We start from the raw sequence: 141,125 nt of genomic DNA, 5'->3' as shown, positions 1-141,125 counted from the left end.
CTCTTTTTCCAGGTCTTAAAAATCCACTTACTTTGATGAGTTATGTGACCCCAATTATGGCAATTGCAACTGCTGTACTTTCTCTGACATTGGATCCGTGGCATGAGTTCAGAACCAGCAGTTACTTTGACAGTTCTTGGCACATCATGAGAAGTTGTTTGCTCATGGTCTTTGGTGGAACCCTGGCTTTCTTCATGGTAGTAGATTCTGGATTTAGTTATTTGAATTTAGCACTATTTAACATTCCATCGTGTTTTAATATGTTTAAATTCTTTGTCACAGTCTTGTAAATCAAATTAAATGCTTGGTAGTTGGATCAATCACTTGTCTTAAACTATACTCTGTAATTTATCAATGGCCGTTGTCTTACTTTTATAATTCATTTTGTAATCAATTTCTTTCCAATGCTGATGTCTCATAAGAAGTGATGGTTACAAGGCTGAAGAATATACCATCTTTACACTTCAATTCATTACTGCATTTCACCTACTTTAAAACTTTCATCTCTGGATGCTTCATTTTTTGATTCCTTGCAGGTATTAACAGAATATGTTCTTGTGTCAGTGACTAGCGCTGTAACAGTAACAATAGCTGGGGTTGTAAAGGAAGCTGTAACTATCGTGGTATAAAGGACTACAGTTATATTTCTAAGTTTTGAATTTCTTACATTGTGGGTATTGTTAGTTTTATTATTTGTTCCATTTTTATTGTTATTCTTGATTACTGAATCAATTATGAACCTTGATGTTTTCTTCAGGTAGCTATTTTTTATTTCCATGATGCATTTACATGGATGAAGGGATTCGGCCTTCTAACTATTATGGTTGGCGTCAGTTTATTTAACTGGTACAAGTAAGTCATGAATCCTGTGACTTTCAACAATTGTCTGGTTATTCGTAGTTGGTTTCATAAATTTTGCATTGCATAATTAAATATAATTATCTAGGTTTGATGAGTCATTTGTGGGTAAAATTTCCTTTGTAATGTGGACGTTACCATGCTTACTTGACGATTTTTTGATCTATGGAAGTCAATTTCAAATTATGCTGTCTGTTTAGTGATGTTTAAGATCCTGCATATTTCTTTACATCTTTTTTTTTTCCCTTAAAATGAGAATAATTGAGAGTGAAGTGGAGTAAAGGTTTCACTGTCTTGAATAACACTGAAGTCTCTCTATTTTAGTCAGAGGCAGGATTTAGTTTGAGATTACCTTACTTGTTAAATAATTTCATGAAGTGTGTCACCATACCCCTTAGTGAACACATCGTAACTTACATTGAGAAAGGAAAATATGGTGTGTAAGTATGTCAGTTCATTAAAGGGGTTGTTTAATGCCCTTGTGGAATACTGCATAGGATGTACTGCAGTCTGATTTTTGTTATCTGAGTAATTGTTAATGGTGTGTGGATATATGTTCTTCTAACAAATTCTTCGGGCACAATGTTTCACTAACTCTATTGGTTATGGCATTGTATTTGTCTTCAATATTGAAAGTAGTTACAAGCCTTCTCATAATTTGTGGCTTCACGTTGGATCTAGTTGTACTACCTATTTCTTATTTTGTCAGAGTACAAGATTTCCTCGAGTAGGTGCAATATCAAGAACAAGATTTTCTATTGGCCTTTGAGTTGGCATAATTAGCATCGAAGTTAGTTTGACTTTAAGATGACTGTTTATATTAAACAGCAGAATAGCAGATGTTGATAGGGTCTTGATTACTGTAAGGGTAATGGGTAATGGAATCATTCTGTTCAAATCATCTGAAGACCAGTATGTTTTGAGTGATAGGGTTGATAAGAAATGAATTTAATTTAGCTAATATGAAGATCCTACAAGCTATTGATTAACTAAATAAAAGTACTTTTTAATCGGCACAAAATGCAGGGCATGTATTTGATAGATGTTGGAGATTAAGTTATTATCATTTGAAAGATATACCTGATCAAAGTAACTGCACATATATGGAATAGGTTTTAAACATAGAATGATATCTCCAATTAGAATTCTGATGTAATACGCATGTTCGAAGTCCAAGCAAGCACAAAGAATGCTTCAAGCATACAGTAGATGATCAGAATGACCGCCTCACCTAAAAGCTTACGTTATTGGTGATGGGCATCATTAATACTCTTTGGCTTTGGAATGCATTTGGATATCTCTTTGTGTAAATTCATATTCCAGCAACAATGCTTGTGAAACATTGAAATATTCATATGCCTTTACCCATATCAATTTAAATTAGATTTGGTAAATTTGAGAATGATTTGGATTTTCTATGTTCTTGACAATTTGTAATTATGAACAAATGTTTCCACAATAATTTTGCTACCTGTAATTGAATTCACACTGATCTTTAGGTACCTGAAATTAAAAAAGGGTGAGACTGCCGTTGCAGTAGAACAAGATGCTGCAGCTTCGAAGTATGTGATTCTTGATGAGATGGATGAGGAAGAAAATGCTCTTGAGAAGGCTCAACTGTCCAATGGAATTAATGAACATGAGTAAGACTCATCTGAAATTTTTATCGATATTCATCCTGTTTATCTATGAGGTTTGAGTAGAGTTTCAATCCATTCAGAATGCTATCTTGATTTTTGGAAATGACACTGTTTTTCTAAACAAGCTATTTTGCCTACGCGCACATTCACACACATGTTTATCATTAAAGCTGATGTATACCCCAATTTTACTCAGGCTTGTAGGCAACTGAATTTCTATTTCACCCAAAAATCTTTCTTATTCATAGTTGAATCTGACCCATTTATTCATTAACGATTCTTTTTTCTTTGTTACTTTCTTCCCGAATCTTGTAAGAGCGATGTTCATATTTAAAATTTCAAAATCACCCTGAATTATTAAATTCCTAGATTTACTCTCTACTGCGATCAAAGACAACTTTCTTGAATTTGATTCCTACATGCATTGCGAAGAACTAATGGAACATACACGTACAATAAGCACTACAGTAGCTCATACTTGCTAACATCTCTCGAGGTTTCTTGTTTAGGTCGGTAGCATCAGATGACATCCAGGAGGCTGGTGGCTTCGTCTCTGGTGACAACAGGTAGTACTTCAAATCTCACCACCGTGCCCATTTGTGTATGCCGGGATTTTTCCAAGGTCCATGTATCATTATTGAAGCCATTGGTTGCTGTTGGCTGAACACTAGTTTGAGATGAGATGTAGTAATTTTTGTGTGCCAATTTGGTGAAAATGTTGGGAGATGAGATATGATGACCTTTTGATATTCTCATCTCAAATTATTCACTCCTAATTCAAAATATTTTCCTCCATTATCAATGTATATTCGAATTTCATACAATGGATTGGGTTCAAGCCAAAATTTTATTACCAGTTCAATTTTGGAAATGGATTGGGTTGCTCTGATCTGGTCTGGTCTAGGCTAAATCTGACTTCATGTTTTTTTGCTTTTGTGTAAATTAAACGCACATGTATGTATGGTGAGTAAAATTGTGCCGTTATTAATGGTTGAATGGGAGTAGAAATTTCTATTTGGATAATTATTATGATAGACGTTTATTTGAGGTTTTATTTAAAAAAATTAATTTTTCTATGAAATTTGTTTCTCTTACCGAAAGTAATAATAAGATTCTTCATGTTTATATTCTCTAGGTCGTCGAATTTTATTCTTATTTGATCGGAAACCGATTTAAAAGTAAATGAGTAAAAATAATTTTTTAAATATATTTTTTTCTTTTACCGTAAAAAAATGATATTTTTTTTAATGAAAGATAAATTTATATAGACAATAAAAAAAAAAAGAATAAATTTAAATAACAAAGTATAAAAATACGTAAATTAAAATATTAAACAAATACACCGTTTGAGTTTGAGCTTTTACATTTTATTGGTAATTGTATTGTAAACTAAATAATAATGATTTTTAATTGAAATAAAAAACAAAAGCACCCTATACTTTTATTTCAAGAAATATATCCAATAATAATACTAATAAATATATATATATATATAAATCATACTTGAATAGTTGAGCCATTTAAACAATAGAGGAATGATTAAAAAGTAAAAATTTTGATTTTTTTTTCTTCAATGAAGTGGAATGGCCGCCGTCGCTATTCAAAAATATGCACGGATAAAGGCTGACAAGACAAGTCAAACTAACGAGTTAAGTCATAAGTCCACCCTAAGTCAATAGGGACAAATATTGAATTTAGAAAATGTATAAATAATAATAAATAATAAAAAATACATTAGTAAAAATACTTATGAGATAATAATAATTATTATTAATTAAGATAATTAAATAATTGAATTAAAATTAAAAAATATAAATTATAAAATTTAAACATAATTGAAATATATAATTATCTTTTTAAAAAAACATAAATTATAGTATGTAACTAAAATAGTAAACATTGATATTTTATGTAAAAGTAATAATAATAATTTTTAAAGAAAGAAAAACATAATGACATGATAGTACAGAAAACAAAAGTCAAACAAAATACAGAAAATCTTTACCAAACACAGCAAAGCCACAAGATGGATTTGAATGTGATGACGAATGGCCCAATAGAATTAGACGAGCTGCGCTGCGCGGGCCAGGCTGGGTGGGTGGGTTATCGTCTTCCTTCCTTCCTTCGCCGCCTTGGATTCTGCTCGGTGGCTATGGCTTTTCGTCGATCCAACTGAATTTGGAACTGAAATTGAAATTGACCGTCCTCATCATTTGCAGTTCGAAGCTTCCCCACTGAATTATTATTACCATATAACATCAGAAATCTCTATGTTCACCTGAATATGCTCTCCACTTCCGTCAGTCCACGCCACTATTGCTGCAACTACCCCCTCCCTACTCATCCCTTCTCCCATGATCTCCATCTCCATCCTCCCTGCAATGTTACCTTCAATTTGAATCCCCGCAAGTTCCCCGGCGCAAATCAAAGCATCCTCAAGCTCACGGCGACTCTCAGTTGCAGCAAAGAGCGTGAACAGGATCAGAGCCATCGGAATACTGAAGACGACACCTATTCATATAGACAAAGCGACGGCGAATTTCTCCATGATTTTCGCTCTTCTGCTGACGTTCCGGAAGGAGCAACTGTGGGGGAACAATCTGCTGTGGCGGACAGCCGTTCGGGCATTTTGTGGAACATGTGGTGGGTTAATCTTAAAGCGGCTCTGGGTCAGAGAATTAACCTAGAAGGCATTGCTTGCTTCGTCGGGGTTTTGTCCAAAAACAAGCAATTGGTAATCCCGCATGTTTCCGTGCCCGACATTCGGTACATTGATTGGGCTGAGATGAAGAACAAAGGTTTCGAAGGCGTTGTGTTTGACAAGGACAACACCATCACTGTTCCTTATACTTTAAGCTTGTGGCCGCCACTTCGCTCATCTTTAGAACTGTGTAAATCTTTATTTGGCAGTAATATTGCGGTGTTCAGTAACTCTGCGGGTATTGATTCCTTCTGTAGCCTATTTGGAATTTTTGAGTTTAGAATTTCTGTGTAGTTTGATAGTCTATTTTAGTCTCACTGTATTGGCATTTCCTAAATTTCAGGTTTACGTGAGTATGATCATGATGGAAGAAAAGCTGCAGCCCTTGAGGATGCAATTGGAATCAAAGTGATACGGCACAGTAGGTTACTGAATTGGAGTTTTATCACTTGAAAAAATCTTCGAATAGGCACGGAATTCTTCAAGAGAATATCGGTATAGGGGCAAATGTTATTGGTGATTTGATAGTAATATGCTTATATGTTATCTTTTGAAGTTAGTGTTTATACAATTTGATTTCATTCTCTTATCATTTATACATGTTGATGAAAGTCCGTATACGGGTTTTTCTTGTTTATATAATTCAAAAAATGTTCATTATTGTAGTAATGAAATCTTATAATTATGGTTATATATGGAGTTTGAAAGTAATTTATTTTATATTCAAGATTTCGGGACTAATAAATAAAATTCTCAAATTTCTTGTAATAGACTAGGATGGGACCAGGACAAGTATATTGTTAGTTATTCAAGACGTGATGGGGAAAAACTTGCCTTGCGCCAGCCAGCATCTTCATTTATTTTGTTTTCTAATGCATGCTTTTTTGTAATTTTGTGTTTATTAAGGAGTGAAGAAACCAGCTGGAACAGCCGAAGAAATAGAAAGCCATTTTGGTTGCGACTCGTCAAGACTAATTATGGTAAGTGCATTGTTGCTTTCTTCTTTCTTCTTGTCGTTTGACCTTTTTCCTGGCACTATTGGGTATCACATCTCATACCACATCAATCATGATAGGTGGGCGATCGACCCTTCACGGATGTTGTGTATGGAAACAGAAATGGATTTTTCACAATATTGACTGAGCCTTTGAGCCTTGCCGAGGAACCATTCATTGTGAGACAGGTTTGTAGTTTCTATTTATTATGTTTTTTTTGGTGCTATTAAAGAAACCTATACGACAAGGCTTGACATGACGTAAATATGTTGAATTGTTGATGATCTAAATTGCTATGCATTGGTCTTTAAGAATAGCAAATGAAATTTATGTTGTCGCATAAAATATCATGGGAGCATGTGTATATGTGGATATATATATATATATATATGCATATTTATATATTATAGGAGCTGAGTTTGGGTATTTTTGAACTCATTTAAACCACACTTCTTTTGAACTCATTTAAACCACACTTCTCACCAGTTAATGGTTTGTTATCATTGCTCTGGATGTCTAAGTTGTCTTGGAATTGTTATTTGGAAGTAGTGTAAAAGAAACCTATTGCATTACCTTACATGTGCCTTAAATTGCCTCAAAATGATTAACATGATCTTATCTGTGTTAATTTTAGGAAGGTTGTTGTGTCTATGGCTAAAATTTGCTTGATTTTATTCATAATTTTGATATCCACTTTCCATCCCCACCATTCAAATCTCATTGGTTTCACGCTGAACACCTCAAATATTACCTCTGAAACTTGGTTCCTTCCCATTTAAATCTCCGCTATTCACACTGAGCACCTCAAATATAGCATGTAAAACCTGGTTCCTCACCATTCTTCTGTTGGTAGGCTTGTAGCTCTTACAACAACTATTGATTCCAATTACTGCTTCTTTGAAAATGGTGGGTAATCAAAATGGAGTGATGTATTGTAGGGGAAGTTCTGTAGGCAGGATTTGATGAAATATTGACTTTAGATCTAAGTTGTTGAAGTAATGGTATGAGCAATGAGGGCATCGAAAGAGCGTGGAAGTTATAAAGTAAATGCAATAGTAGGGACTATCGTACGGGTATCTTTAGTTTGTATGCTGGGATGAGATTAGTATATATTATTTCATCTTATTTAATATGTATGTTATTCATTTTTATCATGCTTAAATAACAAATGATTAGGTTGCATATGCATTATGCAATCATCTTCTTTTAACTAAGCATGCCTTCCTTGGGTTCTTATAGGCAGGATTTTCAGAATATTGTAACCTGGGTTTGTAGGTCAAAGTTAAACATTTAGGTTAGCCAAAGCTTGAGCATTGCCACCATGCCATGCCAGGAAGTCTGTCTTACCACACAAGACCTCCCAAATAGGATGCTTAGGTTAAAATGTAAATGAATCCATTCTCGGTAATTTAAAGCTTTTATAAAATAATCAAGTCATGATATAAATAGCAATCATACAAACCAGAATTTAACCTGAAAGCCATTGAAGTACATGTCAATGATTGGAAGTCAAATTATGGCACATGATCTTTCGCAAGTAGCTGTGTGCATATTGTCAATCTGGCTTTATTCCTGAAAGTCATATTCCCTTGCTCATTGCTACGCAATGGCATCAAATTCGAAAGCGTTAGGGGGTTGAAATTGAAAACAACTTTGAATGGGAACATGTTCGTGGAACTATGGATAGCTCTATTATAAAAAATGCATTAGTTTCTCATCCAGACAAGCTTTTCTAAAATACCTCAGCTTTCCCTTTAGTTTGGGATGATATGCCGAATAAAAAAGAAGGAAACATAAAAGCTTTCCCCAAACCCTAGTTTTCCGGAAATGTTATTCTAGAATGGTTTTAAAATTTTGGTATCACTGTTAGAAAGAATTGCACCGGGAATACTATGCATTCTAAATACTTTAAAACAAGTTTGTAACATGCATTATGTCATTAGTTCTATTACAAGCAATGAAGTGTGCCATGTTAGAAAATTGTGTGCCAACTAATATAATGCAATCTTTGCCAATTTTAGAGTAGGATAGTTCTAAAATGAACTTCATGCCAAGGCCATCCTAAGGCATTTCCGGAATAAAAAATGGTGTGCATAATCCATGGGGTTTCAGTCTCGACTTGGATTGCTTGCACGTTATGCATTGACTGATGTACTTCGCAAAATCTGATTGCATGTTAGGTAAATAGAATTGCTTCTACATTAATTTCAATATTTTGTTGATATTGAAGGTGCATTCTGTTGTGTGTGTTTTGGTGCTTTTTCTTTTGATGTTTTTGAGGTGAAAATAGTTGTTTGATGTAATATTTTGTATAGAAAATGGATGTTGGATGTAATGCTTTTTAAGCAAAAATAAATAATTGAATGGTAAGTGATAGAAACCAAATGGTGATGTAGTGAGCTTCAGTAGTTTGACAAATTTGCAATAGTTTGAAGCATCCTCCTACAATTAATGCATAGCCGTCAAGAATAAAGACAAAGAGGGATCTCATATCCAAGTTGCCATCATAACCAACAACCACAAAACCATGAATGAAATAATGTAAGGGTGGCCTAGTTAGTGTGGTGCTTGACTGGTGACTGCAAGGTCATCAGTTCGAATTCCATCAATGCCTTCTCAGTCGAGCCTATCACATTTGGAGGTTATTGCGTTCAGCCTACCCGTTCACACTCAAAGAATAGTTGTTGTGGGTTTCTATGCCATAAAAAATAATAATGTACGGGATTTGGGAGTTTTGGAAAAATATTAGACCTTTATCAAAAGAGCCTTTTAAGTATTTTAGAATCCACTAGCAAGGCAACAGAATACTTTAGGATGGAGAAAACTCACCCGATAGCAAGGCAACAAAGTACTTGCAGCTATTTATTGGCAGCAAAACTCACCGAGGGCGAGTAGTGACTAACAAGTGACACCTCAGCTCGGTGGATTAGAACTCACTCAGAAACTCTCTGGTGATGAACTCATAGGCGACGGCTATGTATTTGTCACCAACCTGACAATGTCAACATATCTTTTGTACATTTGATTTACACCTTTTGACACATGAAATAGAAGATGCAGAATGATTTCTTTAACTAGGAAACCTGAAGTGCCTTAGATGCTAAACTAATCTTTGTCTATCAATTCTCTAAACATTACATTTTTCATCGCTTTTTCCTTACTTTTCAAACCTTTGTTCTTATTTCTAGTGGCATGTAATTGATGGGAAAAAATGTTGACAGGTGCGGAAGCTGGAAGGAGGCTTTCTTAAAATATTATCTAAAAGAGGGGTGATGCCAATCAGTCACAGGCTTGTTACAGATCCTATGAAGTGTATTAAGAAAGTAGCACTGTAATCAATGTTTTTGACAGAAAATATTATTGCTATTTATTTATTTATTTTATTAGCTATTCACTTTTCGATTACTGAAAGAAAACCTTTTGGACAGCTTAAGTCCTAGTTTGTTGATCTCAATAGCTTTCTAATCACCGATCATTTTCATCTATTATTGATAGTGCTAATAAGTTGATGATTAGTGAAGGAACTCAATATATGAGTGACCCACACAGCATTTGCAAGTGAGGTCAACGGTCTGGAGAAGTGCTGCACCGGTGGCGATTCTAACTACAGACCACATTGCGGGGAAGAGGGCCGCATCGACATGGTAATTAAGCTGACATCCTTCTTCCTTGGTATTAAATACTTTGGTGATGTTGGGTACAGTTCCTTTTCTTTTATTAGCTATTCCTATTTTGTTTCTTTCGTTATAATTCTAGTCTAAACATCCGACAAATTTATACTCAACAAATTCCTTACATTGTTAGAATTACAACATTTATTCTACTCTTTGATAACAGAAATTGGAAATGAGGATTGTCATAAAACAAGTACTTTTTTTTACTCCTGCTGTCTTGTTTTTGCACTTTGATCTTGTTGGTTATTGAATATTTCTATCAACTATCAACTATGCATTATTTTTGTATCTGTCTGATTGTGAACTAGTCGGCTTGCTGCTAGGTGGCCCCAGCTGGAGGGTAAATGTATGATGTTGATAATGGGCAAGTTTGTCACTGTTACTTGAACAGCACCATGCTTGCCTCTAACCATCAACTCTTTTGGTCAAAAGGTATGCACACACCCCGTAAGGGATGATCAAGTAGCGTGGAAATGAACTCATGACCGTAAGTTATGAGATCAAATTTACGATTGCTTCTAAGTCCTATGTGTTGTGTTACATATGGTTTATTTAGTGTGACTTATCTTACTGGCTTACTTTGCATGCTATTAGGTTCAGTCGGAATTTATTCAAAACACTCAAGAGTCCATGTTATTAAAAATAAAAATAAAAATGCACACTTTATAGCACATGTTGATGGAATTTAAGTGAATTATTTATTTATTTATTGTTATTACTATTTTATTTTTATTCTTTTCCTGATTCATGGAGTAACATTTATCTGACCAGTAATATTAAATAATGATATAAGGTATTTCTCCAAGCATTTGTGAGGTTAAATATTATTATGGCTATGTGTATATTTTTTTTATTATTATTTTATTATATTATAGATAGGATATTTTGGAAAGGGGTTCACTTTCTATGAGAACATTTTGCCTTTTGCCTTGATTTTAACCCCTGCTTCTTTTACCTCTCTCACTATCACTCCCACTCAAATCACTGCTCTTGATCCATCCTTGATCAACCCTCCACTGGTGTTCCTCACTTTCAGCCTGAAATTGACAATGTTTTTACAAGCAAGTTCTGATTCAATATCATCCTTTTCTAGTTTTGAACCAATCTCTACCATTGTCTCCATTGCGGAATCATATCTTTCCTCTTACTCCAACACTTTAAATTAACCCAGTGCATCTTTCTTTAGCTTACCGCCAAGAAAATGGAAACAATCCTTTTAGCTCAAAAATTATGTTTGCAACACCAATCATTCTCAACCAAACATTCTTATTTATCATTTATGTCATTTTGATTCCTATGTTCATGACCAGGAAGTTACTTTATACTCTTATGTTTTATGGGATAAGCCTGAATTTAGGGGTATGTATACTAAGTTGAAGGCTATGGTACACAACCATACATGTGAGTTGTCCAAACTTTATGTTGGAACCCAACCTATAACAAATACATAAAGTCTTAGAATTAAGGGGAAGGTTGTGGAAAGGTATAAGGTAAGGCGTGACTTGTTTCCAAGGGGTACTTGCAAATTTATGAATAAGACTATACAAATTTTTTTGGCTATTGCAAAGGTACTGACTGTCAGAACCATGCTCGCAATGGCTTCATATAGGTCTTGAAGAGTTGTTCAATTAGATATCAACAATGATTTTTTTCATGATCACTAGGATTCTAATAGTTATACAAATTATCCACAGGGATAATAAGTTTCTCCTGAACATGTATGCAAGCTAATGAAAGCAATCTACGGCCCCAAACAACCCCGTAGACAATGGCGTAAGAAATTCACATCCAAGTTGTTGGGATATTGTTTCTTACAATCAAATTATGATCTCTGCTTGTATATTTTGGTTCAAGATCAAATACTGGCCCTTTTGCTAGTTTATATTGATGGCATACATCATATATAAGAATTTGGGACATGCAAATATGCTTTTACCAATGAAAATACAACACTGTGAATAAAGAGTTCAGTAGCTCAACTTCGATTTTATTAAGGGTGTGTTCGTTTGATGGACTTGCACAAAATTTCACTATTCATCCAAAATTTTCTCCCCAAAAATATCAAATCAAACACTTATTTTTTATTTTTTATATTATATTAAAAATCAATTTTACATTCAAAACATCACATCATCACCTATTTATATCACATCATACAACTATTCAAATTCAAAATTTTTACTATTCAAATCCCAACTCAAAATCCAACCCCCCAAACAAACACACCCTTAAGAGTATTCTTACAAAGGCAGACATGTAAGTATCACCTTATCTAATACTTCCTTTATTGTGGAAAACAAGTTGTAAAACAACAGATACTGTATATAATAGAATCATTGTTGCCATGGTTTTAAAGGTACTGTGAGTTATCTATTTTCTTTGTGACTTTAAGATGTCAATTAAGTTTTATGTCTTCCTTCACCGTGACAATAAAATCAACAATTCACATTGTTGAAAATTCGGTCCATCGTAAGTGTACAAATCACATAGATAATTTATTTTTACTTTATCTGTGGTTTCAATTAACATACGTCACCACATCTTCAGCTTAATGATATTATTAAAAAATTTATTTATCATTTTCGATCTTTTTAAAATTTTAATAACATGATAGACTATTTGTTGATCCAACAAGTTTCAAAAAAAAAATCACCCATCTTGAACAATCGTTATAAACATACAACTGTCATTGTTTGATACATTTTTTGGTTGAAGCTAATAGTTTGTAAATTAGATATAATCAAACAAGTCGCAAATAAGTTTAAACTCATATGTAACAAGCTAGACTCGGAAGTGTCAAAGGTTTAAACTCATAACTTTATGATCATAAGTTCACTCATAAACACAAGTTTTGATTTATTTAGAGTTTCTTTACTCATGTATATTTTCATATAAAAACAAGAAGTATTAACCGTCCCATAATAAAATATCTATTTTTCTATGTCATAACAAAGTATCTACTGTCTACTTAACATTACAAATACCTTTAAAACTTACAATATATTACACAAATATCGTTACTTTTATATCACAGATACTAACAAGATTATTTTAATCATTTCAACTTTATTTTTACTATATCTCAATATAATATTCATATTTTTAAAATTACGTATAAAAAGTAAATTGATACTTCTTTATGGGAAGGAGGGAGTAATATTTTTTTTAAAAAAAATAAAAATGAATACCAAATTAGCACTCCTTTTAGTTATTGTAAATTTTGCTATTTAGTATTATTCCCACAACCCAATTAGAAAATCCACTGTGGCGGCGCGGCGGCGGCGATAGTATGCTCTATCAGATCTAAGCACTCCGTCAAAAATAATAAATGATGTAAAAATACGACGCTGCGTGGGCCATCCCGATCCATGTGAATTTGTCGGTGATTTGCATAGGCAGCCAAGGGCCACTTCGTAAATAGATTCGAAACTATGTGCAAAAAACGAACCCCACAATTCCCGGTACCCCTCCCACTGCGCAACGTACAAACACGCTTCTGTAGTGGTGTCCGGTTGCAATCTAGTATATAATAATTCCTCGGCATTCAACGCGGCTCTCGTTCACCATTTCGGCATTCCTCTTTCTCCTTCGCAAATAGACTGACATAATAAGCATAATAATACCGTTTTTGTTTTTTTTTTTTTTTCTTTCTCTATTATCTCGAATGATCAGAGAAGTGCAAATGTTTGCAAACCTGTTTGTGCTTGAGAAATGCTCAGCGCTCTCTGGACTGGATTGAGGTAGTTTTGATTCATGATTGTAAATACGATTGTTGATTTCGCTGGTTTTGGATGGCGCTGGGGACGATCCAGTAGCGTTGCGATTGATTTTTGGTATTCTGATAGGTAGTAGAGTTTTGGATCTGAAGCTGCGGTTCGATTGCTTGGATGAATTCGTTTCTGAGGAAGAAGAAGCGGAAATCGAAGATCCGAGTATGAAGAAGTTCTATATATCGGCGACGGGGATTAAGAGATTGACAATATCTTGCGTCGCCTCCGTAGGCGACGGCACGAAAAGTGTTGGCCGGGGGATGGTGAAGGGGAAGAGCTCTCCAGCGGCGTTGCTCGGCCGCCGGCTTTCCCACCGGACGCTCCGGTTGCTGGTTGGGTTACTTTTGCCGTTTCTTCTAGTAAGAACTGCTTTCCTGGCGCTTGAATCAGCTGCTCTTTGCTCTTCAACCATCGGTAATTTTGATTTTTTGAGGGGTAAAATTGTAAATTCGAACTTATACAGAAGAGTAATTGTGTAAAACGGTGTGCTCTCGCAGGGTGCATGACTTGGAGATTTTTTGGCGGGAGTGATGCTGCCGTGGTAAGTAAAAATTAGTTACATATTTGTTTTACATTTTATATATTTATTTATATCCAACTTATATAACCAAATTGTAGAGTATAGTATATATAATAATTTAATTAAATTTTAAAATTAAAAATAGGTCTGCTCGTTATAATCAGATAGTAACTATGTAGGTACAGTAGATGAGTCCCAATGCTACTGATAAGTGGTTATCAAATTGCTTGTTTTTTTTTTCTTATCAAACACACGGCATGTGTGACGCTTCGGCGCTTGTTTGTTTTGATTTCGTTGAAATTTTAAATTGATTTTTTAAAAAAAAAATTATATAAATAAATATTTTCGGTACAAGTGATATTATATTTGTTTGTTTTGTCTTGTATAATTTGCCATTTCCTTAATATAATTATACATTTTAAATTTCATAATCTATCATTTTTTTAATTTTAATTAAATTATTTAATTATTTAATATATAATTATTTTTATTATATAATAATTATTTTTAATAATATATTTCTTAATTACTTATTAATTATACTTTATTTAAAATCTTGTGTTGGTCATATTATATGGAAGGCGGGAGTAACTTTTGATTCCAAAAGAGCGTAAGTGTTTACTTTGTAGTTTTACATGATAGTATTTTTTATATTGAGTATCGAAAATTATATCGAAAATATAAAAAATACTAATAATTTGTGTTGAATTATAGATTTTTTTTTATGTAAATGAAAGATATATATTATATATGAGGCATGGTGCCAACTAAAAAATAAATTGAGTGAACAAATTTATTATATAGTATTTAATTTTTAACAGAAATATTATAGTAGTATTTAAAAATTATTCCATTTTTTACATGCTTACTCTAAAATAAATAGCACACGTGTGTTACCGTGAGAAATTAATGACAAGTTGCAATTGTTTAGAACCTAATTTTCAGTACAGTTGAATAAACTTAAAATAATCTATATATAATATTCTATTATTAGTTTACATCAATTAAGTGATAAAAATAAATTAGTGTAATAAACTTATCCATAAGGACCATACTACAAGTTGATGAGAAATTAATATATATGTACTTTTTTGTTATGTATGCATGCGTACGGTTTTACGTAGAAGATTATAGATTCGTTATTTAAATAACATCAATATTATAATCAATTTATTTTAACTTTTGGTGTATTTCCTTTATACCTAGATTGAATTTAAAGATTTAGATTTTATATCTAAATAACGCTTGATACAGTAATTTAGGAGAAAAGTATTTATTTTAGGAATATATACAAATAATAAGAAATTAGATAAAAACTCAAAAGAAATATTTTGAGTTGGGAGATTTAACTGTTTTTTTTATTATTAGTTATTAAAAATTGTAAAATGATTATAATGAATTATGATAGTTTTAGTGAAATGATTTTTGTTGTTTTCAAAATATCTTGTAAGAGAATTTGTATATTTTTCTTGGAAAATAACGCTCAACGGATGTCGAACTAAATGAGCTAATTTTTCAAGACTGAGGGATTATATGCCCTTAGCAATCTAAAAATTCACATTTAGAAATAGGACAAAGCTTATATTACATTGGGAGTCGTTGGTCCATACTCCTTTCCGGAGGAGCATCCAAACATGATAAAATAAGGTTGCGTTCGATTGTTTTTTAGCTTTGATTATTCTCGAATAAAGATTCTTTTTTAAATAATAAAAAATAATTTTTCAATATAATATTTTTTTAAAAAAAAAAAGAAAAAATAAAAATTATAATGCATATGCAAAATGATTTAGAAAACTCAATAAAACACATCAACCTAGGAGACTACCAAGCTAACTACTGGCCTAAAATTTGGAATTCAATTCAAATAATTCAGTATATTTTCACCTGTTTGCTCTTTACAAATATATATATATATATATAAAATTTAATTTCTTATTTTTGTAAAACTTTGTTTAGAATATGCTATGCTGTCATCTATTAATTGATAAAAAAAAAAAATGTAATTTAATAACTTTTGTATGTAATTTAATCATTATATAAATATATAAATATATATAATTTAATACTCTTTCCCTCCCACTCCAAAATTTAATACTCCCTCCCTTCAACTCCAAAGTATCTATTTTCTATTGTAGTAAAACTAATTATATATCAACACTAAAATATCATTTAACTTTTATCTGCATTACAAACATTTCATTAGACATACAATTATATTTTAATTTTTACTTCTTGTAAAATACTATTATTTTTTAATCTACCACAAAATTCAAAAACCCTTTGGACCAGAGTGATTTTATTTTATTCAAATTTAAGTATCTTAATAAATTATAGTATTGATGTCCTAAATCAGATTTTAATAATTAAATCAATAATAAAATTATCATTTATTGCGGTCCTTTTTTATTTTTAGTTTTAGTTTTTATCTCTTTGAGCTTTTTTCACCTTTTTATTATTCGACAATATGATCGGTTTTAAATAAAAAATATATATATTATAAATAAAATATTATGTCCAATTAAAAAAAAAAACACCTTTGTATCTGAAAATTCCAAACTTCAGCATTTCTTTGGATTTTTCGAAAAATAGAATGTAGTAACACCACCCCTCTATAATAATAATTATTATTATTATAACAAACCTTATCTAGACTCTGCAATTGTACATAGATTAACAAGAATGTATTATGTAATTTGAAGTATATTGCATGTTATATTGAATAAAACAATCATGTGGCTGTGCAAGTCGGTATATTTTGTTACTGTTATTTATTTATTTATATTTATAGTTTTTTTCTCTGACGGTACCAATAATATAATGTGGTATTCATTGCAAATTTCCATGAGGTGGTCCCCTTAGAAAACAATAATCTATTCACGTCGTGTCCCATCTCAAAGAAAACTAGGGAATAATCCACTAAGAAAAGGCAAAACTGTGCCACTCCCCTCCCCTAGTGAAGTACAGCTTAGTTTAGACCTTACTGTGACCCACAAACCATTGATGATGGATGATGCATGGCTTATATCAACAATAAATTGATAAATATAAATAAATTAATAATAATATATAGCCAGTCAATGACTCAATCAATCGACCCATAAACCATAGATGAATAGAACCAATAATAACAATAATCAGAAATGTTTTTATTTATGTAGATGTAATAGTCGATTTGTGTGTTGATGTGTCATATTTATATTGATGGTTGAAATAAAAGCTCAGAGAAGAGCTGACGAGGGCGTTGGTGGAGGCCGCAGAAACGAGTAATGATGGAGGAGTTGGAGTTGGAGTTGGAGTTGGAGCTGTTTCATTTAAGGATCTTGTCAAGGAGGTGACTGTAAACCGACAAGATATTAGAGCATTTGCTCTCAAGACAAAGGCCATGGTAACAACATCAACTTACACTAGTAATTAATTAATTAATTTATTTATTGCTATGCTGTTTTTATCTACTACTTGCAAATGGGTTCCCAGTTACCACCATTTCTGTATTTCAAAAAAAAAAAAAAAAAAAAAAAAAAAAAGAACCCTGGTTTTGTCTAAAAAGAAACAATTTTTAGGAAGAAATCAAATGAAGCAAAAAGACAGGAATTGGTAGAAGCAATACAAGTTGAGATATTTTTATATATTTTGATGCATAATACTGTAAGGAATGAGCCCAACAAGTAGTGGTTGTAGGGTGTGTTATATATATATATATATATATAATGTATGGTAGATTAGGTTAATTTTTAATGGCTGATGAGATGGCAGCACATGCAAGTAAGTTACCTATAGGCTATAAATAGATGATTGTGATTGTTACTCTTGTACTTTGTTCCTTTGGTTTAATTAAGGCAACATGTGAACTTCCACTGCATTTTTTTTCAATAGGTTATGGCTATGGCTATGATATGATGGTGCTTTGGGAATTGTATTTACTATCATCTATCTATTTATATCCACCTCTCGTTTTCGTTACGATAAAAGGTAGTATTAAAGTGCCCTCTTTAGGTGGGGTGGGGTGGGGTGGGGTATTGAATGAACACCAAGGCTTCCTATCTGTGTTCTTCTTTTTAGTTCAAGTCTTGTTGATAATTTGTTTGATCTACTTATATGCTGCAAAATGTGCATGTTTTCGAAGATATTTTAGATATTTGAGTTCTTGTTTAAATTAGGTCTATATTATTTTATACTACCTCATTTCTACTACAATGGCTCATTTCTACTACAATGGGTCTTTTCGATTTTACAATAAATTGAAAAATAATATTTCTTTAGTCCAAAAACAATAGGAATATTTGGAATTGACACGAGAATTAAAGAATAATAATATTATATTATAGTGGATGTAAAAATATTTTTACGTAATTATTGTGAAAAAGTGGGGATAGTTTGGTGAAAAGATAGAAAGGGAAACGAGACTATTAGTTTGGGACAGACGAAAAAAACAAAATGAGACTATTGTTTAAAGACGGAGAGAGTAATATTTTATTAGTTAGTAGAAGTATGCAAGAGGTTTTGACATTGTTCTCATTTGACTTTACGTATAAAATAATTGTACGTGTAATGGTATGTTTTTAATTTAGGTAAAAATTAAAAGTATTTTGGTATTAATGTAAATTTACTTTTACTAAAATAGGAAATAGATACTTTGGATTGTAACGGACGAAAATAGTAAACATGGTAATGTGAGTTGGGCCGGAGAGATTATTAGATTGTTACTCTTGATTTCATTATTAATAAAATGCAAATATGATATTCTACAAAATGTAGCATAAGGAAATTATGATCTCAGTTCTTTGCTGAAAAACATATACCAAGCAACATTCTTTCTATTACATGAATGATGAACTTGGCTTAACTTCCGAGTCATTTTTCTGCCAACATTCATTCGATTAAGCTAAAGAAACTCTGTATTCTGTAAAACAGATGGCGAAGATGGAGCACAATGTCGAAACAGCAAAATGGCAAGAATCAATCTACTGGCATCTTGCTGCTCATGGCGTGCCGAAGAGTCTTCACTGTCTTTCACTCAGATTAGCCGAAGAATACGCCATAAATGCTGCAGCTCGTTCTCGACTACCTCCGCCTCAATATATTCACCGCCTGATCGACCCTTCTTTTCATCATGTTGTTCTTCTAACCGATAATGTCCTTGCAGCCTCTGTCGTCATCTCCTCGACGATCAAAGCGATGGCGAAACCGGAAACATTGGTCTTCCACGTCGTCACTGATAAGAAGACGTACACGTCGATGCACGCCTGGTTCGCAGTAAACACGGTCGATTCTGCTGTTGTTGAAGTCAGGGGATTGCATCAATACGATTGGTCCCACGACGTGAACGTCGCCATTAAGGAGATGTTAGAAATTCATCACCAGATTCGGAATCGACAGTACCAGACCTTGAAGATGGAGGATTTTAAAAATGTCGAAGAGATCGATCATCGACTCCACGTTCTAAGTCCCGCCTGCATCTCCCTCTTGAATCATCTCCGAATTTATCTTCCTGAGGTTCTAGTTTTGTATACATATAGATATATATATATATACACATTACTAATGCTCCTCGTCGTCGTCTGTCTTGCAGCTGTTTCCGGAACTCGAAAAAGTTGTGTTCTTGGATGATGACATCATAATTCAACGCGACATTTCGTCGTTATGGGAATTGGACCTGGACGAGAAAGTAATCGGTGCCGTTTCCGACTCATGGTGCGGACGAGATTGCTGTCCCGGAAGAAGATACAAAAACTACTTCAATTTCACCGAGCCGATCATATCATCGAACTTGGATCAGAATCGTTGCGGATGGCTCTACGGAGTGAACGTTTTCGACCTCAAAAGATGGAGGTCGACGAACATCACTAAAGTATATCATCAATGGCTCAAGCTCGTGAGTGTATTCAGTTCGATCGAGTACATTAATCGCGATCATTTTTCGCTCGGTAATCATTCTATATATTAATCTTGTAGAATTTGAATTCGGGATTTTCGTTGTGGCATCCGGGAGCGCTTCCGCCAGCGCTACTGGCGTTCGAGAATCAAATGCATCGAATGGATGCGTCTTGGCAGATTAATGGTCTGGGGTATCGTAGCAGCGACGCACGACGACGACGAGACGATTGGGAATTAGAGAGAGCAGCTGCATTGCATTTCAGTGGTCCTGGGAAGCCATGGCTGGAGACTGGATCACCTCTGGTAAGATCACTGTGGAGTAGACATGTAAATTTGTCTAATGAACATATTAGAAGATGCAAGGTAACAACAGCCTAGGGTCCTGGGAGGGAGAACACACACATATATATATATATATATACACAGATATATACAATATATATACATACACAGGCATATATATGTATGTATGTATGTATGTGGTTTTGTGTGAGGAGTTTGTTTGGGAAAGAGGGAAGAAGGTTTAGCCTTCAGTCTCTTTCTCACACATTAGTCTTTCTCATACATCATCTCTGCAAGCTAAATGAAGAATATATATATGTATTTACATGCACACAGTGTCAACATGATGTATACATTATTATTTTTGTAGTTTGTAATTTGATTATATATATAACCAAATCACACTAGACGAACAAAACTAAATCCGTCAAATGATTGACTTTATGACTTTACGATCACGCCGCCACCACCAAGACATTCTTTAAAGAACTATATATATATATTAGAACAAAAAATTTAGACTAGTAATCCAAACTAAAAAAATGTTATATAATATACAATTCTATATTCGAATAATTATTATATATATATATATATATTGTGAAATTTATGCATTCAATTTCTTATAAAGTGAATAGAACATTATTGAAGATACTCAAAGGAGTAATTCTTAATCCTATACATCATCTCATCACGTGCTTTACAATGGTGTCCAACAAGTCCAACATCACTCAACACTAAACAACATCCTTCACACTTACTAATTAATACATCCTCGTCATACCATATTGGGTATGATGAACACTATATCCATTTCTGTGTGTCGCTGCCGTTGCTGTTGCCGATGCCGCTGTGCTCATAGTCTTGCCCATTCCAATTTCCATTCCCACTCCCATTCCTCGGTATTGAGCTTTTGCCCGCACAAGATTTGCATCAACAACGACTCTATCATCAACATATAATGGATGCCCCTCTACATTTATCACTGCATTGCTGATTGGCACCTGCTGCTTCGTTGCATAGGACAGCAAGTCCCCTCGGTATGTCTCAGCAACTGATCCATCCAATGCCCTGACCGGCACAATTCTCTGGTAACAATGAGATGGGGGCATAACCTGGGGGGAGAGGACTGTACTTTTTACAAGGGTTTGGGGAATGTATGGTTCTCTGACAGCATATGTATTGTTGTACGAAAAAACAGGGCCTACAGCTTTGTTGGATTTAGCTGCTGCTACTCCTGCTGCTGTTGGCATCAAAAGTTTCGAGGAAAATGATGATAATGCATTGGGAAAATGTTGTTGGTGAAGCATAATGGGATGTTGCAATTGAAAAAGTACCTTGAGAGATTCGGTGCTGTGGTCTTGATGATGTTCTTGACGGCGGATAAGTGGGATAAATGCCATCTGAATTCCTAAAGCAGGGTTCTTCTAAATTCTGCCATTCCTTCGCATTTGCAGTCATTATCTGCTCCTTTGGGGGAATTGTATTGGAATGTACAATGGTCGACCTGCAAACCATGTGGAACTATAATATGAACTTTGTATTTCAATGGACTTTAAATATGTATTCTTCTTGCAATATTCAAAGAAAACATTCATGTGGAGGGAACTCTCTACAACAGTAATACTAAAATTACTTGCGATAAGCATACTGCAACAGTATCAAATCATATAAGCTTTTCATGTAATATACCACTCACTACCAATACGATCGCTAGATATTAGCTGAAAATATAAGTAAAATATTATATTTCATACAGCTGGAATCACTTGCCTCTCCATTTTTTTTACTAAGCAATCTCCACGATATTATATAAAAAAAAATATATACTAGTTTTTCTCAAAAAAAAATATATATTCAATCACTACTTAAACATAATATACAAACCAAACACACCCATCTAGATTCTATAATTAGATACTTTTCCAAAAGGTAAATACATAGCACAACCGAGCAAGCTGAAGTTATTTCCAATATAAAGTGCAACTTGGCAAAATTGTTTGCACCTAAACATTAGTTTGGATGTGTTTTCAGGAGTGTGCTGGGGTTTTTACAACAGTAAATAATTGGATTGAAATATTTTTTTAAGTAATACTAATAAAAAGATATTTGATATGTTGTTTTGAATAGAAAATTAATTTTAAATGAATATTTTACATGAAATATAGGTATTCGATGTTATGATTTCTAGAGGGAAATAATATAATAAATAGTGCTTACCGGTTACGAAAACACATCCAACACACCCATCAGTATCACACTAAAATCATAGAATAATTACAAATAGAAAATGAAACTCAGACATAGCCGGCAGAAATCATTGCTTTGGTCACAAAATTCTAGAGCACCAAACAGAGGGTATAATTAATACTATTATCATTATTTTGTTTTTGTCAAAATGTTTATAAACAGAGTAGATGTTATTGTTTTGTTGGTTGCATACATTTGTATATATTAATACAATCATTAGGAACTGCCATAGTGTGTAAAGAAATAACAAAAGGTTTTGGGTATAAATATAAATATACAATAGATGTATGTGGGCGTATTTGTTTGAATAATAATTTAAATATGGAATATAGGTTTAACATATATTTATATATATGTGGGGTAGGGGTATAAATGTTACGTCTGCTTTCTAAAGAAAATTGAGCAGAAGTGTAACAAAACATTAAAAAACAAAAAAAATAAAAATGCTGAATAATGAATATACCTGGGAAGAGAAGCATGCTTTCTTTCAAGGGGAATTGCAGGGTTGCCTTTGCCTCCATTTTCTTCTAAATGAGCAAATTGCTTTTTGAACTGGTCAATGGCACTGCAGATGAGAAATATTCCAAGATTAGCACTTCAGAAAACCGAGCCCAAATAATCTAGCAGAAAGAAAGAGTTTAATCACCTAGGATAGAGAAAAGTAGTTCTCTCGACTCCATTGATGTAATCCTTCAGCAGCTGAGGATGATACTCCAAAACTTCACGAAATATTAGCTCCCGTATATCATCCTTTGTGACTTTCCGCCTCTCAAATTCAAATTCCATCTTTGAAATTGGCTGGCAAGATGGTTCTCGCTCTGGTCTGCACAGTCCCTTAAAGTAGGGATCAGCCAATGCCTGAACACACATATAATATAAAAAATCTACCATTAAAGATATGATGAATAAGAAAATGCGTATGATATCTCCAAAGGAAAGGGATTACTCACAAACCATGATTCCACAACAATACAGAACCATCATATTGATATATATATATATATAGAGAGAGAGAGAGAGAGAGAAAGAGAGCATGGATATAATATTATAATGAAATTACTATACTTCTGATGACTTCCAATTACAAAAACCCATTTACAAGAGAAAAGGCCATAGCAAACCTCCTCGGCAGTGGGACGGTCTTTTGGATCAAATGCAAGCAGCCTTTGCAGGAGCCGAAGTGCCAAGGGATCAGCATTTGGGAATTTCTGTGCAAAAGAAATAGGCTGCTTCTTTCTCATGCTCGTAAGATATCTTCTGGCCTTCTCATTTCGCACCTAAACACAGAATAGGAAAAAACAAAATGTAAACAACAGGTCGGCACATTTAACATTAGCACAAGGAAACAATGATACTGTAAGGAAGCACAGATGAATACCCGAGAAATGGTATCCATTGAAGGTGTTCCAAGAACATCAGTTATCAAATCCAGTTGGTGAACAACATTTTTTCCAGGAAAAAGTGGCTTCCCTGTTAACACCTCAGCAAAAATGCATCCAATACTCCATATGTCGATTGCTGGAGTATACTGAATGAGCATGCAGTCAACGTCCAAGAAACGTCAGCAATGATACCGTGAAAAACATCGAAACTTGATTGAGAATCAATGCAGACAGTTAGACAGAAACATGTGCCACATCATGTGATGTATTAAACTAAGCTACAAAGAATACAATATATCCTATAAAACAATGAGAGATTTAAAGAGATTACAGACCACCCAAACCACATTTAGTAATATTTTCAAATTATGTTTTTTATCTGAAAAAAGAAACCATTTCTATAAGTACCCACTGATTGGCTCCATTATACCGAAATCCAGACAATTTACTAACCAAACAATGTTAGAAATAAGAGCATTTATAGAACCATTATATCTGCCAGAAGATAAATTAAATGAAAGCAATTGGAGATCATGAAAGGAAGCAATCAGAAGATGTTTAGCTTCTGCAGTTTTAAAATCATAAATAACAAAGTAGCCAACAAGAAGAAGTTAACCTTGGAGAAAAATGAGCCACACAACTCTGGAGCCCTATACCATCTTGTGGCCACATAATCCTGCATTTTGCAACAAAGGAATATTACTCGGAAACAGGCAAACAGTTAGCATCATATCTAATGACCACAGCTTTTATTTCATACCGTCCAGAATATGGTTGTAGGAGTGTCATTAAATGCAACTCTAGCCAATCCAAAATCACATATTTTCAGTTTACAATTTGCATTTGCCAATATGTTCTTTGGTTTTAAATCCCGATGATACACATTAGCTGCAGACAGAAATTTTAATTGTCAGATGTTTTAACAAAAGTACCCCAAAATATTACTCCAATGATCAAGTAGAAGAAAAGCCTAATATGAGAGATCCACAACAAAAATAGATGCTCTATGAATACAACGCTATTTGTTAACAATCATCAGGAATTAGGACTGACATCCGGAACAGCAAGAAGTGTTCAATTCTATGATATAGACATGGTTTTTAATCAGACTCATCCTTTTTACTATTTTACGTTGGACAAACCAGAGAAATTGAAGAAGGTTTCACAAGGACACAAAACAGAAGGAGCTATTACCTGTGTGGATGTATTTAAGAGCTCGGAGTAATTGATAAAGAAAAAATTGATGATGTTCCCGAGTTAAGTCATCATTAGCCTTAATGACTTGATGTAGGTCTGATTCCATAAGCTCAAAAACAACATAGATATCTTTGAAATCTCTTCTTGAAGGTGGAAACATGATGTGTTTAATTTCAACAATATCTGGGTGTCGTAGCAACCTTAGAAGTTTAATCTCTCGAAGAATTCGAGCAGCGTCAGAAATGTGCTCAAAGATGTTGTGTATTTTCTTTATTGCTACTTTTTCACCAGTATGAGTGTCAATGGCTGAGCAAACAACACCATAGCTTCCTTTCCCTATGACCTCCTGGATTTTATATCTGCTTGCATCACCATATTCAGAAAAGAAGTCCATTTCGGCTGAACCCTGATGCACAAATATAAGTGCAATAAGTGGTTTTCTAATAACATAGGAATGTAGTTTTTCGTACACCATATAACAACATAAGATTTTTGTCAATTCAAAATCAGTATGACCATAAATATCTTTACAAGTGTACTGTTTTGCCCAAATAAGAAAACAAATATACAAAACAAAATAACTTTCTGGTCAAATTGTGACCAGAATGTTGTCCTCAACCTATAATGCATTTTTTAATATAGCATTACATCGATAACTTAATTTCCTGAGAGAGGAACAGAAGAAAACTGAGCAAGGGACAAAAAATAAGTGAAAGCACTCTTTAAAGAATTGAATTGTAATTGTCCCCAATAGCCAGAGAATAATCAGCTCAAATATTTGTTTTATTAGTAGAAAAGCATAACTGGAAAGATAGAATTAAAAGCATTTACTAAATATCTCTAAATTTAACTAATGAATTAGTTCATTGATTGACCAACTGGTGCATCATAGAATCCAGATTTCACTCACTACCTCAACCCCATTAAGAGTAATTAACATTTACATCACTGCCATAAATGAAAATTCATTTTGATTCAATATGCAGCAACACCGTGGAAAACGATCATTTACCAATAACAGATATAAACATTCACATCGTGTCATATCAGATCAAAAGAATTGGCTTCAACAATCATTTACAGGAAGCATAAACCCTAGGTACTCAATATCGTTTCTTTCTTCCAAATCTTCAATTCCACAATAATCAATCCAAAAACTTAAAAAAATAAAATCATCTCCAACCAAGCAAATTTTTTTGCAAAATAAACAAACAAATAAATAACTGAGAATAGGATAAGAAAGATAAAACAGTAAAACGAACTGACTTTCTTTCGGTGATCGGCCTGCATTGTCAGTGAAATTCAGAAACCAAACGAACAACGATCTTAACAATCACCCCCAAAATCAGCAAATTCAAAGAAACAGATTCTCAATGCATTGGCTCGACATAAAAATTCAGCCACATTTCCCCCATCTCCCGCGGCTTCTAATGGCGAAGGAGAAATCCCACCTGGTCCGCTTCCGATCCGTCATACAACGCTCCCTTCTTCCTCTTGCTGCTGCTGCTTGTCCGCCAACAATCATAGAACTGCAAAAGCAACAATCATAAACGCCCTCTATACATACATATATATGTTATATATGGAGAACTCCGAATTCGACGAAATAAAGGACCCCTCTACGCTCTATTGTATTCACACACGACACAAACACAAATGAGCGAATGCTTATGCGAGTGTGCGTGTGCGTGTGAATATGTAGATCTGAAGGAGCCCTTCTTCTGCAGCTGGCTGGCGATCCAACACCGACACAACGCAAAAGTGGATAGACAAAGAAATGTGGATGGAGAGGATATTCTGAAATGCGTTTGTAATTTATATCGTGTGTGTATATGGGCACCGCGTAATACTGTACCGCTACAACTGTAGACAGCAGTCGGTTTATTTTTGTGTACTTTTCTATTTTTTTTTTTTTTTAATAATGGAGTAATAAAAGTTTTTAAATATAGGATGTATATATATATATATATATATTTTTCAAATCAACATATTTTATCAAAAAATAATAATAATAACAATCATAATAATAATAATAACACAGTTTATTACTTTTATATTTTTTTATAATTTTTTTATATTTTACATTAAAAAATTATTATTTATTTTACAAAACATACCCATAGTACTCCCGATGCACTAATTAACCTAAGAGATAAGATGTAACTAAAAAAATATACATTTTAAATTAATATATTAAATAAAAATGAGTTGTATGTCAATCATTTTTTTTTTTTTTCTGTTTGTCCATTCTTTTCGTTGGTCTCAAATATAATTATAAATTTTTAATCAAAGACGAGAGTTTGAAGTTCCAACTTAAAATCAATTGGTTGTAAATAAATAGCTCTTCACCCCTTATAAGTTTGGAAATCACAACATTAAACCCTACGTGGGATATTTAACAAATAAACTCTCAATTTTATTTTATTTTATTTTATATTTATTTAATTTCTATTACTCTTCCCTCATGAGTTCATATATCATTTTTCTACCCATTGGCCATGCACTTCGGTGAGGCCTAGACCTTTCTTCTTCATTCCCCTTTAATCATTTTTCTACCCATTGGCCATGCACTTCGGTGAGGCCTACACCTTTCTTCTTCATTCCCCTTTAATTCCTAGCAATCATTCTCATCATATCTTTTGATGAATATATATATATATATATATATATATTTTTTTTTTCTTTCTCTTATGCTCTAAATATATGTGCGAGAATGCAGTGTTTTTCTTTTCTAGAACAAATTATTATAGCTTTAAGTAGAAAAATTTGTCTATTGTTTATGCAATGAATTGTACATTTTATAAAGATCTCTCTCTAGTTTTATGATTGAATATTATTAGGTTGATTTACTTATCATATTTTATAAAGATCTCTCTCTAGTTTTATAAAGATCTCTCTAGTTTTATATTAATGCAACTATGTGGTTGTTTTCTATTAATTTATTATTTAACTTTATTTATGGTATATGTGAATGAAAGATATCGAATTAATATCATTATGGAACTGCAACAGAAAGTTTTGATGTTCTTTTCAAAATTATATCGATGAACTGCGATACCCTCGAATTGGGTCCTTGTATGGTCAACTCCTGTGTGTGATGAATTGTATTAGGTTATTCGAAATTGACCAGAGGTTAAATAGATTGAATAAACTACTCATTTCAACAACATACATATTCTTTATCGAAAGCCCTATTAAAAAAACTCTAAAGTTAAACGTATTTATCCTACTACTTATATCAACAATGTGCACATTTTTTTCAAAAATCCTACTAAATAAGAGTAATTTGAAAATGGGTGACCCTAAGAAGTCTCTCAGGTTGCGCGTGCCATATTTTTAACATTTTCTCATTATTATAAATAATAAAATTTTGTACATGTGTGACTCATACTTCTTATCACATTTATTATATAAATTAATATTTAAACACATCTTCTAACAATGCATTTAACCACTGTAACTCCTCAACTATTAGTTAATTATACCCACTGTAACTCCTCAACTATTAGTTAATTATACCTCATTAGCTCAAGTCACATGTAATTAGCCTAAATTATCAAGTCCAACTAATTGACTTTACATTAATTAATTATTTTATCAAACTCAATGCATTTCTACTTACTAAATAATTAATTTCGAAGAATTTTAAATTTTATTTTTCTATAAATTAAATTTCATCGATTATTTTAACTATATATTTTCTGAATTTTTATGTGAAAACCAATACAATATCTAATTTATGTTATATCTTATTGAATTATTTCATGTGATATAATCCAAAGTCCGTTTGTGGAGATTATTGATGTTTTTAACCTTTTCAAACGATGTTTTAGCCCAAAAATTGACTAAGTATGGAAGACAAGCAATGACGCACCCAGTTGTAGCAAGCAATGCTCTTTCTGCTTGCGCCCAAGCCAACAGCCAGACGTTCACCGTTGATAAGCGAGATCCTGAAGCTACCCAAAATTTATCTAAGTGTTGATCTCCCATCGAATAGCCATTCATATAATGGCCAATGACGATAACACCAGTTGAGTTGTGTCGATGCCCTTCAGCCAAGTTAGGCCAAGCCAGCCAAGGTAGGAAGATTTGTGCCGCAGCTAAACCAAACCAGTCAAGCGAGCAAATTAAGAGTTAGGACAGCTCTAACCGATCAACTGTCCAGCAGCCTAACTGCCCAGCAGTTGCAACAGCCTTCGACCGTTTCCAACTGTTGTCAACTGCCGATCCAGAAAATCTATAAATAAGGCCAGATTTTATTTGTAAAATACACTACATTCCAGTGTTCATATTGTTTTTACTCTATTCAATTTTCGAGAGCTCCAATCCTGTAAGAGAGTTCTCTTCGTTAGTGAAGGTCGGAGGAGTAGAGATTCTCTTTTTCCTTAACCGCCCAATTAATGCTTTCGTAGGCAGATTTATTGCTTTCTTTTAATGTTTTTATAATGTAGATTTACTTCTTTTCGTAGTTATTAATGGAATCATGATTTTTCCATCTGCATTTTCATCCCCAAATTCATGTTTATATTTGATTGTTTAATTCTTAAATCTAGACAAGTTGTGGAAGTTCTTTAAAAGAATTGATTATCTAAGTCTAATTTCGCATCATGTTCATTAACAGATTTTAGGTAGTTCATAGTTGTTAAGTAAGCAAGAGCATTGTCGACATGTTTAATTACTACTCTGAATTTAGTTTTGATTAAAGAGATGTATCAGAAAGGTAAAATCATTAATGAAATAGATTTTAGAATGATTAATTGGACAAAGGCATTTGCCTATCGAGTCTCAGAAATGACTAATGATAGTAACTTTTTTTTGCTTATAATGTTCTGAATTTGGGTGTCATTGAATTATTGTTGTAAATATTTTAAAGTCAAGTACCAACTAGTCAAGAATTTGAGTTAAATGAACAAATATGATCACACATATTTCTATTATCACTTTGTAATATATATATTTCGCTAATTCACCTACATCATCCGCTCATTTCATCAATGAAAATCTAATCATTAAATAACGCGCAAATCACACACAAACATCTCTGCACATCCTCCCCGGTGACATGTCAGCGCTCACACTTTCATTATCACCATCAGTTGCCGTTCGCAAGTCATCATATATATATATATCGCTCACCAGCCATCTCTACCTTTCTACTCACCGTTATTCTCATTACACTCACCACTCACAAGCCATCACTTCACTTACAACCACTGTCCGCTCATCTTTACTGTTTCCTTTATATTTCTGTCTTTTACAGCTTTTGCCTCGCTTGCCAACGAGCTAATTTATTGTTTTTCCGATCAGCCAAACTCAGTAAGTATTATTTTTGTTTTAAATTTCATCATTTAAAATTCTTGTGTTCGACCTGAAAATTCACCAATGTGAAGAATATAAAATCAATTATGATACAATATTTTTGGGCCTACAACAACATCAATTTTCCTTAACTCTATATCTGCTCATTTGCCATAAACCAAGATCAAAACCATTTTAATCTATCTAAATCCCTAATCTCCTCAATCAAGTTATCACTCAACAATCCTTTTATATGAGTAGAAATACGCATAATTAGGATATATGTAACTCAATTTCAGATAGACATTGAAGTATCATAATAGCTAACTTGTGACTTTAAATCTCCCACAATCAATATTATTATATGCACTAGTGGCCTCGTTGATACGAAGCATTGAACTATCTCATCTTAACGTGCATTTTGTCAATAATATTGACATGTCACTATCTCAACTTTATTTTCTCACATTTTGATTCGTTTCGATCATGATTACATTTTTTGATTCATAGTTGTTTCATTTGAAGCAACCCTCACTTCACGTTTATATAGGTAATCATTTCTAAAAGTATTTATCTCTATCATAAGAGTCAATTACTTAATCTCACTACTTTTGCACCTTTTTACACTCGTTGAATTTCAGGGAATGGTGATTGAATGTTTGTGCTAAATTTTTACAACTTATTTTTCTCATTGAACCAAAGTTGGAGATTGACAAGTCATTTGGCTAAGTTACCACTGTAATCATCTATATCATGTGGATTTCAAGCTCAATCTCTTTAGCAATTTTTACATTTAATCATGATATAACATTTTGGTTAGGGATCCACTAGGTTTCCTACTAACTTCACATAGTCAATAGTCAAAATCTCATTTGCGATCAAACGTTTTACCTTATTATGTCCACGTCGGATATGTCAGAATTTATCATTGTAAATCATGTTCTCAACCCTATCTATTGCAACTTGGTTATTATAGTGAATTATTATTGGAGATACTGATTTAGTCTAGTATGAAATGATATCTAAAAAGTTTTTAAGTCATTTGGCTTTTTCATCAGTTTTATTTGAAGCGATGAATTCTAATGTCATCGTGGACTGTGAAATGCACGTTTGTTTTGTAGACTTCCATAAAATAACTCCATTTTCAATGGTAAATACGTTTGCTTGTAGACAACAAGCCATTTGTATTGAATATCCAATTGGCATCACACTATCATTCAAACATTGGAGAATATTTTGCATAGTATTTGTTGAAATCGATTGTGAACTTAAGATAAATTAAGACTCTCATTAACGATTTCCAATATTTGTGATTGGTATTGCTCGTGTAATGACTAAGCTTGTTTACTAGAAAAGCTAAGTGAGGTCTTTTACATTTCGTTAAGTACACTAGACTTTAAATTATTTTGGCATACTCTTTTTGAGCTACAAAATCTTTTTCATTTCTTGTTTAAGTATACACTGAGGCCTATTGGAATTTTTGTTGGAGTATTGTCAAAGACATTGAATTTTTTCATATCTTCTCCACGTAGTGGGTTGAGTTAGAACAATATATTCGTTTCATTTTAAAAATTTTATTCCAAAAATAAAATTTGTTAATCGTATCGTCTCATTGCATATATATATATATATTTGAGAGGCATTATTATATCTCCTAAAATTTTGTAGGTAAAATTTTGTGGGCCAAATAGAGAGGAAGAATTTAGTGGTCGCATTTGGAATAATGATCCATCGAATGACTAAGAAGTAGGAAAATAGAGGCCGAAAGTTAAAAAAAAAAAAAAAAATGTGTGCAAGGATAGGATAATGGTTTAGTTGAATAATGTGTTAATAAAAGAGTTTTGAATAATTTAATAATAAAATAAATAAAATTGATTAAAAGGAAAGAGGAAACGGATGAACAGGGAATAGCAGATGAACATAATTCAATTTTCTTTTATATATGGAACATTTTTGAGAATTTTCTTGAGTTTGAATTATTTATATTTATTTTTGTTCTTAATCAAGTATTTTTGCATTTTTGTTTATCATTTTATGAGATTTTTTTGTCTATTGTGTTTGTTAATTGTTTGATCCATTACAACAATCTAATATCAGTCCGAAAATATATCGTGATTCATCCTACTGGTTCAATATCGAAACGATGTCGTTTGACATTTCGATCAATAAAAAGAATAAATCTATTTTAAAGAATAACTACTAGTATTATTTATCTTTGCAACATTGGTCTCTTTGTTTATAAAGTTTTGGCTTTTATTTTACTATTTTTAATTTTTTTTAATATCAAATTAAATACTAATTTTTAATTTATTATATTATACTATAATTTAATTTTGCATTCAAATTTTTAAATTTTTTAATTCAAAATTTAAATCCAAAACTACGTCAACAAACCTACCCTTCTTTTTTTTCAAAATTTATTTAACAAATTATATTTTACTATTTTGCAATTCAATTCATTTTTTTTTAAATAAAGAAAATGAAAAAAAAAAAGAATTAAATAAAGGACGTAATATTAATTTTTCCAACTTTATATCACATAATATATTCTTTTCACATTTTCCAACATCCATACTAAAAAGCCTACATCACTATCTTAACAGTACACTTAAATACAGTATCGACAAATTCATTTAATTTTTTTTTTTAAGAAAAATAAGGAACAAAATAAAATTACAAATAAATGCAACACTGGTCTGTATATTGAACATCACGCAGATGTTTACGTTGGTTATTTTTAATTTGGGTAAACTTTTTTTTAAGTTCCGTAATTGGACTCTTTTATCATTTTAGTCTCGTAAATGGAGCATCTCGCAAATTAGTCACATAAGTGAAAAATTTTCACTGTTTTAGTCCTTCGGCGCCGGAGATGCCCGCATGGCTCACCGGAGGTAACGTGTCCGCCAAGTCAGCTACACCTAGCGACACGTGGATTTTTATTTTTTTTTCATTTTATAATTTTTTTTTTTAATTTGATCAAATAAAAAATATAAATAAAATTTAAAATAAATTAAAAATAATTTTTAAAAAAAATTTAGAAAAATGAAAAATAAAAAATAAAAAATTCACGTGTCCCGCCAGGTGTCGTCGACCTGGCGGACACGTCACCTCCGGCGAGCCACACTGGCGTCTCCGGCGTCGGAGGACTAAAACAACAAAAGATTTTCACTTATGGGACTAGTTTGCGACAAACTCCATTTACGATACTAAAATGATAGAGGTCCAGTTACAAGAATAAAAAAAATAGTTTACCAAATTTTCCAATAAAATAGTTATTAATTATGATATTTTATATATAAGAAAATATATTTCAGAATAACAATATAATTATTAGGTAATAGAAAACAAATAAAAATATAAATCAATACAATTCAATGAAAATTTTTACTTCCTCAATTTGAGCTAATTATGCTAAGTATTCGAATACAGAAATAAAAAATATTAATAATTTAATATAAAAATAAAGTAGAATATTAAAAAAATTATTAATTTATTAATAAATTATAATATTCTTATTTTATTTATCATCAATCTCATTTTAATATATATTTTATTTATCCAACCAACATTATATAATTTTTTTTTTGGAAGGAAAAGAGTATAAATCTTCATAAAAATTGAAAAAAAAAATACTTATATTCAAATATCAGGTTTGTCCTTTGTTCATCTAGTTGACAAAATATATTTTATACGTTTGAAAAAATGTCATTTATATCCCCCATCTGGCAACGATTTTTGTAAATAATTAATATATATTTTGCCATCAAAATAAATAAATAATAAAATTAATAATTAAGTATACGGGAATTATATTTTTTTAGCATTTTTTCCTAAAATACTTCCATAGCAAAGTTGACTAAAGGAAAATTTAAATAGTAGTACTACTATTCATTTACAACATTCATTTACAAAAATCTATTGCTTGTTTGATTCAACTATATCATTTATATCGGACAGGAATAATTAAATTAAAAGCGTGAAAAGATAAATAATAAATTTCATAATTTGGCAATAAAGATTTTTGACCACAAAAGAAGTCCAATAATGAATTCTCTTCTTCTTTGTGTGAATATTCAATACGATAATGGAAGATAATTATGTACATATATATAATTAATATATATACATATTAATAATGTAGATATACAGTATTTATGTATTCATATGCCAAGACAAAGTTTAATATATATATATATATATATTAGAGAGAGAAAGCTCCAATGATTGTGCACTATGTACTAAAAAATTCGAAAAAAATCATTCTGCACTCTTTCCCCTTTGGACCATTTTGCTTTGTGGGTCTCCTCTCTCTCTCTCTTTCTCTCTCTCTTTGGAGCGTTGATTATCAATTGGCAAAAAAGAAATGATTTTTTTGGGTTTCCCAGAAGCGTATTTCATTTCACTGGTGTCCCGGCGGGAGAGAAGGAAGTGAAAGAGTAGAAGAAAACAATTCCTCTGCTTCTACGGAACTGATTTCTTGATTTATTTTGTAAGTTGTGTATTCAATTCGTTTCCTGATTGACCTCTCCCTCTCTCTCTCTCTCTCTCTCTCTGCCCCCCTCTCTCTCTCTTATTTCCCTTCATCTGGAAGATATTATTATTATAGTTTTGTTTTTTCATATCAATCCTTCTTCCTGTGTTTTTTATCCGCCTTTATGTTTTTTGCCTGACATCCTTTTTTCTGGCGGTTACTGGTTGTGGTTATCTCACTCTTGAGGTACTGTTTTGGTTTCGGCGTACCGATTTCTCTGTCGGTGGGTTTTTTTTTTGGGGGGGGGGGAGGGGATTTTGTCCTTTATGCGTTTTGCGTCGCTCTGTAATTGAGGTGGGCCTTTGACTGTGTTGTGTTATTCCCTGTGCCTTTCGGGCTCTAGGACGGTTGAAGCTTCGATTGATGTGGTTGTTGGGTAAATCTTGTGATAATTTTTTTTGATTGTGTGTGTCACTGCAGATGTGATCTCCTATTAGGGTTTTGTTCAATTTGTGCACGCGGTGGTGTACTGAGTATTTGAATATCGATTAGGTTTTGTGGTTTTGGTTCGGAAGTTTGTGGATTTTAGTTTCTTGGATAAAATTTTGGATTTTGATGTAGGTGTTGACCCGAAATTGATTTGCCCTAATTGAGTTAGTCGCACCCACAGTTGATTGTGGTCTCTCCGACCGATCAATGTTTTATAATCAGAAATATTTTCTAATTTAGGTTTTTGCATGGCAATTTTGGATCTTTTTCTATATGATGCTTTCTTTGTATGTTTTGATGACATAGTTGCTTAATTTTATGTATATCTCTGTGGGGTAAAGGAATTACAATTAATGTTTATGTTTTCTGCTTGAGCTCTTTTGCATATCTGTATGGTTGTCAATTTCGTTTCTATATACTGCATTTCTTTCTTTGCTAATGCCCAAATTATTGTGTATCTTCTTTCAGTCTGTTTTTGCATATCACTGGAATTGGTTATTGGGCTGTTTGACATTCTTGCCTTTTTCCATTGGTTGTTATTTGTGGAATTGATCATATTAAATATGATTTTGTAAACCAGATTCTTGGTGATTTCACATTCTAACCCAGCCATATACTTTTTGACATTATCCAAACTTTATTGATCCTTTCTTTATGGACCTCTTTACTCATACTTACATAACTACTTTCGGTTGGGGCTGTTTTGGCAGGAAGCAATTTGAATGGAGCCGTCATCAGAAAGTTTCAATTCTGGTTGGTTGAGAGATGTGTTGTTGTATCCGATTATTTGTGGAGTTCAATTCTTGTATAGTGTGTTTCAACAAATTATTTTGCTTCTGCATTTTTAGGGCATAATAAAACCCTTTTTACGGGTACTGTTGGAAAAGAGAAAACTGTATGGGGACTTCCTGGTGGGACTAATGCACATCGTTCATCTTCTGATGCTAGCCTGTTTTCGACTTCACTGCCAGTCCTTTCACATGTGAAATGTGTGTACAAGTGATTGATCTTCAGATTTTATCATTACGGCTCTTTTATTTTAGAATGATTTGAAAACTGGGTCTGCTTTCTTCTTTAATTGCAGTAAATTTTAGTGAATCTGATCAAAGTGGCCAATTACGTGATGATGGTTTTCCTAGCCTTGATCGGCTGCGCATTGCTGGTGATGTAATGGATCCGCATGATTCTACAGAGCAAGGTGCAATAGGGAACTTTCTTCCTGGCGATGAAGATGAACTTTTAGCAGGGCTTATGGATGACTTTGATCTTAGTGGTTTGCCTACCCAACTTGAGGATTTGGATGACGATATTTTTGGAAGTGGAGGGGGCATGGAAATTGAACTGGATCAAGAGAATCTTGTCAATGGTGTATCAAGGCTGGGTTTGTCTGACGGTATTGGTAGTGGCAGCATTTCTCATTATGGCTTCGTAAATGGTGCTGGAGCTATCAGTGGTGAACACCCGTATGGAGAGCACCCGTCAAGGACTTTATTTGTTCGAAACATTAACAGCAATGTGGAGGACTCTGAACTTCGGTCCCTCTTTGAGGTATTTTGACAAGATTGATGTTCATTAATTGAAACTATGTATAATTGTTCATTGGTTTGACATATGGTGTGCATCTCTCAACTTTCACTTTACACTTTAGCATAGGATTTCATAAGAAACTAAGAATATTTTATATGGGAATTAAATAAATAGCTAATGAAAGAACAAGCAGTTTAGCAGAAATTTTCAATAATGTCACATAGTGCTTTCTCCACCCAACACAATTTATGAATTCTGTAGTTATCTGGCAATACCCTCATTTTTCTCGTCCCTTGTGATAGCAATATGGAGATATCCGAACTCTGTACACTGCATGCAAGCACAGGGGATTTGTGATGATATCATACTATGACATCCGGGCTGCTCGAACTGCAATGCGTGCATTACAGAATAAGCCCTTGAGAAGAAGAAAGCTTGATATTCATTTTTCGATTCCAAAGGTTTTGAGCTCTTGGAACTCTTTATACATTCGATTTATAGATCACTTGTTATAACTATTGCTTCTCTCCAAATTCAGGACAACCCATCTGAAAAAGACATTAACCAAGGAACCTTGGTAGTGTTTAACTTAGAATCTTCTGTATCGAATGATGAACTTCGCCAAATATTTGGAGCTTATGGGGAAGTTAAGGAGGTAGAGATTTCATTTCATGCCTGTGTTCTATGTATAATATCTCATTTTTCTTCCTGCCAGTTTATCTGCCTTTGTTACTGAACTGAGGTTGTATTTTGTATTGTATAGATAAGAGAAACACCCCACAAAAGGCACCATAAGTTCATCGAGTTTTATGATGTTAGAGCAGCTGAGGCAGCACTTAAGGCTTTAAATAGAAGTGACATAGGTGGGAAACGCATAAAGCTTGAGCCCAGTCGGCCTGGTGGAGCACGCCGGAGGTAAATGCATAATTTCTTGCTTTAGGGTTGCTGTTTTTTGGTTTTCTTTTTTCCAAAATCTCATTTTCTGACTGTGACAGTATTGTTGGTACTGTTGTAGCAAAAACTATCTCGCACTTCCCTGAAATGAAGGTTTTAGATGTGGCCTTGGTGCTGGTTAATGCTTATTCTGTTCTGTATTTTTCATGTTTATTCATGGGCATGTGCAAAGCACTTGCGACATCTTTGGTTCTTCTTAGCGCTTGTCTTGTTAACTTGTTTTCCGTGTCTATAGTTTCAAAGAATGCCGCATGCTGCACATCCTTTTCCTTTATAAAAAAATTATATAATGACATGGGATGAGTTCTGTTAATTTGCTTGAATATTTTCTTCACAGTAAGGTGGCTAGATTTGGATATCTTACTATTCGTTTGTTCTATCTCTGGAAGTTCTAACATATCTCAAATTTACATTATGTTGATTCATTGTGAGGTGATTCTTGTAGATTTGATGTTATGTAATCTTGCGACAATGGTTGCATAATTTAAATGTAATAGTCTGTTGGCATATGCATCAATATATCACTATAAATTTTTATTCTGTATTGCGAAACTGAATGGAATTTGAGTTTCGCATAAACAGCTATGAAAGTTAATTCATTTCAAGGTTCAGCTGTTACTTAAAGTATGCTGAGGTTGAACGTTTAAATATAGCAATCAATTGTTAGAATATAAAATTTTAACACAAGTTTTCCCTCCACAGTTTAATGCTGCAACTTACTCAAGAGCAGGAGCAAGATGAAGCTCGAACTTTTCGCCAGCAAATTGGATCACCCATAGGGAACTCCCCTCCTGGCATCCTAATTGACGGTGCACCTTTAACAATGTCTTGTTGATTTTTTCAATCTTCAATCCACACCTTGTGTATGCACTTAAGCAGGTGCTGTGTATATGCAGGTAGCTGGCCAAGTTATGGCAGCCCGGTTGACCAGAATTACCTGCATGGTTATAGTCAGGCGCCTACTTTAGGACAGCTCAGCCCTGTAGGAAGCAATCATGTGCCTGGCTTGGCTTCTATTCTCCCTTCTCATGCATCAAGTCCTGTAAAGATTGCACCAATCGGAAAAGATACTGCAAGAATAAGTCCTGTGAACACAGACAATGCAGTGCATGCGGCCGCCTACCAGAAACATTTTTCTGCCACAGATTCATCGAAGTTAAGTTCAAGTCCTGGACATGCTGCATTTAGTGATTCAAAGGCATCTAGTGTTGGAACTCTTTCTGGTCCTCAATTTCTCTGGGGAAGCCCGACTATTCACTCAGAAAACATCAATTCTCCTTCATGGTCGTCATCATTGAAAGGGCTTCCATATGCATCCCGAGGACAGGGTATTGGCTTTCCATACAACAGTCAGCATGGCACTTTTCTTGGTCCGCATCATCATCATGTGGGATCTGCTCCATCTGGTATTCAACTGGAACGGCATTTCGGCTTTTTCCCTGAATCAGTGGAATCATCATCCTATAAAAACCAGGCAACATTTGGAGTTTCAAATTATGGGCCCAATAATGGAAACCTCGCTGTGAATATGGGTCGCCCTGGGGCTCTGAAAATGGGTGTTGCTTTTGCTGGAAACTTCACTGAAAGTGGTTCCCCTAATTCTCGAATGATGCCAATGTCGAGAAATGGTCCTATGTATTTTGGGAATGGTTCTTTTGGCATCATGGGAGATGGACTAATAGATCGAAGTCGAAGTAGGAGGACTGATGGTGGAAGCCAGGTGGACAACAAGAAGCAGTATCAGCTTGATCTGGAAAAAATTGTCAACGGCGAAGATATCAGGACCACTTTGATGATAAAAAACATTCCCAACAAGTAAGAAAGGGTCACTTAATTTTTGTAGTTTATACTCTAATTTATCTTTATGTAATTATATTTCTTTCAATTTATGAAGGTACACATCGAAAATGCTGCTTGCAGCTATTGATGAGACGCACAAGGGTACATATGATTTTCTTTATTTGCCCATAGATTTTAAGGTAATTGTTTGTTTGAATGGAAAGTTTATATATTATTATTTTTTTTACATTTGTGGTAAAGGAAGAACTCAACTTCTGTGTCTTTTCATTTGTTTCCAGAATAAATGCAATGTTGGGTATGCGTTCATCAATATGGTGTCCCCTGCCCACATCATCACTTTCTATGAGGTATTTGTCTCGTTCACTGGTTGCAGTCCAATGCGAATTCATTAAATTATGCACCCTTTTGCATGATAGGATTGATATTCTTCCTCTTCAATGTACACATTATAGAATTGTCCATCTGATTAGTTGTTTTGTCTTTGAAGGCATTTAATGGGAAGAAATGGGAGAAGTTCAACAGTGAAAAAGTTGCTTCCTTGGCCTATGCAAGAATCCAGGGAAAGACTGCTCTTATCTCGCATTTTCAAAATTCGAGTTTAATGAATGAAGACAAGCGATGCCGGCCAATTGTTTTCCAATCTGAGGGGCAAGAGATTGGTGATCTGGTATGTTTTGTCACTGTTTGTGCATACCGAGTTCTCTGCTAGAAAATTTGTTAACATCACTAATGACCCTTTTATGTTAAAACTATGACAAAGTTGCTAATGTAATTATTTTTACAAAGAGAGTTGGCAAAGTATTTTCCATTTTTTGGGTGTCTTCCAACTTGAAGCCACTTTGTGCTTATTTTCTTATTTATTATTGTTTTTATTTTTACTCTGGTTTCGTCATACTTAGAAAGTCGTCTATGTGCTTCGTTATCAATCATTTATATAATTCGTCTTCTTGACATTTAATGAGCTAATCTATCTTTCACAACACAGGACCATGTCCCATCTGGCAATCTGAATGTGTTTATACGTCAGGCGGATGGATCTTATGCAGGCGACTCTCTGGACAGCCCAAAGGGTGATCTGGATGAGAAGCTATGAGAAGCTAACTGTGCTCTCGGTGAATCTTAATAAGCTTTGAAGGGAAGCGAGTATATGCTAACTTTTGTATAGTTTGTCTTGCGTATAATTGTCGGTGTTGATAGTAATCCTGGATTACCTATCTATATATATATATATATATATATTTAATGCACTTGTGCCTGGCGATGTCTGCTTTTTGTGATGGGAACGTCGTAGCTCTGGTGGAGAAGGGGGTCGGGTCGGTCTAATGAGGGTTGCCATTATATGCGCGTCATATTGTCGTCGCATCAAGAGGAACAGAGAACAAAGCTAAGGATCTGCTGATATGTTTTGTCCTGAGTTTTCTTCCAGGCTCTTTTGCCTGCAATGCCAAATGTATAGTAGTTTTCAGTGCTCGGTGAGGGCCGGATTTATGTATAGACAAGACAGACAGACAGACAGACTGTCGGTACTACTTAAGAAATGTACAGTAGGCTCTATGAACAGATGTGTCTGTGGATCATTCTGACCTTGTTTGCCGTCGGATTGCCCGGATTTATGATGAATTTGGATGACATTCAATCTATCTATTATCTTGCCATGCTTGATTTCTGTTGTTTGCATCTTCTGATTGATAATTCATTTGTTGTGAATTGTGGATTGTTGCGTCATAATCATACATTATGTGTGTGTAATAATGTATATGAATTATTACTATTTGTAGTCGAGTAATTACCTGTCATATTTTTTAGACATAGATGGTGGGCACAAGGAACTGATTCTCTGAAAGAATAAATGTGCTTTGAGGCTGCTCTCCCAAATTGTTGTTCAGAATATGCTGCAGCAATAATGATGCAATGGACCAAAGATACTTCCATTTATGACCATAAACCATTCAAAAACCAATACCATGGATGAATGGGAGGTGATGAAGAATCCCAACGACGACAAGGATCAAAATACCGAATGGGTTCCCAGTCTAAAACAGAGTACGATTTCAGATTCGCATCAGTTGTTATTATTCATTCGTGACGAATTATCAGATTTGGAGAGCATCAGCTATGGATGCAGCAAGACTCAGCACCTCAAAAGGAGCTATGTTGGCTATGGCACTCACCGTTGCAGGGCAAGAATCCGTGATCCAAAAATGGGTGAATGCGTTCTCGTGTTCCTCTGCAACAAATGACATTGTGATGATCAACAGAGATGCAACCGGCAGAATAACAGACAAAATGACCAAATATCACCAAAACGTACCTTTACTCTTGTGGACAAATCGCTCCCATGATTTCTTCGGGAACACACCATGGGTTACATAGGCACTAACTTTTTTTGCACCATGAGCTGCCAAAACTTTCTAGACACCACAGGGAAACAAATTAGACTAGGTGTGTACAAATTATTGCCCAGCTATCTACAATTCAATAATTGTAATCCCAATTCCTTATCAATTCTATTAGTATGTTAATCTATCCGTGTACATATAACGTCATAATAACAGCATAAAGCAAGAACAATGAAAAGAAAATTAGAAGTTTTTGGTGGCCTCTTCAATGACAAGCACACAACCAACATTGTGTAAAATTATAAGTAGAAGGAAACAGGAAAGACCTGACATTCAATTAAAGTGCCGCCAGATTGCACCAAGTCATCAACAATGACAACATGACAGCCAGCTGGTTCACCCTCCTTTATCCTAACAATTCTTTTGTCTCCTTCACGAACCTTGTTGCAGATGACCTAAGGAAAAATAACAAGACACAAATGCCCAGGATGATAAACACGAAGCAGCAACAAAGAAAATTGTTGTCAATGTACACAAACCATGGGAAAGTTGTCCAGTAGTTTGTGGAATCTTTTCCAAGCTCCATCATCAGGAAAGGCAACTATTACCTGTAGCAAAATGCTCAACTATTACCACCAGAGCAGATAAGAAAAAGCTAAATTTGAAATTGATATATTCTATAACTAAAAACTCGACATGTGATTTGAATAGATATTTTTTGCCCATTTAACATTACGCAGAACACTGCTGTCCCAAATCTTCCATTTAGAACATGTTCAATGTTCAAAAACAACTGGTCCATGTATCAAAAAATCATATACTTGTATATCACTCATTCCACTATATCTCCAAACATCAGTACAATACATTGCCTCTGTTAAATTTATATAGGTGCACATATGTGAAGAATTATAAATATACAGATATTATCTAAACATGAAATCACAATAAATAATAAAGTTCAATAGCTGTAATATATAATAATATATTTTAATCATTAAGAATAACAGTTCCAGTTGATCATATAACTACATCCTCTCACCTTATCCGATTTTAGAAGTTGAAGCCGTTGCTGTAGAAGTGGGATCCCAGTCTCAAAAAGAGGTAAGACAGTATCACTGAAATAAAATCTTTCCTGTAAGCAATGAACAGTTGCAAACAAACATTACCTAGTGCTCCATCTTGTGCAGACATGTCCCTTTAATATCATAATTCCAAAAGATGAATGCCAAAGGAGTTGAAAGATCATTCACAAAGATAAACACAGGAATGTCAACAAAACAACTCATATATGTTCACTGCTATAAAAGCCAACATTAGTAGTGACGATTTTTATATTCCAAAGGACCAACCTTAGTAATTCATGATACCATGCACCATAGGTGATAGTTCTCAATCTCCTACATTTTTCACATCTATTGACTGATTTGGACAACATACATGTTTTAATGATGATAAATAAATAAACTGAATTCAGAACATTTGAATGACATATATACAAGGACTTCTTGGCAAGGATTGAAAAAGAAATAGGACATTAATAAAACAAAAATGAACAAGGCAAGGTCACAACTTTGTTTATAATTGCATGCTTTGACACAAGTCATAACAGAGTATCTTAATAGATCATCTCCTATAGGAAATGTGTATTATCTTATACTCATCATTGGACAAGACACAAAAGATACATGACATACTATCTACAATCTCAGAACTGATAACTAGGCTTTTGTCATATATATCTACAAATCCCTAACTAAAATGTCCCCATTGTTTTCGCCACTTCTTAGCAGGAAAATGTTAAAAAAACACAGAAGAATCACACTGGAAAATTGGTAGAAATCATAACTAAAGTTCTACAAATCTAATATAGTTGTAAGTCGTAACCATTACGAAGACTTCAAAGCAATATATAAAAACCATAAAACCAAATACACCTTTTGTAAAACTATCATTGGAAGATTAACTTAATCGCTGAAAATGTTAGCAACAACACAAAGCCAGAAACAATATCTACATGAGAGAACACTCAATTTTATGTTATAATATATGATAAAATCGAGTAATATTATATTTAAAAAATACACTGAGAAGTGGCGGGTTTAGAACGCAGACCAAAATAAATAAATAAAATTGAGTAATATAGAATAGTGCAGTCTAAAAAAGAACCTGTAATGCATGTATATCATAGACAACCAAACTGGTTGGACCACCCCTCGATATAGGAGTATTAGACAGCATTCTCGCCAAGGTAAATGCAGTTGCAACATCACCTTCCTCTTCAATTCTTTCAAATGATCCAGTTGGAAAGAAAGGCAAGACAACCGTAAATGAAGCAACAAATAGCATAGGCAGTGCATAGATTACAGAAAGTTGTTCAAAAATGACTGCAGTCGAACTGAAGGATGCTAGAAAGGCAACATGTTGGCCTCTGATAGCATGCGCTTTCTCTATGAAGAGGTTTGGAAATCCATCATCAAAACTCCTGCATACAGAAAGTGCAAGCGTTACCAACACTTTCACAAACCAAACCCAGAACTATACAGCAGATAATGCAAAAAGCAAGGTAGACATGTATAATCGCACCAGAATACAAAATCCTAAATTCCTGCTAGGGTTCAGTGAGTGCAGCAGCAATCAGCACCACTCAAATGCTAGCTATAGGTCCGATCGCTATATTGCATTCCATGAATGTAATCAAATCAACAGAAAACCTCAACACAACAAACTATACGCAGCATTTCTGGCGGCAACTGGATACAATTCTAGTAGATGTTTAGTTCTAAAAGAATTGGTTTCACAGCTAAAGCTATTCAGAAGGTGAATTCCTCAGCTCCGGAAACTTAAATGCAACGCATATCAAAATTTGTCCGTTCCGTAACATGAAATGAAATGATATATCCGTATACAGACCAGTCAAGACAGATGAAGCTCACCAAACAAAAACTGAAAAAAGAAGTTTGTAACTATGTATGAAGGAGAAACAAAAGAGAGCAAGCCATTTCAAGGCAGAAAATCAGTTTGGTTTCGGGAATGGATTTTTACCTCCACTTGATGGTTTGGAGTTTAATGTAATCTGACTGAGCAGCAACCTTTCGTGCCAAGTCCTCGGCCTCGACACAATAGAAAAGAAGCACTTGCTTCTTCGGCCTCTCCATTACACCTGACCTGGCGCAGTTTTTTTGCAGCAGAAACTGAAGAGAAGAGAAGAGAAGAGAATTGGAGTAGGGTGAAGCAGAGGCGACCAATAGGAACAGTCAGGCAGGCGGCAGGTTTATCAGCCGGTTACCAACCGCCGGTCTGAACCGGCGGCTCGCCTGTTCCGAACCGGCGGAACCAAAAACGAAGAAGGGGGGAGGTGGGATAGGGCGGCCGCGTGGATTGTGTTGTGGGTGCAGTGGTTTATAAAGTATTTTTTTTACTATTTAGTTTATTAAAATAATTCATTTTTTAAAATTAATTACACTTAGTATTAAACTACAAAAAAAAATTCATATAAATTCAAATGTATAATTACATATACAATTACAAAATTAATCAATTTTTTTTATATATTTTTATTAAGGAATAAAATATTACTATTTTTGTAAAATTCTAAGTTTCATTTATTTTTTTCAGGTTAATATTTAAATATTAATTATTATATCAAAACTTAATACAAATAAAGAAAAATTAACAAAAATGTTTCTATTAGTGTCTTGATGAAATTTGTACAAAACAAAATTATACAAATATAAGAATATTTTTAATTTAAAGTAAAATACCGCAAAAGATAAATAAAACCTTTAGAGCCGGACATAGGGTTGAAATATTATTTTTTAATTTATTATAAAATTGTCATTTGGATTGAAATTGAGAGAGAATTTATTCTACTACATTTATCAATATTATATGTGCATTCTTATTATAAAAGATTAATATGTTATTCTCGGAGCTATTAGAATGTTTATTTGGTCAAATAAGCGTCATGTTGATTTTGATTAAATTAGCAAACTAATTTGAAATAACTAGCAAATCATCACATATTATCAGGTTATACGTTTAACTTGAAACAATTAACAAATCATTACAAAATAAATAACATATGTTGCGGTATATAAAATATATTTTGTGTGAATTATATTTCGTGTTGAAATCAACATATATTGTACTATATACAATTATATAATATGTTATGATATACTCCCTCCGTCCCAGATACCGTGTCTGCTACACTGTAGACATGGTATTTTAGGAGGAGTGTAATTAGTAGATAATTAATAATGTATAAGTGAAAATAATTATCCTATAATATAAATAATTATAAATTAAGATTAAGATAACTAATTAGTTTAATTAAAATTAAAAAAATAAAATATAAAAATTTGAAATGAGATTAAAATGTGTAATCATTTTTCAAAAAATGAAAGTGACATGGTATGTGGGACGGACAGAAACGGCAATGTGGACATGGTATCTGGAACGGAAGGAGTATATTGTATTAACATTTATCGTGCTAGTTGTATATTGTATTGTACTCTTATATAATTTGTTTACTGTACTATAGTGCTAAAATCAGAATATATTGCTCTGAAATCAAAATTATATTTTACTATTAACATATATGTTATACTCCCTCCGTCTCATATTTATATATTCATTTATTTTTTGCACGGAGTTTTAGAAATATTAGTATTAGGTGATAGTACAATTACTTTAAAAAAAATGGATACTTTGTTATGAGACGGACCAAAATAAAAAAATAAATAGATTGTTAAGAGACGAATGAAGCATATATATTATATTATATGTGCTATTTATTTTATAAATATTTATTAATTGAATCAAATCAGCATCGTACTGATTTGATCCCATCAATATAGTAACATAAGCGACTATTCTCAGTATACTAATATTATAACGATAATACTATATGTAATGTTGATTGTAAATAGTAAAAATAATATCCATAATATAACAATATATTTGTGTAATTAATTAAATATTTTGTTCAATATATATAATGCTAATGCTAACGGAACAAATATATTCACTTTGTTTGTTCTCGTCTCATTATCATTATTGTGATCCATTGTTTGAAACATTCATAATTTACTGTATTCTTCTGGATGAATTCAGTTTGGTCTGACCTACTTTATTGCAATAATATTCTATGTATTATATCTGACACGAGTATAATTTAATTTTTAATTATATCAATTATTCTAAATTTGATATATATTCATGTATGTATATATTTTTAAAAATATAACGGAAAAATTTTAGATCAAAGTAGAAAAATATACGGTTGCATACAATTAAATTGTTACGTTTATGTCACTAATTTTTGTTGATTTTTTAAAACTGAAGCCAAAATTAATTAAAATTATTTATAATTAAACTAAAATTGATGAATTTTTTATATTAAGACCATAATTCATACATTCTAAGGAGACTATTATTAATTTTTTTTTCCTTATTATTATTATTATTATTATTATTATTAGGAAGTAGAATCTTTGGTGTGTTTTTTTTTTTCTTCGTTCGAAATGACAACAAAGTAAATAAAGTTTAACCACGTGCTAAGCACAAGAAAAGCGCCACCTTTACTAATTATGTGCTCTATAAAGCAATTTACTACTTTTACAAGTTTTATGATTAATTATTACAATACCTCTTTCATTCACAAGTACTTTCCTATTTTTTTCTATTAAATTTATTAAGAGTGTGTTTGTTTGAGGTATTTTGTGGGATTTCTATTATTTTCATAAAAATTTTCCTTCAAAAACATCAAATCAAACATTTATTTTTTATTTTTTATATTATACTAAAAATCAATTTTACATTTAAATCATCACATCAATTCTTATTTATATCACATTATACAACTATTCAAATTCAAAATTTTTACTATTCAAATCCCAACCCAAAATCCAAAACTTCAAACAAACACACCTTAATAACTTGTTTTTAGCAAAGTTCAAATATCTATATCTAATTATTGTTTCTAATTTAATATTTATTTACAAAAAAAATATCACTATTACATTTACACATTATTCACCATTTTTTTTTTCTACTTTAAATTTGTATAAATATCATCAATTACATTTATATTAAACTTTTAATAAGATATATATATATATTTATTTTTTTACTTAAAGCTTCAAATGTGCTAATATTATTGGAAGGAAGAGAGTAATATATATATATTTTTTAAACAAATATTCTATCAAAGATATATTTACAAAATGTCACGACAATCTAATACTAATCTTCATATTTTTTTTTTTATTTAAAAAATTGTATTTGGTTGGAGAACTTGTAAGATTTTTATTATTAGTAATTTTTTTCTCTCAAAAAATCAAATTAAATAGTCATTTTTTATTTTTTGTACTATACTAAAAATTAATTGTATATTTAAATATCATATTATATAATTATTTTGATTTATATATTTTACCACTTATGATCCAAATTCAAAATTATATACGTATATTATAATTTTCAAAATATTATATCGGAAAACATTCAAAATTTTCAGAATTTTTTTTTTTTTTTACAAAGTTAATTTATACTATCTTCATTCAAAAAAAAAAAAAAAATTGAAATGATGTGATTTTGGTTAAATAGGGTAACTAAAAAATAATAATATTTTAATATTAAATTAAAATAAGTAAAAAATAAAGTACAAATATTATGAAAATTTTATTTAAAAGTTAATAAAAAAAATAGTTAAGTAAGCAAAAAAGTAGTTACAAAATATATTATTATTTATTAAAATAAAAATAATAAAATTATTTATTATAAATAAAATAGGCCTCTATCAAGAAAAAAATATTAATATAATTGTAGTAGATGAAAAAATTCATATTAATTATGATATTATAGTATACTTCCTTATTATTTTTTATTAATTTTGTGTTTCTATCCATTTTTTATTATAATAAAATTAATTTATATATAAATATCAAAATAAGTTAATTTAAGAAAAATATTTATTTTTATATAAAAAAATATGAAAATCATTTTATAAATATTAACTACTTAATAAAATATTATTATTATTTTTATATACATTAAATTAAAACAGAAATATATTTATTTTAATATATTAGTAATATTTAAAGCATTTAAATAAATAAATTTCCAATACAACTTCCGACTTAAAACAATAAAACCAACCAATAACCAATAACCGAAAAAAAAAAACAAAAAAACAAACCAATAACCAATCAAACCAAACCCTATAATAAAGGAAAGGTGCCTGTCAAAAGGTAACTGAAATATCCATCTCCACTACTGTCTACTGTGCTGTACTACTGAGCGGAAAACAACAAACCCTAATTTCAATCATCTTTGGAGGAGCTTTGACCTCGCCCGCCCGCCCGCCCGCCCGCACTCAAGGTAAGCACGCATCTCTGCCTCTGCAATTTCACATTTCATCGCCGCTAATCGAATCTCTACACAGTTTTTTAATTGTTTGCTTTCGAAATTTGTAGGAGGAACCTCTGGTAAGCCGCGATTCTACTCGAACTGTTGGGTATTTTCTTTACACCTTTCGCTTGTCAAGATATGTGAAAGAAATTGAGTTAGTTGTTGTAGGAGTATCAGAAGTTCGCTTTAGCTTAGGCTTTTCGGTTATTTATAGATAATCTGTGGCCATTTTTGATCTGCGGAAGGTCTATTGATTTTCTCCGTTTTTATTTTCGTCAAAATGATTTATTGTCTCACATCCGTGATTTTCTTCAAAGATTTTAGGAACTCGAAATGGGTGATGAATCGTTTAAGAACGGAGAATTTCATGATGCTAGTACTATAGAAATTACCAGGGATGAGGTTTCGTTGAAAATTACTAAACTCAACGAACGGATCGCTGAGCTTGGTAAAGAAAAAGGTGAAATAATTCAAGAAAATGAGGCCTGTAAGAGTCAAATTGAAGAGTTGAAGGCGTCTGCCCAAACGTTGGTCACTGAGAACACAGAGTTGAGGAGGCAGGTTGAGGAAGCCAAATCTGAAATCAATGCATTGCAATCTGTGGCATCCCGTGCTGCAGAGCTTGAAGGTGAAGTGACCAGGTTGCAACATGATTTCTTGTCAACAATGAGCAATTTGCAGGAAACTTGTGTTGAGTTGTCGGAAATGAAAGGAGAATTGGATGATTTAAAGGAGAAGGATAAATCCAAGGGTGATCAGTTGCAGGCTATTGTGAAGGAGAGAAACATGTTAATGGATAAGGTGGAGAAACTGGCAAATCTGGAAAAAGAGTTGAGGCTTGCAGGCAAGGATAAGGATCAAGAAATCAGAGAGTTGCAGAATAAGATTGAGGAAATGGAAATGGTTGTGGGAAAGAGCAAGATTCTGGAGAAGATTAATGATGATTTGGCAAAGCAAGTTGAAAAAATAGAGGAGCATATCAATAGTTTAGATAGTAGTTTGAAAGAGAAAGATAAGGTCATTTCAAGCCTGCGCATGAAGGAAAGAGTAATCTGGAATGGTGATAGCCTCAATCCTTCAAAGGATGATGGGCATAAGGGATTAACTGGAGGCTTGAAACACAAGGACAAGCTGGTTGTTGGAGGATCGACCGTTGCTGCTGTTGCTGCCATGGGGGTTGCTTGCTATGTGTATGCTGCAAAGAAACATTGATATGGAAGCGCTCTTGCTGCGAGAAGTTATATGTGCTTTCTAATTCTGATGATAAGGAGTGTCAATTTTGATAGGCGCATTTCTCTGGTTTGTCTGTTCACTTGGTATGATAACCTTCTGCTTTCTGTGGCGCAATAATGTTTGATAATACTCCGTACTAGTTTACTTTGAACTGCAGTTCTTCAATATTTGCGAATATTAATCTTGATGAAGCTTTGAATGTTGTTTAGAACTTGAGCTCAATATTACTGCGTGTAGTTTGTCATGCATACCTTTATTCGATTCGATATGGTGCTTGGAATTTGATTCTATGAATGTTACATTTTCAGAATTATATTGTGTAGCCGCCCTAGATTGTAGTGATTACTTTCTTATGTGAAGTTTGGTATTCTTGATTCATCTACATGGTAGTTTTGTTCATCCTTCGTTGAAGATGATTTCTGTTTTTTGTTGGAACTGCTGATGAGTGCCTTTAGAGAAATTTCAATGCTCGACACTACCAATTCTGTTGTGACCTTTTGCATCGGCCATGTGTTTGTACATTCTTTTTGCATGTCCTTTTCCACTGCACTCAAAAGTATGTGATCTTCTTTTCTGCATTAAGCACTGAAACTTGTTGGATGATTTGTGTTCTTCAGCTTTAGTATCTATTCTACGGTCAGTTCTGGAACCTTATGGTGCTGCTGCTTGATTTTTCACCCTTTTTGTCGTTGAACTTCTTCCGTAGAAAATTTGTAGATTCTTTAGTGACAAACTTGACTTTTATCATTTTCCGAATGAGAATCAGCATCTTTCTTCTTGATTTTTGGTTGCAAACTTTATCCCTTGTAGATGATTTTCACTCATATGCTTGAACCTTACCTTTTAGTTCATCAAGTTATAGTGTATTTAGGTTTTTGGCACTTGTTGAATTTGAATGCAACAATTTTCATATAACTCTGGCATCATCATAATATACATACCCTTTGGAAGCATGTAGGCTCTATTGATAAAGTAGGGACAAAAGGTGGAGATACCTTCGTAAACATTAGGCCAATCTTCTTGTGCTACTTGATAGCTGAAGATTAGTTTGAAGTGAATTCGCTTTTTTCTGTAACAGCTCATTTATTTCTTGAATATTTCCTTGCATCTCTAATTTTAGAATCCAATTTGTTTCGCAAATTAATTAATTAATTTTTTTTTTTTGTGAACTTTATTTATTATTTTATCGAATTGGGTGTGTTCTGTTAAAAAAAAAATATTAATACAATGTTCGATTAATTTTTAAAAATATAATATATAGATCATACAAAATATATACTCCCTCCGTCCTATTTCTCATATTCACTTTTTTATTTCTGGCAGTTCCACTTTTGTTATTTTATTTTTTTAAAAAATAATTATACACTTTAATCTTATTCTTTAAATTTTAATTTATAATTTTTGTTATTTTTAATTATACTAATCAATTATATTAATCTTAATTTATAATTATTTTTACTAATAGAGTAATATATATAATCTATACATTAAAAAAAATACAATAATTTATATAAATTTATAATTTAAATTTATTTGACTGGTGTATTTAGTTTTGTATTTTTAATTTAAAGTGTATTTTTATAGTATTAGATATGAGAAAGAGTGGAGATAGTATAAAAAAAATAAACATTTTATGTTAAATTATTATATTTTTATATAGATTATATATATAGTATATCATATATTTGTATGAATATATATATATTATATCTTTTAATATTAATCTATTAATTTTTATTTATTATTATTATTTTTTTGTTTTAAAACACACTCAATTTGGTTAAAAAATAAATGAAGTTAACAAAAAAAAATGTAAAATTTAATTTACTACAATAAATAAAATTCGTGGAAAGATAATTACAAAAGTTCAAATAATTTGATTAATCTACAAAATAAATTGGATTTGGGAAATATATATAGCATTTAATTTTATCAACCAAAGAGATCATATATTTTTGACATATATTCCCTACCTTAACAAAAAATAATAATAATAATAATAATAATAATAATTCTTATACCTCACCTCAAAAACAATTACAATTAGATAGACACCCTTTACATACGCTATTATTTTATTTATAGTATTTATTAATTAACATTTATATAACTTTTTAGTTGACATTACCAAAAGAAAATTGATATAATTTATAAATATAAAAATAGTATTTCATTGTTCTAATCCAAATTCAAAAGACCTTTGGAATTTATAGTAAATTAAAAAATAATAATGTATTATTAATCAGTAAAAGTATAATTTTTTAAAAAATATTTTTAGTTGACTTTACGTGTAATTAATTGTATGTATAATAATATATTCGTAATTTAAAATAAAAATTAACACTATTTTAATATTAATATATAATTATTTTTATAATTGATACTTTTAAATATGACTGATTAAAATGATAAAAAAAATAGATAATACAAAAATAGAATTTTAATAATAATTGATACTTTTAAATATGACTGATTAAAATGATAAAAAAAAAATAGATAATACAAAAATAGAATAAAATTACTATACAAAAATAGTTACGAGTTAGAGATAACTTGTGCTAGAAAATATTCCCAATTTTTGAAAAAAAAAACTATTAAATAAAATGCTTGTTAATTATTTATTTAATAGATTATACAAAATATTAAATTTTAAATTAAAATATCACATCAAAAATTTATTTATATCATATTAAATACAATTTCAATTCAAAATTTAATTTTTCCAGAACTCAAAGGTGTGTTTATTTGTTAGATTTTTATTTTGAATTTTAATTTTGAATAACAAAATTTTAAATTAAAAATATTCTTTAATATAAAATAAATATAAATTAACGTGATATTTTGAGCGAAAAATTAATTTTAATAGTAATTATAATAAATGAAACATAATTTTTTTATTTGATGATATATTTAAGGAATTTTTTCTTTGGAATAATACATCAATAACCAAAATCTCACTATCTTATGGACGACTATGAAATGTTCTAAAATCCTCAAGGCTTCCATCTACCAACAAAAATTATAACCAGGAATTTGGGATGTGATATTTACACATGGTAATCTGTATGTATGTATGTATAGGTATACCATACTCTGTATCCTAAAGGCTATAGAATCAAGAGCAGAATTTATCTGATTTATTAAAGGCAGGCAAAGTTGCTGATGCAGAACTAACTGTAAAGAAACTGAGGGTTAAAAATCTGGATTGACCATAATAACTTTTCATCGATCTTCCCCCGGAGTTACTATAATGTATAACCACAGAAGACGGCACAAGAAAGCATACCTGCCATGTATCCGGAAACCAACCGAGAAATGACCATAGTAACCTCAAGGGGGTGTAGAGTTTAAACGCCGGGTGATACGCTCTAAACTGAGCTTATGTTGGGAGAGTCCATGCCATGGCTCCTTAGGTGAATGATTCTTAGCAATTGTATGGTGCAAAACATCGAGGTTGACAAGAGGCACAGTAGTTGGGCGTCCATGGGCACACTGGTGCAAACAATGGATTGGTCAAGAATATGAACGATTATCTGTTGAAAAAGAATCACTGGAATAGCCATATTCGTTAGCTCACCTGGAAACAGAGAGAAGTTCGTTTCAGCTCATCAACGATGAGGGAACATTCAGAAGGCAGTAGTGTGTCTCCAAACATAATTGCCCCTGCATTGTTCAATTGACCGGTGAACAATAGATATGTCAACTAGGAATCCAAATGTTTCATATTACTTCGTCCGTCATCCAATTGTGTGTTCATTTGATCGAACACGGGTTTCAGAAATAATAGGTAAGAATAGAAACTTACTTTTTAGGGGAAAGAAAAAGTAGAAAAAAATGTATTTTTTTACTAAGATAGAAAACGAAAATAAATTTAGATGACAACCAAAAAAGAAAGTGAGAATAAATTTGGATAATAGAGAAAATATATCACTACATTTGCCCATGTTTCAGTCCCTCATTCTCTGCAGCTTGAGTCTAGTTAGCACTTACAGAGCTGGAGTGTACGTACCTCTGCATGCTTTGCTGTTAAGTATACGAGTAACAGATGGAGGTACAGTTGATGAACCATCCGTATCCGCAAGCTGTGGGATGGAGAGCATGGCAAAAAATGGGAATAACATTGTTGCAGAAGATAGTTGCTGATCAAGATTAGTAAGGATAAAAAACTACAAAAACATCTCTACCTGTTGAAGAAACTCTAATAGATCCATGTCAGTTAAATTTACACCCAAAACGCAAGGTACCTGAAGTAATTTTAGTGATGCAGCCTTTAGATGAAAAAAGATTAGAAGTTATAAATAGAATAGTAATCTAAAATGTTGAGATATTATATATTATTAATAATATTTATAGAGAATCGTTACAACAAAAAACACTAGAGTGAACAATATAGATACATTTTTGCATCTTGTAAGTTACTCAAAGGAAAGACACAAACTTGAAGCATCATCAGAAAAAAAAAAAAGAGAGTCCTAGAAGGGGTTAGAGCTTTACCGCATGAAGTTTAGCAACCGTAGGTTGTCTGTGTAGACAATCTAAATGCCTGCATGCAAGCATTGCATAATAAAGTGAATATAGAAGTATACTGAGACCTTTAAAATTATAGCAACAAGGCAGTGACCATAAAAGCATTTTGCACATTAGTTCCAATGACAATGATTATTGTGTTACCACTGAAAAATACAGACAAGATATATGTAACAGCAGATGGAAAAAGGTTGAAAATTACTTTGAAAAGGAACTTCTATCCTGGGAATGAATATTGCAGATCCAACCCCAATTTTGAATTTGTTCAGCATAATTGTGAAGTAACTGATAACCAATTTCAGGTAAGACCTGCTGGGATCAAAATAAAATTAATAAATTCTGGGATAACTTGTAACAACTAACAACAGATTGAGAGGTGCAGAAATATGGTGGTTTGAAATGGGACCATAGATACCAATTCTTGCTCGGTGTCTAGATAAGTGATAGTCCTCATTTCACCAGTCAACACCTGATAATTTCCATGGGTGAGTAATAAATGATCATCACATTAATAAGCATTTTACCAGCTCCACAAACTGTCTGATGTACCTTGTGTCGTAGTTCTTCCAGCCTAATCCTTTCATCAGCAGCATGCTACATACAACCCAAAAAAAAAGGGAAAAAACATCAACATAATCCTTCTGTATGTTTGTGGGTTTGGATTTTTTAATAGTAAAAATTTGAATTTGAATAGTTGTTTGATGTGATATAAATAGATGTTGATGTGACATTTTGAATATAAAGAGATTTTTAGTATAACATGAAAAATAAAAAAGATATTGTTTGATTTGATATTTTTGGAGGTAAAAAAGAAACTAGATAATAAAAATCTGTGAAAAATCCTTAATAGAACACAGCCTCACTATTACGATTAAAAAAAACTTGGAAGCAAAGAAGAAATTCTATCTCAAACTTCTATATTGGTGCAGTTGATACATTTGCTTTAATTAATCCATATTGTAGTATGTCTCTCGAATATGTTAGTTTTTTTGGTCTTTTGGAAAACTGAAATTCTCTACCATGCGGTATACTATACATAGAGAGAAATACAAATCTCCTAATCTAAATAAATTGAAACCAACTAGACAACTAGGAAGTTGGAAATAACTAAATATATCAACTAAATAAATGCTGTAAACCAATATAATCTAATGTTACCTCTCAAACTCAACACCGATTCGTAGAAACTAGCTTAAGTTTGTGTAAGAGATTGAGAAATTGAGCAGAAGGTGGACCTTAACGAAGATACTAACAAGTTGGCTAGGGAATTATCAGGTGCGGTCCCGTTCAAAGGATCAGAGTCAGAACAGGAGTGTCAGATACAGTACCCTCTACTAGGTCAGGAGATTATCAGGCATAGGGCCCGACCCTCTACAGAAGGTCTGAACATTAAATTAAGAGATACAGAAGCCCCCGCCAGAACAGACTAAGAGTGTCACTCTTCAATACTATTCAAGATTCATTTCATGACTGATAGAACACATTATTGCCATGATGAAAACCCAAAATTTTGAATGTGGAGCTTTCGAACATTATCTAGCTTATCTTGTGACCCAGAAATTTTAGATTACACAATCCCATTTGATAGCGGTATATCTAAAACAACTATACTTTCAAAGTAGATAACATTTATTTGACTCAAACAAGCAAAACTAAGGGTATAAGACAACCATGGATTAAACCTTCGAAAGTAATCATTGCAATTGGAACATAAAGAACCTAAAGCTATCCAAAAGCAAGTAAAACGAGAAACATGATAAGCTAGACAACCCCACTGTAACAACTCAGATACTAAACTACGGAAAATGACAACCAAACTGTTCCAGAAATATTAATAGTGCCCAAGTTAATATAATAACCAAAGATTCTTTACGATCAAAATCATTCTAGAATCATCTTAACATATTTTCAGGGTTTCCCTCCCTTTTCAAATATCAGCATAAACATATGACTCATTAAAGCCCACACCAACTGTTGGTGCCCTTTTCAATCACCAATTAAAACATAACGGTAGACATATATATATATATATATATATCAAACCAAAATAATTGTATGTGGAGTGATTAATATAAAACTCAACTGTTCAAAAAAGTTTAGAGAAAGCATCCAAGGTTTTTCCAAAAAGCAATTACCTGATCAATTATAGCAAGGTTCTTTCCAGCCACCACTGGGATGAATTTCTTATCAACCTGATTGAGAACTTTGGCATCCTCAAGGGTCATCCGGTCAATGGATTTAGGTACTAAGGACTCGCCAGCAAGGTCCAAGATGTCACATATGTCAAGGATATTATCCTGATTCCAGTAATTTGGCATGTTTTCATCCTGGACACCATCATAAAAGCTCAAGTAATTAAATCCAGAGATCACAGAACAGGAAGCGTGCACAAGAGGAGGAATGGTACCCAACTGCAGTAGATGGACAACAGTTCCTCCATTTGCACCCAGAGTCAAAGGAATTTTCATGTTCCTTCATATCAAGACCTGAAGAAATAAACTTGCATGATAACAAAAGCTTGTAACAGAGGAAAGCTTAAATTCAAATGGTTTTCTTAATGTGATTCAGTAACATTTGTTATACCAAAATCAGATTAGGTTAATTACCAATTAAATTATGAACAAAGATTAATCCAAAACAGATCATAAAAGGAAAAAGCTTTTAAGAAATTCTACTTCTTCACATAAAGGGAAGCTTACACTCCACACTCTTCAATTTGACACGTTGCCCTCCTTTCTGTGACGAGTCACTCTGATTTGTAACAATCTCTCCTGTCAATTCGGAACCTTGTCTGCAAGGGAAAGAATAGATATGTAAAGCCTGATATTTAATATGAATATGACACAGTATTCAAGGAGTTCAACCTTTCAGTAAATGAGCAATTCATGGATGATCTTTTCACCCCCGACAGGAGGGATGAATGAACCGATTTCTGTGATTTCATTTTTGTACTTGCACAATTGGAATTGCTCGGCTCTGCATAATGCACTGGGTTTATGCATCTTTATATATAGTCTATATATTTCTATTAAAAATCAAAAGCTGGAAAATCGTGACAAACCATTGGAGGAAAAATTTGTACAGCTATTCTGGTTAGTGCATTTTGCAGACAGTATGGTAAAAGAATCAGTCAAATCCAAGTATCTTTGCTTTCCTTTGTAACAAGGTGGAGCTGACTGGCTTCTTCCATAGCGATTGTTTCTGTTAAAGATTGTTGTTTGTTTCCTGCTAGTAGTTTTTCCAAATCCATGCTCTAGTGGAGTTTCATATGCTAATTCCATTGAGCAATTTTTGGGACTTTCTTCAACATAGGATGGTAAAGGTGACCAATCCATTTCACAAATTTTTTTGAAAGGCTTCCAACAAGACACATTCTTAGCATCCCTCCAAGGAAATTCAGTAATCTCGCTCTTACTGCCAGAGGAGAAACATGTTACAGTACCTTTTTGCTGAGACCATCTATCTTTAGTATTTAAATTGCTGAATTTCAGATCTTCCTCCTTTCTCAAAGCAGAACACCCCGGAATAAACCCTGCACCAATTTCAGAGTATTTGCTAACTGAAGTTTTGTAAAAAGAATCATCGTTATGCATTTTGATCTCCTTAATTTCCTCTTTACCAAATTCTGAGTAACTGTCAACTGATTTTTCGTAAATAGCCTCATGATCACCATAGTCATCATGAAACTTGATCCCCCTAACATTCTCTGTGCCAAATTCAGAGTAATGGTCAACTGATTTTTTGTAAATAGTCTCATCATCATCATGAAACTTGATCCCCCTAACTCTCTCTGTACCGAACTCAGAGTAATGGTCAACTGAAGTTCTGTAAATACCCTCATCATCACCATCATTACAGTTGATCCCTGTAAGTTTCTCTGTTGCCATAGGAGACCATCCGGATCTGAAAGAATGCAGGATGGAAGTTCCTTTCCAATCTTCTTCTGAAAAATCAGGGAGTTCCAATGCTTCATGCATGTCATAATGGGTCATTGATGAGGATTGAAACAGTGATGATCTGTTGTGTCGTAGATCTCTCCCTCTAGTAGCCAGGCTGATCTCATTTAACATACCATCATCGCATCCCAACCACCTTTTTAGAATTTTATCATCAGTTCCAAATTCTAGTAATTCATCTTGAGCAGGTAACCTCTCACGTGATGGGCTTCTTTCAAAGGAGCAATTTCTAAGAAGACATTTTCTGTTATTATTACCAACAAGAACATTATGGCCAAATTTAACATAACCAGAAAAGGCCCCACGTAAAGTTGACATGTTATTTATGTTATTGTCAAATTCAGGTAAGATATTTCCCAAAGCTGAAGAAGATTGATAGTCCACCTTTGTATCATATGTATGCGGCACATTCTTCAAAAGTAGAAGACGGTCAGCAGGTAGATGGTTCCTTATATTACCTTTCACATAACTACCGTAATCCGCAAGAGATTCATCACTGGTTTGCCTCTGGTATTCAGTTTCAGATGAAAAATCTTCCACGGTATGATGCTTTTCAAGCTTAGGAATTTCTCTAGGAGACCTTTCAAGTGACAAAAAATACTCATCTGGTATGCTATCATATCTTTTGCATAGCTTCTTCTGTTGTGGGGAGGAAAGATTCAGAGAAATTTGACAGTCTTGCTTGCGATTCCTTTTATTACTCCGCGATGTATCAGACATATCTGATAATACACAAAATCTCCTTGGATCAGTGTGCGGCACTTTATAAAGTCAATAAGCTATGCTTAAAACAATAATGTGAAAAGGATAGGCAGTGCAAAGATATACAGAGGTGTGTGTGTGAATGAACTTATCAAGGTCATTACAAAGTCTGATTCAATAACACTTCTTTGACATAAGAAATGTAGCTTCAAGTTATCTTTACAGGGTGTAAGGACTTTACAAGATGACATTTTATTTACGGATATGACTCAAGTTGGCAGCTTCAAATGGGATGAAGCTGAAAACATACTAGTCCGAAAGTGACTACGTAAAACATGTGAAAAGCACTAGTTGCAGTCACATGGTTTCGGGTGTGAAGATCTTAGATGATTTTTTTTTTTCAATATGCAAGGTCAGGAAATATTTCGTGATTTTCATTTTTAGATACCTTTCATATAAGGATTAAGTAGGTTCCCCTACATAAGGAATGCCTTCAGAACTTTGTGCAGCTGTTACTAGAAATTTCCATAAAGATTAAAAGCAAAGTTTTAAGCATATATGTCACGGGAGTTAGAATGCACAATGCTACAGATCCAATAAGGAACAAAAATAAATACCATGTACATGAACTGTGACCAAGATAAAAAAATGACAAAGTAGAATCACAGAATTTATGGTGTTCAATAAGTAAGGCTCAACATAATGCTACCACATTTGGGACAGAACTCTTTCACCAGAATATTAAATTGACATAAACCTAGTTTCTAGATGAAAAAAGCAGAAGGTTCGGATATTGATAAGTCATGGAGACCTATGAGTTAAGGGTTGCATTATTACTTCATAATATAGGGGGATGAGTGTCCTTGTGGTTTCTGTAAATATACAAATGTAACAATGAAGACAATGAGACAAATCACTTGATTTATCCTGAGCAAGTGCTAATAAACAGCAAAAATATTATGGATATCTTAAATAAGCTCATCTTATAAGTTATTATCACCATGAGAAATATTCTGGGCCCAAACACGCGTGATGCCTTCCTCAATAAAAGTAAGCACAGGACCCCAATCCTAGCATATGAAAACAAACAAAATATTAAACACAGGATCATCCCATGCACATATATAACTTTCAAGAACTAAAAACTCAAGTCATTCATGGCCAAAAGAATAACTTGCTGAAAATAAGCAGCACAGATTATATGCTAATCATACCTGAATGAAATAGAGTACCGCAAACAAGCAATAAATACAAAATGTGGGAGTGATATATATATATATATATACACTCTCTTTCCTATGGAGCTATCTTGTACTTGAACCACATATTCCATCTATTTCTAATCGAAAAAAAAAAAAGGTAAAAAGATGATGCACAAGTTGGACTAAATTATAAGGAACACAAGAATTTGAACAAAAAGGTGGATAGTTGTTGGATGTGGTTTTTTGGCGGGAAAATTGTAGATTGAATAGTAAAAAAACAACACAAGTGAACAGCTTTATGAAGATATAGAATTTGGTCTCAACAACTAAATGGTATTTATGACCAATCACAAATCCCAAGCTGAAATATAAGACCATGATGACATTTCCCCAGTTCTGGAAGGGCTACAGTCCTGGCAATTTTCATTTGAGTGGATTTCTCCTTTCTTTTCTTTAGAAACTATAACAAAGTTTTGCTTATTTGTGTTAAACCGAGAGCCTCATAGAAATCTTTTCATGGTGCTCCACATACTATACTAGTCCAAAACAAAAACCAAACTCTTAATCCTACAAGAATCATAACCCAACAGAATCCTCCAGAATCGTTTTAGTGGAAAACAAACATTGATGGATCAGTGCTTTGTAAACTAGGATCAGCGAGCATTGGAGCAGTGATTAGAGGTCACACAGGACATTTCCTATTCATCATCTCCAAATATATTAATATGCAAAAAAATCCTGATCAAGCTTGCTTTGGACTCAGTTCTCCAAATCCAAAAGGCTCCCTCCCCAAAATTGTTGTTGAATGCAACTTAACTAAACTTCCCTGGAAGCTGATTTTCAATCTGTCTCTAGATTGTAAAGGTCCCTCTCATTATTTTCCAACATATCCTTCGTTGGACAGATAATGTTGCAGATTATTTTACTAAGCATGGTGCAAAGGAAACATAGATATATCTGCTTGGTTGTAATCCCATATGAGTTTAAAAAACTTCTTATATTTCATATTTCTTCTTTTGATAAAGATATTTTCTACTCTCTCACAAACAATTTTTTTGGAAGAAGAAGAAGAAATGCTACCTTAAATTCCACCAATCTTCTCGATTGTCCAGAATCGATCATATCATAGCAAGATCTTTGACAGCATAGATTTAGCACAAAGGTTGGGCAAATGTCATATTTATTTTGCTTGTCGTTCTGAGAACTGGATGCAGAAAGCCTGGAAAGTGAACAGTCAAACTTCACAGCTAATTGATTTATGCATTTATGTATGGGGCCCTTGCAAACAAATCTCGAGTTGATGTCTGCAGTTATGATTAAGGATAACAAAGATAAGATTTCTTTCACCACTGTTCCAAACAAGTGTGAGGAACATCACATTGGCATGGATACAGACATACTGAATTACCTGCAAGCAAGCAACCGCCCACAAAAAGTTAGAAGCTATTTTAAATATTAAGGGAAAAAACAAAAAAACAAAACAATCTGCCGTACCTTCAAATGGAATTTCTCACAAGGACCAGAAATAAACCCAGAAAGCTTCATGTTACTATCAGATAAATCCACGTTGTAGAAACTAACTGAATCTCCAATTCCCATAGTACTAGAAAGTAATTGTAGAGGAGAAGATAAAGGTCCAGTATGTAGCAGCTCATATGCACTGATATTCAAGAGAACAAAAGTAAACAACATTAAGAATTTTCATTTTAAATATGGGATGGAAAAAAAAAAAAAAAAAACTGTAATTAGTAAGTATAGGAGAAGAAGTAGAAGATCCAGTATGATGCTACATCACAATGAGCAAGATGATGCTAACTAAATAATATAAAAATCCAATACTGGAACATTGAAACAACTAAAGCAAGGGACCATACCTCTCCATATCCACAACCTTGAAGCAAATATTAACATGAACAAGGGCAATTCTCAACACAGTCATCTTGATTGAATCCAACAGTTTACTGGGGCTGAAATACCCAATGCATGCAAAATACAATTATGAGCTAACAGTAAATTTCAAAGAAGCCACATCCTTTAGTTGACCAAAAAATGAACTTGTTTAGCCAAATGAACCTGGATTCCATGTGCTTCCTTCTAACTGGTTGATTGTAAAATATGTCACGAACAATAACTGTAAACAGAGAAGGCCAAAAATTGAATTATATCAACTGAAAATAGCGCTATAGAGATAACACATAGCACATGATAACTACAACCAAGCTCACACACACACACACACACACACATATATATATACATATAATTAGCTCTGGTTAGTGGTTAGTAAAATAAATGAGTTAGCAACTATTTAGGCAACAAATATAGGTATGCTCTACCCGACGAAGGAATTTTTTCGCTAATAAAATGACTGAATGTGTGCAACAATATGTTGGAATTCACATGTTTCCAATAATTTTTGTATATGCCAAGCATAAATATAATGTGAGTATGAGTATAGGTATGCTCTACCCGACGAAGGAATTTTTTAGCTAATAAAATGACTGAATGTGTGCAACAATATGCTGGAATTCACATGTTTCCAATAATTTTTGTATATGCCAAGCATAAATATAATGTGAGTATGAGTATTTTGATGAATTTCAGGAAAAGAATACCATTCTCACGAGTTAATGGTTAACTAGCAAACACATGATGTCTGCCACATCATTGTCTCCCCTTGAGGTGCACCGACACTTAGGCCATCCTTCCCTGGGGAATCGAAAGAAACTGTGCCCACAGTTCCCTGGTTTGAAGTCCTTGTAAATCACGCCAATTTGCTAAACAGTCTTGTTCTCATATAAATCCTCAGAATTTTACATATTTTGGATTTAGTTTATTCCATTGTTCGGAGACTGTAACAAACTAACATGTTTTGTCTATAAGTTTCAAGTATTCTTTTGCATTCATTGATAATTATTCTCAGTTACTTGGCAGGAAAAATCATTCTTGAGGTGTTCAAGCATTTTTCTCATTCTTGTGTCGAAATAAAAACACAGTTGACTGTTTCTATCCATACTCCATGTTGTATTAATGCAAGAGAGTAGCTGTCTTCCTAGTTTCAATCCTACATACTTAAATATGGAATTCTACACCAATCTTCTTGTGCAGATACTCCACCAAAATTGTGTTGTTGAACTTAAGAACCACCAACTCTTGGAAGTTTCTCGAGCACTTCTTCTGATAAGTGTTATGAAACCATCTTGGGCTGACGCTGTGCTCTTGCTTTTTTTTTTTTTTTTGGATGTCTTTTGCCTCTCATTGTTCTTGATGAAGCTATTCTCAATTCTCATTTGTTTCCTCTTAAAACAAAATTTTCCCATTAAGTTATGTTTCTTCAATGGTAATTATTTTGTTCACAATACTCAACCTTCATTACCAAGTTAGAGCCCGAGATTCTCAATGCATTCTTCCTTGGTATTAAAAAAGGGTATAAGTGTCTTTCTTCTCTGAATATTGTATTGTCTCTCCCAATGTGTTTTTTTTTTTTTTTCCATCTTTCTTATTATCATGTGACTTCCTCTCAGAGCCGATTAGAGGACCCAAATCATTTCTTCTATCTTGTATTCAAGTCATCCCAACTCCCCCTACTTCTTCACCATCAATACACCTCGACCTCACCAATTAAAGTTTACACTTGATGCCATTGCCTAACTATGGCTCATATAGATTCTAGTCCTTTGGCAGATGATCCTATCAAGGTTGTCATGGCGAGATTCTTTTGTTAATATCTCTTGCTGCCCTTATGATTGACCTCTTCATCAATTGGACACTAAATATGCCTTTCTCTATAGTTTTCTTCATATATAGGTTTATATAGAGCAACCATGTGGCTTTGTTGCTCATGGGGAATATGGAAGGGTTCACCATCTTCTTAAATCCTTATATAGGGTAAAACAAAGCCTTCGTGCTTGGTTTCACAAAATCAATATAGAAGATATGCTTAGTTGGTGATTTATTTATTTATTGTTCTGGGTTCTTGTTTGAATAATAGTTTGGATATGATGTTTTATAAAAGAGAGTATGTAGTATATTTTTATAGAAAATCGTAAGAGTTGAATAGTGAAAAAAAGTTAAAATAATGACCAAGTGAACACACACTTAGTCTAGAAATATAGGATGTATATGTGCAAGTCCAATCACTCAATGCACACTCAAGTGTAATTATCGTATTGATTTCATATGTTGATGACATTGTGATTATTGAGAATGACAAATTTGGCATTATTGCGTTGGAATTACTTCTCCAAATATTTTACAACAAAAGACTTTAAGGTTTTGTTTGTCTGGACTAATCTCACACTATTCATCACTTTTGCCCACTCGAGACCATAAAATCGAACAACTATTTTTCATTTAAAATATCACATTAAAATCAATCTTCTATTCAAAATATCATATCCAATATCTATTTACAATACATCAAAGTCATGGCTCATATCTCAATTGAATGCTTATTATTCCCAAACCCTCTCAACCAAACACACCTTTAGGTCTTGTTGTCTGAGAATAGGTTTTATTGTTTTTCCCAAAAAAAACCATCAAATCAAGCACCTATTTCATTAAAATATTACCTAAAAATCAATTTTCATTCAAGCATCATATTAAATACATATTTATACCATATCAAACATTATTTCAATTAAATTCTATTATTGCCAAACCTCAAATCCAAACACAACCACCAGACAAATAGACCCTTAAGACCTTTGAGATGTTTTATATAAGTTGAAATAACAAGGAACAAGAAAAGAATATTTCTATCTCGAATGAAGTATGTTCATCTCCTTAAAAGGGCTAGAAAATCAAAAGTTAAGCCTCGCTCACTCTGATGACTCCCAACACACATCCAGAGAGACCCTAAGAGCTATCAAAGACTTATAAAAAATTTGCACTATTTGACATTAACTTATTCCGACATTACATTGCAATTAGCGTTGTAACCTGGCTCCAACACTCAATCATTGGATCCTATTAGACCTACTTATATGTGTTCCAAGTGTTGTTTAGAATCACCTAAATGGCTACCCAAAATTTTAAGCAAGCTGCAGCTATCTTGTACTTAGAAACATTAGAGATTTTAAGGGAAAGGAATACTAAAGAAAGGTGCAAACTGAAAATATGTTAGGCCAACTCAAACAGTGTCTCTTCTTCTTTTTCTTATTTTAATCTTATATATTGCCTAACAGATACTCCAATATTTAGCCTGCTAAAAAGAGATTCGGGCTTCCAACCTAAAACCAATTGGTGATAGGTGGAGTGATCATTCACCCTTATATAGCAGGGGAGTTCCCACATGTTTACCAATATGGGACAATATTCAACACTATCCCTCGAGATAATAATCTCGAAAATTCATATAGGATCAATACCCAATACGGGTACCATGGCTCTGATACCATGTTAAGAAAGGATCCGGACTTTCAACCTAAAACCAATTGGTGATAGGCGGAGTGACCCTTCACCCTTATATAGTAGGGGAGTTCCCACATGTTTACTAATGTGGAACAATATTCAACATAGCCTAATAGCATCACCTGATAGAGATGATCTGCCAGAAGATCTAAATTGTACATAGAAAAGAGAACAATGCCAGTAGAAAAGAAAGAAAAATTTGTGAGTTAGATATTTGTATTAACCAAAGGGGCTGGCAAGTTATCAATAGAGATAATTCATATGAAGATTACCTGTTGTCCCCACCTCTTGTCTATCATCACTGATTCCAAGGAACATGCACTGTCTGTTCTGTTAAAGAACAAATGTAAGTTAACCAAAGACAGTTAAGACTAAAAGCCACACATCTGGTAGACACACTTCATTGATGATCCTTTTACCTTCATTATCTTTTTGTATCCATTTGGTTTTCCACGTGCTTTAGTCACAATCTCCAACAAAGAAACATTTGAAATTGAACACAGAGCTTCTCCATGAGAATCAAGGTTTTCAAAGCCAGTATCCATCAGAGTCATTTGGTCAACTTTTGATGTTGCTATTTGCAGAATAAGTAGCAAAAAGAGTTAAATAGAGAGGTCAGTGTGCAAACTAAGATCTTCTGAATGCTCACTGGCTTGGAGCTGACATGATTAGTACATCATCTGCAGGAGAAGGTTCCATACATAGTCAAGAGTTACCTTGTCGTTCACCCAACAACACCAATCCATCCCTTGAAATACCAGATCCTACAAAAGCATGGATCCATGAATAAGAAAGAATGACTAGTCAAATTTCTATCACATCACTTTCTGGGAAAGTAGTGAGATGCAATGATCTTGTTTTGGCAAATTGTCCAAACTCTAAAATGAATAAAGCAATCTTTCTCACATCTTTCACATAATTGATACACAGTACTAAGGATTTATTTCACTTGCCAACTGATATCTAGCCTTAAAAGGAATCATAGTTAGAGAGGTCTATGGAGCTTACCATTATCCACCACTTTAACGTAGCAGCTCCTAACTCCAACTGCAGCATAAATCTAAGGTGAAATTTTAGTTAGCTATGATGGTAGAGCATTTCCAATAATTCAATAGTAATACGTATAAAGAGCATAAACCAGATGTAAATGAAAATTACAGATCCCATCCCGAGATGAATTATCCCCACAACACTATATTAATGGTTTGTTCACGTGTCCAATATCCATTTCAAACACATTCAGGCACTCTGTGCGCACACATGCATGCAGAGCATCCAACAGCACGATGACATCTACTGATGTCATAAAAAACAATGTCATGAAAGTATGAAACAAGTCTTTGATACAGAAATGCACAAGCAAACCAGGGTCATACAAACAACTAAAGTTTCCCCAGCACAGATATAACCCTAATTTAACATATTTTTCCGCACTGCAATAAAAGGGTTGCCTTTTGGTGCACTTTCTCGAAAAGAGAAGCAAATACCTCCCTCTAAACACACCATCGACTAGCATACACAATAAATCATGAGCACAATTCAAAAAAAGCATTTTTATTACATGCCTTCGTAGCACCTGCTTCCAGGCTGTTGAAAATCAGCTCCTCGACAATCTTCGTCAAATCAGCTATCACAACCCCCGAACGCACAGAGCTACGGACAGATTCAGGCAACCGTTCGACGTTCCTCATCTAAAAACACCAATCCAAACTTAGTCGCGACACCATGTAGAAAGACTATAGAAGTATTTGCAATCGTACACAATAAAAACAAAAAAAAAAATCAAAGTAACAGAACTCTCAGTGCACTTAGAATGTGATCCTCACGAGTCACTACTACCACTGCAATTAAGATTTTGTCCGGTCAATGAAACACAAATCCATCTTCATGTTCTTGCGAACACGTTATCTCACCCGGTAGCATCAACTATTAGAAAACGGAGAGTAATGGTCTTACCGTGAAACGCCGGAGCATGAAAACCGAGTTTCGAGTTTGGAAGTAGGGGTGGAACTGTAAATTGGAGTTCAGTGAAAGTGTTTTTCGAAACTAATGGGTGTGTTTATTTTATTAATTTGGAAAGAAATATGTATTGAATTTGATAATAAAATAATATTCGACAGAAGTTTGTAAAAAATTGGGAATTTTGAGTTAAAAAAACACACCTTATATTTTTCATATGAATTAGAGATAATAATGACATTAATATAATAAAAATAAATATATAATATATTAATTTTTATTTAAAAAATATACTCCAGTCTATAAAAAATATCTTTTTTTTTTCGCTTAAAAAAATATTATTTTCTAATTTAATAATTGTACTACCTAACATAATTAATACCTTTATAATTTTTAATATATTACATAAATATCATATTTTTTTATCACATAATTTAATAGGATATTTTTGTCGTTTTTACAATAAATTAATATAATATTAATATCAAAAATTTACGTGCAAAAAATAAATATTACTCTTTTTGCGAGATGGATATAGTATATATGTTTTTTAAAACACGAGGGTTCAACATATCTTATGGTTGTATTCTTTTGTGATTTACCATATATTTTTACCATTATTTTTTTTAAATATCAAATTAAATCATTATTTTTTATATTATAATACAAATTTATTTTACATTATCAATATCTATTTATATAACATCAAACAAATTATTTAAATTTATTTTTTTACTATTTTAAAAAATTTTAAAATTCAAATCACAACTCAAAATTATGTTCCAAAACTATAGGGATATTTGGGATGAATGCGAAAATTAATAAATAATAGTATTATATTGAGAACGTGTGTAAATACAGTGGCTACAGTACCGTTCCAACCATAAACTTCAATTTTTACTCCAAATTATATTATATATATATATATTTTTTATATTATTTTATATAACTTTTTATATTTATAAATTACACCAAACTTTAATTATTTTTACATTATAATCCATACACATATAATTTATATTTTATTTAAAAATTACATATATTAAAATTAACATTTATAATTAATAACTATTATAAATAAAATAATTAAATGTTATTAAGACAATTAACTATTTAAAATAAAAAATTATACATACATTTTTATAAAATAAAAGTGTATGTAACTTTAAAAAAATAAAATTATATCACTTCCGAAATGTAAAATCATATATTAATTTTAAAAATAAAATTATACATTATTTTTTAAAAAAATAAAATTTTATAATCACTTTTCAAAAAATAAAATTATACATTATTTAAAAAAAAAAATAAAATTATACATAACTTTTTAATATATAAAAGTATATCATTTCTAAAAAATAAAATTATACAATATATCCCAAAAAATAACAAAAATACAAAAAAAAACTACAAAATAACATAAAATTTCCACTCCAAAAATACATTACTTCAGACAGCAATCAGAAAAAAGAAACTATTATTTTAAAAAATATATACTTATATTATAAAATAACTTCAAATTGTGAGAACTCTCTCGTGTAAACTGAGCCTTGAAAATAGTACAAAAATGTTTGAGGGAACCCATTTTGCGTTAGTTGGGACAGACTAAAATTTGCTTGTTAGAGTTGGGACAAAACAACGTTTTCCTCTGAAAATAAATACAGATATATACATCAGCGGTCACACTTTCCCCTTCTTCCTTTGTGTCCAGTCCAGCTGAAGGAGATGGGTTCAATGGGTGCCAATGGCAATGGCGGCCTATGGGGCATTGGTCCATTTCACGACAACTTTCATCGAAGGCGGAATACTAGGAGGAACAAGGACTCCAAGCCCTCTAGCTCTAGAGGCGGCGCCGGAGATTCTGCCTCCGCCCCATCCTTTGGGTTCCCGCTCAAGCAAGCCGCCACGGCTGCGTCCCTTGCCCTAACCGGCGACTCCATCGCGCAGATACGGCAGAGATGGATCCGGAAAAGGGACGAGTTGTCAAATTCCGAAGATTTCAAGGTGCGAATGCGTGCGTCTCATGTTTGAGGTTTCAATCTGGACTTGTAATTGCTTTCATCTTGAAACTGCTCAGGGATTTGGAATGTTGTTTCTCGAAGTTTGATGATTTCTATGAAATTTCTGATTATTTGCAGTTATAACAAAAACAAACAAAAAAACTTATATATGCTTATCGATTGTTCACTGTATCAAAATCGCGTGGAATAACCTGAGGTCATTGTGTTTAGCGTTCATCTCATTTCTGGCTTGACGAGTAAATATTTGTTAGGGTTCATCAACAGGATTTCTATTCTGAGATGACAGAATAGGGAATTATCATTCTTTTTCTTAATCTTTGTGATGTGATCATGAAATTGATTCCTTTGATGCCCTGTAAGCAATCTCTTGTATTAATGTAATGAGCACTAGCATATATATTCGCTCAATTAGGTCTATATTGTTAATGTTGATTCAGTATCACAAAGATTATTCCATTTGATAAAGTACATGAATCTTTAATCATATGCTATCAAAACCAGCAACGATCATTTGTTTGGTTTAACTGGTTGCTATGTATTTGTTTATAACTACATGATTACTAAATAATTTTCACTGGTTGGTAGAGTGCAGAAACATAAGACGTTGGTGAGTATAGCTGCTGTAACTGTGTATTTGTAATCGATTGTAAATTTAAATTTTCTTTTGTTCTGTTTGCTCAAAATTTGCTAAGATGGAATTCTTCCTCCCGGCATTGTGATGTTTTTGGTCGGTTAAAGTTATACAGAGTTTTTTTTGCTTCTGTTCGACAGTTTTCTGTGATACATTAATTACAAAAAAGAAAAATCTAAATCCTTGCCTTAGGTATGTATTCTGTGTTAGGTAGACTGTTTCGTTGTAGTTGAATTAGCAGATTACCATCAATTCCACTGTTAATTCTATTATATCCTGCAATGTTATTCTTCTTGGTTGCTGTATGGATTCCCTGCATTCAAAAAATAAGTAGCTCCACAGCCTTTACTTTGTCCATTCCAAACTAAGTTCCGGTGGAACTCTGAGGTGTATGATCCAAAATGAAAAATAAGATATTGGCTATATTTTATGCTATTGGCGATATTCTCCTCACGTTTGATCACCGTCACAATTAAACACTGTCATTGGAGCGAGTAACTGTCACAGACGAATTTCTTGAAATACATGTACTGACCTGTAACATACAATGCATATCACCACATGCATATTTGTTATTTATTTGTCTTCAGATAGATGTGCAGATGCAAGCTCATACATAATTTGCACCCCATTGTGTGTGTGTACATGTAAGTATGTGCTTGCGAAGATCTAGAATTAATATTATCTCCTGTGTGTTAAGAACCTAAGGTATTATTGCTAAAACTAGGGACAGGTTATTCGTTGAACTAACTCAAACCGAAGATTTTCTTTTGTTTTAGTAGTAGAGAAGTTTATTGATTCGGGTTTGTTGGATAAAATTAATACAGATTATTGAGAATTGTTTTCCAGTCCTTTATTTTGATGTTGGGGTATTTAAGTTGTCTGTTCTTTTATTTGCTTTCCTAATCACTTCAACTTGACTTGTCTTGGAATTTCTTCATATAGGACATCACAAGCACGCTTTTATCTGAACATGACTGGATCCGAGCCCTTAGGATGACATCATATGGATTCCTGCTCTACGGTCCTGGTTCATATGCATGGTATCAGTTTCTCGATCGTTGCATGCCAAAGCAAAATTTTCAAAACCTCATGATGAAGGTACATTGAAGGATTATCAAAACTAATCCTTGTGTTACTTAAGGATTGATTTTCAACTTCCTTATGATGCAGGTTCTACTAAATCAGATCATACTCGGCCCCTCAGTAATTGCTGTTGTTTTTGCATGGAATAATCTATGGCTTGGGACGCTTTCCGAGCTTCCCAATAAATACAAGAAAGATGCCCTCCCCACCCTCTTTACCGGTAACAATCCTTATTCCTTAATGTTGTCTGATCATTGTAACCAACATTTTCTTCTAAATTGGTGTCGTCTATAATACAGGATTCCGGTTCTGGATTCCAGTCAGCATATTGAATTTCTGGTAGGTTGCTCTTCTTTGATCTTCTCTTCTCCCCTACCAAAGTCGACAAATGTTAGTTGCAAAAATTTCAGAAATGCAATGGTGTTGAATGCAAGATGTATAATGTAATGTTGTGTTGGAACTGGCAGGGTGGTCCCCCTTCAAGCCCGTGTTGGTTTCATGTCGATGGGATCTATATTCTGGAACTTTTTCTTGTCCTCAACCATGAGCAGGTGACTTACAGTCTGCCATTGCTCTGTATTAGGCCTTCATCAATCAATCTTGAATACAATCTAGTATTATTCTTTTGTTTTGTTATGCTTTCCTCCTATTCGAACTGAACAGTTAAATGTAATCGTGACATGGCTACTACAATTTCTTTAGTTTGTCTATGTTTCTTGTGGTGCATTGTCTTGTCTTGTCCCCATCCATCAGTCACTTGTGTACTTGTACAATTTTGATTTAGATTTTACTATTCAAAAAAATTTTCCCAAAAAAAAAACATCAGATCTACTTTTATTTTTCATTTATTATATACTCCCCCGTCCAAGAAGAAATGTCTAGTTGAGAGTTGGCACGAAAATTAAAGAATAATATAATAGCTGGATTTTAAAAAATAGATTAGAGTAATAATTAGGTGTAGTTTGAAAAGTAGGAATAATTTTGTTATAAAATGGGGACCACGGTTAAACAAGATAATTATTTTCGGACGGACGAAAATGAAAAAACAAGACCACTGTTTTGGGACGGAGGAAATATTAGAGTAAAATTTAATTTTATATTGAATCAATGCATATTTATATCACAAAGAAACTATTTCAATTTCAAATTTTACTATTCAAAATCAAAATCAAAATCCCACATGTACAATAATTAAATATTTATAAATAGTATATACATATGTATATTTTTAATTACAAAGTAATTATTTTATTAAATATTCTATTTTTTTCATAAATATTTTTATTTTACCAATCATATTATTATTTTTACATTAAAAAAATAAAAATAAAATTATTTTCACATTATTTTTAATTATTTATTACAATTAAAATATTATTATTTTTTAAATTATGTTAAAAATAAATATTTATTTATAAATTGGGCGGAGAAATAATATCAATGAGACAAATTATATATATTAGTTTATTAATAAATTAAAACTTATAGTACAAAATTTTAACTAGATAATTAATTATTTTTTAAATTATGACTTAACATATTGATTTATTTATAATCATAAATCTTAAGCCTAGAGCAATTATGTTTAAAATTATAACTTTAAACTCTAAAACTAATATACATATAATTATAAGTTAATATCTTAAGTTTATATTTTAGTAAAATTTTTATTTTATTAATTTAGTTTGTTAAAATCAAAATTTTTATTTATTTTTAATTAAAAATAACTTTCAATTGAATAATAGAATATTTTTATTTTTTATTCTTCACACTATTTTTACTTTAATGTCAAAGTTAAAATAGATTTTATACTACTTTATTATAATATATAATATTAATTTATCTTAATATGCATGCAAAAGTAGCGGAAGAATTATATTTTACTTGTTAAATTTAGATTTAAATATATACTCTTACAATTAGTATAAAATTTACAATGAGTACAAATTGTCTAAAAAAAATTTAAAATAATAGATTTACAATTAATTATAAATTATTCTTAAATATTAATTTTAATAAAAATCAAGTTATATAGATTAAATAAAAATTAAATACAATTCAAACTAATTAAATCTATAAATGAAATTAATCAAAATAATCCAATATTAATTCCAATTAAAAAATTGAGCAAACAAATTAATTTAATAATAATATATTTACAAAACTTTAAATTAATTAAACTAATAACATAATTAATTTAGATTATTACCCAAATTACCCCAATTCTTGCCCAACACCATCCTCTCTAAATTGACACAATTCCTTTTTCTTCCCAAGTTCTAACTTCTTCTAATTTGAAATTGAAGGAGAACAAAACAAACGGTAGAATGAAGCCTGTGTTTACCTGAAAAATTTGAATTTTTTTAAATTTTTTAATTAATTTATTTTTAAAAAATATTAAACTAAAAAATCTATTTTTTATTTATTATATTACACTAAATTAAATTTTATATTCAAAATATTATATAAATACATATTTATATTATATCAAATAATTATTTAAATTCAAAATTTTATATTTCAAAACCAAAATTTCACAAATAAACACAGTTTTTCTTTGAACCGGAATGGGATCCGGTTCGGTTCCGTGTGGACTCGGCCGATCCGGCGAACCACCCCTGCCCCTCCCCAGTTCCTCTTCCTGTATTTTCTGCCCATTTCACCTCTGCCTTTCTCTGCATATACATACATATATATATATAGGCGTGTCGGAGCATTTGAATAAGGAAATTCGAGGGCGGGGACCTGGCAGGAGACATGAAAACATTCCTCGTAAAAGCGAAGGCTCGCAGAGCCAATTTGAGGTATGATCGTTTGTTTTTGCCGTTCCTTGTTCTGTAATTTTCAACGATTTTGTGCGTCGCCGTTTTGAATGAGGCGGAGATTTTTCAATGTGGCTAGGGTTATTGTATAAGTAATTTGGTGTTCGTCTTGCAATAGGTTTGTTAGAGTTTCGTTCATTCCTTGTTTCGAGTTTGTTTCATGCAATGGCGATTATGTTGTTTTGTTGTCTTTCGTTTCCAATTTCCAAATGCAGTTTCGTAAGGTTTTTCCATGTCAATTACAAGGCTGTGTTGAGTTGATTCCAACATTGAATTCCGATGCCTGAATTCATCATGGATGGATCCAAATCCAAATCCAAATCCAATGGTGAGATTTTTGCCAAGGATCATGAACAACAGCATTACATCTTCTCTGAGAGGTCTCCTAGAAGTCCATTGAGCACACACAGTGTACCTCCTTTGAGCACCGAGGCCAACTCCCTCGATCTAGCCATTGATGGAGCAGTCGACACCTCTATCGACCAGCTGTACCACAACATATGTGAGATGCAGAGCTCCCATGAGTGTCAATCCGGGCGCAGCTTTCTGTCCTATGGCGAAGAGCCACGTATCGATTCTGAACTAAGGTTCCTTGTTGGAGGAGATTACGATAATGTAATGGAGGTCGAGGAAGTTGTCTCCAAGCTTGGCAATGGAGGAGATAACAACAAGCTTGAATATGCCAGTGATGTTGTTAATCCTTCAAGCAATAAGTCCATGTCCTCGGCACAGGCCAAAAAGTTCTCTTCAGGCTTGGAGGCCATCCGAAAGGCGAGTTTGAAAAGCAAGACATTCGGCGGGAGGCCACCAAATGGAAAGCAAAGTGTCGAGGGTGCAAAAAAGTTGAGTACTGTTTCCTCAATGAAAATTGAGAAAACTCGTCCACTTGCAGGTGCTAAGGTGCAGAATGGAGGAGATGACAATCACGGCGAAACAGAGTATCTTGGGCCGTATCTGCTTAAGCCGGCGAGGGACATAATAATGTCCGGGGATAACTATCACAAGGCTCTCGAACTTGCTCTCCGGGCGATGAAATCTTTTGAGGTTTCCTCGAGTGAAAAGTCTAATTTAGATTATGTTATGTGTCTGCACATTGTGGCAGCACTGTACAGCCGTTTAGGGCAACATGCCGAAGCCATCCCCATTTTAGAAAGATCGATTGATATTCCAGTGATGGATTTGGGGCAGAACCATGCTCTCGCAAAGTTTGCAGGGTGCATGCAGTTGGGGGATACGTATGCGATGCTCGGGCAGATCGAGAATTCGTTGCTTTTCTACGCTGCAGGTTTGGAGATCCAACGACAAGTGTTGGGAGAAAACGACCCTCGAATTGGCGAGACTTGCAGGTATTTGGCTGAAACTCATGTTCAAGCAATAAAGTTTGATGAGGCAGAGAAGCTCTGTTTGATGGCTCTTGAAATCCATAAAAAGAATGGCATGTCAGCTTCACCCGAGGAAGCTGCAGACCGGAGACTTCTTGGGCTGATCTGTGATTTGAAAGGGGAATACGAGAGGGCTCTCGAGCATTATGTTCTCGCCAGCATGGCAATGGCTGCCAACGGGCAGAATGAAGATGTTGCAGCAATAGACTGCAACATTGGCGACGCGTGCTTATCCTTGGCACGCTACGATGAGGCAATTTTCGCATATCAGAAAGCTCTAAACATGTTTAAGTCATGCAAAGGAGAGAATCATCCCTCGGTTGCTTCGATTTACGTTCGCTTGGCAGATTTGTACAACAAGATAGGGAAGTTCAGCGAGTCGAAATCCTACTGCGAAAATGCTCTTCGAATTTACAACAAGCCGAGCCCCGGAAGCCTTCCGGAGGAGATTGGCAGTGGATTGGTTGATATTTCAGCTATATACGAGTCGATGAACGAGCCGGAGCGCGCATTGCAGATGCTTGAAAAGGCAGTAAAAGTGTATGGCAATGCACCAGGACAAGTTAGCATAATTGCAGGGATTGAGGCTCAAATGGGAGTCTTGCACTACATTTTGGGAAGCTATTCGGAGTCTTATAATTCTCTGAAGAACGCTCTGACTAGGTTTAGATCCACAGGAGAAAAGAAATCAGCTCTTTTCGGGATCGCCCTTAATCAGATGGGGCTTGCTTGTGTGCAGCTCTTGATGATAAACGAGGCTGCTGATCTGTTCGAAGAAGCAAGAACTATTCTTGAAGCTGAATGTGGACCGTACCATGAGGATACATTAGGGGTTTACAGCAATCTTGCAGGAACATATGATGCAATGGGCAGGTCAGTGTTTTGGTATTCTAAATTGTTGTTATAAGTTTGATTGAATTTTTTATGATCATCATGGTTTGTGAGTGAATATGCATCGTTAATTAGGTATTATATAGATGGTTATGATTATGGTGTGGGGGGTGTAGGACTGGTGATGCAGTAGAGATATTGGAATATGTTGTGGAGATGAGGGAGGAGAAGTTGGGAACTGCAAATCCAGAGGTGGAAGATGAGAAGAGAAGGCTGAGTGTTCTTTTGAAGGAGACAGGAATGGTGAGGACAAGAAAATTAAGGTCATTGGAGAAGCTGCTTGTCAATAATAATAATAATAATTCACACAACTTTAGGCCTTATGTTGATGGTGAGGTTGGGGAGTAGGGTTCTTGAATATACATACTATTATATATATATATGTATATATACTTACTACTAGTGATGGGATGGGGATGAGATTGGAACATCTGGTCTGAGGTTTGATTTCTTCTACTTATTTTTTCTTGTTCTCATTCTTTTTATGATTTTCTTTTGACTAGTCTAGTCTGTTGGATTAGTTGTGGTTGTGTTTTTGGTGGGGATTGTGTATTTGCAAGATTGAGTGTATGTATGTATGTATATGTATACTATGTAAAGTGAGGTATTTGAATGAGCTTTGGGTGGGTGTCAAATGTAAATTGTTATGTACCCTTCCCAGCAGTTTCATCAAGTTTCCTCTGTCAACTACTATTTTTTTTCTTTTTTTTCTTTTTCCGCGTGTGTACAATGCAATGTAATGTAATATGGTGTTTACAATGCTGAACTTAAAATTTAGCATTGTTCTGAAAAACACATTGTGTTGTATATATGACAATATACAAATAATGCACATTGTATATGTTAATATAATAAAAACAAATATAATACAAATACAATAAATAAAACTAACAGTACATTATATAATTTTATACAATACACATAAACTTTTGTACTCCCTCCTTCCCACCTTCCCAGATACCATATCCATGTTGTCGTTTCTGTCCGTCCCACACATACCATGTCATTTCCTTTTTCTGGAAAATGATTACACACTTTAATTTCATTTTAAAATTTTTAATTTTTTTTTTAATTTTAATTAAACTAATTAATTATCTTAATCTTAATTTATAATTATACTTTAATTTCATTTTAAAATTTTTAATTTTTTTTTAATTTTAATTAAACTAATTAATTATCTTAATCTTAATTTATAATTATTTATATTATAGAATAATTATTTTCACTAATACATTTTTAATTATCTACTAATTACATCCCTCCTAAAATACGGTCAGACACAGTATTTGGGACGGATCTGGGACAGAGGGAGTATATATTATGGATGTTCCATTCGTTTTTTATTAGAGCTGTAAAACAAATAAACAGTTCGCGAACTCGATTCGATTCGACTTGTTTGAGTTCGTTAAGCTAGGCAAACTGAATATGGCTCATTATGTTTAAGAATGAGCTAAACTTGTTCATCAACGTTTGACAATATTTATTAAAAAATTAAATTAATAATTTTATATTTAATAAGTATATATATATATATTTATAAATATTATATTTAATTCTATTTTTTTATTTAAATTTATTAATATAAAAGTATCATTATTATTAATTTAATTTTTTTAATAAATTAAATAAAATTTCCTTAACGAGCCTAACTGAATACGAACAAAAATTTTGCTAAACGGAGTTTAAACAAAAATTTCAACTCATATCTCTTAATCAACAAACACGAGCCGTACTCGAATCCTTAACAAGCCGAACTCAAACATAAGAAGCTCATATGGGTTCGTTTAGTATATTGAAGTGGAAGATGAGATTTCCTTCTTCTTTTTTTTTTTTTTTTTTTTTTTTTTTCTGAGGTTGATTTGATTCATGTTTTAAAAAGGTTATCCTACATGGGAAGTAGGACAGAAAGCTGAGTTTTTGTATTATTATTATTATACAAATCATATCTGCATAAATTTATTGTATCATCTTCACAACACATTAACTGTTGTACAAAAGATGATATAGAAAAATCCAAGTAGTTCCATCAAACATTAAAAAATACAAAATTACACTTGGAACATATATGTCCTTTTTATCATATACAATTCCCAAAGAATATCATCATATCAACTAGTAAGTTCTACCCAAGAAAAAAGGCCTAAACCCTAATTAGAATGGATGGGTTAAGAATGACAAGGAAATGTAAAAAGGAAAGAATTATATCTATATCCCATTCATTCTCTAGTGTCTTGCCTAATAAACCAATATGACCAAAAGAACCATCACCAGCCAAACTAAGACAGTTAACTTCTAATTCAGGAAAATGAAACTTGACCTGTTCGTTGCTGCGCTCGATCAGTTTCGTCATCAGATTGGGCCGGAGAATTGGTAGCTTCTGCAAGAGATTCCAGCATTGCTACCACTTCAGATGAGTCGTCTAAGTAGTATTTTGCTTTGCTGGGCTTTTGCCCGACTGTGCAGGCAAATACTTCGGTATTGTAAGATATAATTTGCCTAGATACTGCTGTCCTGATAAGCTCAAACATGTCCTCATCAGATCTATCATCACCTATACACAGAACAAACTCTGCCTGATTCCCACTTTCGGTTATCGATGTGAAAACTTTTTCAGCAACAATTCCTTTGCTAACACCCTGCAGTAACAGTATATTGACATTAGAGGTCTCAAATTTAAACTGTTTTTGTAGAAATAAATACGACCCAACAAACGTGTAGTGAAAACATATCAGCCGTATAAGACTTTGATGAGTTCATTATGCTTCAAAAGCACATATATGATAAAACTACGAATTAGCTCCCTGTGCAATATGATATGTCTTACCCGAAAAATACCAAGAAACAAGCTCATATTTTACTATTGGGCACATACCTGAGGTTTGACTTCGACAATAAACTGCCCACTTTTCACAGCTACAGGTTCATTTGCCAAAACACTTTCTAAATGATCCAACATTTCTTTTGCCTGGGAAAATCCGAATCCCAGGTCTGCATCTTGATAATGCCAAACTAGAGCACTTTCCTTTCTCTCAATACCGGAACCATCTGTAGCCTCGGTATATGATTTCATAACTGGTTCGGCCATCTCCATCCAACCAAACTCAGAACCCTGGCTGTATGTTTCCCAATCTTCATGTTGTGGCCACCTGAAGAATTCAATTTACCGACATAGAAATTTTGTTTTCAGTATAACTAAGAAGAGAAAGTGATGTTATTAAGAACTGAAACCATCTGATTTCACAATTTGAACCAATGAAATTTACCTACAGTACCACTAAAAAGGAAAATATACACAAGGATTAAAATCATCTTGTTTCACAAAAAGCTCAAACAAAATTCACCTATGTTACCGCCTTAAACACAATCTAAGAGATACTGAAAACAAACATCATGGAAGACTAATTTAAAATTCTTGCTCACATAAACACAAACTCCCTTTGTACAAACCAACCACAAGCCCTTTACCAAGCATTTACTGCAGTGGTTAATTTGTTAGTGTAATAAAAATACATAATGACATTGCCTATCAGGTAAAAGTGAGTAAGTAACAAGAAGGCCTGCAAGCATTCTGTATTTGTGGTCCAAACTAAGAACCATATTGATGGTCCATCAGTGACTTACTGAAAAGTTCATATATTTAACCAAAACAGAATGATTATTAGTAAGATATATGCTGAGAGTTTTCAAAGCAGTTGTAATTTTCAACCAAGAATTGAACATTTTACCAATTTTTTACAATTCAATCTTCCAATTCCCCTAAAAACATTACATTCAAATCCATTCAAAATATGACATCTATCAGCTATTTAACCTAAAAACCATCAAAACAACAAATTATGCACACATACACAAAAAATTACAAGAAAACAAACCCTAGCTTTTGTGTTTGATTATGACATCGTATAAATAGCCATTTTATGGCTCAACTGAACAGTTTTACCTACCTTATTGGATTTTCTTACATTTCACTAAATTCTTGTGTTAAGTGTGATTTTGTGTCTTGATTAGTTCATGTGCTAGTGTTATTCAACTTCACAATTAATCAGCCTCAAGATTCAGTGATTTATAATAGTTCTTCACTTCTCAATTGATACAGGAATCGATTGGTGCGTGAGGTTTAAGTCACTATTGGCTTAGTGAAATTGTGTTGCTTAAGCTCTATTCTTTGTGTTTTTCCAATTGATTCTGAAATTTGAGAATTCTAGATTACCCATCCATACTTCAACTGGATTATACATTTTTTTTATTTGTGTAACCAGTGAGTCTATGGATAATCAACTCTCCAATTATGTTCACATCAAACAATTATCTAAGCAAGCATTCTTGTTATTATGAATTATAATACACTCATCAACATATAAGTCAGCTTGAGCTAATGAGAAACACAAAGAAATGCAATACCTCATAAAGTAGCCATGTTCGGCAGCAAGTCCCAACTTATTGCATGGAAGAAACCAACTGCTTAAACTGCTCCTCCCTCTTCCACTCACCATGAAAACAATGTTTTTTGGATCTTCACACAGACTATTCAACAGGGATATCACTTGGGCACTTGGAGTCTTAATAATCGAATTTTGAGGCATTAAGGTGCCATCATAGTCCAACAAGATAGCCCTACTCTTGGCCCTACAGTAAGCAGCCACCACATCATCTATGGAAAGCTTTCTAAAGTTAGGATCCAAAGCCACTACTCGAAAGCCAAAGCCAAGACCAATGCCCCAGCACCTTTTCCTGAAATGATCTGCACAAGTTCTTTCCATATCTTGCAAGAAGCTTCTGGACCAAAAGGCTACATCATGGGTGCTAACATACCGGTAATGCTTCTCATGCCGCAACACTTTCTCTGATTCCATCATTGATATGGCCTCATTCATTGCCTCAGCTGTTGATTCGACATCCCATGGATTAACACGAATGGCACCACTTAGAGAAGGAGAGCAGCCAATGAATTCAGAGACCACGAGCATGCTCTTCTTAGGTCCACTTACATCCAGCCCTGTTTCAGCGTCGGGTACCCCTTGCCTGCAGACAATGTACTCATAAGGAATCAGGTTCATCCCATCCCTCACTGCAGTCACGACAACACATTCAGCAATGCTGTAATAAGCCATTCTTTCGGTGATTGATACCGGATGATGGATAAAAACAATAGGTTGATATCCAGGCCTCCCGAGCTCGTTATTAATTCTCTTACAGGTCTCTTCTATCTCAGCAAGTGTTTCGTCCAAACTTATTCCTTTTCCTCTTGCAGGATTTGCAATCTGCACTAGAACAGCTGTCCCCTGCCATTTCTGACGTTGCTTGAGCATTTGTTCCATAGCTAAAAATTTCAGGTTTATACCTTTAAATACATCCAAATCATCAACCCCAAGCAGCACTGTCTTGCCTTCGAACTGACGCTTCAGCTCCTCAACCTTCAGCTCTTTATCCGCTTGCCTAATTACAGACTCAATATTACCCATATGTACCCCAACAGGCATAATCTTTATTCCTACTGTCCTTCCAAAATATTCCAGCCCTATGTACCCCCTCTTCGACTGATACTCTAAGCCCAACATCCGACTGCAGCATGAGAGGAAATGCCGAGCATAATCAAAAGTGTGAAAACCAATCAGATCAGAGTTGAGCAGTGCCTTGAGGATTTCTTCTCTAACAGGAAGTGACCTATAAATCTCAGACGAAGGAAATGGACTATGAAGAAAAAAACCCATTCTTAAGCGGACAAAGCGCCTCCTCAAAAATGTGGGCAAAACCATTAAATGGTAATCATGAATCCAAACAAAATCATCCTCAGGATTGAGAACCTCAATAACTTTCTGCGAGAACAACTTATTAGCAGACACATAGGCTTCCCACATAGTCCTATCAAATCTACCACCAAGCTCGGATGTAAACGGCAACATGTAATGAAAAAGTGGCCATAACTGTTTCTTGCAAAATCCATGATAATATTTTTCCAAAAGGCTCGGTGGCAAAAAGGCAGCCACGCAGTTAAACTTCTCCAAAAGATAATTGGATACATCATCTTGTTCGATCGGATCAATATCAACAGGTAATGAACCTACATACAGCACCTCCATATCTTCTGAAAACCCATTCTTCACCTGTAAAAGCAATGAATCGTCATTCCAACAAAAACTCCACCCTTTATTGTCCAGCCTCCGTTTCGCTTTCAGAGGCAAAAGATTTGAAACAATGATTATTCGATCACCAGCTATGGAAGATGGATTTTCAGATGTAACACTATTTGTTTGCTCATCGTCTAGCTCTGATATATTCCCTGGAAGTGTCATTACCCGAGGGAAACGTTTCCGCTCTGTCTCCGCACCAATTGCTGGGAAATTACCAGAGACCAAATCCAAAAGATTGGTGTAAGATCTTGACATCATCTTTGCAACTTTTCCCTTATTGTCTCCTCAAAGGGAGCAGTACAAATGTAGATTCTTCTCTTCAAGAAAAAAACAAATCCCTAAGTACACAATTCTTCTCTTCAAATAAATCTCCAAAAAAATCTGTATCAAGAAAAACCATTTACAGAGACCTAAATCCCACATACCAACATTTAATAAATAAATAAACATGGCCTGTGACGAAATGCCGCAAGAAAGTTAGGGAGAAAATAAAATGCAAAGAAATCCAACATAAGCAATACAACACAACAGAGACAAATAAATTAATTAACAAATCAAGAACATATCTAAGCCAACGCCAAAGACCAAATTTTCCAAGAACATCAAACTACACAAAAATCTATGACAAAGAACCCGTGGCTCTCAAAGGATTACAAAAACGAAACGCTTACCAGAGTCGCAACGATGATTTGTAGATTGGAGGAGTCTCACATTTCAATTAAGCAGAAATGTGTCTCAGTGAAATGAGAAAGCCAGTCAACCTTCGACCAATGAGAGAATTTTGATTCTAGGGTTTGAAGCCAAAACCGAAATTGGGATTAATCGAGGGTTTGATAAACGTATCTGGAACACGGAGTTTGGGAAATGAATCTTTGATCAATGATCCATTCCTCCATCCTCTTCATGGATGATTATATTGGATGTGTTTGCACGTCTCGCCAGACGTTTCTAAAGGTGAAAATTGTGAAAATAGTTCTTGCAGACAAGTTTGTATAAAATACTATTAGGGTGTGTTTGTTTGGAGGGTTTGGATTATTTGTTGGGATTTGAATAGTAAAAATTTTGAATTTGAATAGTTGTATGATGTGATATAAATATGGGTTAGATGTTTTAATGTAAAATTGATTTTTTTTTGTATAATATAAAAAAATGAAAAATAGATGTTTGATTTAATATTTTTGAAGGAAAAAATGGGATGAATAGTATATTTAAAATCCAATTCCCAAACAAACACACCGAGGATCTCATATTTGCATTTCTTTAAGGACGGTAATTAGGTTGGTAACTTTCGGGAAATCGGTTTATAGTAGTAATATTTCATGTATTTTGGAGCCTTCTACATTTACATTATCATAGGAAGGAATTGTGATTCAAGTGATCGAATTATTCCTTTTGCATTCTAAAAAATTTTAATTTGAAATACAAACTAATTGTTGTGGTTTGGATGAAATAATGACGATCAATAGTTGTGATTTGGATGAAGTGATGATTACCAATGAGTAAGAATGATAGGAGGGAAGAAAATTTTTAATAATATTTTAAAATTATGATTTTTATTAAGAATGTTTCAACTAGTTATGAAATGGAATAAATTTTTAAAAAATATGTAAAGTAAAAATTAGGGTTTGTTCGTATAACATTTCTAAATAGAACGATTCTATGTAAATATTATTAACATATATAATATACATATATTAATATAATATTTATTTTATTTTTCACAAAAAATCAACAATTAACAAAAAAACATAAAATTATATTTTATATTATCAATATAATTATTTATATTTAATAAAACCATTTACATCTAAAAAATAGAAATTAAATAGTAAACAATATTTTAAATAGATATTAGATATTAAAGATTAAATAAACTCAATTTCAAACTTTGAGCATATAATGTGGGGTTCACCTCTTGAGAAATTTACTTTTGAGCTTCTTTTATGTAAGATTAGTACTCAATTTACTAGATAATAATAATATTATTTTTTATTGTCTTACCAAAAAAAAAATGAATAAATATATATGAGACGAAAGGAGTATATATTTTTAAATATAGCTTGAAAATATAGTATGTAATGTAAAAAGTGTTAAGTATTTTGAAGATAAATTTGAGAATATTTTTAAGACTTTGGTAAATGCAAATATCACGTGTATCACATGTTCTATTTTTAGTTCGAATTCATCACCTTATAGCTCTAATTGTTAACTTTCATAACAAATTCATATTTTTCTAGAGTATACAAATTTTAAACTCATAAATCACGGCCACAAGTTCATCTCTTGTAATATTGTTGAAGAGTTTTAAACTCATAATTCTGTAAAATTGAACCTGAGTCACTGGCTCCATACAGAAATGACAACTATTTGACCTAAAGACAAGTCAATTTATGGGTGTTAACTGTTATTGCTAACATATTGTAGTGAATCTTATGCTATTCAATCCTAATCTTGTTGGCCTTTCCAAAGCAATTTATGTGTGTTTGAAACTTTGAATTCGAGCTAAAGACTATTAGTAAGTTCTTGATGTTGTTATTTGTATGCTACAAGTTGGGATGGTTGGAGTGTAATAGAATCTTCTAGGTCTCCAAAAATATTTTAAAATTTAATAGATTGAAGGAGGTTGGAAACTCAATCGGTCCCAAAAGAGGTCCAATGCCTCCGAATTTTTTGCACAGCGGAAATATGAAACCATCGGCGGCGACACAGTTTTACAACGTGTGGTTGTCTCGTAATTATAACAGTGTGTGTTCGTGCACATATCGATGGCTGACTAAGTGCATAAAGCAAAACAAGACACAAAGTTTGTTTACTCTGTTCGATTTTTCAACCTACGTTTGAAGGATTCCAATCCAAGAGTCTTAATAAACCAAACACTTGGTTTACACCATATTAGACACCATACAAAATTACCCAACCTATCTTCTATCCAAACTCTATTTAGTTTTTACAAAATCTCTATGATTGGCTATTACTACGCCGTAACAACTCCAGCAGACCGGCCAAACTAAAAATAGGTTGTATACCGAATGGTTATCTCCTTCGGCTTCGACTCTAAAAATTCTTCTTCTCGTCTTCAAACCTCTATAGATGAGCTTTCCTAACACGCTAATAGGTGGAGAGGAAAACACTTCAAGTTCTGGTTGCTTACCTACGAAAACAAACATACATACATATAAAAAAAATACTGCACACAAAAGACAAAGTTGACTGTATGCAGTCTTTGGGGCAGCAGAGACAAGGCATAAATGCCTTTCAAGACGAGTGGAGTACGCAAGTATCATCTCCTACATGTCTTCTATATGGGGCAAGTTGATTTGTCCCAAAGCATTAAATATCCAGCATGATTGACCTGTCCAAAGGTGGTAACTCGGCCACAGTACTTGTCTGTGCTGCAGATTTTCTAAAGTGTGTTAAACAACCGCTGCAACAACACCTGGAGTCTTGCTTATGCTCTAAAATTAGAAGAATGAACATAAATATCAAAGTAACGGAGGAGCATTATTTAGTCAAAGTTATTTATTATTTTTTTATTTCAAAATCTCTACCATTATGGAGATAATATTTTTTTACATTTAATCATTTAAGTATTGTTCAAGCATTTCCATTATGGAATTAGCTGAGGAAAACAATTTAGAAATCGAATTGGTGTTATAACTTTAGGTTTCTAACCAAAATTAATGAAAAAATCTGATCAGAGCAAGATGTATTGGTGTGTGTGGTTTTTTTTTTTTTAATGAGAAAAACACACATGTGTCTTTAAAAAGATTAATATATTAAATATATTTATTATTTTTATATTATCTAAATAATTTTTCATATTTAATATTTCTAAAGTGTGATTTTTATTTTAAAACTTTTTCAAAAAAAAATGAAGGGAGTCTTTTTTAATTAACATATAAAAAATAATCAGATAATACGTATTAGATTAGCTGAAAGTATATACTGACAATGATATTTTATACTTATTTTGTATAAATAAATATAAATATTTTTTGTATCAATTTTATTATTAGTTTATTTATTGTATTTACATGGAGTATTATTATATTGAATGTATTAACACAATAGCTTATGCTTAACATTCAAAATTGTAAAAGCAACATGTTAAAAACACATAAAATTATTCATTTACTTCTAATTATACATCTATCCAAAATTCTATAGTACTTCATATCAAAATCATTTATTTATTTATTTTAACATTATAACATAATTTCAAATTTGATATCAAATTTATTGCACCAAAAATTTCTCTAAATCCATGGGAAGAACCAAATCAAGGTTGTGCTGATGTCAAAATAAAAAACAAAACATGTTTTTATTAGCGCTATTTATAATAAAAATACGCGACATGTGAAGGTGAAGTATATTTTATATGTTTTAAAATCAACTGTTACATGTATTATATTTATATTATATTAATATAAATAATATACTATCGATAATATTTGCTCTCTGGTGGTTGGAGACAATGCTAAATTTAAATTGCCCTCATTATACTAAATCGTTATATATTTGGCTATTGATTACCAAATGATACACAAGAAATAGAGTAGATGGAATCTGATGTACCTAAAAATTCTAAAAAGTGCAATTTTAAAAAAAAAAAAAAAAAAACGATCGCAAAACAGGCAATCCCAAAACGACGCCGTTTTCCCCTTTGCCGAAATCCCCGACAGAGGTCTCCCGTCTCTCCAGGCCACTTCACTGCCGAATTCCAATATCACACACCACACCAGAATTCCCATTCCCATTTCCACTTCAAATTCTCCTTTTTGCAAAGTCAGCACCATTATCATCGATTCATTTCCCACTTTACCACCACTCACTCCCCAATCCCTTCCTAATCCTCCCACCAATCAATAATTCGCGGAGGCGGAGATGGCCGGGTACAGGGCGGAGGACGAGTACGATTATCTCTTCAAGCTCGTGCTAATAGGCGATTCCGGCGTTGGTAAATCCAATCTTCTATCCAGGTTTACCAAGAACGAGTTCAATCTCGAGTCCAAGTCCACAATAGGAGTTGAATTTGCCACCAGAAGCCTTACCATCGACGGAAAAGTCATCAAGGCTCAGATTTGGGACACCGCCGGCCAGGAAAGGTTAGCTCTCCTTTTTCTTCGCTAATCATGCTTCGGTTGCTCATATGCGATTTCTATCTTCCTTGTTTTCGCACTCGTGCGGCAGATGTTGTGATGCTGGAACTGGGGTTTCTGCTTTGCAGTTTTGATTATGGTTTTTTGTTGAAGATTACTTCGTCTTATTAAGTGGTTAGAGTTGATCCATATAATTTTGCTATCTTTCCTTTCAACTCTTATGTTCTTCCCTCCATTGCCTTTCCTCGAAAAACAATCATCATATGTATGTCCCAAGGATCTACGCTTGTCAATGGTGTTCTTAGGTTTGAATCCAATGGAATTCACAAGTTTGAAATCTTAGCATCGAAATCTTTAGGACAATGGATTTGAAACATTGAAATTCCGAGCTATTTTAGGGTTCCTTTAATTATTTTAAATTTTTTTTGTGGCCTTTGAGTTGGGAATATTGAAATTAGGTTGACAAGTTCTGTAATCTACTATTTGATTGTATATTAGATATGATGTACATTTAATTCAAAGTTGAAATTGCAAAGCAATCATAAGACTGCATTCTTTCCATTTTGATGAATTGAGTTTCAAAATTAGCTATAAAGTCAGGGAATTTAAATTTTGTATACCCCAATGTATGGTGGTAGGGCTTATTTACATTTGTATCGAATTTAGGGAAGGTTTGTATTACACACTGGTTTTTTAATGGTTTTTGGTTATTCACGGAATCGACATCTAAATTCAATTCACTGAACTCGTTGATCTAACCCATTGCATCAGTAGATTTATCTTCTTGGATTTGATGATCTGTCTTTCCAATGGTTGACCTCAAGTGTGCTGCTGTTTGTGTATTTGCACTTGACCTTAGTTTGTTGTGACAAAATTGGTCGATCTTATAAGTGCCCGGATCTAAGTTTTACCATTTCATATCTTGTTTATTTCTGTGGTGTTGAAGTTAGTGTACTTTTTGGATTGTGATATAAATAATGCACAAATTGTGTTGCTTTGCTTCTTTTGTGTGTATATTGATAATAGCTCATATAATGATTAAATGCATGATAATGTTTAGGTTTATAAGAATATAGATGATGTGGATTTGTGTGTTCATCTGATAATATGTTTTGTTTTGTTTTGTTTTTTTAAATAATATTTTTTTTGGAAATAAAAAAATTTTATTTCTAAAAATGTGTAGCCACAGTAGTTAGTAAACTGAATAGACAGAAAATAAAATAAGCATACCCATGATTGTTAAACCATGTAATGATTAAGGATTTGTTCTTCCAACTATTTTTTTTTCGAGACTCAATTCCCAATTTATATAGTATTTATCATCTCTAAAAAAAATTAACATTCAATATAAAATATTATTTTTATTTTAGTTATACAATTTCTTATACATCTCATAAAAAAGTATACCTCAAACCAAAATACAAAACAAACAAATCCTAAGTTTTAACTATTTTTATCTATACAATAGTGTTAACTTACTTTTTCTGTTTATTTTGAATTTTCTTTATTCCTAGTCTCAAGAAAAAAAATACCCAAAGTATTTATTATGCTTTTCAAACCCCTCTCCACGGGGGGTTTCCTGGGAGTGTTTGTTTGGTATTTTTAAGACAAATGTGTGTATTTAATAAGTAGATATATATTTTTCACATGGGGCAATTTGCTCTATTTTTAGCAATTATTTTCATGTTCAGTTTGCAACTAAACAAAACCCATGTATCTCAGTCTGCATCCAAATTGTCGATGCATTACATGATTTCAGCCATAAGTATATGCTTGAATTATTTGAATATTACTCAATTAAAACTCAGCCCATGCTCAGAAATTATTGGTACACAATTGGGGACATCACAGTATCCTAAATCAGTGACTTTGAAGTCCGAAAATAGGTGTGATGTTGGTTGGATGTTCCTTCTAGGTAATGACACTATGGTCTCATTATCCTAATCTTAGTAGAATCATCGTCTCTTAAGCAACCATGAGCCCTATCATGGTTGGAAATGGTTGAGCGTGCGACCTTACTTGAGTGCTGTCATTGCATGCTTATAGTGCTATGGCACTCACCATATGCACCATTGTCAAGGCAGAGTTCCTAAACATGCCAATCATGATACTGTTAGATTTTCCATGTTTTACCCCCTCTTTTATACATATTAGTATCCACATGAATTGGATAGATTCGAATGTAAACCCCAATTCGTTAATTGTATACAGACATATATACAACTATTATTCATCCTCAATGTAAACTTGACTGATCATATTTAAATCTCTCGCTTGGTGTTTAACTGATCATTGCTGATTTTTTTTTTTTGTTTCACAGGTACCGTGCCATTACTAGTGCTTACTATCGAGGAGCTGTTGGCGCATTGCTTGTATATGACGTGACACGGCGTGCTACATTTGAGAATGTATTGAGATGGCTCAAGGAGTTGAGGGATCATACCGATCCAAGCATTGTGGTCATGCTCATTGGCAACAAATCAGATCTCAGACATCTCGTGGCTGTGTCAACTGAGGATGGCAGAGAATTGGCTGAACGTGAGTCTCTCTACTTCATGGAGACGTCTGCTCTGGAAGCAACAAATGTTGATAATGCCTTCAGTGAAGTCCTCACTCAAATTCACCAAATCCTGAGCAGAAAGGCGGTTGAAGCCACTGACGACAATGCTGCTTCCTCTGTTTTGCCTAAGGGGGAGACAATTAACCTCAAAGATGAGACATCTATTTGGAAGAAATTCAGTTGCTGCTCAAGCTAGATCGACAATCGTTGAGGGTAAGTATTCCAATGTGTTTGTTTTCATTCATGGCCGGTCTGTCGCCTCCGTTTGTTATACCATTTATCTTTTGGTTCTTTTCTTGCATCCTCTGTAGTTCATAGGGGCAAGCTTGGATGCACAGAACCTGAAAATATGGGAAAGAGGTATTTTCATGCCAACGCCGTAGATGTGAGAAAACAGTGTGTTATTACTGGTAAGCCTATACGATGTTATGCCTTAAAGATGCATTTGGAACATGGCATGATTTGGGAATTCTTGTGTATTGAAAACCTTTTCAAGGTATAATGTCTACAAGAATTTATATTCATTCATGTGTGTTATTTTGTCCAAACTCCCATACTTGCTGAATACTCACCTCACATGGTATGTTCAATAAAATCTTATCATATCCGCAACTAAAGCAAAATTTAAAACTATAGCTGGCTGCCCTTTACTGTTTGTTACTCAATTAAGAATTTTATAAGAATCTTTTGTTCTTGTCTGAATATTATTACAATAAGAATCTTCTGTTCTTGCCTGAGAATATTAGAGGTCTGCTTCATGTCTCACTTTGACAATAGTACTATGTTGTTATATACAGTTGTGTTATGATAAGATCAAACACTCTAGCCTGTGTTAGAGATTGTTTCTGGAAGTTTGAAGGTGGGGCGTTTGTCGACGCCCTTCCTAGAATACTCTCTCCATCTCCGAGCAGCAGCAGCAGCTCGGGCAGCCCTCTCCTTCACTTCTTTCTCTACAACCCCAAAGAAAAGAATATAGCCGAAGCACATAGGACATAAGAAAGCCCGAAAAATAAAAGAAAGCCTTAGCTGATGTATACAGTTAAGGATCAATGTAATCATTAACAATCCGAGGCTAAAACTAATGAATTTATCAGTATCAAAACCTATCAAACCGAATTTGCGCATTTACGTTTCTAAGTGTTATGAGTTTTTTAGCGGCATTAAAGAAAATGATAGTCAACCTGAAGTTGTCAATGCATGAAGTTTGATTTACCTGTGGATTTGTTTTCATTATTCTTGGATTGTCCCCAAAGGTTGTTCCAAACAGCTTCATATTTTTCTGTGCCCTTTTGCTTCATCATACTTACTCTAGCTTGCTCCTGTGACATTGGAAGATTGATTTATGTAAGAGTAATCCTTACCACTTAAAACCTTAAATTGACAGGAAAATTGAACCCCAGATAACGGTAATGATAGTGTGTAAGTTTCAGGATAGTATCATAAAGGACATAGAGGAGTAAGGACCAGCAACTGTTAGCACAAAATGATGTATGGAAACTAAAAGGGAAGTGTTTAGAATCTTAACTGTTGATAAGGTTACAAGTGTGAGGCTTTAAAAAATGCCCTTGGATTTTTTGTTTGGATTTTTGAATAATAATTTTTGATATAAATAGGTATTTGATGCAATGTTTTGGAGATTTGTAATATAATATAAAATGATATTACCAAGACTTTTGCTTGTCTTTTTTCCCATCGAGTGCTTGCCTGCACCAAGTAAAAGCAATCAGAATTGCAACATGAAGTTCCAAAAACGAAGCAAATGAATTGATAAAGAAAAAGAAAAAAAGAAAAGAAAAAAAAGCCATATAAAATTTTCTGATCATCACATGTTCTTAATCACAGAAGCATGAACAACACCAATGATCAATGGGGTTGTTCTTCTTGTTTGTCTTTTGCTCTATCAAACCTTTCAAATCCATTTCCCATTTTTAGACCTACCCGAACTAATGCTACAAATCAATTGAGCATAAGGACTCACCATCCGAAATACATCAACAGATCCGGAGCCCATGCCGGCGAGCATCAATCCAACCTGAAGTTCAGTATGAAATTATACTAAATTACCCATCTGAAAAAGACAAATCTAAGACATAAGGTATGGAAAATTGTTTTCACAAGGCCAAGGAAGATCAAACATGGTTCATGCTAAGTTATCAGAGCATCATTGAACCACTTCATATGGTAAGATTGATAAAGAAATATTCAATAATCTCAGTAGAATGGTAAATCAATGTCTGCGAAGTTCCAAGTAAATGAGAGAAATCAGAAAGGGATTCATATTCTTACATTTACCCTCTCCACTCTTCGCATTTCATCTTCAAGCAAAGATAACTGAGCAGCAGAAGTCCAGTGAATACAATCAACTGGGCTGCATCGAAAAGATGCAGTTATGCAACCATAAAAATCGAGTCATGTTCAACATAAATTTCATATTATACATATGCCAGAAAAATTCAATTTATATAAGCAATAACTAGACATTACTAGATTAAAGACATGTTCACAAGCACTATACAATATTTTCCTCTCACTCAGCTTATATAACGAATCCACAGCTATTACTTGTTCATACTCATTAATTACTTAATAACTATATATGTAAATGGATAATCGAACAAGTAAACGAGCAGTTCTTAAATTGTTTATTTATTGACACCTCTAGTGTTTCTGTCTTTCCATCTAAACACAAAATTATTAGCTGATTAACAAAAATCCTGAGAACTAGCACAGCATCGGTCTACACTCTCCTGCTCGTCCGCAGATTTTATTACCAATCCTGGCCTGGTTTTCCAATAGTGATGTTAAAATCATAACAACATTGCCTAGAATTGGTACCTTGATTTAAAACTATTGAACCAAATGAATGACACAATTATTATCTACTTTTATGATAACTCGTGCCCAAACATTTAAGTACACAATTGGATGACGGAGGAGTATTAGCTTACCAGCTCTCAATTGCTTGCTGAATTTTATTCGGGATTCCAGATTGGCTGTAAACTCTGGCTCTTCCGTATTCTTCCTCGATGCCAAAGACATCAGAGCAAACATTTGCACAGTTCTTGCAACCTACACATTAAAAAGGGAAGACAGATATTATTAGTCAGTATAACATTCCTCTTCAACAATTGGATGCACTGCTTGACCCATAGAAAATATTATACATATGTATATACAAAAACTAGTGCATTTTTTAAGCCTGTAAAATGATAAAACCAGTAAAAAATTATCAGGCATGTGTATCATCACCATCTAAGACTTTATCCATTTTATGGTTTCCGTATGTGAGTTTGGTTCTCCTTTTCATTTTCCATTTATGTTTGGTCGTGTTTTCAAGACACCACAGTCACTATTACTATACAAAAACTTATCTTTTTCCCCCCAAAACACATCACATAAAATGCATAATTTTCATTTACACCTTAAATATTTTCTATTCAAAATATCATATATATCGAACACTTACTTCAATATCATAAACGTATGAACAATGCAGAAGCAAAAGTTTAAACTCACTTTTCATTGACTTACCTCTCTGGGTTGCTGTCATACCACTTTTACAATTGATGTGTTTTCTAAAGTAAAAACTAATCTATTATGATCTCAAACAGTTAAAATTAAATCATTATGATTTTAACTAATGTGTTTTCGAACCAACACCACAAGCACTCATGTGTTAAGCATGATTTCAAGAGCTCAAGCACAATTGAAAAGCCAAAATTCTGCAGAACCAAGAAACTCAAACATACCTATGCAGCTGAATTCATCAACAAATACGTGATCCTTAGGGCTAGAATCATCTAGAAAAGGATTGATTCCAGTCAAAGCATAGCCATGAATTTCATCATAAATCATCCGTTGCAGGGGATCGCTGAGAACCTAAATAGAGAAAAAGTCACTTGGTAGTACAATGAAATCACCCAATATTTAGTTAGTGCCGGAGTTTATTGAACTCACTGCATAAACTTCATTTATAAACATGCAGAAATTAGTTGTCTCCGGATCGTCACCACTCAAGTCTGGATGGCAAGCTTTCATGCAATTATAATAGGCTTTCTTTATCTGCTTTGGTGTGGCATCAGGAAGCTGACAGACAACAAACGTTTTGAATATCAAATGATAAAAACAGGTAAAATCCTTTCGCTGTCTTAAATAAGTTGCCACCTTAGTATTCACCAAGTAAATGTAGAGCCCAGTAGTAAATCATGAAACATTGGGGAAAAAGAAAAATTAGAGGATGATTTTTGTCATTGTTTGTTACATGATGGCTCGATGGTACAGCACAATTTCCACTCACCAACAAGAACATTACATATATATGTATATCATTTATAGGATTCACGCAAGCATACATTTACATATTTGCATGCTGGATCGCTATTTCCATGCACTTTAAGAACCGTAGTGAGCAAATTCATATAGATTCTAAATTACTATTGATGGAAAATAGAAGATAGCATTCCAACTACAGGATATGAGATCTACTCTTATCTTTCAATCGAGTTCTTAAAAATAGTACACTTCCTTCTATAGCATAACTTCAGCAATTCATATCCTTGATTTTCTTCCAAGTCCAATAATCTAGATCATAAATTTGCAAGTTTGCAGCAATGCTTACAATCTCTCACATGGACACCGAGTCTAATTTGTCGAATTCCGTTTTTTGGAATTAAGAAAGCTCACTACTCAATCAATCCTTAGCAATACAATAAGCAATTAACCATCACAACCTATACAGTTTAACCGGAGGTTTATGCCCATTCCACGGGTGTCGAAATCAAGAAACTCTTCCTTCGATCAAGAACACTCGAATGGAACTATTAATCTCCTATATGACAATCAAGATCAATCTTTCCCCAGCAATAAGTTCCTTAGCAATAAGTTCCTTACACCAAGTTCATCAAATTTCATCAAGTCCAACTTTCACTATTCTTCGCCAAAAATGTCTTAACATACCAAAATTCCCATCACACAAAAACTTTCTTCCAAGCTCCATAAACACACCGAGCCTTAAGCAACAACAACAAACAGATTATCTAACGATGTCAGTAGTATATCTAAAAGCAACAAAACATAGAATTGGACGAGTGCCGATAAAGTAAAACGATTTTCCACATTACCAGACCCAATACAGCATAATAATCATCTGCAACTTCTTCCCGCGATGCAGCAGAATCCTGAGATGCAGCTCTTATTCTTCTCAGATGTTTCTTTCTCCCACAATGACTGCTCCTCCACCAATTACCAACTAAATTGGGGCATTCGTATCTTGGGCGGAGACTGTACCGAGAGTTTTGGAATTTGAGAATATGGGTGGAAACCGGCGACATCAATTGAGCCATCACATCGATCACCACGGGGAACGCAAGAAATGGAAATGTTATCAGTTATCACACTGCTTTGTTCAAATCAAGACACACTCTCTCAGTCTCACAGCATACGAAAACCTGAAAAATATCAGTACTTAGTAGAAACAGAGGATATTTTGATTAAGAAACAATGACGGGAATTCGAAATTGAATTTATGCGGAGGGAGAATTTTTTGGGTAGGAAAATGGGGGCCATTTGTTTGGGAAAGAATCGGGGGATATTTTGCTTCATGCTCGCCTTCATGGTGTGACGTGACTGAGCTCTCACTTCTATTCTGTAGGGCTGTCGTGTCGATATTCTCGTTTTCTATTACATTCGTTCAACCAGTACCGTTTTCGATACGAGAAAGAGTATTTTTAATCACAAAATATAATATTATTGAATTAAAATCTTAAATAAAAAAAATTAAAATTAAAATCAAACAAACTATTTATGTTCTTGCATAGTTACTTTTTATTATTTAAATTTTAAAAAAATATATTTTTACAAAAATATCAAATTAAATATTATTCTATCTTTCTCTAAATTTTCTTATGAAGTTTTGGTTTTGAATTTTGATTTTAAATAGTAAAATTTTGAATTAAAATAGTTGTTTGATGTGATATATATATATATGTAATGATGCATGTAAAATTAGATTTTAATGTAATAAAAATAAATAAAAATTAAATATTTGATTTGATGTTTTTGAAATAAAAAAAACTTAGAATAGTAAAACCAAAATTAAAATCTCACGAGTAAACAAAATTATAATAAAATATTTGGTTTCCGATGGATAATATTAATTAGAATAATTAGAATTAGATAATGTAATTAGAAGAAAAATATATATTTATTTTTTATTTGAATAATGATATGAGATAAAATATAATTAATTATTATTATTTTTTAAAATACTAAATTAGAAAGTAGAAAATACTGAGCTGGAGGCAATGGCAAGATGATGGATGTAGTATTTTTCTTGTGAGGGAGAGTAGAAGCATATTTTGGTGAAAAATGAGGGGAGAGGGAGGGGCAAAACAAACATATTACTTTGTCCGTCCTAGGTAATATAGAATAAATACGAAAATTTAAGTAAAATATAATTAGTAAGTAATTAAAAAATATATTAGTAAAAATAATTATTATATAATACAAATAATTATAAATTAAGACTAACATAACTAAATAGTTTAATTAAAATTAAAAAAATTATAAAATATAAAATTTAAAATGTGATTAAAGTGTATAATCATATATATATTTTAAAAAGAACAAATTATGTAGGACGAATGGAAATAAAAAATATGGATAAATTATGTGAACGGAGGGAATACATGACTATTTCGTACAATTCGTCGGTTAAAGTGGCATATCCGTAAATTCTTGAAATTTCATGGGTAAAAGTGACATATTAGACGTATCCATATTCCATACTACTTCAGATATATTAGCATTGATATAGATTCAAATGAATTACAAATTTGTTGTATTGAATGTGATATATATAATATCTAGGCTTTTTAAGTTTATTAATTTAGTGTTTAAAATTTGTTTTAAGATGATTGAGTTTGTTATTAGAAGCTTGGAATTAATTATCAGAAACTTGAAGGGGATGGACATAATCAATGAAGTTAGGCATTATATTTCTGAAATTTAATTTCTTCAAATTACCATGTCATGTTATCTTCCATTGGAAATTCCTTTGATTTGAAGAAACTCCACAATATTCTTTTTATGGTTTAAAAAATTGTATGAGACCTTTGGTATCTTAAAAAATATTACACAAAATTTCATTTTCAAAAGATTCTCTACGATATTTATGAAAACCGGAGAGAGGTTTCTGCAATTTTTAAGATATTTTGTGCAATATTTTTTAAAGATAAATTGTAAAAAATATCCTATAGGTAGATCTTATTATTATTTTCAAATATTTTGTGTGTGTGTGTGTGCGCGCGCATTTTCTCAATAAAGGACAATAGATCCTTCGAGATCTTAAAATTGTTCTTTGGTGTTGAAAAAAAATACATAAGTCTCACGTGAGCGGACATGGCCTCACTTGCTCTTACGTGGAACTTGTCGGAGCCAATGTGGCAGGTGAGGTAGGCAGGTAGCCTCGTCTTTGGCTGCTAATGTGGAAATTTACAATTTCGGATAATATGTCAACTTGGGGTCTTATTTTTATTCTTCCGCATTTAAAAAACACATGTGACAAGCATGAGCGCCTACGTGGCCTCCTCTGCTGCAGACGTGGATTTTTGCCAGTGCTGTGTCGTCGCATGACGTAGACCGGCGGCGGCATGAGTGAATTTTTTTTTAAAAAATATATATTTTTTAATTTCAATTTGTTATTTGCAATTAATAGTATATATATAAATAATTTAAAATGTAATTGTAAATAGTTACCAATTTTTTTTCATAAAAATATATGTATAATTAAATGTTGCAAAATATTAGGAACTTATATTATGATTTTTAAATAGTAATGAATAATAAAAAAATTTATTCAATTACAATATATGTAAAAATAAAGATATTAAAGATATTTTTATTACTTTGTTACTTTAAATAGTTGCGAATAATATTTGATTACAAAAAAAAAATTGCAATATTTTACCATGGAATTATTTGTAATAATTTAAAATATTGCGAATATTTATGTTATTTGTGCAGCAACATAAATTGTCCATAAATAAATTTTGTGCCGATATTTTTGACGAAATAACAAAAAAACACCTAATAGAAATTTTTGAATTTTTTTGTTAATTGCAAATGATAAACTGAAATAAAAAATTATTTTAAATAAAATGTGTTTCCAAGTCACGTCACTGCCGGTCCACGTCGCGACAAGGCAAGGTCACATTTACAACGGAGAGGCCAAGTAGACGCATGTACCTGTCACTTGTGATTTTTAGGTATTGGAGAACATAAATAAGACAATGAGTTGACATATCGTCCTAAATTGCAAATTTTCATGTCAGCAGCCGGAGGCGAGGCCATATCAGCTATCACATCGGCTCCGGCGAGTTTCACGCAAGCGCCGGCAATGCCACGTCTGCTCACGTAAAGTGCACGTGCCTTTTCTTGACGCTAGAGAAAATTTTAAAACTTCGGACGAACTTATTGTCCTTTATTGAAAGAAAGCAAAAAAATAGAAAAAAAAATCCAAAAATGATAATGACACTTGTATATAGGACATTTTTTTTGCAATTTTCATTTTTTTAAATATGAGAGTTTCATTCAATTTTTGAATTATGAAAATTATACAGAAATATGAGAGGGTTTTATGCAATTTTTAAATTACAAAAAAGTACGCTCTAAATTTTCTAAATTACAAACGAGTTATAAGTAATTTTTCCTTTTAATTTTGATCATAACATCAATTATACATATATATATATATATGTAATAACATGTAACTAGTTGATGACAACCCTGCAGTCCCTTCGGATAGTTCCATCAGAGCCGATGAGCGGGCTGATGTTGCCCATCTTCACCATCACCGAATTCTCGCCAGAAAGCCGCAATGTCGGCGCTGTAGAGACAAACCAGCGAGTCCACCGTCCCATTGTTGAAGAGCACCTGGTCCAAGGGCAAAAGGCCACGCCGACTCAACAGGTTCGCGTAGTAGCCATTGTCGAAGCAGGTGGGAGTGTGCAGGTCAAGGACGGCGAGGTTGTTGTCGCCGGCGGCACCTTGGGGGCAGATGCCGCGGCGGTTGGGGGTGAAGAGAGGGTTTATGTCGGTGCTGTTGTACATACGGCTGCGGAAAGTGAAGCACCGGGCGAAGCTGAAATTGTGGGCCCCGGAGAGCGCGACCATGTCGCCGGCGGAGAGACCCTCTGCGGCAAATATGGTGATGAGAGTCGAGAGTGAGCCCAATGGCGGAGGTATTTGGTAGTTGGCGGCGCTCTGGCTCGCGGTCCGGCTATCCCTCCGCCCCACGGGACGGGCCACGTCGGCCCTCCCTTCTGCAATGCAATATTCGTTGTGTGTGGTACGAGTTTTTGTTATTTATTATTTTCGGTATACTCTCTTCGTCCCAAATCAAATAGGTTATTTGAATTTTATAGTAGATCAAGAAATAATAATATTATTTAGTAGAAGTGTGTAACATTTTTTACATTGGACTTTATATATAATAATTGTATGTGTAAGTAGTATTTTTGTAATTTAAGTAAAAGTTAAATAATATTTTGGTATTAGATGATTTTTTTTTTCTAAAATAAGAAAGTGAATAAAGTGAGACATATATAAAAAAATAGTTTGAATTATGATGGAGGGACTATATTTTTATGTACTATTTTTAATAAAATTATACGATTTTGTCTTATAAAAATTATAGTGTCAAACTATTATTATGAAAATTCAAACTACTTAAATAAATTTAAATCGGAACCAAACAAATATTTTCTTAAATAGTTATCATCAAGTGTGTTTATTTGTGAGATTTTGATTTTGAGGTTTGATTTTGAATAGTAAAAATTTGAATTGAAATAGTTGATTGATGTGATATAAATATGTATTTATGTGATGTTTTGAATGTAAAATTAAATTTTAGTGTAATATAATAAATGAAAATTAGGTATTTGATTTGATATTTCCGGAGGAAAAAAATTATTGGAATAGTAAAATCAAAAACAAAATTGCTCAAGTAAACACAAATCTTTTTGGATTTGCATGTTTCTAATTTTCAATTTATTTACAATTTTGATTTTACATTGTTTGAAAAAATATATAATTTTTTATAAAATATAGTATCTAATATTTTTTTTTAAAAAAAAATTAAACATTCAAATTTAATTAATTCAAATTTAAAAAAAATATCATAAGTTGTTTATTTAATTAATATAATAAAATTTTGAATGAAAATTAAATTTTCAATGTTTTATACTTTAAGAAAAATGTGTGTTTTGAATACTTTTAAAGTTATTTATCTGTTTAGTTTAGTTTTGAACAATATATTTATATTAGAAAATTAAAGACTATATAAATTGTGATTAACAATATATTCTTTATTCAAGAATTTATCTCAATTACGTATTTTGTTAATTTTTAATTATTTAAAAAATGACTTACAATATCAAAATATATTTAAAGCGCACACACATATATCCAAATAAAACTGAACAAGAAAAAAGTGTTGAATGTAACTTGATTTAAAGTTCTAAATATACTTAAAAGAAAAAGTATTGAAGGTGATATTATGTATAAAAGAATATTTTCAATATTATGTTTTAAATAAAAAATATGAAATTTTTAAAAGAAAATATTTCAATAATTAAAAAAATTATAAAACTGAAAGACAAATAATAAATTTATTGGTAGGCATGGCTAAGAGAGTTGAAGAGCAGATGACCGACCAGGAAAACTCCATCGCGGGCAGCCAAGGCCAAAATATCGATCGGCGCAGGAAACTGTGGCATTGCAAGAAGCTCCGACGCGGGCTTTGATGAAGATGCAATAATACCTCTATCTATCTATGACTATGGAGTTGGTGTTTCGAAGTTGACAGCAAATCGGAGTTTATTGTTGTCGGTGGGTAATCTGTATCCCCATATTTTGATGATAGTTCCAACTGTATTCGTCAAATTGTGTGCTCTGATCATGTCGATCCAGCCTTTTTTGAGAACTAGAATGGCAAGGCTCTTCCACTCGGTCATGCACAGGTTATGGGTAGTGCCGAGTGGATCAACGGTGGGAACATCGATCCCTGTCTCCAGCGCCATTTGCTCTTCTTGTGTAAGGAAGTTGACGACGTTGTTCTTGCGATCTATGAACAATCTATTCAGAGAGGCAGTTGTGTCGGATTTTGTCATCAACTTTTGGTATAAGAAGGTTGGACGATTCCCGCCTTGAGATGCGACGATTTGCGAGACTTGTTCGGGAATCTCGTTTGGAGAAGGAATCGGGAGCGCAGGCTTCTTAATCCTAGTTCTTCTTGTAGTAGTAGTAGTAGAACTTGTAATTAAGTTTGGTGGAGGAGAGTTATGAGTTGCGAATCTTGATTTCATTGATTCGCTCTCCAATTGAGAGTTTGAATTAGAAGAAGAGCCGATTTCTATTTGGGGTCGACAACGCTTCTTCGACAGCTGCTGCTGCTCCTCCTCCTCCTCTTCTTGCATTACACCTTTGCCTTTCTCGGCTGCAGAATAATATCGATCATGGATTACCACTGTAGATAACTCTAACCCTAAGAATGGCGAAGGAGCTCCAGGTTGGCGAAGGGTAAGCGTGAGATCCAAATCATCAGATGGCTCATTGGATTCAGAAGCAGCAGCAGCAGGATGCAGAAGATTACGAGGCGAAGGAGCTCCAGGTTGGCGAAGGGTAAGCGTGAGATCCAAATCATCAGATGGCTCATTGGATTCAGCAGCAGCAGCAGCAGCAGGATGCAGAAGATTACGAACTGCAAAAGCTGGTGGTGGTGGAGGTGGTCGAGTGATGTCAACTCCGAATAGGATCACTGGAGGACGAGGAGGGTTTTCTGTATTGCTCGCCATTGCCATTGCCATTTTGGGATCCATCAATGATAATGTGCTGCGAGGAAATTAAACTGATCGATCAGTGAAATTACTACTAGGAATTGTGTGGATGGAAGGGGGCATCATATATATATATATATATATATATATAGACAAACCAAATTATATCAATGGCCAATATACAAATCATATCTGATACAAAGATTCAATATGATTTGGAGGGAAAATAATATATTATATTTTTAAGATTTTATTTATAACACATTCGATCGTAGTCTTATTTCATTTAATAATTTTATCCATGCGTATCTATAGTTGCCAATGCAGTTTGAAATCGCGGTTTTTCAGTTTCAAACTGACGATTACAGTTCGAAACCAAAATCGGACAACAAACAGAATCGAAACCGTCCTTTGTGATTTAGTCATCATGTGAACCGGCGGTCTGTTCTGGTCCAAGCTCTGGGGCTCCTGCTTGATGCTTGCACTTCTGTTTAAACTGCTTTACGAATTCCCATTCGATTCCGCCATCGGGTTCCTCCCTCAATTCTGCAACTTTTATGCTATCAGCCCGCCTGTGATTTCTTAGCACTGAATGAAATAATGAATCGGCGCTGATCTTGTGAAAGAGGAGGAGAAACTATGGCCACAGTTGATGTGATAAAATGCTGTCTCGATTCAATCCGACAAGTAAGTTATTGCTTCGCCCCCGGTGTGAAATCGCAATATTCTGTCTTGGTTCAAATTGACCTGTTTATTGTTTGTTTATCATTTTATGCAATTCGTGGAGGAAGGTTTGGTTAACTGGAATTTCTGAATCGCTGACGATTTTAGGGAAAATCGATTGTTTTCGGGCTAATCCACATTTCGTTTTTTGAATTTCAGATTTCGGATAGCATTAAAGATGCCACTGTATACTTGGATGCTGGAAGTACCGAGAGCTTCCAGTTTCTTGGGGCGTTTCCCTTGTTCTTCAAAACGATGTTCATGGTTTGGTTCAGGAATTGGAGGATAAGATTTCATTTGGATCAGGTGATTTTAGTGTACAATCCTAGATTTGATTTGAAGTATTGAAAAAAGCATATGAACTCATTTAAACTGCAACCTCAGGTATCTATATACAAGTTAATTGTAATATCTCAAACTTGGAAAGAGTTTTAGGGGATTAGTAAGACTTACCAATGTGAATAACAACTTGAGAGTTAAGCTTGCAGTAGAGTATTTTGAGGATGGAGGATCTATCAGGAAGTTTGATCATGTAATAAACTCGGGGGGGTGTTTTGAGTATTTCATTCAGCTTCTTAGGGGGAGAGAGTAATTACTGCTGACTAAGCGCTGGGGGCACACTCCACATATCCTGATTCTCCTCTGGGACCAGATGCTTTTTATGAATATGAATATGAAACATTACTCAACCATGATTACGAGGAGCTTGTTCGGCAACATGAATCAGATTCCACTATGTCTGGTGTCTGGTTTTTGTAATCGGAGGCATTAATGGAGTCGAGGTTTGGTTTCTTTTTTCAATTTCACGTCACTTTCTTGATCGGGTGTTTGAAATTTTCACTTCCACTTCCGATTGCAATGCAAGGTGCGGGAAGCACACGAGGCATTAACTGGGAGCAACAGGTCTGATACTTCTCTCACACCCGACGACATGCGCGAGATGAGATGCTTTTGGGTTGGGTGCCCCCAAAAAGCCTATTGAAGCTGCTGCGGCTGCACCTCATGATCAAAGTCAATTAGAGAGCAAATCAATATCCGATCCCATGAAATCAAGATTCACAGCTGACAACACTCTTCCTCCTGCATCAGAGTTAATTAGAAACACTACTACTGCAAGAAGAATTAGGGTTAAGAAACCCAAGTTACCGCTCCCGATTCCTTCTCCAAATGAGATTCCCGAACAAGTCTCGCAAATCATCACGTGGGAATCGTCCAACCTTCTTGTACCAAAAGATGATGACAAAATCCGACACAAATGCCTCTCTCAATAGATTGTTCATAGATCGCAAGAACAACGTCATCAACTTTATTACACAGGAAGAGAAAACGTCATCATAAATTTCTCTTCTTGTGTAAGAAAGTTGACGACGTTGTTGTCGTGATTCACGAACAATCTATTGAGAGAGGCATTTGTGTCGGATTTTGTCATCATCTTTTGGTACAAGAAGGTTGGACGATTCCCACGTGATGATTTGCGAGACTTGTTCGGGAATCTCATTTGGAGAAGGAATCGGGAGCGGTAACTTGGGTTTCTTAACCCTAATTCTTCTTGCAGTAGTAGTGTTTCTAATTAACTCTGATGCAGGAGGAAGAGTGTTGTCAGCGGTGAATCTTGATTTCATGGGATCGGATATTGATTTGCTCTCTAATTGACTTTGATCATGAGGTGCAGCCGCAGCAGCTTCAATAGGCTTTTCGGGGGGCAGCAACGTCAAGACTATGGGAGTAGGATTTGGATTAGGGTTTGAATTAGAAGAAGAGCCTTCGATTTGGGGTCGACGGCGCTTCTTTGGCCGTTGCTGCTCCTCCTCCTCCTGCATTACGCCTTTGCTTTTCTCAGCTGCAGAATAATTTTGATCGTGGATTACTACTGTAGATAACCCGATGAATGACGAACGAGCTCCAGGTGGGTGAAGGGAAAGCGTGAGATCAAGATCATCAGATAATTTGTTGAGTTTATAATTAGAATCAGAATTGGAATCTTGACGAGGAGGCGGCAGCAAATAAACAGAAGTAGAGTGGTCGTCGAAATTATGGATGATCATCTCCTTCATCGGGGAGTCAGAAGAAGAAGAAGCAGCAGCAGCAGGAGGATGTAACAGATTACGAACCAGTGGTGGTGGTGGTCGACTTATGTCAACTCTGAACAGCATCACTGGAGGGCGAAGGAGGCTTCTCTGGACGATTTCTCTGTCGCCATTGCCGTTTTCAGATAGATTCTAGCTCCCTCTCTTTTTACGGCTGTATATCTAAAAATTGTTGACAAGTGGCAAATGGAGTTTAAACCTAATTTATTCAATATGTCCATTTATCTGAAATTTGAAGGGGAAGTGAAATTTGCGTTACAATTTCTAAATTAATTATATATGATATTTTTAGTATTTTATTTAAATTTTATTTATATCATTTTAAATCCAAACTTGTGTTTACTCTTTTGAATGGTAAAATTTTGAATTGAAATAGTAACATATAAATATGTATTGACAGCGCTATTTTGAACAAACAGAAAAAATAAATCTCACAAGTAAACATTATTTCAAGAACTGTTTAGTCAGTTTATGTATTTTTCTTTGAGCAATACTGAATGCAACTACACGAAATTTACAAAATAATATATCTTTTGAAAGAATAATAATAAATTAAAAGGAGGAGAAAGGAACTAAAAATGAAGTATACGAAAGTGTTGAAACAACCAATTTTGATAATTGTACACATACTTCAGCCAACAAGAAAGAATTCATTCAGCCAAATGTCTAATCAAAGAGTTGTTCCTACAAAAATTATGACTTGTTCCTATTTTCTATTTTCGTCTGCTCCTACATAATTTGTTCATTCTTTTTTTTAAAAAAAAATATAATTATACACTTTAATCTCATTTTAAATTTTAAATTTTATAATTTTTTTAATCTTAAATCTTAATCTTAATCCACAATTATTTTTATTATAAGATAATTATTTTTACTAATACACTTCTTAATTATTTACTAATCACATTTTACCTAAATTCTCAATTTTCGTATCTACAATAATAGACCCATAATACATGAGACGGGGAGTAAAATTCAACAAATGCCTGTCTGTGAGGTGTGTTTAGTTATGAGATTTTATACTTTATTTTACTATTTAATTTTTTTTTTCTTAAAAAAAAATATTAAATTAAATATTTCATTTTTTTTTATTTTATTATACTAAAATTTAATTTCAAATTCAGAATATCACATCAATACATATTTATATCAAGTCAAACAACTATTTCAATTCAAAATTTTACGATTCAAAATCAAAACTAAAACCTATAATCTTACAAGTAAACACAATGTGTCAGCACAGTGTATAGCATAACTTAAAACAGCTACAATGGAGAAACTTGCTTGGAGGGAAATTGCAGATCAACTATGGCTTCAATAACTGTCATTGCCTCCATATACCTGTCACTAAATTGTTCTCCAATTTAAGCATGGCTATAATCGCCCAAAAGCAGCTCGCGCATGTCGTCCGGCGTGAGAAAAGTGGTTCCCCCGAGTATGAGTTCGATATCAGACCTGTTGCTCCCAGTTAATGCCTCGTGTGCTTCCCGCACCTTGCAATGCAATCGCAACACGACGAATTAATTGGAAGCAAAAAATTCAAACACCCCATCAAGAAACTGACGTGAAATTATTTGACTAGGAAAAAAGAAACCAAACCTCGACTCCATTAATTCCTCCGATTACAAAAACCAGGATAACATTCTGGTCGCCAAGGCTCGGTTTAGCCTACAGGAAGCAAACTGAAGAATCAGTCTCCGCAAAACGTATAAGATGATAAATAAGTATTGTTCGAGCAGGGGGTACCTGTCCAAGGCCAAATCTTCCAAAACCACTTTTAAAAAGGCGTCCTACCGTAGAGGAATGATACTCCAGCCCAGGTACATCTTGCTTGTCTAAGATACTTGTTAGAAGTTTATGAAGCAACCCTTTACTCGTGTAAGGATCGTCAGTATGTCTGCTTTCCAAGGCGAACAACCCCTCTCGCAGCGTGGAATTGCTTCTCACTCTTGATAATTTATGGAGGAATTTGAAAAAATGGTCTACTCTGTCTTTCAGCTCTAACTTCAACTGCATATTATCATACTGCTGCTCATTGGTCGTTTCTTTATCCTCGTCGTCATCGCCCCAAGCACCCCACTGATCATCATCGAATTCAACATCTGGCAATGGATCAGAAGTGTCTTTCTTCATCTCATCAGATTCTGTTTTGTTTAACTTGCTTTTGAGTTCTTCTGACAAGCCGTGGAGAAACTTTAGATTCGAAATAGTGGGATTCTCAATAATCGCATCCACAATAGCATCCTTCATGAAATGCTCCTCTTGCCATGAAAATGGACCATCAGAGCCAGACGTTGGAAAATTCTCGCCGGCTAAGACATATGCAATAACTGTCATTAGAAGAGCGTCGTGAAGACTGAAAAGCCCCGCAGATTTCTTCATATCTTTTTGAACTTGTGATGCCACCAGAGTCGTCTTATTGATAAGGTCACTGATTTGAGCAGCGAGGCTTTGGCTTGTGTCAGCAGCATTTACGCGTAGAATCTTTTCGGCACTACTAAATGCATCCCAACTGGCAGAATGTAACTCATCAAAAGCATGCAATGTGGCCGCAGCTAACTGAACGATTCCTCTGTTCTTTAGCAAGCAAGGCTGCCTCATGGCTAGTGCCCTAACAAAAGACTCTAAATCTGACTTAGAAAAACCAGGATGGATTTTCAGATCAGAAGATATATTCTCCCGACGCAGACATTCTTGCAGCCATTTCTTGATCAACATGGCTCCATCCTTAGTCCTCCGGTCAAGTAATGCCTCCAGATAAGGTGCTCCGCGGAAATTATCAGTAGATACAAAGGCTCCGTGAAGAAGTTCATTGCGATCACGCTGAAACTGGGTTTCGTCATTCAGTTTCTTACTGTGTTTCATAGACTCCATGTCTTTAGAATCCAAGTCAACTGAATACCATCCATACAAAAATGATTCTATGCTCTCCAAGAGCTGAGAATTATTTTTTGAATCTTCATCTTTGATGAACTTTTGAAGTGGAATCTCCACAGCTAAAGGAGAGCGTTCTAGTTTAACAGGGCAATTCTTCAGTTGGCTTTTACCTCCTTTCACCTGGCTAAATGATGGTATGCGTTGCCTGCGGGGCAGGGATGTAAACATCCTATCAATGAGTGAGTCCCCATGGCAGCATGGTGTAAGAAGATCAAGCGTCCGATCAATAAGCAGTAGTCCAGCGGATCTTTTACGGCGACCAACATCATAAAGACTAGACATGTCTGTCAAGAGCTTTCCTACATTTTTGGATAGATCGCCCAGAGAAAATATTTCTAGCTTCAAATCCATCTGCAAGTATTAGATAAATCAATAAAGCATCCTGAAATGTTATAAGAATTTTAACGTTGCACGTGCACACAATAAAGTTAATAGAAAGTTCATACATAGCTCCATATAGAATATAGAGACAGATATGTACTATCATAATAACACCTCAATGGTGAAGAAAGTTACAGAGTCAAGGTAATTGTTTGTGCTCGAAAATACACATGGAAATTTCTGACACTTTCCACTAACTTGAACTGCCAAAGGTTAAGAGCGAAGCTCTCTTAATCCACATTACTAGGGCAATACCCTTAGGGGTTGTTTAGTCGTAAGGACTAAATGATTTTATGTCGATTATATAGTCCTTAATAGTAAACGACCCCAAGAAGGGTGTCATTATCTACAGCTATACATTTTCCATTAGGCCGCTCGGCATAGAAGATCAAGGTAAATTAAGAATTTATATCCTCAGTGAGATGAGTTAAGTTACGCAAACAATGCTACCTAAGACAAAGGATAATAAGAAAGAGGATAATTTTTTGTCCAAAAATATCTAATGTAGTTTCTATGAAAGAAAATCAACATATGGAAAAGCTTCATCACCTTCAAGGCAAAATGATAGAGAAACTGGGCTGTTAGAGTTGCTCCAGGTGTTACGTCCTCTGTGTCCATAAGGTGGCCAGTGCTTAATGGAGGCAAACCATAGCTTATAGAACTCTCATGCTCGGTGGATAAGCTTGCTTCAGCAACAGAACCTTCGGAAGGTAATACAAATACTCTAGGCGAAAGGGGACACAAAATCAAAGGGAAGTGATGCACTGAAATTTTCAGTTTTTGACCTACATCATCAGAGTGATCAGGGGAGTAATCTTCTTGAGGAAGTCTTACACCTGAAATTTCATCAGCATCATCTTCCATGGAAGTTAGCTGTGACCACCCTTCCTCTTCAGTACTTTGGTCAAGCATACCGTCACCAGACATACTGGGATCTGATTCATGTTTCCGAACAAGCTCCTCGTAATCTTGGTTGAGTAATGTTTCATATTCATAAAAAGCATCTGGTCCCAGAGGAGAATCAGGATATGTGGAGTGCGCCACCTGCGCTTAGTCAGCAGTAATTAGCTATTAGCATAAACATGTTCTGAACATGGCATATTGATATTTCATTAACTATCATCAATAATATATGCCAAAAAAAAGTTAATAGCGAGCCGAATGCTTCAGAAGTGAATTTATTACAGAAATGATACATAATCATCCTACAAAAGGGGATGAAAGCTCAGAAGGCACTGCATTCTCACATAAAAGCATTTGTTCAATGCATATTGACCAAGAGACATATTTACCAGTAAACAATCCCATATTCTATTACATAGAGCCACTTCACTCGACACACAATATAAGTATAGACCCAATGGCCCAAATGTTCGGAATGAGAGAGTTCACCGCTGCAGATACTACACTCACATAATGCTCTAACATTGACAAACCTATTTTAACAGACAATAAATAACAATCTCAAAAGATTGTAATAAATAGTTGAGATGGCCCACAACGAAAAAAGTGCATCGCATGTCCATAAATTTTTCTGACTGTAAAACTATAGGAAACTTCAAAAGGTCAATGCCATGTAGTTGCTTTCGCCCTTTCTAGGAAATCATAATACATTGTATCCGCTATTCAATTAACAGATGTATAGTTATTTTACTCATTCCAGCAGCAAAACCAAGTGTAAATCTAGAACTTTAAGAAAGAAGTATATAGCAATATACCAAAGAAAATAAAATAAATGTTGAATAAAACAGTATCGCGTAAAAATATGTTAATGCTAGAGTTTAGATGATTCTTTTCCCTTTATAGGAAACAAATGCAGCAACAATGATGGAAGGACCCAGAGGATAAATCTAGACAGAATAAATAAATAAATCTGAAAGAAAGATAGGCTCATAAATCTTAGAAGCTCGACTTTTTCTCACACAGTACACAAGTTATAAATGCAGTGATGTTACAATTGCAGCTGAGATGCGTATGAAGCCAATGATTCACTCACATTATCCAAATGATAATAGACATAGCACCACTATTACCGAACTCTTCCAAAAAAGGAGAGAGAAAGAGAGAAAGCTCTTACAAAAGCTTTCACAGAAGCAAGGTGGAGAATATAGCTCATATATGAACCATCAAAATGACATAAGACTTCAATATAGGTACAGTTTGTAACTCTGCACATATGGAGGATAGAAGCACATGCAGATGTCAAAACATCCTCAACTCTTAAGTTCATTCCGATTCTGGGTATTACTCTCTCCCCCTAAGAAGCTGAATGAAACACTCAAACACCCCCCGAGTTTATTACATGATCAGAGGTCGGCTACACAGATTAACACAAGCCCTTTCAGCGCTCTTAAGTACTCTCTAGCACACACCCTAGAAAACTTCCTGATAGATCCTCCATCCTCAAAATACTCTACTGCAAGCTTAACTCTCAAGTTGTTACTTGTGGGCTCACAGAAAAGAAGGTACACCGTACACCTTATTCACATTGGTAAGTTTTACTAATCCCCTAAAACTCTTTCCAAGTTTGAGATATTACAATTAACTTGTATATAGATACCCGTTTTCAATTATATGCTTTAGAGGTTGCAGTTTAAATGAGTTAATAGCCTTCTTACAGTTAATATGCTTTTTTCAATACTTCAAATCAAATCTAGGATTGTACACTAAAATCACCTGATCCAAATGAAACCTTATCCTCCAATTCGTGAACCAAACCATGAACATCGTTTTGAAGAACATAGCATACTATGTACAGATCAATAAATTCAAGCAGAGCATGATAAGAATGTAAAAAGCACATTCTCACAAACAAGTATAAATAAATTAATCATATCAAAATGCAAAAATTTAATACAACAAACACAATGAAAAGGAGCAGCTCAGATAATATTCAGATAATCAAAAAACAGAGAAAACTTTCAACACTTATCTAAATAAACACCTCAGAAATGGACGTATATATAGCACAATAGCGAACACTCCGTAGCATGCTCAGGCAACGCAAGATATAACGATGTGTACCACTCAAAAGACATGAAGTGATGATCACAATCTTCCTCACAGGACTTGGGTTAGTCTTCCAGTCAACAACCTAAAAAAGATAGAGAGTAAGAATTTTTACAATCCATCGTCGTAGAATAAGAAACAGGTCATGCGTGCATTATTCTATATAGTCATCGTAACTTCAACACTTACAAAAAAAGGCACTACTGTTATAAGGATAATCTAACTAGTGATCCCAATATCCTATTTTTTCCAGTTCTGTGATGGGTTTTTTCGCTGATATATTTCCATTAGTCAAATTTCTAGTTAATAGATGTCGTCATAAAGAGAAATAGAGAAATAGATTGAGGTGGGTAATACTTCATTTAAGTATATTCATGTAGCATTTTTGCATAATCTCACTAATCAATTGTCGATGATAACTTCTAGGTAGAAATGATTACAGTTTACACCATATCATTAAGAGAGGTACTCTCCACATAAATCAGAATCAGCTATCCAAATGTCTACACGAAATTTACCATCCTCATTCCACAGTCTTGCATCCGTAATCATTGTGTTTATTTTATATAGTGAAACAATATCAATGGATTAAAAACAGGATGGCTATGGTAACAATAGGTCTGACCTTATCAAGAGCCAACATGTTCTCCAAGCTACAAACAGATCGAGCACCTAGCTCCAGGAACAAGGGAAACGCCCCAAGAAACTGGAAGCTCTCGGTACTTCCAGCATCCAAGTATACAGTAGCATCTTTAATGCTATCCGAAATCTGAAATTAAAACAAAAATGTGGATTAGCCCGAAAACAATCTATTCTCCCTAAAATCGTCAGTGATTCAGCAATTGCAGTTAACCAAACTTTCCTCTACGAATTGCATATAATGATAAACCAACAATAAACAGGTCAATTTGAATCAAGACAGATATTGCGATTTCACACCGGGGGCGAAGCAATAACTTACTTGTCGGATTGAATCGAGACAGCATTTTATCACATCAACTGTGGCCATAGTTTCTCCTCCTCTTTTACAAGATCAGCGCCGATTCATTATTTCATTCGGTGCTAAAAAATCACAGGCGGGCTGATAGCATAAAATTGCAGAACTGAGGGAGGAACCCGATGGCGGAATCGAATGGGAATTCGTAAAGCAGTTTAGACAGAACTGCAAGCATCAAGCAGGAGCGCCAGAGCTTGGACCAGAACAGACCGCCGTCCACCAACATCCATCTGCTTCAATGTCTATGGAAACGAAAGATCGCGAGTCGGGGCTTTTGCTCTGTAGCTATCATTTTTAAGGGGGTGAATTATCATTAATACTTTATTTATTTATTTATTTATTTTTTAAATTACATACTCCCTAGTCCCTATCATTTTTTCTTTTCGGTATAATTATTAAAAATTACTATAATTCTTTGAAATTATATTGAACCAATACTTGTATATAAATTAAAAAAAATAATTAATATCCTAAAAATTAGGTTGACAAAGTAAATTATTGACATTTTTTTTTTTATAAAATAGATCTTAATGAATTTTAATGTAAATAGTTTTTTACTTAAATATATTTGTGACAGTATTAAAATTTAATTTAAAATATAATTAAAAATTTATGTTTGGTTAGATTTTTTTTATTCACCTATTTGTCCTTATATTGAACTTTTATTATTTTTTTTTTATAGTATATTAAAAAATTAATCATATATTCAAAATATCATATCAATATTTATATTCTATACATAATTTCCTATACTTTATATATAAAAAAAAATTTTAAAAATTTCATAAAACAAACACACATTGAACTCCTATTATTTTTTATATATTAAAAAATAAATTATACATTTAAAATATTATATAAATATTTATTTATATTATATCAAATAATTATTTGAGAGTAAAAAACTTAATATTGAAGATTCAAACTCAAAATTCGAACTCTCAACTAAACATATAGTTAATATTAATTAATTATAAAATATGTAGTTTAAAATATTATAACTAAAATTATTTTAAAAAATTAGCTCGACTTGACTTTGCTTGAGTCCGATTTTTTATATTATGCCTAAGTTGAATTTTCGGACCTATTCATTTTTATTTGTTCTATTTAAATATAATTAAAAATATAAATTTTTTGGTAACAACATACTATTCTGAAATTTTCATTAGATTTTAAAAAAGAAAATACAGAAGCATAGAAAAATTGAAAATCGTAACAAATATATTTTGTACAGTAGTGATATGTATAGCAGCAGCATAGTATGGTATATATCATTTCATAGTGAATTATCAAAATTAAAAACAATTTTATTATTTAAAATAATAATAATAATAATTTTTGTATCAGTATATAACCAAAATATGAGTATATTATACAGGGATGGAGAAATTTACCGAATATACGGAAATACCGACGTATCGTACCGTATCGTGTCAAAAATACTAAAAATTTCAATATACTGATAATTTCGGTACGGTATGGATATCATACTGAAGTTTTCGGTACGGTATCGGTATGAATTTTCGAAAAGTTCGATATTGCGGTATGATACCGTACAATTATTATTTTTATTAAATAATTAAATTATTAATATAAATAATAATTATTGATTTTTTAAAAATCATAACAAAAAATACGTAGACTATTGAAGATTTATTGATTTTTTTTTCATAATATTTTTGTGGAGGAGATCGGTGATATTTATTAATTTTTTTAATTATTTTAAATTTTAAAATTATAATTTTCGATATAACCGGTATATACCGATAATGTACCGAAATCAAAATTTTCGGTATAAACGGTATATTCCGATATCGTACCGAAATTAAAATTTTCAGTAAAAGAGATAATTAGTAAAATATTATTATTCATATTACATTATTTAATAATATGCAGAATTGAATTGCAAATTTCAAATCAGACGTCGAATAGGTGAGCTATTTATCCGATAATATGATTCTTGATATGGTCGAATTTACGATCATGTTTTGAAAAGAAAATTTAATTTAGAATGAAATTTTAAATAAAATTCGTTACAAAAATTTGATCGATGAATTTACTTCAAAAACTTATTCTTCAAGTAATGATTAGTAAGTTGGAATTTTTTTATTCTTACACTTAAACTTTAATATTGTAATTTTATTATTTGTAAAATATATTATGACTTCTAATAAATTATTTAATATTTGTATAATTTTTAAAATTAAGTAATTAGTCATTTTTATAGTCTGAATAATTTTTTTTTATTCAAACACTTTCAAATATTCAGAAATATTTAAAAAAAATAAAACAAGATGAGAAAAATGATTAAATTATTATATATGGTATATATATATATATAATTTTGACTCGGGCTCCACGAGAGGATATACATAGATTTGCTCAAATGGTTCAAACTGCCGATTACGGTATGTTAAAATATCAAATCGAAATCAAACCTTTTGAATAAAGGTTTCGGTTTCGGTTTGACGATTTCGATTACGATTTATAAACCGTCATTTTTTGTTTTAAAACCGCTGATTACGATTCGAACAACCAATTCATGTATATTCATTCATAATATTTTTCATTCTTATTTTCTAGTTTTTCTAAATTCAAATTTTATTTTAGAACAATTAATTTTGATTTAATTTGATTCAGATATATAAAAGTTATATAAATAAATAATTAATTAGATTGTTACAATATAAAAATAATAATTTTAATTATTTTTGAATTAAAGTAATTAAAAATAAATTATTTCCTCCTTCCCATTAGAATGATATTATTTTTCATTACTTTTATATCTCATAGAAAAACATTTTTATTTTTTCATTATAAACCAATATGATACAAGAAGTAAATGTTGCTCTTCTTTTAAAACAGAAGTAGTATAAAAATATTAATATACTATTAGATAATATAATAATTTCAATTTAATTATACTATTTTTAATTTACTTGTTTGGGATAATTGGTTCAATTTGTGCAATTCATATTGGGAATGAAACTGGAGACCATTGTGAATTATAGTCGAATTCAAATAAACCTGCGAACACCTCCCGGACGGCCAGCGAAGAAACTAGCGTCTAAATACCGGGGGGACAAAATGTTATAATTTGTTTAATATTTAATTAATAAATTTAAATACAAAATAACGACGGAATTATATATGAATTTACATATTTTGGAGGAGGCAAATTGTATATAAATACATAAAAATTAATATTTTTAACACTAAAAAAATTATAAAAAATTAAGTTTGGAGGTCAATTGCCCCTAAGCCCTAGTGTAATTCCGTCCCTGCGGAAAGCTGCGGTTGTACTATAGCGGTAAGCTGCGGTTTCCGACGACAAACCAACCTTCTCGAGAGAACGAAAAACGACGGACCCAGCAACGCATCGCACAATCGACATCACGCAGTTTCGGGCAACACTTTCTTTTCTGATTAACTTCAAAATTCCTTCAATCTTCTTTCCGGAGATAGGGACGATGATTTTCGGCTCAGTTCATGGTGTAAGAATGCCCGAGGTAACCGCGCCTCAAGATTGGAGATCGACTCGACACTTTATGCTACTGGACTGCACTCTACGAGGCTTATTGGCTTGATTTGGAATTGAAATTGAATCTTAGTAATTGAACATATTTTGGCCTATTTGATTCGTTTTCTATGTTATGGCATCGTAACTATTGTTATAAATTTTTATTTAATTTTGTTTGAGTATAAAATATTTTTATTTTTCTAGAACAAGGCAAAATATATTCAAGTGTGGGAGGCATTTGAAAATTAAAGAAAAATTACAGGTAACTATTGAAAATTAATTTTTTTTTTTTATTTTAAATATTTTTGTTGATGTAATATTTTGTTTAAAAAACTTTATACAGTAAAAAAGTTATTATTATTATTATTATTTTTAGGTGATGTTTTTTTTTTTCTTTTTAGAAATTTAAAAATTTTATTATACTGTGTAAGAGTTATGTTATCTCCAAAAGGCTCGTAGAAAGAGAAGTGAGAGTCAAACTGGAAGTGGATAAAATATTATAGCAACGAAGAAGATGATGAATATGAAGACGACTACGATGATTAAATTATTCTGCCTACACAACTTTATTAAAAAATTTGTACTTTTTCGTCCAACGGAAAGGTTGTAATTTTTCATTTTCGTCCGTCCCAACATAAGATTATCATTTCCTATTTAGTAATTGTACTACATACCTAACATAATAAATACCCTTATAACTTATATTATTATACAAATGACATTACTTTTATATTACACAATACTAATAGAGGTATTTTTGTCTTTTTTTACTACAATCTATTATAATACTAATATTAAAAAATTTACTTGCAAAAAGTAAACCTTGCACAGGATGGAGGTTGTATAATAATTTTATTTATTTTTTTTCTAGTTTAGTTTGACAAATTGGGTGTTTGTTTTGGGGTTTGGATTTTGAGTTGAGATTTGAATAGTAAAAATTTTGAATTTGAATAGTTGTATGATGTGATATAAATAGGTGTTGATGTAATGTTTTGAATGTAAAATTAATTTTTAGTATAATATAAAAAATAAAAAATAGGTGTTTGATTTAATATTTTTAGGGAAAACAAATTGGATGAACAGTGTAAATCCAATCCAATCCCCCAAACAAACACACCCTGAAATTAATTAATTAATTTGAATATGATTTTGATACTTTAGTCTTTTTCAAAAAAATAATTAAATCTAATTTTGAAATTTTAGAATATTTATATGAATATTTATTTTTATTATTTTAAATTAAAATTTTAAAAAAAGTAGAAAGGGACAACTGCAACTTATTTTTATAAAAAATTCATAATATAAAAAAAGTTTAACTACAACTATATTATTATTATTATTATTATTATTATTATTATAAAATACATTTATTTTGCCCTAATCAAAGTATTTATACATCCACACTCCACAGCCGCCCGCAGGCCGCACGGTTGCACCTGTTCTCATCTTTCTTCTTCTTTCCACCTCTTGGCTCCTTCCACTCTTCTTATTCTTTTTCTTCATTTCACCTGCAAGATTCAAGATAAAATAATAATAATAAAATTATAATTAAGGGTCGAGCCGCGGTTCAAACAGTAAATAGGCGGTTTGAACCGCCGGTTCACAGGATGACTAAATAAAAAGGACGGTTTCGATTATGCTTGTTTTTGAACTGTAGTCGTCAGTTTGAAATCGCGGTTAAAATAAAATCTTAAAAATATAATATATTATTTTCCCTCCAAATCATATTGAACCTTTGTATCAGATATGATTTGTATATTGGCCATTGATATAATTTGGTTTGTCTATATATATATATATATATATATATGATGCCCCCTTCCATCCACACAATTCCTAGTAGTAATTTCACTGATCGATCAGTTTAATTTCCTCGCAGCACATTATCATTGATGGATCCCAAAATGGCAATGGCAATGGCGAGCAATACAGAAAACCCTCCTCGTCCTCCAGTGATCCTATTCGGAGTTGACATCACTCGACCACCTCCACCACCACCAGCTTTTGCAGTTCGTAATCTTCTGCATCCTGCTGCTGCTTCTTCTGAATCCAATGAGCCATCTGATGATTTGGATCTCACGCTTACCCTTCACCAACCTGGAGCTCCTTCGCCTCGTAATCTTCTGCATCCTGCTGCTGCTTCTGAATCCAATGAGCCATCTGATGATTTGGATCTCACGCTTACTCTTCGCCAACCTGGAGCTCCTTCGCCATTCTTAGGGTTAGAGTTATCTACAGTGGTAATCCATGATCGATATTATTCTGCAGCCGAGAAAGGCAAAGGTGTAATGCAAGAAGAGGAGGAGGAGGAGCAGCAGCAGCTGTCGAAGAAGCGTTGTCGACCCCAAATAGAAATCGGCTCTTCTTCTAATTCAAACTCTCAATTGGAGAGCGAATCAATGAAATCAAGATTCGCAACTCATAACTCTCTTCCACCAAACTTAATTACAAGTTCTACTACTACTACTACTACTACTACAAGAAGAACTAGGATTAAGAAGCCTGCGCTCCCGATTCCTTCTCCAAACGAGATTCCCGAACAAGTCTCGCAAATCGTCGCATCTCAAGGCGGGAATCGTCCAACCTTCTTATACCAAAAGTTGATGACAAAATCCGACACAACTGCCTCTCTGAATAGATTGTTCATAGATCGCAAGAACAACGTCGTCAACTTCCTTACACAAGAAGAGCAAATGGCGCTGGAGACAGGGATCGATGTTCCCACCGTTGATCCACTCGGCACTACCCATAACCTGTGCATGACCGAGTGGAAGAGCCTTGCCATTCTAGTTCTCAAAAAAGGCTGGATCGACATGATCAGAGCACACAATTTGACGAATACAGTTGGAACTATCATCAAAATATGGGGATACAGATTACCCACCGACAACAATAAACTCCGATTTGCTGTCAACTTCGAAACACCAACTCCATAGTCATAGACAGATGGATATAGATGCTCTAATTGCTCATGGCGTTGTGCAGTCAGTGCGTATATATATAATGCTTCCAAGTTCCAACTGATGGACGGTAGACAATTGCTTAGAGACTCTTTGAAAGCTCTAGTAAAATTAATTATAAAATTTAAGGTGTATTTAGTTTTTTATTTGAAATAAAAAAAAAATAATATTACTATTCACTCGGCACATTATTTATTAAAAGTATATATATATTCTTTTTATCTCATAATAGATTATATAAAAAAAATATTAAAAATATCATTTGATCTAAAAGTTAAATAAAAAAAAAATTCAATTTCAATAAAAAAAACAAAACAATATTTTACTATTATATATATAAAAGATAGTATGAATTTAATTTTTAAGAGATAATCATAATAGATTGAATAGTATAAAAAATGAAACAAAAGAATAGACGAACAAACCGTTACACAATCATGGGCAAGTTAGCATTAGTTATCTAAATTATCTGAACTAATGAGAGAAAATATACTATGCCTTGCAATTTGCCTTGTACACTCAGCTCAAATTTACCTATATTTTCTCCTTATGTTTTGAAATTATTAATTAATATTATTTTTTCTAAAAATAATTATTACATCAAATATTAATTTTTTTTTTTATTACATAGTTCTAAATATTTTTACAAATATGATTTCTAATATAGTATATAATATATATTTTATATTATTATTCTCCCAAAAAATCTACATTCAACATAAAATATAATTTTTTATTTTATATATAAAATATTTATATTTTTACATAAAAATAACACAACTCAAACATAACGAACTATACACTCAAACTTCATAATTCTTCCGGCACCACCGGAAAATCCTCCTCCGTCGGCGGCGTCAAAACCCAGTCCCCATTCTCATCCAGCACCATTCCTTTATTCTTCTCCACCCACCACGACGCCGGAATCAGAAACTCATCCCTAACAATGGCGCTGGACTTATTCACCAGCGCCAGGCTCCTCTCCACTTTCAGCTCAAACTCCCCCTCCGCCCCATTCCACCCCGCTACCGTGTGCAGCAGCGCCTGCAAGTTGTGCCAGTCGCCTGGATTCTTCGAATCCTTCAAGCTCGGAGATTTCCTGTTGTCGACCACCAGCTCCACTCCGACGTCGGCGTATCCCAACAATCCGCCGGGGTAGAGCGGAATCACGTCGATCATGTTCCTCACCTGCAGAATCTTCAAATTGGGATGCTCCTCGATTCGCTCCTTGAACGCGTTATTCCCCACCTGCGGGCTCCCGAAAACGATCGCCGTCACCGGAATGTCGCCGGCGATGTTCTCGGTGAGGTCCAACGCCGACAGGATTGCCAGACAGGCGCCGAGGCTGTGCCCTGTCAGAATTATGCTGAGATTTTCCGACTTGTATTGATCTCTCATGGCTGCGATTGCTTTCAAGATTTGAGCTCTCGCGCTTAATTTCGTGAACGGCGAATTTGGATCGTCGGAGACGTAGATCGTGAGCCACCCGTTCATAACTTTCGGGACTGTATCGTCGCCGTCGCCATCGTCGTCATCGGAGTTAATTGAAGAATTTGATTCTTTCTTTTCCCACGATTTGGGGCGCAGGAGCTCCTCGGCGGGTTCGGGCCGGTCTCCGATGACGTCGATCCACTCGTACATCCGGGCCGTGCCGCGCCAGACGATGTAAATTTCGCGGCGGCCTGAGGCAGCGCTGGCTTCGTCGGTGGCGGCGGCGATGTAGCCGATCCAGTTGGACTCGCGGTCCCAGGAGTTGCGGGAGAGGGAGTGGAGGAAGATGGCCTCGCCGAGGCTGAGTTTGGCGGTGGCATAGAGGAAGAAGCGGACGTGGTAGCGGGCGGCGGCGGCGTCGAACATGACCTTTTTGAAGAAGGAATTCTTGCCGTAGCGGCTGCTGCCGGCGTATTTGGAGTTCTGGTCGTTGTTGAAGGCGTCGCAGGTGGCCTGGCAGAGGTCGCCGCAGCGGAGGATGAGGCGGCGGAGGGAGAGATTCAGGGGATTGAGGAGGCCCTCCCAGCTCTTGCCGCCGAGGAGTTCCGGCCATGGCGGCTCCTCTTCTGAATGTTTTGTGGATTCAACACTGGCTTCCATGGCTATATTATTTTGAAAAAGGAGGAGTGAGAGGACATATATATATATATACATTCTGCCAAACTTAATATATATGCAAACAAGGTCCAATAACACAAGTCACACTAGATGAACTATGTGTGGCAGGTGGACCTGAAGGCATCGGAGTTTGAACTCATTACCTCACGATCACAACCCCACACAACTAGATCATCCGTTACAGGATGTATAATGTTTGAATGTATTACTCTGTTTGTTTGGGGGTTTGAATTTTGAGTTGAGATTTGAATACTAAAAATTTTGAATTTAAATAGTTGTATGATGTGATATAAATAGAAGTTGATACGATGTTTTGAATGTAAAATTGATTTTTAATATAATATAAAAAATGAAAAATAGGTGTTTGATTTGATATTTTTGGAAGAAAAAATGAGATGAATAGTAAAAATTAAATCCAATCCCCCAAACAAACACACCCGTGCATGGTCGCACAATCTTATATTTTACCAAGTATGGGTGTGTGATTATAGGTGTTAGAAAATGCACGTAGGTATGTACGTACGTGTGGGGTTATTACATTACATGGCTGTGCTGTTGTTGTCGATTTCCTCGTAAGCATAAAATATTGCACAATATGGGTAAGTGTAGATGGTGTGATAAATCTCTTAAAGCATGAAAAATATTGCATTGTATGAGAAAGTGGCCTACGCAAGTAGCTAGGTGGTCGACGTCAATTAACCAATACTCCCCCCTTTCCATCTTTTGTGTCTATATTGTAGTTAGTCTGTCTCAAAACTCGACTCTTATTATTATTATTATTATTATTATTTGAATAAAATTATATATTTTTAATTTTTTGAATTTAAATTTTTTAATATTTTAATTAAAGTAATTAGTATTTTTGCAGTTAATCGAAGGTTGTGTCTTCTATCTAGTCCTCTCGTAAATTTCTGAATTGCAAAATAGGAAAAAAAGAGGATTCGGGAATCAATTTTGATTTTCAAACAAAATTTGCAGAGAAAGTGTTACAGAAATTCGATGAAATCAATAAGAGACAAATAAGGACATAAGAACACAAGACATGATCTACCAGAAATTTTATTATAGAATACGCATACACGTGTTAAAGTGATTATACATGATAAGCTAAGTCTATGTCAATAATATGAAAATTATATCTCTAAAATTTAGAATATAATATCTAAATTTTAGAGTATAATCACTCTTCTCAAAAAAAAAAAAAAAAAAAAAAAAAGATTTGCAAAGAAAAAGTGAAATTTGCATAGAGAAATGAGGGAAGAAGACGATTGGGGTCAAAACTATTGTGCAACATAAAACTAAATTCATTGAAAATGTAATAATTTGTTCGGACAAATAGGCAAAATGAGACATTTTTGTAATTTTCCATTGTGATTGCTCTAACCACTTCGAACCCATCCAATGGGAATGGATCTTCAGCATCATCAAACACCCATGTATAAATACATAGATATGTATCTATAAATGAGTGTTTATTTATTATAGATACACACCCATGTATCTATACATAGGTGTGTGTGCGCGTGGGGCAGGGAGGAGATGATGCCGAAGATCCCCTCCTCCATCCAACACTTTTTTGGTTGAGCCTGTCAAACATCAAACATGACTTGTTGAATGAGGCTTATTTAGTGTGTGGTGTAGACTCGAAATGTAATGTGATTGTCTTACTCAAGTAGTGGTTGTGTGACAATATAATAGTTGCGGCATTGGCCGTGACCAACGATTTCATGGCATTGATACAACTTTTGTGACAATATGAAGTTATGTAACGGTTGCGATTTTCGTTTCTATATAGAGTCATGGAAATATCATAGTATCATCGACTAACTTATTATTACAAAAATGACCAAAATCCATGGAAGTTATTCCATAGTTTATACAAAAAAAAAAAAGACACCAATTTAAATTGAAATCGTAACTTTTTTTACCATAACGTTATACTTATTTTCTAGTAGTGTGCGTAGATTCTTTCAGTTAGGAAAGTCCCATTAATGTTTTCTCCATTTATAGTGTTCCTCCCTATAACCGATATGCCTACAATTAATGGTGATCCCTTAGTTGCAACAACTCTTCTATCAATGATTATAAATATATAAATTTATCAATACCTTCATATTTCAAGTTTTTGTGATGACTATGGATAAAAACAAAGATAGTTTCGCCATAAGGTGCAAACTCATTTGTGCAAAGTTCCAACCAATCTTCTGCAAACTCGAGGTGTGTATTATCAAATTGTTTCCATGCCTCTGCATCAAATGAATGCCTTGTCGACTTTTCTTTGCTTCTTTGGTGGTGGTATCAAGTCGTTTCTTTAACCTCTCTTTAAATAGCGGATATATTGTATACGATGCTGCAATACTCTTCCATCGCAAATATTTTGCATTCTTTTAAAGCCTCATCATCTTTCCAATATAGCAGGCATCCATTTGAAATATCTATCTCTTCCATACTTTTGGTAAGATTTTCGAGCCATACAAATAAACACGCAAGCGACGACCCTAAAGTAGTTCTCATCTAAACAACTTCCATGGAACATCATACGCTGCCTTTGGAACATTATGGTTGGCATTAAAGTGACTAGTTTTGGTAATGATGTATAAATATTTCTGCATAAGTGGTTTGTCATAAACTTGAAGCTTGCAACTTGATCTACTTGTCATGTTTGATTCTTACAATTCATTTCCTCTCATGGACATATGCCTTTGTGGTACGTTTCCTTGGAAAAAGTTAAAAGATTTGAATTAGATTTAAATTTAAAAATAGTTTTATAAAGTTGTATTCTTTTGGATTCAAGGGGTTGAAGCCTAAAGTCTTTGCCACTAAACTATACCCTTATTTCCTAGCAATTTTTTGTTTTGTTTATCATTGCTTTTCCTTCTTTTTTTTTTTTTTTTTTTTTTTTTCTCTTCTTCTTCTTTTTTTGTTTTTTAATAGTGTTACATCTGATGTTTTGTTTACATAGTAAAGAAATTCAAAAAGGTAAAATAAAAATCTCAAAGTATACATAACATTAATGATACAACTTGAGTATTTATTGTAATGAAAACAACTAAAGAACAATTGTAATTTCTTTAATCTTATTAAGTTAGTTGTTTCAAAATTCTCACGAAACTTATGCAACAACTGCAATTCTTTTCATTTAATTCTAAGATTTGTCGGGGATATTTATTTTGTGTCGAGACCGTTTTTTTATTGTGATTGTCATCGACCAATTAATTGTGTCGTAGAAAGACAAGTCAGCTTTTTGGATTTTGTTTTCAGTTTAAATCGCGCATTCTACGTGATATTTTAAAAAAGAAAAACCTTTTTTTAGTTCGCTACTAACTCATTATTATTTTAGTCCCACATCCGGAGTCTATACAAATCATTTGGTAAGTGATTTTTTTTGCACTACATGAATTGGTTTTGCTCCCGCGTGCCATGTGCACATCTCCGGGCCGGAGGACCAATTATGTCAAAAAATTACTTAGAAAACTATTTTCCATTGAAACTCTAGTTATGAGACTAAAATAATAAACATATTAGTTTAAAAAAAATAATAAATTTGTTCACTCAATAACTCTTACTAATGAAACATATCTATTAAAAAACACAAGAAAAACGCAGTTGAATATATATTTTTAAATAAAATAAAATAAAATAATTTTATGGTACGATAGAAAAAAAAAAAATCTCAAACTAAACCGAGTCCAAAAGTATCCCACAAAATCTTCTTTGCGGCAGTTCTTGACGCCGCAACAAAATTTTGTGCCGCCGAAATTCAGCTAAAAATCTTACATGAAAATCACAAAAATGGCTTTACGTAACACTTCCACTGATAAATCATTGACACCATAAATCTCATTTTGTATTAAATTTGGAAAATGTAGATATCCAACATTGACCTGATTGCAGAGAGATCGAAGTAATTGCATACCCAATATTGGAACAAATCATATTGATTTCCTAAGAAACCATACATAAAACTAACATCGAAATAAAAAGCAACAAACTAGAAATCAAAGACACAAACTTCAACAACCTAAATGACCCTTTAATTTATTCATTAAAAAACCCAAACCAAACCCTAAATTAAAACAATCAAGAATCTCGATCTTCTTCTGCTGCAATCTTCCCATAATCTCAATGGCTCACTTTCTTCGACTTCTTCTTCTTGTACATAATCCCTCGCGCCATAGCCTGCGACTCCTTAACTTCTTTCAGGTGCATCCTGATCGCCACGTTGGCAAACGGGTTCATCTCGGGCAGCCCGCCATTCTCCTCGAAGGCGGCGCGCAGCCGCCCGATCAATGCATCCAGGCTGCCCCACGCCTGCCGGAGAGGGCAACCGCACGCCGCCGGAGGTTCAGGATCGCCATAAAAGGCGCAACCTTGCAGGTGGACCTTCGTCTTCCCAAACTGGTCCAGGTACCTCAGGAAAGCGAGGACATGGCTGCTGTTGCAGTGCGACAGCGGCACCGGCGGCCGGTGGTTCTTCAGAAACTGCCCGAAGGTGTTCCAGTCGCGGCGCTTCTGAGACTCATACCTGCTCGGAGTAACAATGGCTGCCGGTGGATCAGCAATCACCATTGAAGACCCTCCATTTTGAAAGTGACCTAACTGCTGCCCTACTGCTCTCTCCATCGAAAAAACTGAAAATTGATGTCTTGGTGGGAATTGTTTAATCATTTCGATTCGTATAAATAAGCAAAGGGCTAGCATACGATAATGGCAGAAAGTGAATTGAGATCACACTGGATAGGGAGATGATAATTGTTTGTATGCTTTAGGCTTATCATCACCATCCATGAATTAATTTTTCTGAATTCAGGTTGGGGGGTAAATATTCGCGAGCTCCCGGACTCTGCGTCCATCTGGACCGTTGGTTTTGCAGATCGACGGCGTGGATTGATTGGGTGCAGGGATCCCAGGAGCTGGAAATTTTGGATTTCTTGTAGATTTGGTTCATTAGTATGGTTTCTGTTCATAAGTTACTGATGCAAAACTATCTGAACATTAATGGCGAAAGTAATTAATTCAATCTGTATTGGCGTTTTTCAATTGTGTAATAAAATCCCACAGGTCAGAAAGAATAAAAGATAAAGAAAGTGGATTACGAGCTAATCTGTTATCCCAACTTTTATCTCTAAAGAAAAAAATTTAAATAAAAATGTAGTCTTTATTAGATTTTCATCTCATAAAAAAAATAAAAATGTAGTCTTTATTAGATTTTCATCTCATAAGTTGTCTGGTTTTGTTTACGGTAAATTACATTTACTTCAGCTGTGTAATTTTTGCCGAGTTAAAAAAGAAATATACCCTTTCATTAAAGCAGCTCATTTTTCAATTTGAATAAATCTCTAAGAATGTATTCGATCCATAAATAATTATGAATTTTTATACTTAAAAATGTTGTAAATGGTTTTACTAGAAATTATTAAAGGAGGAAATCATGAATTTCAACTCAATTAGTCTCTTTAAATAAATAATAAAGTAATCGTTCGAGTTCTCGGAAAAGAAATATAGAAAGAATAAAACCGTATAAGGGGCGGCGAGTTGGTGTGGTAAATTTGTTATAACGAATTTTTACAATCAACGGTTACAACTTTTCCAAAATTGTGGTATTGTCACGGACCGTACGACACTATAAAGATCGAACAATGATCTTGCAGTCAGCGATCACCTATCACCGACTTATCCATCATTTACAGAAATTTTATTTTTTATTCTTCGATCATATAGTGTCATCCATAAATTTAATATGTTTCATATATTTATTTAACGAGTATTTATTTTGGCAAGAAATTCGATCTTTTAATTTAATAGTATTATCTATTTAATTTTCAGTTTCAAGATTCTCTTTTTTAATATCTTGATGTTTTATTTATTTTTTGTACTTCACCTCAACTTTTTGGATTTCATCAATTGTTCTTCAATTTTTTATTTTTTATTTTTTTTGCTGTGATTCTAATGGACGCAATTTTTATTTTTTAAACCTATTGCATAAAAAATTTAAAGTTAAAAATACATAAATCTTTTATTTATATATTAACTATTAAATAGTCATGGATAATATTAATTGAAATAAAAGTTAAATAAGGTGATTAATAATGTGATTTTAAATAGTTAGAGAAAAAAATTCATTAAAGGAAGCTGCTTTGCTTATAACAATCAACATACAACATATATTATATGAGATTATATGCTCAATCACTACAAAAAATAATAATAATAATAATATATTTGTAACGGAATTTTGTCCCTAAAATTCACGTAGCTAACGTAATTCCGTTCCTAATTCCGTCTCTAATGTCATTAGTAACGGAAAAAGTAGATTTAGAAAAAAAAAAAAAAAAATTGTTAATTTTTTCTTATAGTGAATATTCAAATTCAGCCTGCTGAGTTTAATCTCTACTGTTAATAATTAAACAAATTAAATGATTTTTAATTAAGTAAAATTATTGAAAGGGAAAAAATTAATCAAATCAATAATCATAAAAATATTCCATAACAACATTTTTAACAAATCAAAATATTGCATACACTTTCCTACTTAATTAATTCTATCATAATTTTAAATAGTTATAAAAAATATTACATAATATTTGTCACAAATCAAAATATTACATGCGTTTCTGTTATTTTGTTCTTAATTTAAATAGTTGCAAATAGTATTATAATGTAATGAAAAGTATGAGATATTTCGAAAATAGTCTCGAAATCAATTATTATACTATTATAAATTTATTTAAATAATATATAAATCAACTATTTTTATGGGTATTAGAAATTCTAAGACTAGTGTATATAATATTTTTTAAATGTAATAAGTACAAAAAAACTTGAGTCCATTATGTGGGTGCTGCAATAGGATTCCAAAATTTTAATACTTTATTATATATATTAGCGCAGTCCGGCGGCTTTAAGGGTTGTATTTACTTTTTGCATGTTGATTTTTGAATATTAATTATTATATCAAAATATAATACAAATTGAAAAATAATTACAAAAATACTTCGAGTCTTATAATACTAATAAAATGACATTTGTACAAAAATTATATAAATATAAAAATATTTTTAATGTTAAGTATAATGACGGAAAGATAATAGTTTTATTAAATATAAAAAGTGCGGAGGTCCATGTCCATCCCTTGAGTACTAGTCCCTCCGTCCGCCTCTAAAGACTACATTTACCTCTTGCGTAATTATACTTAACATTAAAAATATCATAATTTTTGTATAATGTTTTGTACAAATGCTCTTCTAATGGAAGTATTTTTACAAAAAAATTTTAATTTATACTACGTTTTGATATGATAATTAATATTCAAATATCAACATGTAAAAAGTAAATAGAACCCTTAAAGTCGAATGGATTTAGTACTAAATATCTCTGAAAATCCAAACCTCTATTGTAATATTTTTAAAATACTCCCTCCGTCCCGCAAGAAGATTGTCATTTAATTTTTACGTCATTGTACTTGACATTAAAAATATCCTTATATTTGAATAATTTATTCGAAAAATATCATTGTATATGTATTATAAGAGACTAATAAAACGTATTTTTATTTTTATTTTTTTGATTTTTACTTTGTATTGATATCATAAATTATTTATATATATTAATACATAATAAAAATATATAGAAATGAATAAATTATTGTGTATTTATAAAATAATAAAGGTAATGGGTTGAAGGTGATTTATTATAATGATGATAAATAAAATGATTTGAATATTACGGTGGATATGATGTGGATGAGAGAGATAAAAAAGATAATGGAGTGGAGGTATGACTATAAGAGATACTTTTAGGGGATTTGATGAAATTTGGATTTGGATTTAAGTTTGATTTTTATTTAAATTATGAGTTAGGTTTGAATTTATGTGTTTCTTTTGTATTTAGTTTTGGATTGAGTTTGGAAAGTTTTGACGTGTATTTATTAGATGATAATAAATATAATAATATAAATGTGTATAATTTTATTATAAATTTATATTATACCTACCTATACATTTCTAAATTTATATTATTCTTCTCATATATATTGTATATATTTTATTAAATTATAATTATTATAAAAATTTAATTTATATTTATAATTTAACTTGAAAAAAAAAAAAACAAATAAACAAACAGACAAATGGATGATGTCTTACTCCCAAAATCAGACAATCCAAATTTGAACTAATTTACTGTGCAAACAGTAAACCAACTCAAAACTGTGCTGGAGAAACACATCCTAGAAAATTAAGCCAACTCAAAACTGGGCTAGAAAAACACATCAAATGGCAGAAGGCCTAATTAATTTTGACGAATGAAAAGAGTAATATTTTGAAGAAAAGAAAAAAAAAAAAACAACAAAACAGGGTCTAGAAATTTACACCAATCTTTTAAAATATTAGGGATTTAATCGGAATTTCATTAAATCGTGAATTTTGTTGTGAAGTTTAGCCTATTAAATATATGTTCATATAACAATATCTTTTTATAAATAATTTTCAAAATATGAATAAAGAATTATTCAATCAACATTTTATTTTCTTCAATAAATCGTTCTGAGCTTTGCACATTCCCTGAAACAATGAAGAACAACAAATCATCCATTATTTCCATAAATCAACAAACCTGTCTGGACTGTCTTCTTCTAAGCCGGCTGCTGTTCCTGACCTCCGCCGCAATACAGCGACTTCAGCTGCCGGCTAATCAGCTTACTACTACTAAGCGCCGTCTGCAGCTCCAGCTCATCCGACCACCATTGCTCCAGCCCGTGAGCTTCCAGAAACTTCTGCTTTCCTTTCGACAGCACAAACAGCTTCGCCGCCGCGCACGACTGCGCCGTAGTCGCCGCCGCCGCTACGCCGCTATTCTCCTTACCGGCGCCGTCGTCAGGATCGGTGTAATAACAGCAGATGTAATCACTGTTATTCACGTAAAGATGAGGCACCCACTGCTTCGATCCCATCTTCGTCGCGACTTCCCGGACATCATCGCCGTGATCTTTGGCGCTCGGAGGCATCACCATAGCCCGGAAACGCTTCAACATTATCCCTGCTCGATCGCCGACGTTTCTCAGGCTCGACGCCAGCGAAACGGAAGGCGGATTGAACAAATGCGCCTCGACAAAAATGGATTCTTTCGCCAACGCCTTTCCGACTTGGAGCGCGAATCCGGCACCTAAAGAATGTCCGGCGACGCAGACGTTGCTGCTGCCGTATTTCTGCACGATCGACTTCAACGCCCGGTGAGCGCAGCTGAATCGGACGGATCCCTTCAGGCTTTCCCAAGCTAAGAAACGGAGATCATCTTCGATGTCGCGCCGGATAGTTTGGCTTTTCAGGAGCGTCCCTCGGAGCGCTAGAACGGCCCTCGGCGCGCCACTTGGTCGGATTAGAACAAAATCGGAGAGTGCGGCGTATCTGTCCCATTCTAGTATGGCGCCAAATATCGACCCATCTCGTTCGTCTATTAGGACCTCTGATAATTTGTACTTGAACGGTATCCACCATTTTGGGGCGAGGGCGGTCTCGTTGGTTCGGTTTTCTTGTCTGTCGAGCTCGAGTAAGTATACTGCTTGTATGAAACAGGCTATCACCATTCTTTTGTACTTGCTATCGTTCCTGCTAATTTTTCAATGAATCGATCAAAAGATTGTTAGTTTCCAAGGTTTTGATCGAAGGATATATCGTGTGCTAAAATCGAGAAACATATTTATCTTAGCATGTCCAATCTATTAAAGAATCAAATATCAACATTGAAAAAAAGATCCAAAATTCGAAGATCAAAGTTACAACTTCCTAATTCCTCATAACTAATCGAACTCTTAATTTCCAAGGGATTGGTTGATAAAAGAGTCAGAAAATCACTTCATTCTCCATAACAAAAAACTAAACAGATTCAGCAGCAAATTCTAGATGAAGTTCCATCCAAATGAATCAAATCAGACAAGTTTGAAAACAAGTTTTGAAGTATTATTTTACTGTAAAGATCGACCAAATGCAATTGAAAACATCTAATCTTCACAAATAAACATTGAAGCTAATGCAACACAGATAGTGCAAAACATCGGGGAGGAACTCAACATCAAGTGTGGTAAGTTCGAAGGCAAATGTCGTAATAACATGTTCATCAGTTTATGTAGACCAAAGAATGTGATCCATTTCACTGCCTCCTTGTGTACATATATTAGCTAACATTCCCACCCCCTCTGTGTGCCTATGTACAAATAGATCTGATTCGGCTAACAAGAACGAAGATTAATCACATTCTTGCTGCATCAAATCTTGTCAATAGCAATGGCAGCAGGTTCATATGCAGAACATTTACACCCTACTTATCAACCAAATCAACTCAGTCCCAATCCAATTTCTCAGTACAAGAACACTCCGGAAGATATCAATTGCAATACATAAACCAGCAATCCATCCCTAATTCAAGCCCAAAAAAACATATAAAACTCAGCAATAATCAGGAGTTGTAACTCCAATGTTCTGGTACCAAAATTCTAATTCAAATAGGAAACAATAAAGTCGAATTCTCTTCCAACATTAATCAGAGTAAATTAAACCCTACAATATACGAAGTGTTCAATTCAGCCACAGGATTTCCTTGAAATCTGGTGAAAATTCCATAATTCGAAATGTAAAAAGCAACAAATCGCAGACGATTCAAACACATACATACATTCCTACATCTAGCTGAGAATTCGAACAAGGAGGAGACACGTTTGCAATCAACAAAGACGAGAGAATCCCCAAAAAAGTTCAATCTGAACAAAAAAATTAAAAATGCTGCGAGGATGATTGAGAAGAGCACTGACCAAGTGGAATTGATGAGATCTCGCCAGTTTATACAAGGAACATTGCGAGGACCGCACACATTAAACGCATAGGGATGCTGTTCCTGATTCGAAGCCTCGGGCGTCTCAGTCGCCGCCGTATTGTTTGTCTCACTGTTTTGATCTCTTCCTTGTCCTTCCATCACCACCACCACCGCCTCCTGCAACGCCTCGTCGGCGCCCCTCTTCCCCATTCGTCAATTTCTGCTGCGGCGACGAAATCTAATGGATGATTCGAGGGCTCTCTACGGCGCCAGTGGCAATGTGAATTGGATTTTCCTCAATCATTGTAGTCGTAGAGGAGCAACTTTATATGTGTTTAATTCTTCGGACGCGCTCTAATTATTAAATTTATTATTGAAAATAATTACTGAATTGGGAGGCGGCAGCTGTTTTAGAATCTGCAACGGTCATATTTCTACCATGCCAACTCCGTACCGACGATAACGCAACTGGGCCAGTTTAGGACATTATTTTGGGCCAATGTAATAATTATTTTTTTTTGCATTTATTTTAATTAAATAATTTAATATAATTTTTATAAAATATTGTAAAAATGTATAATATAAAATTATACAAAAAATGTAGTGTAGGTAGTGCAATAGGAAATAAAGAATATAATGAAACTCTTGTCCCATTAAATAATTAATTGAATTGAAATGGGCTCATGAATTGATCTCATATATATATATATATATATAATATTTTTATTGCAAAATTATACCAAATGAATAATGATAATTTTAAATTAAAATCAAAACTAAAAATATTATATTAAAAAAAATTATTATATAACTTTTAATGTCTCTTATTTATCAATACTAATTACTATTCTTATTAACGAACTAAATTACAATATAGTAAGTACTGTCTTTGTCCACAGTCAATCTATTTATTTGCATTTGACGCTATTTTTTTTAACATAAAAAATATTTTTATATTTATATAATTGTTTGTACAAATGTCATTACATTGGTATTATAAAATAACAATAGAAATATTTTTGTCATTTTTTTTTTGTCATTTTTTCTTGATTATTACTACATTTTGATATAATAATTAATATTCAAATATTAACATGCAAAAAATAAACCGATAGATTGACGGTGGACGGAAGTAGTATAATATTTTATAAAATAAAAATTCAGAAGTATAGATCAAATTTCGGATATGAATATTTGTATCTTATATCACCATTCAATTTTTTGATCAGGTATCCAAAACGTGAGTGTGTTTCCTTTGATTGAGTTTGAGAAAAATTAATTTGAAATTGATATTAAAATAGCGATGTTTTGTGAAAAAAAAAAAAAAAAAAACATCTTTTTTAATATAAAAATAATATATTTATATTTTAAATCATAATGCATGATTAATTGTCCGCCCGTCTAATTATATAAGCCCTCCGTCCAGAAAATTTAGGATAATAATTAAACGTTCACCTTGTCAAATTTAACAGTACAGTAAATTTAGCTTATAGATTAAAAAAGAAAATTAGAGTAAAGAGAATAATATGTAATAAACTAATAATCTAACACAACCATTTGTGTATGCATAGAAACTCTCAGGAAAATTCCTTCAATGTGCTGCAACAATCTTGTGTGCATAGGGAGACTCTTCGAATTTTCCATCCCATCTATATAAATATTGCATGTCACCAGCAATAATGCACCATCAGTTCAAACTAAAATTCACTCAAAAATAAAATAAAATTAAAAATTTTAATTTATTTTTCTCACACTAACCTCAATTCATCACTTGTCGGAATTCGAAGCTCCAAATTTTGGTCAAATGGTTGTAATACCAAACTCACCTTTTCTTCATCCACAGATTCAAGAGTTGCTGGCTCCCACTGCAGACAAAAACATGTCGTTTAGAATCGAATGAATAGAATTTATGTTTATTGTAATATAAATGAGTGTAATGAGGTGTTTTGAATAAAAAATAAATACATTTTAATGTAAGATGAAAATAGAAATAAATAAATATTTAAGTCGGAATTTTTTTAGAACAAAAATAGAAAAGATGAATAGTTGGTTGAAAGCCAACCCCACATCCGAACACAAATGTACTAAAAGAAACTAAAGATATAATAAAAACTATGAACTACAAAATGTAAGATCGTGTTACTTTGAAGTATGATTTTAGTTTTTTTTTAAACTATGCGACAACCATCGATATTTTTAATAAAAATAGACTAGTTTTTCTTACAAAGTATTATCATTAAAAAAAAAATAATATATTTGTAACGAAATTCTGTTCCTAAAGTTCACGTAGCTAACGTAATTTCATTCCAATTTCCGTCTCTAATGTCATTAGTAACGGAAAAAGTAGATTTAGAGACAAAAAAAAAATTTTGTTACAAAAATGATTTTTTCTTGTAGTGTATATTCAAATAAATAAAAAATCAAATCAAATCAAACTTTATAGAGAGAGGGAGAGAGAGAGACCTTAGGTGAATTGTCCTTGTCGATGGTGAGTGCTCGAATACCCTTTTGAATGGAAACAAGTTGTACTAAGAGAAGTGCAAAAGTCTTGCAAATGTTGTATATAAAAAAAGCTTTAATTTCAAGTGTGTAATAAATAAAGTGTAGAGCAAACTACCTCGTAAACATCAGGTGATATTACAGTCTTGAGAACATTCATGGTGATTCTGAACTCTTTCTTCAAGCATTCACCTAATGTTTGTTTCCTCGCTTCACGAATCTGAAATGTATTATCGTCCGAAAGATAACTTAATTGATTTATCATTCCGAATAATCTCTAGAATTTTTATGCTAATATCAAAACACAACATATTGTGAATTATTATAGGGAGATAGAAACCATCACCGATCTTAATGTTATCTTTAAAGCCGTTGGCGATGCCTTCTTTAGTGGCTTGAGAAAAGTATGCATCCACTCGCCTCCCTCTTTGCTTGCCTCGCCTTCCTGAAAATGAATGAATTATTATATAAGATTATTTTAGCGCACGAAATGCGTGTGTAATAACTATATCCAATTTGTCACTCACAAATGACGCCAAGATCTCCTCCATCGAATCTTTAGAAAAGCACTTGTCAATTATAGCGATCCTAAAAAGCGAACCAAAAACACCACACTAAGATCCAACTTTGGTATATGTTACAAGTTGGGGTAAAAAAGAACATATCTCCTTAGAAAGAATCATGTCCAATATTTTTTGATCAAAATTTTATATATTATTTTTCAAAATAATCCAAAAACTAAAACACTTTGAAAATATAACTAAACCAACCGTTCTTTATTAAGGAAACTTTTAGAATCAATCGACACATTTGTGGAAATTTCCTCGATCACTGATCTCACGGCATTCTCTTCTCCGCTATTTAGTGCTATCAGCTGACTTTCAAGCTCCGCCATTTTCTACTAAAATAATATCACATTAATTAAAGCATCCAAGATGTTTCGTTTATTTAAAAAAGAAAATGTCGTTGGATGAAATAATACTTTTGTCACTTAAAGAAGACTTGATTTCCATTCTATTCCAAAAATTGTATTTGTTGATATAAATTATTCTCACTTTAATGAGATATTTTTGCATTATTCTAATTTAGTTCATCATACATCCTAAAATTTTAAAATCATTATTGTTATATAAGAGTTTACAATGAATATATAGAATATAGAAACCGGATAGAGAAGGGTATGTTCCTTTTTTGTAACTCAATTTAAATAGTGATTTGATGTAATATTTTGTAAAATACAATATTATCTTTTTGTTGAAAATTGTAGAAATTAGACAGTAAAAAAACTAAAGACATCCTAAAAGGAACATACCCTTTACAAAACTAATAATTTAAGACCACAAATTGTGATTTTTTATTATATATTGTGCTCAATTTTTAAATTTGGATTCAAAATCTAAATGTACTTACCAGTTTTTTTATGTCAGAATTGACAAAATGAAGTTACCTGTGAAATAATATTCATACGAAAGACCAGTGCTATCTAATATTGTATCTCATCAATTTTCAAAAATTAAAGATGAAAGAAGCAAAAATGATATATATATATATATATATATTTAGCCAATTGAAATTAAATTCATATGTCGTATAGTATAAAAAGCAAAATTTGAAACGAATCAAGGATATAAATATATATTAAATCGTGTGGACAACAAGTTACCTGTGAAGGAACAAAGTGAGTGGCAAAACCAATTGCAATCAATTCTGGTCCATTGAGCCGAGCTCCAGTTAATCCCAAAAATTCCCCTATTACAAAACAAGAACAAATGCCTATGATCAAATATGTTCTATTCATATCTTATTATTTTCGGAAGTATGTAGACATGCTCTCACACACGCGTATATATTACCTAAATGGCCCGGAAGGCGGGAAAGTTTGTACGAAAGACTACAATCGGTGTGAAAGCCAACACTTGTCTCCGGGGTTGCAAATACCTAATCATGCACAAACATGCATTAAAAGTTACTACATTATTATTTATAAATAATTATTACAAATAATTATTTTGAATACCTTAAAATCAAAGGACCACATAGCATTTATGAAGATTAAAAACCTAACCTAAGACTAATAAATTCTGAGTCGGACCTTAGACCAACTCCAACCCACCCCCAAATCTCGCCCCATTTTTTTAAGTAATGTATTGGAGTGGAGGTTTTATGATATTTTGTGGTGTTTTTTATATTTTTGTTATTTTTTGAGATGTATTGTGTAATTTTATTTTTTTAGAATATGATATATAATTTTATATATTAAAAAATTATGCATAATTTTATTTTTTTAAAATGATTGTATAATTTTATTTTTTGAAAAGTGATATAGAAGTTTATTTTTAAAATTAATAATTCCTTCGTCCCATAACAAAGTATCCATTTGTCTTTTTTAACATTGAAAATATCCTTATATTTGCATAAAGTTTTATACAAATGTCATTATATTAGTATTATAAGACACCAATAAAAGTAATTTTGTCATTTTCTCTTTATTTGTAATACAATTTGATATAATAATTAATATTCAAAGATCAACACGCAAAAAGTAAATGGATATCTTGTTATGGGACGGAGAGAGAGTAAATGGATATCTTGTTATGGGATGGAGGGAGTATATAATTTTATTTTTCGAAAAGTGATATAATTTTATTTTTTAAAAGTTACATGTACTTTTATTTTATAAAAAATTATGTATAATTATTTATTTTAAATAGTTATTTGTCTTAATAGCATTTTATTATTTATTTAAAATTATTTTATTTGTAATAGTTATTAATTATAAATGTTAATTTTAATATATGTAATTTTAAAATAAAATATAAATTATATCTGTATGGATTATAAAGTAAAAATAATTAAAACTGGAGTGTAATTTATAAATATGAAAAATTATATAAAATAATATAAAAAAAATATATATAGAAAATATATATTTTTTAGAGTAAAAATTAAAATTTATGATTTGAGTAAAAATATCGTAGATCAACTACATTTACTGTAACAACGGAAAAATGGAGCTACCTTGGGGCACCTACTTTAAAGTTAATTAGACCCTTTAAAGCCTATGTTAGGTTGTAATCGACTCGTACAGTCATTGATGTGTTTATATTTTTAAATATATATTAATTTGTATTGTGGTAAATAAATTTTAAATAGTATATTTTATAGAAAAAGTAGAAATACTTTTATAAAGCACAATAATAAATTAAATAGTAAAAAATGAGAAAATTTCAAGGAAAATAAAAAAAAAAAAAAAAAAACAGATTCAATACGTTTTTTTATTATTTAATGTTTTTCTTTATGAAAATATTTTATTCAAATATTTATTTTCAATAAAAAGATATTACGGTCAGTTAAATTTTATTTAAAAAAAAATAGTATAACAATAATAATAATAAAAAAAAAAAAAATTAACATATGAGAACTTTTCAAAGTTCCAATTTAGAATGTTTCAAAAATTTTGCTAACTTTTACTATTATTTATTTATAGATAATATTTTCCCTTTTTATCTTTTATGTAATTTATAAAATTATTTAGAAAATAAAGATAAAAATCATTAAGAATATATCAAAATATAATAGCCGTATAAAAGTAATTGGAGTACCGTAGGTGTGTTTTCTCGTGTGATTTTGATTTTGAGTTTTGGTTTTAAATAGTAAAATTTTGAATTGAAATTGTTGTTTAATGTGATATAAATATGTATTGATGTGATATTTTGTATGTAAAATTAGATTTGAGTGTAATAAAATAAATAAAAAATAAATATTTAATTTGATTTTTTTTTTTAAAGAGAAAAAATTAAGAATAATAAAATCAAAAATCAAATTATTAATTATTTATTGTAAAAGGCATTACATTTAATGGGTGGGTCCACGGGAGATACGCTTGCTTATTTCTGTAGTAGTTTAATTACCTACTTATTTCTTTATTGCAGTGTTGGTAAAGAAGAGGATGGAGAATAAGAATAAATAAATAATAAAAGAATAAGAATGAATACTGACAGTGTTTTCTGTAACGATGGAGAATTTCGCGGGTGCCATAAACGCTCCACCACCTCCCATCGTGATCCCATCAGCCAATGCAACCTGCGCGCCGTGCACACTACAAATTTGTTTACCTGATTTAATTTTTATATTTAAAAATAAAATAATAAAAAATATAATATTTTAAATAAATATATATATTATGATATTTTTTAAGAAATAAATATTAACCAGTAAAAAAATTAATAACAGTAAGTATAATGAACCACGAATGCTTTATCTAGGATGTCAACGGGGCGGATTCGGGACGGGTTTTATAGGCCCCGAGACCTGCCCCGCTAGAAAATATTAGGCTCCGAGATCCGCCCCGCCCCGCTTTCACCCGGCCCCAGGACCCGCCCCGTTCCGCTCCGAATCCGGAGGGTTCGGGGCCAACCCGACAAATCCGTTTTTTTAAAAAATATATAATAATAAATATTTTTTTAATAATCGAATAATAAAAAAAATAATATTAAAAGCAAAAAAAAATCTAAAAACAATCAAATATTAATCCATAAAAATAAAATAAATAAATAATAATATATTTTTATTGTATAAATATATATATTAGGTATAATAATTTTAAAAAATTATTCGGAGCAGCCGACTAATTGAAATTTTATATTTAAAATTATTTAAGAAAATAAATAATATATTTTTATTATATAAATGTACATATATATTAGTTATAATAATTTTAAAAAATATTCGAGTTCGGGTCCGAATTTGGATTGGGGCGAGTTTTTAGTAAAATCCGTAATCCGCTCCAAACCCGATCGGATTTAAAATTTTAAATCCATAATCCGCCCCGAAATATATTATTTAGACCCAAATTCGCCCCCATTAAAAGGGGATCCCGGGCTAACCCGCCCATTTGACATCCCTAGCTCTACCTGTGTTTTGGTGTAGGTGTGGAGGTGATAGCAGAGCCAGTACATTCTGTACACCACTTCAACACTCGGATTCTCTACACAATGTTCATTGATGAACAGTTAACACACAAACACATAATCTCAATCTCAGATCTCAGATCAATGGTGCTTTTCCTTGGATTTATTGAATTTGAAATGAATTTTGCTGCTCACCGGACATCTTTCCTTGGTAGAACATCTTCAGATCCCCACCGGCTGAGAAAGCTCGTCCACTCCCCTTCATCAACATTCAACAACAACAACCAACACATCAATTTTGTCAAAAACTCGTTCACACTTTGATAAGATATGGATGATCGATGATCGATGTATGTCTATGTATGTATGTATGACCTTGATCAGTATGAGCTCTGCATTCCCATCCTTCTCCCACTTCTCCATAAACTTCGCCATCAAAGCTACCTGCAATTTTGCCAAAGGATTAATTAATCTACAACTAATTGAAAATTGAGACTAGCTAGGGTTTGGAGTTGGAGGAGGCGAATTTATCAACAACAGAGGATGATCGCTTAAATACCACATCGAAGGAAATAACGTTCAAGCGGCGAGGCTGATTCAAGGTAGCAATTCGAACGTGGTCGTGTTCCTCACCCAAAACAACCATATCGACCTTCAATAACAATCAAAAACTAAAACTATTTTCACCAAAACCAAAAAAATAGTTGAAAACTGAAATCGAAACGAATTCATGGATCGCCTGAATGAAATTACCTCCTCAACACCGGCGTGTGCCATTTCTCTCCCTTGGAGATAGAAATCGGAGGCAGAGAGGCCTTTGATAGGTGGGAGATGCACTCTGTAAACGCAGTTTGGTGAAGCTTCCACGGATGATGACGGCGACTTTATATACGACTAACGCTCCGTTCTGTAATTGCATCCGCATTAATTATTTTGTTTCATTTTTTTGTTGGAGTCTGTCCTTTTAAATTGCAACTGCCGCTTCCAAACTAGAAAGTAACATTCTGACACCACTCTTTTTTTACCTTTGCTTATGACGTGGCACTTGCAGAAGCCGTTATTTTTCAAATACGGTTTTTATTAAATAAATATTTTTACATTTACAAATTACAACAATAATTAAGATCCATCTATCGTATTCTTTTTATCCGTTAACAATTTATCCAATTTTTTTATTTTGCTTTCTCCTATAATAAAGTATTTATTTCATTTTTTTTTAATAATTCACAAAAAAAAAGTAGTATATTTGTAACGGAATTCCGTTCCTAAAGTTCACGTAAGTAACGTAATTTCATCTCTAAT

General features: G+C 33.0%; 18 protein-coding genes across 41 annotated transcripts in view; 8 read left to right on the top strand and 10 right to left on the bottom strand.

Annotated features, from left to right (window-relative positions):
- LOC127247652 (probable sugar phosphate/phosphate translocator At1g06470) overlaps positions 1–3,414 on the top strand; it is a 9,062-nt gene extending 5,648 nt beyond the window's left edge. For all 4 annotated transcript variants that reach the window (XM_051269607.1, XM_051269605.1, XM_051269606.1 and 1 more), the window contains exons 9-13: positions 13–197; positions 537–623; positions 758–852; positions 2,358–2,501; positions 3,008–3,414. In XM_051269607.1, the coding sequence (XP_051125564.1) occupies positions 13–197; positions 537–623; positions 758–852; positions 2,358–2,501; positions 3,008–3,068 (572 nt within the window). In that variant the 3' untranslated portion in view covers positions 3,069–3,414. The remainder of the gene's footprint in view (positions 1–12; positions 198–536; positions 624–757; positions 853–2,357; positions 2,502–3,007) is intronic.
- Positions 3,415–4,545: 1,131 nt separating this feature from the next.
- On the top strand, positions 4,546–10,539 carry LOC127248053 (phosphatidylglycerophosphate phosphatase 1, chloroplastic/mitochondrial-like). 3 transcript variants are annotated; one of them, XM_051270199.1, is made up of 6 exons: positions 4,546–5,437; positions 5,543–5,620; positions 6,106–6,179; positions 6,275–6,382; positions 9,416–9,838; positions 10,202–10,539. In XM_051270199.1, the coding sequence occupies exons 1-5, from the start codon at positions 4,783–4,785 to the stop codon at positions 9,527–9,529; spliced, it is 1,029 nt and encodes a 342-aa protein (XP_051126156.1). In that variant the 5' UTR covers positions 4,546–4,782; the 3' UTR covers positions 9,530–9,838; positions 10,202–10,539. The 3 variants fall into 3 exon arrangements, with proteins under 3 accessions (XP_051126156.1, XP_051126154.1, XP_051126155.1); XM_051270197.1 differs by having other exon boundaries at positions 10,192–10,539; XM_051270198.1 differs by having other exon boundaries at positions 10,177–10,539.
- A 2,874-nt stretch (positions 10,540–13,413) lies between these two features.
- LOC127248101 (probable galacturonosyltransferase 15) lies at positions 13,414–20,699 on the top strand. Of its 2 annotated transcripts, none has more exons than XM_051270285.1 (7): positions 13,414–13,608; positions 13,714–14,052; positions 14,136–14,179; positions 17,376–17,543; positions 19,070–19,651; positions 19,728–20,006; positions 20,111–20,699. In XM_051270285.1, the coding sequence occupies exons 2-7, from the start codon at positions 13,803–13,805 to the stop codon at positions 20,408–20,410; spliced, it is 1,623 nt and encodes a 540-aa protein (XP_051126242.1). In that variant the 5' UTR covers positions 13,414–13,608; positions 13,714–13,802; the 3' UTR covers positions 20,411–20,699. The 2 variants fall into 2 exon arrangements, with proteins under 2 accessions (XP_051126242.1, XP_051126241.1); XM_051270284.1 differs by having other exon boundaries at positions 13,416–13,608; positions 19,728–20,030.
- Positions 20,700–20,910: 211 nt separating this feature from the next.
- On the bottom strand, positions 20,911–26,937 carry LOC127248100 (mitogen-activated protein kinase 15-like). Its single transcript, XM_051270282.1, has 10 exons — positions 26,410–26,937; positions 25,141–25,549; positions 24,707–24,834; positions 24,563–24,622; positions 23,943–24,092; positions 23,686–23,841; positions 23,211–23,422; positions 23,028–23,129; positions 21,652–21,821; positions 20,911–21,557 (listed from the first exon to the last, which is right to left on the bottom strand). Exons 1-10 carry the CDS (start codon positions 26,431–26,433, stop codon positions 21,079–21,081), a joined length of 1,890 nt encoding a protein of 629 aa, XP_051126239.1. The 5' UTR covers positions 26,434–26,937; the 3' UTR covers positions 20,911–21,078.
- A 7,735-nt stretch (positions 26,938–34,672) lies between these two features.
- Positions 34,673–41,344, top strand: LOC127247758 (protein MEI2-like 2). Of its 3 annotated transcripts, none has more exons than XM_051269759.1 (13): positions 34,673–34,930; positions 36,112–36,154; positions 36,250–36,390; positions 36,486–36,949; positions 37,231–37,389; positions 37,467–37,583; positions 37,692–37,843; positions 38,585–38,691; positions 38,779–39,697; positions 39,777–39,861; positions 39,961–40,029; positions 40,170–40,349; positions 40,668–41,344. In XM_051269759.1, exons 2-13 carry the CDS (start codon positions 36,124–36,126, stop codon positions 40,773–40,775), a joined length of 2,532 nt encoding a protein of 843 aa, XP_051125716.1. In that variant the 5' UTR covers positions 34,673–34,930; positions 36,112–36,123; the 3' UTR covers positions 40,776–41,344. The 3 variants fall into 3 exon arrangements, with proteins under 3 accessions (XP_051125716.1, XP_051125717.1, XP_051125718.1); XM_051269760.1 differs by lacking the exon at positions 34,673–34,930 and adding an exon at positions 34,966–35,158; XM_051269761.1 differs by lacking the exon at positions 34,673–34,930 and adding an exon at positions 35,244–35,348.
- A 245-nt stretch (positions 41,345–41,589) lies between these two features.
- Positions 41,590–45,394, bottom strand: LOC127247759 (ribose-phosphate pyrophosphokinase 4). The gene is made up of 7 exons (XM_051269762.1): positions 45,067–45,394; positions 44,191–44,506; positions 43,064–43,156; positions 42,561–42,629; positions 42,348–42,476; positions 41,994–42,093; positions 41,590–41,909 (listed from the first exon to the last, which is right to left on the bottom strand). The coding sequence occupies exons 1-7, from the start codon at positions 45,177–45,179 to the stop codon at positions 41,776–41,778; spliced, it is 954 nt and encodes a 317-aa protein (XP_051125719.1). The 5' UTR covers positions 45,180–45,394; the 3' UTR covers positions 41,590–41,775.
- Positions 45,395–49,304: 3,910 nt separating this feature from the next.
- LOC127247757 (peroxisomal and mitochondrial division factor 2) lies at positions 49,305–50,958 on the top strand. Of its 2 annotated transcripts, XM_051269757.1 has the most exons (3): positions 49,305–49,407; positions 49,503–49,543; positions 49,755–50,958. In XM_051269757.1, exon 3 carries the CDS (start codon positions 49,771–49,773, stop codon positions 50,647–50,649), a length of 879 nt encoding a protein of 292 aa, XP_051125714.1. In that variant the 5' UTR covers positions 49,305–49,407; positions 49,503–49,543; positions 49,755–49,770; the 3' UTR covers positions 50,650–50,958. The 2 variants fall into 2 exon arrangements, with proteins under 2 accessions (XP_051125714.1, XP_051125715.1); XM_051269758.1 differs by lacking the exon at positions 49,305–49,407 and having other exon boundaries at positions 49,438–49,514.
- A 2,631-nt stretch (positions 50,959–53,589) lies between these two features.
- LOC127247756 (DNA mismatch repair protein MLH3) lies at positions 53,590–68,510 on the bottom strand. 11 transcript variants are annotated; one of them, XM_051269746.1, is made up of 25 exons: positions 68,426–68,510; positions 68,035–68,160; positions 67,478–67,529; positions 67,186–67,233; positions 66,889–67,043; positions 66,742–66,799; positions 63,131–63,188; positions 62,932–63,024; positions 62,552–62,717; positions 62,450–62,465; positions 62,138–62,361; positions 60,856–60,925; positions 58,259–59,875; positions 58,062–58,173; positions 57,897–57,988; positions 57,610–57,683; positions 57,333–57,524; positions 55,747–55,791; positions 55,613–55,666; positions 55,400–55,509; positions 55,165–55,213; positions 54,855–54,914; positions 54,680–54,752; positions 54,248–54,333; positions 53,590–54,162 (listed from the first exon to the last, which is right to left on the bottom strand). In XM_051269746.1, exons 1-25 carry the CDS (start codon positions 68,441–68,443, stop codon positions 54,001–54,003), a joined length of 3,810 nt encoding a protein of 1,269 aa, XP_051125703.1. In that variant the 5' UTR covers positions 68,444–68,510; the 3' UTR covers positions 53,590–54,000. The 11 variants fall into 11 exon arrangements, 10 of the variants coding, with proteins under 10 accessions (XP_051125703.1, XP_051125704.1, XP_051125705.1 ...); XM_051269747.1 differs by having other exon boundaries at positions 55,400–55,506; XM_051269748.1 differs by lacking the exon at positions 68,426–68,510 and adding an exon at positions 68,309–68,403.
- A 1,515-nt stretch (positions 68,511–70,025) lies between these two features.
- On the top strand, positions 70,026–72,890 carry LOC127247137 (protein SYM1). The gene is made up of 5 exons (XM_051268870.1): positions 70,026–70,432; positions 72,026–72,181; positions 72,254–72,386; positions 72,466–72,505; positions 72,634–72,890. The coding sequence occupies exons 1-5, from the start codon at positions 70,154–70,156 to the stop codon at positions 72,719–72,721; spliced, it is 696 nt and encodes a 231-aa protein (XP_051124827.1). The 5' UTR covers positions 70,026–70,153; the 3' UTR covers positions 72,722–72,890.
- A 1,991-nt stretch (positions 72,891–74,881) lies between these two features.
- LOC127247845 (protein KINESIN LIGHT CHAIN-RELATED 2-like) lies at positions 74,882–78,009 on the top strand. 3 transcript variants are annotated; one of them, XM_051269889.1, is made up of 3 exons: positions 74,882–74,970; positions 75,235–77,243; positions 77,378–78,009. In XM_051269889.1, exons 2-3 carry the CDS (start codon positions 75,268–75,270, stop codon positions 77,607–77,609), a joined length of 2,208 nt encoding a protein of 735 aa, XP_051125846.1. In that variant the 5' UTR covers positions 74,882–74,970; positions 75,235–75,267; the 3' UTR covers positions 77,610–78,009. The 3 variants fall into 3 exon arrangements, with proteins under 3 accessions (XP_051125846.1, XP_051125845.1, XP_051125847.1); XM_051269888.1 differs by having other exon boundaries at positions 74,925–74,970; positions 75,204–77,243; XM_051269890.1 differs by having other exon boundaries at positions 74,925–74,970; positions 75,204–77,243; positions 77,337–77,499.
- A 1,185-nt stretch (positions 78,010–79,194) lies between these two features.
- Positions 79,195–84,355, bottom strand: LOC127247918 (probable alpha,alpha-trehalose-phosphate synthase [UDP-forming] 7). Of its 2 annotated transcripts, none has more exons than XM_051270004.1 (4): positions 84,064–84,355; positions 81,663–83,773; positions 80,134–80,407; positions 79,195–79,897 (listed from the first exon to the last, which is right to left on the bottom strand). In XM_051270004.1, exons 2-4 carry the CDS (start codon positions 83,648–83,650, stop codon positions 79,559–79,561), a joined length of 2,601 nt encoding a protein of 866 aa, XP_051125961.1. In that variant the 5' UTR covers positions 83,651–83,773; positions 84,064–84,355; the 3' UTR covers positions 79,195–79,558. The 2 variants fall into 2 exon arrangements, with proteins under 2 accessions (XP_051125961.1, XP_051125962.1); XM_051270005.1 differs by having other exon boundaries at positions 81,663–83,709.
- Positions 84,356–88,050: 3,695 nt separating this feature from the next.
- LOC127247688 (ras-related protein YPT3) lies at positions 88,051–91,575 on the top strand. Its single transcript, XM_051269655.1, has 3 exons — positions 88,051–88,497; positions 90,812–91,264; positions 91,363–91,575. Exons 1-2 carry the CDS (start codon positions 88,277–88,279, stop codon positions 91,245–91,247), a joined length of 657 nt encoding a protein of 218 aa, XP_051125612.1. The 5' UTR covers positions 88,051–88,276; the 3' UTR covers positions 91,248–91,264; positions 91,363–91,575.
- Positions 91,576–91,670: 95 nt separating this feature from the next.
- Positions 91,671–96,575, bottom strand: LOC127247687 (chaperone protein dnaJ C76, chloroplastic). Its single transcript, XM_051269654.1, has 9 exons — positions 96,172–96,575; positions 95,009–95,137; positions 94,801–94,930; positions 94,000–94,120; positions 93,338–93,419; positions 93,030–93,083; positions 92,717–92,755; positions 92,265–92,370; positions 91,671–92,001 (listed from the first exon to the last, which is right to left on the bottom strand). The coding sequence occupies exons 1-9, from the start codon at positions 96,391–96,393 to the stop codon at positions 91,874–91,876; spliced, it is 1,011 nt and encodes a 336-aa protein (XP_051125611.1). The 5' UTR covers positions 96,394–96,575; the 3' UTR covers positions 91,671–91,873.
- A 10,246-nt stretch (positions 96,576–106,821) lies between these two features.
- On the bottom strand, positions 106,822–113,301 carry LOC127247685 (sec1 family domain-containing protein MIP3). Of its 2 annotated transcripts, XM_051269652.1 has the most exons (7): positions 112,984–113,301; positions 112,648–112,791; positions 111,958–112,107; positions 109,563–110,057; positions 107,442–108,983; positions 107,295–107,363; positions 106,822–107,188 (listed from the first exon to the last, which is right to left on the bottom strand). In XM_051269652.1, exons 1-7 carry the CDS (start codon positions 113,029–113,031, stop codon positions 107,060–107,062), a joined length of 2,577 nt encoding a protein of 858 aa, XP_051125609.1. In that variant the 5' UTR covers positions 113,032–113,301; the 3' UTR covers positions 106,822–107,059. The 2 variants fall into 2 exon arrangements, with proteins under 2 accessions (XP_051125609.1, XP_051125610.1); XM_051269653.1 differs by lacking the exon at positions 112,984–113,301 and having other exon boundaries at positions 112,038–112,107; positions 112,648–112,714.
- A 7,008-nt stretch (positions 113,302–120,309) lies between these two features.
- LOC127247370 (phospholipase A1-IIdelta) lies at positions 120,310–121,590 on the bottom strand. The gene has a single exon (XM_051269200.1). It carries the CDS (start codon positions 121,588–121,590, stop codon positions 120,310–120,312), a length of 1,281 nt encoding a protein of 426 aa, XP_051125157.1.
- Positions 121,591–125,730: 4,140 nt separating this feature from the next.
- LOC127247369 (protein LIGHT-DEPENDENT SHORT HYPOCOTYLS 10-like) lies at positions 125,731–126,231 on the bottom strand. The gene has a single exon (XM_051269199.1). The coding sequence runs from the start codon at positions 126,229–126,231 to the stop codon at positions 125,731–125,733; it is 501 nt and encodes a 166-aa protein (XP_051125156.1).
- Positions 126,232–130,128: 3,897 nt separating this feature from the next.
- Positions 130,129–132,738, bottom strand: LOC127247773 (GDSL esterase/lipase At4g10955-like). The gene is made up of 2 exons (XM_051269786.1): positions 132,413–132,738; positions 130,129–131,213 (listed from the first exon to the last, which is right to left on the bottom strand). The coding sequence occupies exons 1-2, from the start codon at positions 132,622–132,624 to the stop codon at positions 130,241–130,243; spliced, it is 1,185 nt and encodes a 394-aa protein (XP_051125743.1). The 5' UTR covers positions 132,625–132,738; the 3' UTR covers positions 130,129–130,240.
- A 1,097-nt stretch (positions 132,739–133,835) lies between these two features.
- On the bottom strand, positions 133,836–140,745 carry LOC127247081 (3-hydroxyisobutyryl-CoA hydrolase-like protein 5). The gene is made up of 15 exons (XM_051268787.1): positions 140,577–140,745; positions 140,383–140,475; positions 140,199–140,267; positions 140,019–140,082; positions 139,827–139,900; positions 138,913–138,996; positions 136,767–136,851; positions 136,577–136,662; positions 135,684–135,811; positions 135,441–135,501; positions 135,260–135,358; positions 135,032–135,133; positions 134,878–134,919; positions 134,173–134,279; positions 133,836–134,063 (listed from the first exon to the last, which is right to left on the bottom strand). Exons 1-15 carry the CDS (start codon positions 140,598–140,600, stop codon positions 134,006–134,008), a joined length of 1,176 nt encoding a protein of 391 aa, XP_051124744.1. The 5' UTR covers positions 140,601–140,745; the 3' UTR covers positions 133,836–134,005.
- Positions 140,746–141,125: the final 380 nt, after the last annotated feature.

Source organism: Andrographis paniculata, unplaced genomic scaffold, assembly GCF_009805555.1.
Source record: "Andrographis paniculata isolate CXL003 unplaced genomic scaffold, ASM980555v1 Contig32END, whole genome shotgun sequence".
NCBI lineage: Eukaryota > Viridiplantae > Streptophyta > Magnoliopsida > Lamiales > Acanthaceae > Andrographis > Andrographis paniculata.
This window is presented reverse-complemented; position numbering and strand designations above follow the sequence as displayed.

Excerpts from the sequence above, each read along its gene's own strand:
- LOC127248053 (XM_051270199.1), top strand. The coding sequence starts at position 4,783 with ATGCTCTCCACTTCCGTCAGTCCACGCCACTATTGCTGCAACTACCCC. Across the intron at positions 5,438-5,542 it reads GGTGTTCAGTAACTCTGCGG|GTTTACGTGAGTATGATCAT; the intron begins GTATTGATTCCT and ends CCTAAATTTCAG. Across the intron at positions 6,383-9,415 it reads AACCATTCATTGTGAGACAG|GTGCGGAAGCTGGAAGGAGG; the intron begins GTTTGTAGTTTC and ends AAATGTTGACAG.
- LOC127248101 (XM_051270284.1), top strand. The coding sequence starts at position 13,803 with ATGAAGAAGTTCTATATATCGGCGACGGGGATTAAGAGATTGACAATA. Across the intron at positions 14,053-14,135 it reads TCTTTGCTCTTCAACCATCG|GGTGCATGACTTGGAGATTT; the intron begins GTAATTTTGATT and ends GTGCTCTCGCAG. Across the intron at positions 17,544-19,069 it reads CTCTCAAGACAAAGGCCATG|ATGGCGAAGATGGAGCACAA; the intron begins GTAACAACATCA and ends TCTGTAAAACAG.
- LOC127248100 (XM_051270282.1), bottom strand. The coding sequence starts at position 26,433 with ATGCAGGCCGATCACCGAAAGAAA. Across the intron at positions 24,623-24,706 it reads CTACAACCATATTCTGGACG|GATTATGTGGCCACAAGATG; the intron begins GTATGAAATAAA and ends TGCAAAATGCAG. Across the intron at positions 24,093-24,562 it reads GTGGCTCATTTTTCTCCAAG|TATACTCCAGCAATCGACAT; the intron begins GTTAACTTCTTC and ends ATGCTCATTCAG.
- LOC127247758 (XM_051269759.1), top strand. The coding sequence starts at position 36,124 with ATGGAGCCGTCATCAGAAAGTTTCAATTCTG. Across the intron at positions 36,950-37,230 it reads AACTTCGGTCCCTCTTTGAG|CAATATGGAGATATCCGAAC; the intron begins GTATTTTGACAA and ends CCCTTGTGATAG. Across the intron at positions 38,692-38,778 it reads TCCTGGCATCCTAATTGACG|GTAGCTGGCCAAGTTATGGC; the intron begins GTGCACCTTTAA and ends GTGTATATGCAG.
- LOC127247759 (XM_051269762.1), bottom strand. The coding sequence starts at position 45,179 with ATGGAGAGGCCGAAGAAGCAAGTGCTTCTTTTCTATTGTGTCGAGGCC. Across the intron at positions 43,157-44,190 it reads ATGATATACATGCATTACAG|GAAAGATTTTATTTCAGTGA; the intron begins GTTCTTTTTTAG and ends CATTGCTTACAG. Across the intron at positions 42,477-42,560 it reads TACTGGACAACTTTCCCATG|GTCATCTGCAACAAGGTTCG; the intron begins GTTTGTGTACAT and ends ATTTTTCCTTAG.
- LOC127247757 (XM_051269757.1), top strand. The coding sequence starts at position 49,771 with ATGGGTGATGAATCGTTTAAGAACGGAGAATTTCATGATGCTAGTACT.
- LOC127247756 (XM_051269746.1), bottom strand. Across the intron at positions 67,234-67,477 it reads CGTTAAAGTGGTGGATAATG|GATCTGGTATTTCAAGGGAT; the intron begins GTAAGCTCCATA and ends ATGCTTTTGTAG. Across the intron at positions 54,753-54,854 it reads TATTAGAGTTTCTTCAACAG|CTTGCGGATACGGATGGTTC; the intron begins GTAGAGATGTTT and ends TCCATCCCACAG.
- LOC127247137 (XM_051268870.1), top strand. The coding sequence starts at position 70,154 with ATGGGTTCAATGGGTGCCAATGGCAATGGCGGCCTATGGGGCATTGGT. Across the intron at positions 72,182-72,253 it reads TTCAAAACCTCATGATGAAG|GTTCTACTAAATCAGATCAT; the intron begins GTACATTGAAGG and ends CTTATGATGCAG. Across the intron at positions 72,506-72,633 it reads GTCAGCATATTGAATTTCTG|GGTGGTCCCCCTTCAAGCCC; the intron begins GTAGGTTGCTCT and ends TGGAACTGGCAG.
- LOC127247845 (XM_051269889.1), top strand. The coding sequence starts at position 75,268 with ATGCCTGAATTCATCATGGATGGATCCAAATCCAAATCCAAATCCAAT. Across the intron at positions 77,244-77,377 it reads ACATATGATGCAATGGGCAG|GACTGGTGATGCAGTAGAGA; the intron begins GTCAGTGTTTTG and ends TGGGGGGTGTAG.
- LOC127247918 (XM_051270004.1), bottom strand. The coding sequence starts at position 83,650 with ATGATGTCAAGATCTTACACCAATCTTTTGGATTTGGTCTCTGGTAAT. Across the intron at positions 80,408-81,662 it reads GAACATGGCTACTTTATGAG|GTGGCCACAACATGAAGATT; the intron begins GTATTGCATTTC and ends TGAATTCTTCAG. Across the intron at positions 79,898-80,133 it reads TTGTCGAAGTCAAACCTCAG|GGTGTTAGCAAAGGAATTGT; the intron begins GTATGTGCCCAA and ends CTGTTACTGCAG.
- LOC127247688 (XM_051269655.1), top strand. The coding sequence starts at position 88,277 with ATGGCCGGGTACAGGGCGGAGGACGAGTACGATTATCTCTTCAAGCTC. Across the intron at positions 88,498-90,811 it reads GACACCGCCGGCCAGGAAAG|GTACCGTGCCATTACTAGTG; the intron begins GTTAGCTCTCCT and ends TTTGTTTCACAG.
- LOC127247687 (XM_051269654.1), bottom strand. The coding sequence starts at position 96,393 with ATGGCTCAATTGATGTCGCCGGTTTCCACCCATATTCTCAAATTCCAA. Across the intron at positions 95,138-96,171 it reads ATTATGCTGTATTGGGTCTG|CTTCCTGATGCCACACCAAA; the intron begins GTAATGTGGAAA and ends GTTGTCTGTCAG. Across the intron at positions 92,371-92,716 it reads AAAGACAAGCAAAAGTCTTG|GAGCAAGCTAGAGTAAGTAT; the intron begins GTAATATCATTT and ends CCAATGTCACAG.
- LOC127247685 (XM_051269652.1), bottom strand. The coding sequence starts at position 113,031 with ATGGCCACAGTTGATGTGATAAAATGCTGTCTCGATTCAATCCGACAA. Across the intron at positions 110,058-111,957 it reads TATATACGTCCATTTCTGAG|GTGGCGCACTCCACATATCC; the intron begins GTGTTTATTTAG and ends GACTAAGCGCAG. Across the intron at positions 107,189-107,294 it reads GAGGAATTAATGGAGTCGAG|GTGCGGGAAGCACACGAGGC; the intron begins GTTTGGTTTCTT and ends TTGCATTGCAAG.
- LOC127247370 (XM_051269200.1), bottom strand. The coding sequence starts at position 121,590 with ATGGAAGCCAGTGTTGAATCCACAAAACATTCAGAAGAGGAGCCGCCA.
- LOC127247369 (XM_051269199.1), bottom strand. The coding sequence starts at position 126,231 with ATGGAGAGAGCAGTAGGGCAGCAGTTAGGTCACTTTCAAAATGGAGGG.
- LOC127247773 (XM_051269786.1), bottom strand. The coding sequence starts at position 132,624 with ATGGGGAAGAGGGGCGCCGACGAGGCGTTGCAGGAGGCGGTGGTGGTG. Across the intron at positions 131,214-132,412 it reads GATCTCATCAATTCCACTTG|GAACGATAGCAAGTACAAAA; the intron begins GTCAGTGCTCTT and ends AAAAATTAGCAG.
- LOC127247081 (XM_051268787.1), bottom strand. The coding sequence starts at position 140,600 with ATGGCACACGCCGGTGTTGAGGAG. Across the intron at positions 136,852-138,912 it reads CCATCGTTACAGAAAACACT|GTATTTGCAACCCCGGAGAC; the intron begins GTCAGTATTCAT and ends GTGCATGATTAG. Across the intron at positions 134,920-135,031 it reads TATCACCTGATGTTTACGAG|GGTATTCGAGCACTCACCAT; the intron begins GTAGTTTGCTCT and ends TCCATTCAAAAG.